Source organism: Eleutherodactylus coqui, chromosome 1, assembly GCF_035609145.1.
Source record: "Eleutherodactylus coqui strain aEleCoq1 chromosome 1, aEleCoq1.hap1, whole genome shotgun sequence".
Taxonomy (NCBI): domain Eukaryota; kingdom Metazoa; phylum Chordata; class Amphibia; order Anura; family Eleutherodactylidae; genus Eleutherodactylus; species Eleutherodactylus coqui.
The window spans coordinates 322,931,903-323,076,081 of record NC_089837.1 but is presented as its reverse complement, the minus strand read 5'-3'; the positions used below and the strand labels follow the sequence as shown (position 1 = coordinate 323,076,081).

Below are 144,179 nucleotides of genomic sequence, written 5' to 3'. Positions count from 1 at the left end.
GCCAATTAAAAAACTTGCAGCTTTAGAGGCCTATATATTAGAAAACTCCATTTAAAAGTGCACACAAAGTGTTAAAAACTTGATCTACAAATTCGGTAAACTGTTTAGGTGTTTACCTGGAACTAAAACGAAGTGGAGGATAATTTCCAAAAATGCTGTTTTAAATTTTTTTTTTTTTCTTCTGTAACGCAACAGGAGTTATCAGATAAACAAAACTGCAGTTTTTCCAAACCTCCTACAATTGGCCCTAATATATATATTTTTTTACTTTTGAGAAATAAAACATTAAATTATATTACTCAGTGACAAACCAGATTATAACCAAGTTCAAATTAACAAATCGTAATCTGTAATTCCTATATGATGAAGTTTCTTGAGTTTGGGATTTTCATCCCTGTACCTCTGAAGTTACCTAGAAGGGTTGAAGAGCTAATTTGGTCCACTAAATGCTGAAATGCGTTTTGCGTGTGGATTGTGGTTGATAAGCCACACCAAATTTCCCAGGTTTTATAGAATTTATGTGGGCACTTAGTGTCCAAAAAAAATTTCTATTTTTATATGGGAAAATAGAATTGACTAGATTACGCAATTGAGGAAGCATCAAGGGTCTCCTATCCATCCAGTGAAATGCTACAGTCTTACGGCCCAGAAACGGCACCTCACTAAGAAACTAGAATATCAACTTGCCACTGCTCTTCAGTATACCCAAGTAAACATTCAGCAGCATTTGGTGGAAGTGGAACCCCCAATAGTTGCCCCCAGAAATTTGCTCAACTGAAGGAGAGTAGAAGTCATATTTACAGAGACTGTAGCGACCAAAGAACTATTCTCCAAACTCAAATCTTTTGGAGCACCGCAAGTGGATAAGGACACTCAACTGAGTCAAATACCTTGGCAGCATCGAGGGAAGCTAAAGCCCAATCAAATTGCCACCTCCAGCCGTGACTACCTGCGCTCTTTGCATATTATCTAAGGTGGATTTTCCTGGTATAAATCCGGATTGATCCAGGTAAACAATGACCTGTATTGCTAAGTTTAAGTGGAGTGCCAGAAGTGTTTATATAATCTAGGTTGAGTAAGGAAATGGGCCTATATGATCCCCAATCCTATGGGCCTTCATCAGGCATAAGTATTATGTTTGCCTCCATAAAAGAATCCAGGGGGCATTCCCTATTAAGGGCACCATTATATAGCAGAAGCAGCCGCGGGACCAATAGTTTCCTATACTGTATGTATACCTCAAGAGGGAGGCTGTTGGGTCTGGATGAAGAAATACTGCGGAATTTGCAGTGGAAATGTCCGCTGGCAATGTTCTGTAGCATTTCCACCATGTAAACATACTGTAAGAGTGCCCTCAGTAGTAATAGTGTCCCTAATATCCCCAGGAATACTGACCCCTATAGTAGCTGCAGGAGTAAGTGTCCCCTATTTTGGTCCCAGTAGTAACAGTGGCCTCTGTACTAATACTATTAGGGCTGATTAATGTCCTCTATATAGACCCCAGTAGTAACAGTGACCACACACAGTAGCCCCAGTCGTAATAGCGTCCCCACCTCTGACACCGATATAATTACCTCTTCCTTGTAGGCTAAGTGCCGCTCCTTCTCGTCCCCATGCTGCAGTGGATGCCTCCTGCCTTCTTTCCTCAAGCAGAACCAAGGAGGAAAGGTCAGGGGAGGAGGATCCGGGGTGCACACACTGACGTCAGACTGTACACCAGGATCAGCGCCGCTGAGTGATTACTGGCCGGGGAGCCATTGGTGCACGTGCCAGCAGCCAGGGCTCTGAGTGTCCCTTCTGGCATATGTGCCAGGTTTGCCAGCACGGATATATGCCAATAATTTGCTAGACTGATTGTCTAATTCAAAGAATGCCTGCTGAAGAGCAGGCAGCGCTGAGCCTTCTCTCTCGGGCACATGAGCTAATCTCTCCTCCTTTGCAACCATCTCCTCTTATTGGTCTCAGTAACAAATGCTCTCTCCATGGACCTACACAGCTCCGCCAGCTCTTCTCTCACTGTAGCATTTTTAATAAACGATATGGATGATCTAATGGCATTCTCTGAGGTATGCTTTAAATGCATCTCACAGCAAGATGCAGTCAGATCTGCTCATTTGCCTCAAACTAGACTTGAATCTGGTCTCCGATACAATCTGTGGAACTGAATAATGAGAGCCAGAACATACTCTCCATCAGTGGGGGTGGAGCAGGTGATCTTAAAGCTTGCCAAATCCAGAAGTGATCAGAAACTCCTCTTGGAAGATGCATTATGGAGCTAACCTTGGAAAATAACCTTCCTTCTATCATTTACGGGGCTGACCAATGATTGCATCACCTGGGCTCTGAATGTCTTGAAGCGTAGGCAGCGACTAAAGGAATGGTATTTAACAAGGAGAAATGCAAATTTCTACATCTGGGCAAGAAAAAGGGAAAAAAAACACATACAGAATGGGAGTAATTGGGCCAAGCAGCACATGTGAAAAAGACTTGGGTATTAGAAGAAGCATAGACTCTAGATCACACCAGGTCATTATTCCCCCTCTTCTCTTCCTTAGTCAGACATCATCTGGCATACTGTGTCCAGTTATGGGCACCCCACTCTAAAAAATACATCGACAAACTGGAGCAAGTTCAGAGAAGAGCTACCAAGATGGTGAGCAGTCTACAAATTATGTCCTATGAGGAACGGTTAAAGGATCTGGGAATGTTTAGCTTGCAAAAAAGAAGGCTGAGAGGAGACTTAATAGCTGTCTACAAATATCTGAAGCACTATCACAGTGCAGAGGGATCAGCCCTGGTCTCATTTGTACAAGGAAATACCAGAAGCAATGGGATAAAAAAAAAAGGGAGGAGACACAAATAAGATATTAGAAAAAAGCTTTCTGACAGTGAGGGTGATCAATAAGTGGAACAGGTTACCATGGGAGGTGGTGAGTTCTTCAACGGAAGTCTTCAAACAGAGGTTGGACAGACAACTGTCTGGGATGATTTAGTGAATCCTGTATTGAGCTTGGGGGTTGGACCCGATGACCCTGGAGGTCCCTTCCAACTCTACCATTTTAGGACTCTATGAGATGTTACAGCTTCTTGGTGCGTTGTCTGGTAAGCAGCCATTCCTCTGCCTCTGCTGGAGTCATGAAGAACTGTGTGTAGTCGTTATCCACCACTCTTAGCCGGTGGCCCTAGTTTTTAACATTACTCAAACACAGGTCTCAGAAATGGGGTACCGTATAGATTTTAGGGTCTACCTTTTTACTGGGCCAGTTTTTCCATTTATATCGCTTTGTTTTTTTGCAGTATAAGCTGACTTTTTCATTTGTTACCATTTTGTAGTGCAGACAAAATATAAGTATATATTCTCTTTGTCAATAAAATGTAAACACCTAGAAGAAGTTGTCTACTTGTGTGCAGTGGACCTCTTTTTCCTCCTGTGTAGAGCATGTTGCCCACTAGATGCCCCTACAACGCAGTCAAAGAGATTTTGCCCAATTAAGAGGAGTTTGAGAGGGGGCTCGTTACTGGAATATGAGAAGCTGGATGGTCGTAGCAACCAATTACCCACCACCTGGGCCGTTCTGACCAGCCTGTTAGACTTCCTACCCACAGATGAGCACGATGTATCGGTGGATGCGAGGCGGTTTTCTGTTAAAAAAAAAAAAAACAAAACAAAATGCCTTCCATCCCTTTCAATGGGAAACCTCGCATCACACACGTGTGCACAAAACAGTGTTTTCTTGTCATATTGAAAACAATGGGCAATGCGTTCTGAAGAAACCCCCAAGGACATTCCGTTGAAAAGAAAGCAGCCTTAGGAAATGTTGGGACCAGTGGATGTGTGAGAAAGGCATACAAGGCAACTGGGCTCAGGCTGTCCTTGACAGACCACCCATAGAGAGGATCGTCTAATCAACCGCCAAGCATGAGCAGGTCCAAATGTTTCACTGTCCACATCCAGAGACAGGTGACACCATAATTACAGACCCCTGTGTCTTATCAGAAATCATTTCCAGGCACTTGGTTGAAGGACATTTGGTGTCACAGCACCCATTATGTGTACTGCCTTTGACACCCACCAACCATCGTCTCCATTTACAGTGCTCTTGTGAATGACTGAACTGGACTACTAGGGAGTGGGGAACTAGGGGTGAGCACCACTGTGCAGCAGCCACTGCTGGTGTGATGGTCTGGGGGGGGCCATCACATACGACAGTCGGTCACCCCTAATAGTGTTACGAGAGACAATGACAGCTCAGTGATATGTTCAGGACATCCTACAGCCACATGTGTTCCTCTCATGGCTTCTAAGAGGCATTTTCCAGCAGGATAATGCTTGGCACACATTAAAGGGTGTCACAGGAATACCTCCACAACATTGCTACACTTCTGTGGCTGCCAGATTTATCACCAATAGAAAATATATGGGACCATATGAGATGCTAACTTCAACAGTCGACAACTTTGCACAATCGAGAGGCTTAGTTACAGTAAATGTGGAGTGATATGCCGCAATATACCATATGGAACCTGTATGCCTCCATGCCCACTCGTATCACATTTTACATCCAAGCTAGAGGCCGTATAACAGGGTATTAGACCCTCCATGCCCGCCCATATCACATCTTGTATCCAAGCTAGAGGTGGTACAACAGGGTACTAGAGCCTCCATGGCCACCCGTATCACATCTTACATCCAAGTTAGAGGTAGTACAACAGGGTACTAGAGAAAAACATGGTATGATACCCTTTTCTTTCCCACAAAAACAAAAAGGGACACAAGCGTAAGTGAGGTCAAACATAGCCAATAGTATGCCCTTTTGAACTACATTTCACAAATTATCAGTGAATTATTATTGTCAGTAGGTACTTCAAGAAATGTGCTTTATTACTCTTTGTATTAAAGTAAGAGCTTATTGAATGGCAGAGGTGTAACTTGAAGCTTCTGGGCCCCAATGCAAAATATGTAACAGGGCCCCCAACTATAATGCTTTATTCATAGTACTGGGCTCCCTATATGGAAAAGACAAGCCTTATGGCCCCCTAAGGCTCGTGGGCCTCCCCTGTATCCCCTATAGTTACGTCTCTGTTGGATGGGTAAAGTCCTATTGTGGACAGCCTTTATATGACGCTGTGTGCCAGCATGCGCTTCACGCTACTACTCTGCGCATGCTCAGGTGATGTTAGCATGCTCTCTGATATTCTGTTGCTGGGAGGTGAGACCGATCGCATGACTGTAAAGTGGTGGCACTCTGTAAGTTCAATAACTGAACAAGTTCCTTGCAGGCATATGATTGGTAGGGAAGGCAGCCCTCAATTATTTCTGCCTATGTTGATGCCTCACCTATCGGGATGAAACTATACGGCTTCCGCTACCATGTGAAATGGAGAATCCTTGCAGCTTCATAGACGTGCCCTCATATTATATTATAACATGAGTACTCGCTACTTTTTGCCCTCTGGCAAACCTCTTAAGATATCCTTTCTGTAATTGTGCGGAATGAAAATGTCTTAAGCCCAGCAGCTGCTATGTAACCATTTTTCCACCACTTTTGACTATAAAAGGGTTTTCTTTTTTTTTTAAGAACACTTAGCAAAAAAAAAATTAAAACAATTGTAACTAAAAAGTGTTATCAGAACAGGGCAGAATAGCATCAAATTATACTGTGGAAGTTTTGAAGAAACCTTTTAGCATTAGCCCAATTTGAAAGTAACATGAAAAAGGTCAATATAAAATTTTCATCACTATATTATGAAAGCTTTATTTTTCTTAAGCAATGTACAAGATAATGTATTCGGGTAATTGGGGACACACTGTGTGGACAATATCCAATATTTGTCTTTTTCTCTGTTTCAGAGTAGACAATTAGTTCAGCCAGTAGGTGGCAGCATCCCACAGGAATGTTGCTTTCTGTTGATGCAGAAAAAAGGTGAGAGAAGTTTTAGATGGGAGGGGGCTATGACTTGGGCTTTATGCTGACATGCCAAAAGTTAGGAGACAGGAACTAATATTGTGTAGGACCCCCTCTAGCCCAGCAGGGTGCAGCAACGTGCCATGGTATTGATTCCATTAATCAATGGAATACTGTAGGGATATTGAGCCACACCATCTGGATAGACACTTGCAGCCCTGTGGTATTTTGTAAGTGCAGTATCTCGGATGCAAATGGACCTCTCCACTACATCCCATAAATGTCTAGTTGGGCTCATGCAGGCCACACCATTCATAGGAACTCTCCAGAATGTTTCTTGAACCAATTTTGAGCAATTTGGGCCCATTGCGTTATTCTGCTGAAATATCCCATTATTGTGGTGGTACATGAAGTTCATGAAGGGCTGCAAATGGTCACCAAGTAGAGAAACAGTGGGTACTGGAAAAATTACTTGTTTATGCAGACAATGGAGCCAACCCATGCCATGAGAACACACATCGCACTGGTATGGAACCACCACCAGCCTGCACAGTGGCATGTTAACAACTGGCGTCCATGTTTTCATGGTGTCTGCACCCCACAGGAACCCTACCATCAGCGTGAAAAACAATTGGTACTGTGACTTATTGCACCATGCCACATGGTGCCAGTCCTCTAAGCGCCAGTTAGCAAGCTTACGAGCCAAGGTGAAGTGCTATGTCCAGTGTTGTGGTGTTAAGAGAGGTACTCTGGTAGGTCTTCTACCCCATATTCCCCGACAGCTAAAGAATGCTGCACTGACCAACGAGATATATGTGTGGGGCCTTCTGCAATAAATGTGGAAGTGATTTCTTGTAGTCGCTTGAAAAAAATGAAAGCAAATTTTGCAAATCTAGATAAAGGAATAAAAAAAATATTGCTGAGGTCCACATCTTTTAACCCCTTAGTGACGAAGCCTGTTTGCGCCATAATGACCAGGCCAAATTTTGGAAATCTGACATGCGTCACTTTAAAACCGAATTGCTCGGTAAAGGTTTTACATATACAAGTGATTCTGACATTGTTTTTTCGCCACATGTTGTACTTCATTTAGGTGGTGAAAATAGTCTGATATAATTTGTGTTTATATATTAAAAGTGCCAATATTGGGGAAATTTTGAAAAAATTGTTTTTTCACATTTTCAATTGTAATATATTAAATATGTGCAAACATACTGTACAAACTTTTACTAAGATATATATTTCCATCTGTTTACATAATTCTGAATGCACATTTGAAAAACTTTTATGTTTTTTTTTAACCATTTAGGAGATGTACAAATTTAACATTACTTTTCAGCATTTTGAGGAACACTTTGTTTTCCTACACCAAGCCAAGATTACAAAGGCTCATAGGTGTCAGAATAATAGATACCCCTACAAATGACCCTATTTTAAAAACTACACCCCTTAATGTATTCACTGAGGGGTGTCATGAGTATTTTGACCCCACAGTTTTTTTTCAGGAATTGATTCAATTTAGAGGAGAAAAAGTAAAATGTCATATTTTTGCAAATATATATTTTTCCTATAGTGCGCATGAAAATGAGGATTTACGTCCCAAAAGGGATCCCCCTCTTTGTCCTGTGTTCAGAGACATACCTATTGTGGCCATAATCGTATGTCTGGATGCACAATGGGGCCCAAAATGAAAGGAGTAGTCGGTGTCTTTTAGAACAGAAATTTTGCTTGAAGGTGTTTTAGGCCCCATAGCACTCTTGTAGAGTTCTTGAGTGCCGAAAACCATAGAAAACCCCCACAAATGACCGCATTTTGAAAACTAGACTCCCCAACGAATTCATCTAGGGGTGTACTGTGTATTTTGACCCCACAGTTTTTGAATGAATTCAAGCAAAGCAAAAGGAAAAAATTGTGATTTTCGTTTTTTTGGCAGTTCTGTCATTTTAAAAACAGCTTTTTTTTGTACAGCACACACAAGAATGAAGACTTGCACCCCAAAATGGATACCCGTTTGTCCTGTTTTTAGAAATATACCCACTGTGGCCCTAATCTTATATCTTGATGCACAACGGCGCCCAAAATGAAAGGAGTAATCATTGGCTTTCAGAACATAGATTTTGCTTGAAGTCCTTTTATGCCCCATAGTACACTTGTAGAGCCATTGAGCGTCCAAAACCATAGAGAACCCCAACAAATGATCCCATTTTAAAAACTAGACTCCTTAACAAATTCATCTAGGGGTGTACTGTATATTTTAACCCTACAATTTTTGAATAAATCTGAGCAAAGCAGTAGGAAAAAATTACGAATTTCCTTTTTTGGGCAATTGTGTCAATTTTAAAACAGTTTTTTTGTACAGCACACATATACTTGAAGACTTTCACCCCAAAATGGATCCCCCTGTTTGTTCCCTGTTCAGAAACATACCCATTGTGGCCCTAATCTACTTACAGGACACATCGCAAAGCCTATAATGGAAGGAGCACCCGTTGGATTTCAGGGTACAACTGAATAAATTCCAGGCACCATTGCCCACTTATAGAGCCAATGAGCGGCCAAAACGATAAGGAACCCCCTCAAATGACCCCATTTTGAAAACTAGAGCCCTTAGCAAATTCCTCTAGCAGTGTACTGCCTATTTTGACCCCACAGTATTTGAATGAATCTCAGCAAAGCAGAAGGAAAAAATTATGATTTTTATTTTTTTTCGCAATTTTGTCAATTAAAAAACAGGTTTTTTTTGTACAGTGTACACAGGAATGAAGACGTTCACCCCAAAATGGATACCCCTGTTTGTCCCGTGTTCAGAAACATACGCATTGTGGCCCTAATCTACTTACAGGACACATTGCAAGGCCTATATTGGAGGGAACACCGGTTGGATTGCAGGGCACAACTAAATACATTCCAGGCCCCATTGCTCACTTGTAAGGAATAAAAATATCCCCCTCCGAGCCCTTTTCGGTGTTCCCCAAATCTTAGATAAAAGTAATAATGCGAACTGTGTGGTATTTCCGAAGACAGGGGTAATTACGGGGGCCTGGTTGGGATGGGTAAATGGGGCAATAAAACTGGGTATCCCCCTCTTCTCATGCTTTTTGGGGGTATTTCGTGACCTCAGTGGCGGGTATGGGGTGTAAAAAGTGGCGCTCTGTGAGTCTTCGTAAGCTTGATCAGGTGCGGCGGTCTCACACAGAAGGCGCTCAACAAGCTGCTCCTGGAACTGCAGGAAGGCGAGCGTTCTTGGGGCTTCTTGTAAATTACGTACTACAGGTAGTGGTCTGAATAACGCCGGGCTCACACAGCCGTATGTGGAATCTGCTTGCGGAGGCCCACAGCGGATCCCGGCTGTGACCCTGCGTACGGCCGCGTAATGTACTGCGCATAACTGCCTACTCACATAGGCAGTCATGCGCAGTACACCTTTTTGTTGTTTGTATTTCCCGCACCGTCGCTTAGCGATGACACGGTTACCCGCAGCCCGTACACAATGTAGTTGCATATGGGCTGCGGGTATATCCGTGACCATGGAGCACAATGGGCTCTGTGTTGTGGATATCCGCAGTAAAATAGAACCTGCTGCGTTCTGTTTTCTGCGAGTGGATAACGCAATTCTGACCCAGTAATGTGAGCGGAATTGTGTAATCCAATGCGATTGATCTACGTATTGCCATGGATCAGATGCATGTGGAATCTGTAATTCCTATCCGGTCATGTGAGACCGGCCTAAGGTTTTTTATCATGTGACCAGGGACCGCAGAACGAGGTCACTGCTCGCAGGCTCTCGGCGACGCATTTTGCCGGCGGTCGCATGTGCAGAATCCTGGAAGGTTCATAGAGGAGGATCGCGTCAGGGTGCAAATATGGAGGCCTCCGCTAAAAGTTTCATCTCCTCTCACCGAATGCATTGGTGAGGGGAGATGAAACTTCAATTTTTTTTAAACTTTTACGTGATTGCCATTATCCATTGGATAACGGCGAACACGTGACCAGGAACCCCGTGGCCCCCCTGTGAAATCTCCAGGCTCTTGGCTCAGTTTTGTAGCCAGGAGCAGGAAGAATTTAAATTATCCTGGCAATCCACGGCTTTTGTGCAAGCGTCCAAAATTTAGGCGACGGGCGTATGCGCAGAAGCTGTGGTAACGTCCGCGGATAAATCCAGGGGCCTTACGTACTTACTTTCATCCTCCCTCACGGATATGAGATGAAACGTAAGATTTTTAAACTTTTTTTTAACTTTTTCAAATGTTTTTTTTTTTTTTTTTACTTTTTTACACGGCTGATGCTGTAGAACAAATTTCTTGTCTTACATCATTTACATCCACTTCTCTCATCAAATGCACAAGCCTACATTGTAAAATGTACACTTTTTCATTAACCATCTGCCAAGGGACCATGATGATGGTCTCACGAAGTGCAAAATCTTGATTTAACAAATTGAAAATTGAAGTCCTGTGAAATCATGGTTGTTTAACAGGAAATATTTCAATTAGATGCGTTAAGGCTGTGGAGGGTGTTAAAGAATTCTGCCAGTTTCTACAAAAGTAGACCAGTGGGACACTTAGCACTAGAACCGCCATGGGGACAGATCTGTCCCCTTTCAAATTGGTTCTTCTCGCCGTTTGTTTAATTTTTGATACAGCTGGCTAGTTTTTTGTGACTTTTCATGATTTAAAGTCTACATCAATTTCCCCAAAAATTTTGGTCAGGGGGTCAACTTCCCCTGAAAAAAAAAATCAGCTTTTACCTAGAACTGCCATGGGGACACTTTTGTCCTCTTGACAGTAATATTGCATTGTTTGGGATTTAATCTTCGTTTTAACTACATTTTTTGTTAGATTTCATTGTTTTTTGATGTTTTGATAATTTTTGGTCTCAAATACCACTAATTGGAAAAAGGAGCAAGGTAGGCAAACCGCACAGCATAAACATTTTTTTTTCTATGAATCATAATACCTTTTGTCATTTGTATGGTTTCTCAAGCTGAGTGAGGGGTGTGTTGTGTATTACATATGGCTTGTCGACAGAGAGGATTTACATCAGCGGAGATCGTTGCTGCATTGAATGACTTCTCTGCGAATGAATCTGAGGGTGATCCAGTTGACTCTTCTAGTGATGACGAAGAAGTACAGTTGCTCATTTCAAGTTCTGACACGAGGGACAGCAAAGCCATCAAGTGGGACACCAGTGCCTGTTCGGGGATGCCGCAGTCGCAGTTGTGCCGAAGATGACACAATCTCCCTCAAGCAGGCGCCTACTGTGACTACATACGTGATCACGGGCAGGTCCAGAGTCATGGGCGAGGTGCCAGTCGTGAAGGAGAAAGGGCTCCGTCGACCACCTTGGTAATGATGCAGATAACGATGGAGCAGCAGGCGAGCAACCCGAGCATGATGCTGTCATCCCACATGGACACGTGTTTAAATTCCCTGTTGGTGAAATGATTGTGGCACAAGATGGCACTCAGTGGACTGTACTGTTCAAGCTATAGGAGAAGCTTCATCTGGCCGACGGGGTGAACAGAATGTTTTCAGAGATCGCCCTGGTCCCACCCCTCACGCAAAGCGTTATTTTGATGACACATCTCTCAGTGCTTGGAGGTTGATGATGTCTGAAAAGATCCTGAAACATATTGTGGCATGTATTGAATTAGAAAGACGCTGTGTTCTAGAATGTTATGATTGGTCAATTACAATTGAGGAACTAGAAGCATTTCTACGAATAATGTACGGTAGAGGAGCCATAGGTGCAAAGTGCCTGGAGTTGGATTCTCTATGGTCTGAAAAATCGGGAACTCCATTTGTCAGAAAGACTATGAGCCACCATAGATTTAGAGGAATTAGAAAATTTTTGCGATTTGACGTTTAATCAACCAGACCTCAGCGCGTGACTAACCATAGGTTTGCCTTGATATCTGAACTCAGGTATGATTTTATTTCCAATGCTTAGTGTTGCTACATACCAGGTCATTATATTACCATTGATGAGCCACTTGTTTCATCTAAATGTCGGTGTAGATTTACACAATTCATGGCATCCATGCCAGATAAGTATGGCCAGAAATTTTGGATGGCTGTAGACAAAGATTCTAAGTATCTAGTAAATGCATTCCCTTATCTTGGGAAGGACGAGAATAGGGTTGACAATGAGCGTCTGAGCGACTTCGCTATAAAGAAGTTGATGGGCCCTTATCTTGGTAAAGGTAGAAATATAACTTATGATATTTCCTTCACATCTGTCACCATTGCTGAGTACTTAAAGCAGCAGTCTACAAGTATAGTTGGCACTATGAATAGAGCTCATAGGGAAGAAAATGTAGTCATAAAGAATGCAAAGGAAGCATTGTATAGTACAGTACTGCTAAAAAAAAGATGACGTATCACTCACAGTATACCAAGGTAAACAAAATAAGAATGTCTTGCTCCTAAGTACTATGCACCTGTACATCAAAATTGACGCAGGTGGAAAAAAAAAACCTGACACAAAAACATAAAACACAAGAAAGTTCTGATAAAACTGCAGTAATGCCATAGCAGTAATGTAAAAAATAGCAATGGGGACAGATGGCGGTTCTAGGGGACGCCCAAACCCAGGGGACCTCCACATTGGTTTGTCCAGAGTATTTTGTGTATTTGAGATAGTTGTTATGGAAAGATATCTTGTTTCTATGGTGTACATGGTGCAGCAGAAAATGACCTGAAAACTTTATTCTATTGGTCAGTGTGATTACTACCATACCAAATTTATATGTTTTTTTTTATTGCTGTACTACTTTAAAAATAAAAAAAAACTTTGGCAATACATACAATTATTTAGTGTCACCATCTTCTGACTGCCATAACTTATTTATTTTTCCATCAGCATAGTTTTAGAAGGGCTCATTTTTTGTGAGACGTTCTGTAGTTTATTTGGAGTGCATTTACTTTTTGATCGCTTTCTATTACATTTTTTCTTGAAGACAAGGTGACCAAAAAAGTGCAATTTATTTATTTTTTTCTAACGCCGTTCACCATGTGCAGTAAATAATGTGTTACTTTGATAGAATGGACTCTTATTGACGCAGCACTACCAAATATGTTTTGTTTGTGTTTTTTTTTATTAAGACTTATTTATAATAAATACAGCAAAAGGTTATTTTTAAACTTTTATTACCTTATTTTTTTGTAATAATAAGGGTGCCTACCCAATAGCGATAATTTTTCTTGCACTGCGAGAGCGAGTGCCTCATAGCGCAAAGAAAACTCTGCATTATCGCAGACTGTTTTCAATGGGGCCAGCGGCAGCAGCGCCAGCCCCATTGAAAACATAGGGAATACATCAGAGACTTCTGCCACAGCTATGGCAGAGGATTTCTTCATTCCCGTGGGGACCGGACGGAATTTGCATTAGCACCCAACAGCCTTCCCATGGACTACCGCCCGACTGTCGGTCCTGTGCTTTACACAGAAGTGATAGTCATTTAAGTGAATGGAGGCAGAGCGGCCAGGGATCATTTCAGCTGCCTGCTTCCATTCACAGTAAACAGTAGTTACTCAAACATTGAGTGGCTCCTGTTTACATGATCAGACAGTTGCTTGGTTTTTAGTTTTGCGAAAAACAAAGTGACTCTAACAAATGAGCAATTTCTTGCTAAGTGCCCTATCAGCAGCCACATGCAAACAGGACAATTTTTGCCTGAATTCACCATTTCCAGTGCGAATGTGGGTGATAATCGTACGATGTAAGGGTACCTTAAAGGCCCATTTACACGCAAAGATAATCTTTCAAACGATTGAAAGTTTTAGCGATCTTTTTGCATAAAGTGTTAATGGACACTAATGTTCATTAACACGTTATCATTTTCATTTATATGTAAAAAGGCTTCCAGGAGCTGTTTTCAGAGCCTAGAATGTGATTAAACACACACTGGGCTCTGCACTCAGCTGCATTGTTCTTTTAGGGGTTGCTGACAGGTTACAATGTAATCTTCAGCTCCCGTGGAGAACACAGCATGCAGTCTATTGCGAGACACTTGATCTCTCTGAGGCTTCTTTCACACGAGCGCATATTGGCTGGCGTTTTCACGGTCGGCCAATATGCGCTGTAATCTGATGCATTGGATTCCAATGCATCAGATCACATGGGCGTAATACTGAGACGTAAAAGCGCCCGGCCAGGCCAATGTAGCACCAGGTGTTTTTACGTCAGGCCTAAAAGATAGTCCTTGAAAAGAGAGTCCTGTTGCTGCATGGGCTCCTATGGGAGCCTATAGCAGTGGCCGTAGGTGGGAGGGAGTTTAGCAGCATGGCTGCTAAACTCCCTCCCTCTGCTCTCCTCCCCCATGCAGGCTCACCTCTCGTCTCCTTCCCACTCGTTCTGTACAATAGAAGGGGGCGGAGCTAAGCGGGTACTTGTGGCCCATACGCAATATTAATTGCGTATGGGCTGTAGGTCGGACAGCTTCTATTAACTTTAATGGAGGCTGTCCGTGCACAATCCGCGGCAAAATAGAGCATGCTGTGATTTTTGCTCCGCTTGTAGAATACGCAATGGAAAAATCGAAAATGCATGCTTTTGAATTAGTTTTTTTGCCTCAGATCCTCCGTGTGGATTCCAGTTACGAATTCCGTGATCAGAATCCACCTATGTGAAGCCAGTCTAGCAAATAAATGTTATATTTTGAACAAAAACGTCTACAATTTTCCAATATACCTCCTGTATTAATTCCTCAAATTCTCCAGAAGTCTCAGCTTTCAGCAATTGAATAGCAATTTTATTGCTTAGTTTCAGTGGCTAAAAATCCTTGTTGATCATGTGATCCACACATTGGTGTAAAATTGAATGTGAGAACAGTACAGGTAATAAGATGTGTACCTGTGTGTCCATCACATGATCAGGACAGATTTTTATCCCATGGAAGTAAACAACGACTTTTCCTATTAAATAGTAGCAAGCAGAAATCCAGAGCTTTGTAAAGAATTGAAACCAAGGATGTTGGAAAAGGCTATAACTTTTCATTGAACCTCGAACTCCCTTTGACAGAAACAGGAATTTATAAACAAGTTATAATCTAAGCTTGTTTCCATAGATCCTACAGTTGGGGACTGTACAGTAATCTCTCGAATTACAATGGTCTCAGGGTCAGAGATGTACTTAGAGTTCATGGAGCTCCATGATAAAAACTGGAATTGCCTAATAGCCCCCCCACCTGCCACCTTGAGGAAAAAAGTTCTATCACACAACATCTATAATATGGCAGGCGTAGATACAGTGGCTCAGTTCTAGTATAGTTTTACATAATGCAATTACCATATAATGATCAGATACCAGTTTTACATAGCGATGGTGATTAAAGTGCCGTGATCACAGGTGACATCTTTGATTGGTGATGTCCGCTTTCCCTTTCTTTCTCTACCTAGGCCCAGAGCATCATGAAGACTTCCTCCAGCCATGACTCCTCTCTGCACACTCTTCCCATCCTGCTACTACCCGCAATGCCCCTCTCAGTGCCTCCATAGTACAAGTGCTCTAAGTGTCACCTCTGTAACCCCCACAAAGTAAAAGTGCCTCTCTGTGGTTCCACTTAGTAACAGGATTCCCCTTTGTTGCCCTACTAAGTAATAGTGTTCCTATTCCACCTGCTGAACCTCCTGCTACCAGTAAAGAAATCTTATTAATACAATACTGAGCCAAACACCAGATAGAGTGCGATATGCATCATCCGACTTCTCCCCCGGGCTCCTGTACACTTTACTCGAACAACAGGAGCAGAGGAGTCAGATGCTGTTCCGAATAATCTGGTTGGCATCATGCTCAGCAGGGCGACTGTGTGAGTACGAGTAAGATTCTTTACTGGTGGCTAGAGGTTTGGGAGCGGAAGTTGGAGTTTCAGTCTGTAAGATTGGGGGGGGGGGGGGCGGAGCTCCCCTGCCTTACAGGCCACATAGCAATCATGTGGTTTGCTATCACTGGCAGCACAACAATTTTAGGACACAATATTTTAAATATACAATGGTCCTTGTCATGTCTCATCTACCTGACTCTATTCATTGACATGTATAAGCTGTACTGTATCTGCAAGTGTTTGCCTTCTTTAGTTTGTCCCTTCTGGTTCTCTGTACCCCCTGTGTTGTATAACCCCTCCCTTTCCTCCTGCTGGGGAGTTTCCTGTCTATAGCCTATGTGTTAGGTCTCTACTCTGTGCCTTGGCTCATCATCATTCTTTTTACCTACTGCTGAATGTGCATTCTACAAGATTTCTACCTAAATAAACCCTGGAATCTTCTCACATGCCTCTGCAGTCGAGTTGGATGCTGTCTGACAACATATACCTGGTGTGAGTACTGGTTCATAACTACAAGAGAAGTTACTTCAGCCGATACACTTACAGCCATGTTATTGAGTCAGAATAGTCCTTCCAGGGCCATTGTAACTTGAAACCAGATTCATCAATCTCAGACAATTTGGATCTGCAGCATGTCCACATTAATGGAAAATCCAGTCAATCAGCATGGAAATTTCACTTTTAAAGCATCTGTATTACTGAAGTGCATGCACTGATTGGCAATGTAATAGTTCCTCTCTACAGTATAGTGCGGTACTACCGTGTTTCCACGAAAATAAGACAGTGTCTTATATTAATTTTTGTTCAAAAAGGTTTAACTTTTTTTTTACATGTATAGCTGCCTGGACACTTTTTAAATTAATTGTTAGCAGGGCTTAATTTTGGAGTAGGGCTTATATTTCAAGCATCCTCAAAAATTCTGGAAAATCCTGCTATGTCTTATTTTCAGGGAAACAGGGTACATACTCGGCATTGTTCTTTACCAGTGTTAATGTACTGCTGCTTTGGACACCAAATGAGGGAAGCTTCATTTTACTTTTCTTGTATACAGTGTTCTATACAGGTTCTTGAAGAAGCTCCTGTCCTATACATAGAAAGTGATTTACACCTTCTAGCATCACTGTCTGACTCTTAAATATTAGGACTCATTTTAAATGTATTGCTTATCCACTTAATTTTATTTAGTTTTTAGTCTAAATTTTCTTTAATCGCATATTACTTTTGGGTGACAGTTTTGCAGCTTCATAATCAATTACCAGTTTTCCATAGAATTATGGTTTCAACATACAATGATCATCCTGGAGCCAATTAATATTGAGTGACTGTTTTTCATTTACAGATCATATGTGATGTCATGCACTTTATAGGGTGATGACTGATGAGTAGGAGCTGAAAGTAAAAGTATTATAAGCCATAAAAACTCGACATTTAACAAACAACAGCGATTTTACTTGGTACTTTCCATAATCTTATTTATGGTGCCATCTTTTCCTCACTTATGAGTATGGATTTTATACGTTCTCAGTACTCAAGGTTTTAGTAAGAATTAAGAAATGTAAGATATATATATAGTATAATAATTGTGTCATCATTTTGGCTGCACAGCAAATTAAATAAAAGACTTTTGGAGAATACGTTTTTTTAATTTCTGATAAATTTATATTATGGATAAGCAAAAATGTGATTTACACTTGCAAGAACATGTAAATTAATCCTCTGGAATTACCTGGATTACTGGATTTATTGATTGCTAAAAATATATAGTTGCATAGTGTTTGTCTAGAATTATGACTTAAAAAACAATAACAAAAAGAGGGAGTTGGTACCATGTTAGTCAGTAGAGCAAAACGTGATTGTTCTCAGTAAGAGAAACCAAGTAATCTTGTAGATATGACACCTGTGAATGGCTAACAAAAATACATGGTTATAGCGAACTTTCCAACCTCTCAGGATCCTTCCTCAGGCTTATAATGGAACAAATCTACAGATGTAATAAACAAATACACATGATCACATGGGAGGGCACAAACATTGTGCCCCTTAACCTTTTCCATTCCACTGTCTGACGTCTAAAGACATTCTGATTGAAGGCTGTGCAGCTTCTGATATCGGAAGACGTACAGCAGGGTATTCTTACTGTAAATTACTGGCCGCTCTGTTGTTGGGCGCCTCTCCAGCATGTCCAATACCGCAGTACTGGCTCTAGCCAGCAGATGGCACCATTGTAAAATGGCAGAAAGAAATAACCCTATAGAAAACCCTGAATCCAAAATTGGATTTCATAGGGTTAATTTGCACTAGATAAATAACAGAGACAGAGAATGAGAGGGCACAGACATTTATCTAAATGCTATTTAACCCAACATAACAGGGGGAGATGGCCATAACAGTAAATATTTGTTTCAGTGACAAGAAATGTGAATCTCTACTTCAGACCTGCAAACAAGAAAATTGGAACAATACCTCTGTAGTGCCACCTATTGGATGGCAGCATTCCTTCAAATTAATGTATGAGTTTTTACAAAGTCTGTAAAACAATAATTGGGAATAGCACCCCTTCTGGGTGCTCTTCTTGGGGAGAGACTATTCCATCCCCCGATACACTCCCCCCAGGTGTCTCTACACAGCCCTCGAGGTGCTCTCCTTAAGGACACCTCTCCTAACCTTTCATATTCTCCACTGATGCAAGAACCCTGCTCCAAGGTTCATCCCATTCTTGAGGGTATCAAAAATGGCCATAAATTTATACTCTCAAATTCTTCTGTGACGCTGCGACTTGAAGTTGCCCTTCAGTATGATAACTCTCATCTGCTCTGGGTTGTATTTATGACCACAAAAATGTTTTGCCACAGGTAATTCACTTTTTAACTAGCAATCTAACAATTAATAACATAAACCGTTGTACCATTTATATCATAGGCTTAATAGAACCTACATAACTAATACAATGTACTATCCAAATGATCGAGTGACCACATCTTCAAGCCCCCTTCAGTGACTAAAAAGTATGATCAAAAAAGTTCACTAAAGCTTAATTTAAAGAAGAAAAAAAAAATCAGGTTTAGAATTTATTTTTTTTAAATAATACATATTTCCTCAAAAAAAACCCCATTTTATATGGATAAAATACCCCCAAAATGCTGGGGGAAAAAAAGCACATAATATGTATTACAGTGTTCATAACCCAAATAAATTAGAATATTTTGTTATTTATTGTGCACGGTGAACGCCAGAAAAATACATTTTAAAAAGTAATGCCAGAATTCCCATTTTTGTTTTGTTTCCCTCCCAATAACACAATAAAGAGCAACCCGAAAATCACATGTACCTCAAAATAGTACCAATAAGAACTGCAACTATTACCGCAAAAAGCAAGACTCCACATAGCTCCGCTGCTGGAAGAATAAAAATGTTATGGGTTTTAGAATGAGATGATGCAGATTGAATCGTTTTTCTTTAAAAATGTGTTTATGTTGTGAAAAGGAAGTAAAAAAATTATTCAAAAATCTAGAAACGCAGTATTGCGATAATCATGCTGATCCAGCTAAGAATGTTACCATGTTATTTTTACTGAATATTGAACGCCATCAAACAAAACCCAAGAACAATGGGAAATTTCTGGCGCATTTTTCCATCGCCTTCCCAGTTAAAAGTTATAGAGCACGTTATATGAATCCCAGAGTGGTACCATTGAAAAGTACAACTTATACCAGGAAAAACAAGCCCTCATATGTTTATGTCAACAAGGTATAACTTTTGCAATGCAACAATGGAGAGAAAAAAAAAAAAAAAAAAAATCGCTTGTGGATCATCAATTTATTTTAGATCAGTATCTTCTTTCATAGTGTCCTTCCATGAACACCGTTCTTGTGCAGTGCTTTTCTTATAGTGGAAACACAACAGAGGTTTTTGCAGCTTGCAGCATCTTCTGTAGGCTTCTTGTGGTTACCCTTGGTTTCTTCCTCACTTCTTTCAGGATTGCTCGTTGTGCTCCTGGAGTGATCTCCTAGGAAAAGTGGCAATAGTCATGAAATTTCTTCATTTTTAGATAATTTGGCTAGCTGAGGACATCCAAGCTTTAAGCATTGCCTTATTGACCTTTTCCTTCCTCATACACTTATATAACACATCATTCTAAAATGTGTTTGTATCTAGGCATGGTTCACACTAACTAATCTTTCTTGAGACGAAAGGCTTTGTCAGTAATCAGGCTTTGTGTGCATTTACTTAGTGGGCAAATAACTGTGAAACCCACTCCTTCAATTTCATCTCCTCAAAAGGATTTTCCAGGACTTCAACTATTGATAACCTATCTTGAGTATAGGTCATCATTAGTAATAATCAGGGGTGGGAGGTGGTCAACATGCACCTATTATAAGGCTGTTGCATATTGCAGAGCAACTCACTGCAGGCAGAAATAGACTGTTAGTCTACAGCACAATGGTCACAGGCCTATTTATACAGTGACGTAGCAATAGGGGTCACAGTTGTGATGCAGCCCCTATGCCCCGAGTAAGGAACCTGTGACAATCATCTATTGATGATCTATCCTGAAGACAGGTTATCAATTTAAAAAAAAGTCCTAGAAGGCCCGGTCAACATCTCTCAATACGTTCATCAAAAACAACTCCTCACCCCTCACGTGATCTGATTCTTGACAGGATCAATGAATCAAACTGAAAGGCTTTTCTACATTTTAATGGACATCCATTTACAAAAGCACTTATTTTCTACTGGGCTATTATTTTTTGTATAAAAGGGGGACTTATTTCAGTTGTTTAACGAAAAAACATTGCTTTTAATAAACATGTAAGGGCTGTACATACTGTGTTTTCCCGAAAATAACACCTACCCTAAAAATATTTTTTGGGGAGGCTTGAAATATAAGCCCTACCCCAAAAATTAGCCATAGCTGCGTTAGATTAAAAAAAAAGGAATACATTACTTAGCAGGCTCAGTCCATGTTCCTCCCATTGCTCTCCGGAGTTCCGGAGCTTCACCGCACTTCTTACAGTCCTCGGCTGCTGACAGAAGATCACTTCCTGGTTGTGGGATTCATAATTCTTGCCTCCAGGAAGCAATGGCTCTGATTGATTCTCGAGCGCTGCTCAGCCAATCAATACAGCACTCGCTGAACTAAGAAGACGACTGTGATTGGTTCTTCGACTGCTGCATTGATTGGCTGAGGAGTGGTCGAAAAACCAATTACAGCTGAAGTGTTGTGGAGGCAGCATTGATTGATTGGCCAATTCATAAATCCCGCCTCCACAATGCAATGGCTGTGATTGGTTCTTCAACTGCTGCTCAGCCAATCAATGCAGCAGTCAAAGAACCAATCACAGCCCTTTCATTGGTTCAGTGAGCACTGCACTGATTGATTCTCAATCCCTACTCAGCCAATCAGAGCCATTGCTTCCGGGACGCGGCATTTATGAATCCCGTAACCAGGAAGTGATCTTCTGTCGGTGGCCGAGAACTGTAAGCAGCGGGGTTGAAGCTCCAGAGCGCATGGGGAGGGATATGGACCCAGCCTGCTTGGTAAGTGATATAAGATTCCCCAAAAATAAGACCTAGTGGCTTTCTTGGGGCAAAAATTAATTTAAGACATGGTCTTATGTTTGGGAAAACACTGTATATAGCATAACAATCATGAAAATCATTAAATACACAATTGGAAAATGAACTTTGCTCAAGTCAGTTTCCTGAAACACAAAATTAATCTGTTAAAAATAATGCTTCATCTTTCAAGTCACGCCTCCATTAGCGTTTACAACAATTAGCATATGTATTTAATTTGTTACTTTTATGTTTGAAGCCATAGGACTGCATACAGTACATGTTTTTTATCAAGGCCATTAGGCATCTCTTCACACAGTGACTATAGCCTGGAGGGGCGCACTTGGTCACACTTTTAAAAGACTAGTGTGCATCTTTGAAATGCCTCCCTTGAATCATCTCTGTTCCCTGGATATATCAGGCATTCTCCCCCCATGGAGGATGGCCGAGTATTGTGGTCTCTTTGAGCTGCTTCTGTTGCTATTGCAAGGCGGTTCTGATTCTCCAGTTCTCAAAGTTTAGCTATTCTTGACTTCATTATTGTCTCCACTCCTGACCCAAGTTTGTTATACCAATTGTGCTCCTGTCTGCTGCCTGCCCTAAATTACTGTACTGAATCTCTCCTCTGTGATGCAACCTCTGACTTTGTTCCCTGTGCTGAAGTGTGATACATGCTCTGACCTGTACTATTTGACTACGCTCCTGTTCATACCCTCAGGTACCATGCCTAGACCTTAAGGAGCGACAGCTGTCACAGTACCGGGACCACTTCCTGAGTAACAGCCTGGGGATCCTGCTGTGAAGCCCACATCCTAACTGGTAGGGTTAAAGGGTGAAGACCGGGGTACCTCAGGTTTCGCCTCAGGATTTGGGCCAAAGCCAAACCAGTCAAAAAAAAAACTTACCTAAGGAAAATAAATCCTCACTCCTAGGGTGGCTTTAGACAACTGTATGCGCAATTGCACAATGTATTAGTGCTATCCATGTCTTTAGAGAAGAAGGATTCAGGGGCTCTGATTTCTAACAGCTTTAAAATAAGTCAACAGTGTGACCAGGCACTAGGGAAAGTAAAAAAAACTGAAATTGTGATCCCACTCTAAAGAGCTCTAGTGATACAACATCTGGAATATTTGGTTCAGCTCTGGAATCTTCACAGCCCCCAAAAAATTGATAACATTTAACAAGTTGAAAGATGGGTTACAAACCTGATGGAGGGTCTCAAGAACAAAACTTATCAGAAAAGACTTAAAAAGGTAACTAGCTTTTCAAACATGTGCTATCTAGTAAAAATGGCATAATTTTAATTTATCAAAAATGATGTTTTTGTTCTGAAATATCACTCTAAAATACTAGTCTCACGTCCACTAGGCACACCTCGCCGCAGCACGGGCGCAGGGTGACGTTAATACTAAATGCAGTTGTATACACTATGCACTGTAGGACAGTAAGCACCACTCCAGGAAGATGAAAGCCTGTCCCTAACCTACCAGGAGGGTGAAGGGTCCCTGCTGAAAGCGGAGTCATTGCCTCAATAAAGGCGGCCCCACTGTCTTCTTCTTGGGCCCTGGCTATCCTTGTAGGAAGCCCTGGAGAGATGAACTGACACCACAAAGCAAAAACAATAAGGGAAACCTAAATACAACTGATAGCAAACAACAGCACTTATCTGTATACGGAGCAATTCACCCAGTCTAGAGGGACACCAAAACTCCAGCTTTTCCGCTAGGGAACTGAGACATTATGTATAATACAACATACCAACACAATGCATATGTAACATAATGCATACCAATATATTGCATACCAACATAATGCCCCCCCAGTTTCAAAAGAGGGGCATTATGTTACGTTCGTGTGGGCAAATAGGCACCGGGCCCACACGAACGTGACCCAAAGACACTGGTTAGGACTAAGGGACCAAAAACGGGCTCCAGAACTGGACGTGCTGACAGTAACATCAACTAGACAGAGAACTGCATACTGCGGACTGAACTCACAGACAGACATAACATAGAACTGAAAAACAACCAAACACACTCACCAAACATCCCCGCACACTAAAGCAGATGGGATTGCTGTAATATAAATATGAGGGATTAGTTCATGAATTGGCCAAGTCACTTAAACCACGAGCCCATCGATCAAGGGTCCTCATGTCTCGCGGACCCTACTCTAACGAGACACATGATCCAGCAGCATGGGACACAGGTCACACCGCAAGCTGCACCACAACAGGCAACATAACTCAAGTGACACCGCAAACTGCAACACCAAGGCAACAGGACACAAGTCACACAGCAAGCTGCACACAACGGTAACAACACAAGCGACACAGCAAGCTGCACACAGAAGGAAACATGACTGCTTACCCTGGACACCAAACAGACACTGAAAGGGCCTGTATTTATATATGAGCTCAGACCCTGTGGATTGGCTGGCAAGAGCAAACTATACCCAGCCAGCTAAACTATCCCTCACCTGTGAAGGTGTGCTCCTGGAACCCTGTAGAACAACAGACTCCAGCAGCACAAACCTGAAAACTAGTCTCTAGTGATATTTCTTTTGATTTGCTCTCCACTGCCAGATGCTAAGTGAAGTTTGTTTCCAGTAATAGAGACAAGATAGACAATATAAACTGGGGCTGGGTGTTGGCTTGTGTTGTCCATAGAAGAGAAGGAAGCAACTGCAGAGTGAGAGAGGAACAGATAGACACACACAGATGAGCTACTGCAGCTAATAGCGTTTACTAAGTCACGGCTACTAGAATCACATTTACACTGCTCAGTAGTGCTATACACCGTCCTCCATGATGCAGTTAGTTATGATGATGTACTACAGAGAAGATATACTACTCGCTTATGCATGCAGTCTATGTGAGCCATCAGAGCATAGAATCTTAGAATGGTAGTGTTGGAACGGACCTCTAGGGTCACCTCGTCCAACTCCCTGCTCAGTCCAGGATTCACTAAGTAATCTCAGACAGATATTTGTCCAGCCTTTGTTTGAACACTTCCATTGAAGGAGAATGCAGCCTCACTGTCAGAAAGTTTTTTCCAATATCCAATTTGTGTCTCCTCCCTTTCAGTTTCATCCCATTGCTTCTAGTCTTTCCTTGTACAAATGAGAATAGGGCTGATGCCTCTGCACGGTGACAGCCCTTCAGATATTTGCAGGCGGCTATTAAGTGTTCTCTCGGCCTTCTTTTTTTGCAAGTTAAACATTCCCAGATCCTTTAACCATTCCTCATAAGATAGGATTTGCAGACCACTCACTATCTTGGTAACTTTTCTCTGAACTTGCTCCAGCTTGTCTTTTTTAAAGTGGTTTGCCCAGGACTGGACACAGTGTTCCAGATGAGGTCTGACTAAAGAACAGTAAAGGAGATAATTACCTCACGTGATCTAGACTCTATGCTTCTCTTAATACATCTCAGAATTGTGCTTGCCTTTTGGCTGCTGCATCACATTGTTGATTCATGTTCAGTCTATGATCTATTAGTATACCCAAGTCTTTTTCTCATGTGCTGCTGCTTAGCCCAATTCCTCCCATTCTGTATGCCCTTTTTTCATTTTTCTTGCTCAGATATAGACTTTGCATTTCTCTTTGTTAAATACCATTCTGTTAGTCACTGCCCACTGTTCAAGCTTTTCTAGATCGTTTTGCATACTCTCTCTTCCCTAACGTTAGCTTCCCTCCTAGCTTTGTGTCATTGGCAAATTTGATCAGTTTTCCATCAATTCCCTCCTCCAGATTATTTATAAAAATGTTGAACAACACTGGGCCTAGGACAGAGCCTTGTGGTACCCCACTTGATACATTCTTCCACTTTGATGTGCAGCCATTTATGACCACTTTGAGTGCGATCACTCAACCAGTTGTGAATCCACCTAACAGTTGCCTTGTCAATCCCATATTTGGTCATTTTTTCAATAAGTATGCTATGAGATACTTTGTCAATTGCTTTACTAAAGTCAAGCTATACTATATCCACCGCATTTCCCTGATCAACCCAGTCGGTGATACTGTCATAGAAGGAAATTAGATTCGGCTGGCATGACTTGTTTGTTATAAACCCATGCTGGCTCTGGTTAATTACTCCATTTTTATCTAAGTACTTGTATACAGGCTGTTTAATAATTTGTTCCCTCAAGATCTTTCCTGGTATAGAAGTCAGGCTCACAGGCCTGTAGTTTCCTGGATCCATCTTCTTTCCTTTTTTGAAGATAGGGACATTTGCCCTTTTCTAATCTTCTGTTCTCCCGTGGTTCAGCAATTACCTCCACTGCTTCCTTTAGTATCCTAGGATGTAATTCATCTGGACCTTGAGACTTAAATTAGTTTAAGTTAGCTATGTGTTCCCTTACCATCTCTCTGCTTATAGGTAGCCTGCATTCTTTTATTCCCCCAACAGCACAGGGAAAATCAGTTGATGTTCCATCCACTTTCTGAGAGAAAACAGATACAAAATAGGCCTTCTCAACATCATTCTTAACCAATTCACCATTTTCATCTTGTAAGCATCCAATAGCATCTTTGATATTTACTTTGCTTTTGACCTCCAAAATCCTTTTTTATTGCTTTTGGCCTCTGCTGCAAGCCTCAATTCATTATTAGCTTTTCTTACACTTGCCCTACATATTTTTCTTTCTTTATAACATGTGTGTAGGTTCTGTGTTCATCCATCCTGGTCTCTTTAAATGCTTCCCATTCTTCCTTCTTTTAGGGATTGTTAATGATTATGCTTTGAGAATCTCATTTCACAATATTTCCCAACTTTCTTGGACATTTCGGTCCTTAAGAACATCCAGCCATTGGATTGTTCCTACCCTCTGAATTCATTAAAATCTGCCTTTCTGAAATCCAACCTTGAGGTCTGAGTTTTCTCAGGTCTTCCTCCCCTTTTTATCCAAAATTCAAGGATAGCCTGATCACTGCCTCCTAAGGTCAAGGTGTTGTTGGAAGGCAGCACTGGTCCGCGGGAACTCAGCAAAGGAACAACTGAAATTGCTTGTATATCATCCTTTATTCATAGGCATAGGTCCAGGAGTAAAACAGCATGGCGACGTTTCGACGGCTGCTGCCGTCTTTGTAAAGCTGACAAAGATGGCAGCAGCCGTTGAAACGTCGCCATGCTGTTTTACTCGTGGACCTATACCTATGAATAAAAGATGATATACAAGCAATTTTCGTTGTTCCTTTGCCGAGTTCCCGCGGACCAGTGCTGCCTTCCAATAACACCTTGTCTACAGCCTATCTTTTGGATCTTTGGTATCCAGGATCCGGCAGGCGTGCACGGCGAGTATTCAATATTTGTTCCTCCACACCTTATTTATGGTGGACATTGCTTTGGTGCTGCTGTTTGATTGTAAATTTGCACTGCCTCCTAAGGTCCCAGCCATTCTTACTTCCTCAACTATTCCCTCCCTGTTAGTAAGAATTAGGTCCAAGATAGCCGATCCCCTTGTTTTCTCTTCTACCTTTTGGAAGATAAAGTTGTCAGCAAGAGCAGATAAGAATTTGTTGGATCCATTACTTTTACTTGAGAGAGATTCCCAACAAATGTCTGGTTAGTTAAAATCTCCCATGATCACTATGTCATGCTTTTTGGAGAGCTTGGCCATCTGATAAAGGCTTCCAAAATGATTACTATACCTTGCTAGTATTTTTTTTTTTAAATCAGATTTATTTTTTTTTATTATTTATTTGACTTAAATTGAGCCTTGGTCAAATTATTATTTTCATCATATTCAGAGATGTAGCAGCAAGTGATATGATCATTTCAGCTTTTGAGATTTCACTCATTGAGATGTTGAATTTCATCTAGATAAAACTGCACCTGATGTCATGGGTTCTAAAAAAATGGGTTGGAGATTTTAAACTTCATTTTATCAACAATTATAAATGTTCCCTCAATGCACAAATCATGTAAAATGGAAAGGAAAACCTGTTCCTTAATGCCCATTCACATGTGAATTTCCCATCCATGTATTTTAAGGAAAGCCCACTGACCATTTTAACTAATTAGGCTATTCTGATGGGTGTCCTCTCCCATGAACCGATGGTCTATGTGCAAAAAAACCCCAAAACACAGCATGTCCAAACCTGGTCCGCAATACGTACCAAGATTCCAGGATAAGACATGCAATATCTTCTGTCTGTGGGTAACAGGCAACACAGATGTCTGCCTGTGTGCTGTTGAATGCGAGTTGCACCCGAGAATCTTGGGTGCAACTTGCATACGTCTGTGTTAATGGGATCTTACAGTACACCACTAAATTAGTTATGAGAGTATCTTGTGTACAATATTGATCTTTTTAACATGTTTTATATCAAACAATCCTGCAAACGTATTGCCATCTAATGAAGTCTTAAAGAACTCAAATTTGTGTGTAGTTCCACTATAGGATGCTCCTTTCATATTGTCATATTTTGTTTCCATTTGGTGATGAACTGTTTCTTTACGTATCCACTTTTTAATCAATGTCTGTGGCCATTAATCCTGTATGTTACGTTTTTTCCCCTTTATATAATAGTGATTGCTGAGCGCTCCCGTTTATTTTTTGTTTTTTTTAATGCATATGCGGGGAATGGTGGTTTATGTGATGAATAATAATATTAATAACCTTTGGTTTGAAACATGCAAATAGACAAGGAGCATGTTCTTAAATGTTTGCAACACATTTTTATAAAGATTGCTAATAAAGGAAAAAAACATTTTATTACAAGTGCTGGATTTTCTATAATGTTTGGATAATTAATTCCTGTAGGCCAGCAGGCTCCTCGCATTTGAGAATAAGGACATGGTTTTAATTGTCCCTGCAAGTAGTGAGCATTGCTTTTGGTTTGGTATAATAAAGAATACTCTATCCATTTTCTCAGTCATTCCTTGGCAGATTTACTGGTATGTTTAGGCACATTGCCATATTGCAATGTCTACTGCTAGCTGAGCATCATTCCTCTGACCAATGATTGCACATTATCCTGAAACACACTGTAGTTGGATGAAGAATTCATGATGGATTCTATGATGGAGAGCTACTCAGGTCCTGATGCAACAAAGTACCCCAAGTCATAGCATTTCTAACACCATGCTTTATACTTGGTTTCAGTCTCTTCTAGTGAAATGTACGTTGCCAACCAGAGAATGGCGTTTGTCTAGGTGTCCATGGGCAATCTTTAGTGTTGTCCTGATGATCTTTCAGAACTATAAAAGGTTTAATACGTGCATACCAGCCATGTAGAATTTGTGCACCAAATTCTTGTGGTAGACTTAGGCCGCCTGCACACGAGCGGATTTGCATTGCGGAATTTGGAGCGGGTGTCCGCCTCGGGACTCCGCAGTATATACCGCCCATAGCATGCAATGGAAAAACACTTTTTCCTTTACACAAGTGAGAATCAATTGCAATCTTCTGCTCGTAGAGGAAAAATCAACAATTACAGTTAGGATGTATTTACATGGGCAAGTGTGATACTAGTCCAAGAAACTCGGACCGATATTGGGCTTTGAAACATGTTTTTTGCTGCGATTGTCATGCATTTTGCAAGAAAAGTGCATCGCTGCACTTGTGGTTTTTTTATACGTGGGAACAAAAATTTTAAAGCACATCGCGCTTGCATACAAATTACATCTACATGTGAGCACAATTTTTTTTTTTTTTTTACGCAGCCAAAGGAATGAATGGCCAAAAAGACAGGACATGCTGTAATTTTCCTATCTCAGACTTTCAGTCCGAGAGAAAATGTACCCATGTGTATTAACAAATAGAAAAGGCTATTTACTTGTGCGAGTTCCATCCATATCGCAATTGCACAAACCTGCATGGGAAAATCGCCCATCTAAATACGACCTTAGGCTTTAGTCACACGAGCTGGCCGAAAATCGCGACCATATGATGCATTGGATTCCTGTTTGTTTAGATGGGCGATTTTCTGGTGTGTAAAATCGGCCGCCCGGAAAAGATAGCTTTAACGCTGGACGAAAAAGATAGGTCTGGACCTATCTTTTGCCAGAATTCACCGACCTATCTTGTAGACTCCTATGGGAGCCTATGAGATCTGCCAAAAAAAGGGAGGTGGGAGGGAGTTTAGCTGCAGTTCTGCTAAACTCCCTCCCTCTCTCCACCCCTTACCGGCTGCCGGCAAAGGGAGGGGGTGAGACGGCAAGGGACAGGAGTTTAACACACTAGATCCTGCCCTGTCCCACCCCTCCCTTTGCCAGCAGCCGGCAAGGGGAGGGAGTTTAGCAGAGCTAAATTCTTTCTCCCCGCCCGACGGTAGTCTGGTCTGTGGTGTATATACGCTGCAGCTCATCCATACGAATGGGTGTTAAAATGGGAGATGCAGACGCAAATTGGTCACGGCTGCTCCAAAGATTCATGAGATCTTTGGAGCTTCAGCAGGGTGTGTCTCCTCTGAGGTTATGAGACGTCAATCAGCAGCAACCCGCATGATTTATAGGGAAACCCTGCCAAAGATCACTTATATAAAAGGGTCACAAACAGCAATCAGTAGTAGATGATTGTTGAGAATGTGTACTAAAAGCATGGCTGTGGCATTATGGAATTTCTTTTTTCTCATACAAATTAGGATTGCTTGCAATAAAATCCTCATTATTTTCATTATAAATGGTCTGCTGCTTCTTTGGTAAAATCTCATGCTTCACACAATTCTAATGGTAGACTTATGCAGGCTGCGGATAGGTAGCAGGCATGTAGCACAACACATGTATCAACTAGTTCTAGAAGTTATAAAAAGGTTTTAGCACCACTGCAAGCATTGAAGAAGCAGGGTGCCCTCTGCAGCCTTCAATTGCTTCTTGACACAGATGTTGCTACCGGTATGTCTCTGTGAAAAGATACACACATACTTGTATTAAAAAGGTTGTTTTCTCAAGACAACCATTGCACATATGCCCTATTAAAGGCATATTATGAAACAGCTCATTTATTTCAGTAGGAATATGTAATGCATTATGCACCGAATATTTGATTCCAGGTCCCCACACATATTGCATCTAACTGCTGTGGGACCCATTTAATAAAAAATATCAAAGCAGATAGACGATTACACCAAGCGCTGTTCAAAATTAAAGGGACATTACAGTTTTGGACAAACAGAGCTCATTACACTTCAAACAGTTGTAGTTCCAATTCTGCCAGTGCTACAGAGACTTTTTGGTTGCATTTTAAAGCCAAGATTTCTGACTTTAAAATGCGACCAAAATTGTGTTTGATAGAATCTAAGCTACAGCCATTTGAAGTGAAAGCTAAAGTATTCAATTTACAGCCGTTAGGTCAGCCTGTGTACAGAGCAGAGGGGAGGAGGGGGTAGTGGACAAGTAGAAAGCAGAGAACAATCTTTCATTCACCTGCCTGTCTCCCTGCCCCACCCTACCATCAGGCATGGAATATATTTACTCTCTGATTGTCACATAACTGTTTTTTCCCCCCACAAAAGGAGTTAGAATATGAGTTTGTGCTTATTTAATCACTCCTCTATGCCATTTAACCCCCACAGATGCCAAGGTCATTGCTGACATCCGTATAATTTTACAGGGAGAAAAAAAAACCTTAAAAAAGTTTTTTCTCCCCTTACACAATGTTTTAGATATTGAGAAAAATTAAAAAACAAAAAGAACTACATATAATTAGTATTCTAGTCTTACATCTGTAACAACCCATATTATAAAATATTACATTATTTATCCAGCATGGTAAATTTTGCAAACTAAAAAACATTTTTGACAATATAGCAGTTTTCTTCTAATCTTGTTTCCCCAAAACAGGAATAACAAGTAAATTAAAAACTTGTATATAGCTCAGAATGGTAGCAATAAATACAATCATCATACAGCCCTGACGATGGCAAAATTAAAACGTCCTGTGGCACCACAAAAAAAAAAAAAAGAGAAAAAATTGGTGTTGTAATAATTATAATGGCCCCTGTAATACAGTTAGGCCTCATGTCCACGGGGAAAATAAGATCCGCTGCAGATTCTCCATGTAGAATCTGCAGCGGGTCCCTCCTGCCCCGCGGACACGAGCGCTGAAAAGAAGAATTTAAAAGCATTTACCTATCCGGCGTGGGCGGGGAAGGTCAGCTGTTCCTCACGGCCGGATCTTCTTTTTCGGCCGGCGGATGAATTCGTCACGCCGGCGGCACATCGCCGGCACGTCGTCGACGTGCCGCGCGCATGCGCCGGACACATCCGCTGAGCCGAAGCAAGAAAGATGCGGCCGTGAGGAAGAGAAGACCTTCCCGGTCCGCTCCGGATGGGTAAATACTTTGAAATTCCTATTTTAGGTCTCCCGCGGATCCGGACGGCTTCCATAGGCTTCAATAGAAGCCCGCGGGAGCCGTCCCCGCGGGAGACCCGCACGAAAATGGAGCATGGTCCAGATTTTTTCATGCTCCATTTTTTTTAAAATGCCTTTTATTGACCATCCGCGGGTATTTATCTACCCGCGGGTGGTCAATGCATCCCTATGGGATGCGGATCCGCATGCGGGAGATCCGCTGCGGATCTTAAATCATATTTTGCCCGTGGACATGAGCCCTTAAAGGAGTTTTCCAGGCAGCATCCTCTTCAGTGCCGGGATACATCAATGTCGGAGTGGAAAGTGCTTCTCCAACCCTTGCGTAGTGGCCAGCACTCGTAACTGCAGCTCTCACTGAAATGAGTGGGCGCTGCGCCTGCAATAACAATCCTCAGCCGCTACATAGGCGTCAGAGCAGTGGCTTTTGCTCCTACCTCGGTGTATCCTGGCCCTGACAGCGTGTGCTGCCTTGTAAAGCCTTTTAACAAAATATTGATGCCACATGGTGATGCCTTCTAAACAAAAGTTCCAAAAGCAATGGTGAAATTGCTTTTTCTCCATTGCTCCTCTGCAAAAAAAATTATTAAAAGTTAGTTTTTCCATATATTATAGGTAACTGAATTTGGTTCCTGTAAAAATAGAACTCTTATTGCAAAATACAAGCTCTCATACAGCAGCACCAATAAAAAAATTAAAAGGTTATGACCATTCAAACACAAAAAGGGGAACTATTGATTCGCACAGCTTAAATTAGTTATCACTAAGGCCGGCTTCACACGGGCGAGAAAATCGTGTGAGATTTGTGTGGGATTTTGAATGGGATCATGCACATTAGTGATTTTTTCCCCGCATGGCACCGCGATGCGATGTGGCTATCTTGTGCGCACTCTCGCATCACACTGGGATGCATGGCCACATATCGCACTTGCCCGTGTGAAGTTAGCTGAAGGGATTAAAAATGGACTTAAAGGAAGCTGTCAGGTACTTTGCAGTGCTTACTGAGGGCAGCACATTATAATGTCAGACATGCTGATTCCAGCGGTGAGTCACTTATAGGGTAAGGCCTCCTTCCCACGAACGGATTTACGCCGCGTAAATTCGCGGCAAAAATCCGCTGCGTGGCCCCCTACTATTAGGTTCTATTGAACCTAATAGCACAATGCTCACGATGCATAATTCCACCGCGGAATTACGCACCGCGATATCTCCCGTCCTCACCCGCAGCATGCTCTATTTGCTGCGGGTGAGGACGGGCTGTACGCGCTGACGGCTTCCATTGCAGTCAATGGAAGCCGTCCGTTCACGCTATCTCCCGCTGTAACCAGCGGGAGATAGCGTGAAAAAACGCTTCCCCACCTACCGCCGCAGCGTCATTTGACGCGGCCGGCGCGTCACGTGACACTGCCGGCCGTGTCACGTGACGCGATGGGCGTGTCACACGACGCGACGGAGGTGGGCGGGGAAGCGTTTTCACTCTATCTCCCGCAGGTAAGTATAGGGGCTCTGGGGGGCGCCGTGACGGGCTTCACTGCATAATATTACGCGGCGGAGCCCGTCACGCTCGTGGGAAGGAGGCCTTACGTGCAGGATTTGGGAGAACTTACAGATAATTTCTGCAGCTTTCAGCAATAGTTGAGTCCAGCTCATGCATGAGGAGCTAGCAACTTTGCCCACCCTCTGTGATTGTCAGTTTTTTAGGTATGCAGCGTAAGGCCGCCTTCACACACGCAGGTTCCGCTACAGGATTTCAAGTAGCGGAATCGCTGTAAAAATTCTGCAGCATTTACAGAACAAGCCAAGTAAATTAACCCTTTCCAATCCACTGTCTGACGTCTAAAGACATTCTGATTGAAGGCTGCACAGCTTCCGATGTCGGAAGATTTTCGGCAGGGGATTCTTACTGTAGATTACTGGCTGCTCTGTTGTCGGGGGTCTTTCCAGCATGTCCAATACCGCAGTACTGGCTCTAGCTAGTAGGTGGCGCCATTGTATAATGGCAGAAAGAGAAAATTCCCTAGGAAACCCTGAATCCAAAATTGGATTGCAAAGGGTTACATTTTACAAATCTCCTTCACATGTAGTGGAATTTTTCTACTGCAGATCTGCAAGAAACTTTAAAAACGCTGCAGATTACGGCTCTCATACATGTCTATTCAGGTTACCAAAACTGCACAGTAATGCAGCAGATGTTTGCCATAGAGATCAATGGTGAACATAAAAACCATGCGAAAATCTGCAGATACACTTTTGTTGAGGATTTTGAACATTTCCACTGTTGAAAAGTACTGAATCTGCTAGAAGACTGTCAGTCAGGGTAGATGGGCGGGCTACTCGGTCCTCATCTCTCACTGAGAGCTCCAGAAACAAGCTATAAATTCTCCAAAATCCATGCACATTCCTTATAAGTGACTGACTGCTAGATCAGCATGTCTGTCACTATAATGTGCTGCCCTCAGTAAGCACAGCATAAAATACCTGACAATTTCCCATTAGGATGACTTAGCTATGTATCAAATACACTACCAGACAAAAGTTTTAAGACACCTCAATTCTCCCAGTTATTTTTTATATCAACAAAGTTCAAGTCCAGAAAATAACGTAAACTAGTTCAAAAGTAAGTTAAAAATATAAAAATATTATGAAATTTTACCAAAGGGCCTTTTTCAGGGAACACAACGGCTGCTCTGAAAGCACAGAAAGCAAATTATGGTTTAACCCATTCCCGCTGCAGGGCGTAAGTTTACGTCCTGGCAGGGGGGTACTTCCCGCAACAGGGCGTAAACTTACGTCCTGGAGATAGCGCGGGATCACATATGATCCAGCGCTATCCCGCAGCGGGAGCCGGCTGTCAGTCACAGCCGGCGTCTCGCTGCAGCAGCGGGGGGATATCGGAGATGCGCCCGCCACTGTTAACCCCTTCCCTGCCGCGATCTAAGTAGATCGCGGCAGGGAAAGAGTTCACAGCGGGAGCGCGGCTCCCTCTGTCTCCCCGGCTGGAACTCGCGATGTCATCGCGAGAGCCCGGCCTGTCACCATGGCAACAGGACGCCAGACACTGGCGTCCTGTATTGCCTATGCCTGAGATCGCTGTATGAGCGATAAGGCATGGGAGAGCAGTAGCTCTCCCATGCCTTATGACAGCAATCATCAGGGCAGTGATTAAAGTCCCTCAGAGGGACACAAACAGTGTAAAAAAAAGAAAGATTTAAAAAACGAATTAAAAAAAATGTAAAAAAAAGAGTAAAAAAACCATTTTTTATGCTTTTTCTCAGATTAGCATAAAAAAAAGGTAAAAAAAAAATAAAACCCCACATATTTGGTATTGTCGCGTCCGTAACGATGCGTACAATAAGTTGCACATGCTTTTGACTGTGCACCGAAAAAAACGCTAAAAAAAAAGCTAAAAAACTGAGGCAAAATGCTCATTTTTAGCATTTTGCCTCACTAAAAACGCAATAAAAGTGATCAAAAAAGTCGTATGTACGCCAAAATGGTACCAATAAAATCTACAGCTTGTCTCGCAAAAAATAAGCCCTCATAGAGCTCTGTACATCAACAAATAAAAGTTACGTGACTTTGAATGCAGCAATTTAGAATAGAAAAAAGATTTCCAAAAAAAAGGGTTTTTATTGCAGAAAAGTGGGAAAACCTAAAAAAAATGTTAGAATTTTGGTATCGTTGTAACCGTACCGGTCTGCAGAAAAAATGGAAAGTCTCATTTATGCTGCATGATTAACAGTGTAAAAAAAAAATAAAAAAATCTATGGCAGAATTGATGCGTTTTCTCTCTCTGCTATCATTAAAAAAAAATTTAAAATTTTACAATATAGTCTATGTACCCAAAATTGGCATCGATAAAAACTACAGTTCGCCACGCAAAAAACAAGCCCTTATACGGCCGCGTCCACGGAAAAATAAAAAAGTTATGGCTTTTAAAAAATGGAGATGGAAAAATACCAAAAAAATCGCTTGGTCCTCAACGCCAAAATAGGCCATGTCATGAAGGGGTTAAAATCGGATGCAAACTATTCCCTACAGGTCTTTCAACTTTTGTAGATTACTTTCAAACCCTACGATTCTTCATAACCAGTGTTGGAATAGATTGCTTTACAACACCCTCTAAGGCAGGATTTGCACAGTTTCTCTCTTCAGGACAGAGCATATTGCTATCATAATGGCAAGAAAAAGCCAACTAACCAAAGACGCCCGACAATTATAACACTTGTGTAGGTTTGTCCTGCAAGGAAATTGCCAAGAAATCCAAGGTAGCAGTCAGTACAATCTCCTATTGCATCAAAAGGGACTGGAGGAAACTCTGTCAGGAAGAGGTCTGGCAGACCAAAGGGCAACTACAAAATCAGATGACAAGTTTTTGAGAGTCAACAGTTTACGTGATCGGCACCTCACTGCACAAAATCTTCAAACACCGTTTAATGCAGCGAAAAATAAACAGGTTTTCATCTCAACTGTGAAGAGAAGGCTTCTATATGCAAGTTTGACAAATAGGCTGGGTTCACACAGGGCAGATTTGCCGCGGAAATTCTGTCCGGAATTTTGTCGCGACAAAACCTCCTGCAGACGCTAATCCCAAGGTTAGCCAGCCATGTGACAAGATTTCTCAGAAATCTTGTCCACACGGGATGGCAAATCCGTGCCATAAGCCGGCGCTAAGGCACAGATTCGCCGGCCACAGCATGTTCATTTTTTTTCTTTTCCATTGCGGCTGCGCTCTCCTCTATGGGAGCGCCGGCCGCAACAGAAAAGCTTGCATCCGAGCTGCTCCAAAACCCGTGGCTAAGTGCCGCTTGTTTTGAAGCAGCGCTTTCCCAGTGGAAATCTCCCGTTTTTCCACTACCGCCAAACTGCGAGATTTCTACTAGGAAAGCACTGCTTCAAAACCAGTGGCTCGGACGCAAGCTTTTCTGTTAAGTATGAGTAAGAAAGCCACGGCTACTGGTTTTCCACCAAAATAAGCCCTACTCCGATAATAAGCCCGACACGCATTTTCAGGAGGGGCTTGAAATATAAGCCCTCCCCCGAAAATAAGTCTCAGCTACACTAGGTCTAAAAAAACAACTAAAAAACAATACTCACCTAGCCCCTGGCATTTGCGTCCATCGCGCTGGTCTCCGGCGCTGTGGCAGGCTGCAGTCCTCAGCGCTGACAGGATTCTCTTTTGGTGATGGGGCTTTGGATGGTATTATTGTATCTTGACGCTGACGGAACTACTGGTGGAGTCAAGTTACAGGGTGTTTGACAGGGGGTTGCCGACCTCACAGGTCCTGTAGCCGCCGACGGGCAACGTGGAGGAAGGTAGCTCGTTGTTTAAGGAGTGGAAAACCTTATCGACAGCAGCGGGCCCAGGGTGGATGTCCAGGAGGGGTGAGTGCTGCAGAGCGCCAGGGGTGGGCCGCTGTTTAAGGAGTGGAGCAAGTGGCGCTGGGGTCTATCTTCCCTGGCCTCAGTCTGCATACATCTTTGCCTGGGCTGCAGGGTTAGGGATTACTGTTCCTCTTTCCATTCGTTTACAAGCCTCCAGCCCAGGCAAAAAGAAATCCACATGCTCCTGGTAGGAGCTACATGAAGGCAAGCCAATCAGGAGCTAGGGGTGTGACAGGGGCATTCCTGCATCCAAGCCCTGTCAAACCCCTAGCTTCCTGGTAGCGTCCAGACACAATAATACCGCTTTGAATACCCCGCCTCCGGTAAGGGAGCGCTTTGATTGGATAGAGCACTAGCCAATCAAAGCTGGCGCTCGATCATTCACAGCCATTCAGTGAATGACATCACTGAAAGTCTGTGATTGGTTTATCGAGTGCCGGCTCTGATTGGCTGACGCTCGATCCAATCACAGCGCTTACCGGAGGCGGGGTATTCAAAGCCCCGTCACCAGAAGAGAACCCTGTCAACGCTGAGAACTGAAGTAGCATAGGGACCAGCGCGAGGGACACAGATGCCGGCGGGTAGGTGAAAATTGCTTTTTTTTACCTTATTGCCTATACTCACTTACCCAGCCGTATCTGTGTCCCTCGCGCTGGTCCCCACACTGCTGCATACTGCAGTTCTCAGCGCTGACAGGATTCTCTTCTCCTAGTAACTGGGCTTTGAATACCCCGCCTCTGGTAAGCGCTGTGATTGGATCAAGCGCCAGCCTGTCAGAGATGGCGCTTGATGAACCAATCACAGCACTTACTGGAGGCGGGGTATTCAAAGTCCCAATACCAGGAGAAGAGAATCCTGTCAGCGCTGGGGACTGCAGCAGTTCGGGGACCAGCGCAAGGGACACAGATGTGGCTGGGTAAGTATAAGACCCCCCCATGAAAATAAGACACTGTGCCTCTTCTGAGGCAAAAATTTATATGAGACAGTGTCTTATTTTTGGGGAAACACGATAGGATTGCAAAAAAACAAAACAAAAAAGAAACTGGTACATAAATGGACATTACAGTGGGAGTTTAGGAGTGAGATTAGGTGTTAACCCTTTCCAATCCACTGTCTGACGTCTCCCTACATTCTGATTGAAGCTTGTACAGCTCCAATGTCAGAAGATGTCTAGCAGGGTATTCTTACTATATATTGCTGGCCGCTTTGCTTTCGGGGCCTCTCCAGCATGTCACATACTGCAGTACTGGCTCTAGCCAGCAAATGGCGCCATTGTATAATGGCAGAAAGAAAAATCCCCCTAGGAAACCCTGAATCCAAAATTGGATTGCAAAGGGTTAAATCAGTTGGGCCATTGATCTAACATTGTCAGCATACAGAGGGTGATACCCTGCATCAAATAAAATTGAGAACATCCTTGCCCAAAGTGGTTTTGGGCATGAAAGCTGGCATCAAAGTGGGCAGTCCACTACTTTTTACTGACTTGAATAAATAACTGGTGTTTTCAAAGAGTTAAGTGAGTTTGGCCACTGATCTCACACTGCCAACACACAGAGAGTGATGCCCGGCATGCAATATAGTTGAGTTCAGCCAGCCCAAACTGATTCTGGACATGAAAGCTGACATCAAAGTGGGTAGATAGCCATATATTCAAATCAGTATGAAGTGGCTATTTCATGTCCAGAGCCCTCACTGCTACTCTGCCATTGTTATAGTCTGGGGAGCTACTAGTTGGTCATCCCTAGTAGTGGTATGAGGGACCATGACAGCTCAGCGATATGGACATCCTGCAGCCACATGTGTTCCTCTCATGGCGGCTTCCTAGAGGCATTCTCCAGCAGGATAATGCTCGGCCGCACATGCAAGGGGGTCACAAGAATGTCTCCCCTATATTCTTACACTTCTCTGGTCTGCCCAGTCGCCAGTTTTGTCACCAACAGAACATGTATGGAAACATCTGGGACACCAACTTCCCAGCCTGCAAATTTGTACAATCTAGAGGCTAAATTACATAAAATGTGGAGCGATATGCCGCAGGATACTATACAGGGTATTTGAACCTCCATTCAAGTGTTCAGTTTTCCACAATAACGTATCCTTTTGCTCTGATATGTAATCACTTACTTATATCAACATTACAATCACACATACAAAGTTTAATTCTAATTCGACAACTCAATCTGGGTCTTTTTTTTATATACACAATGAATGTAGTTCAGTCCAGCCTGGCCTAAAATGGTTCTTGGCATATAAACTGGCATGGTGACAATAAGTACTGGCTGCTTTAAAACGGTAAATAAGTTTGGTCCACTGAAAAGAAATTTACTGTTAAAATAAGACAACATGGTGTGGGAAGGGAGGGGAAGATGTCGCACATTCAAAAGAATGGCGTACATATTTATGAAAGATTTGTGCATCTTGCAACACACAAATCTCGCCTGATTTTCTCAGCCGTGTGAAAGCGGCCTCAGTCAGCAATTACTTTTACCAGCCATTAATATGTCTTACTTACCGGCCAGGTGGTAAACTTAGCTGGCAGTGTTAGATTAGTGCCCCAAACTCATTTAACCCTCAGCTAATTGTTCAAATTGGTAAAAAGTGGCATTCTGCCCACTTTGATGCCAGCTTTCATGCCCAAGATCAATTTGGGCAAGGGTGAACTAAAGTATATTTTGAGGCAGAGCATCACCCTCTGTATCCTGACAGTGTTAGATCAGTGACCCAACTCATTTAACTCTTCAAATCTAATGCATGAGTGGCCATTTTAATGCCCATTTTGTACCATTTTTGCTTGCGGTTTTCAGCTGTGTCCCCCACTTATCACCTCCCTGCAATATACTTTATTAACCCCTAAGTGACCAGCCTATTTTTTTGCCTTAGGGCGTATGCATAGATACAGTCTCGAGGATGACGTAACTGCACTCTCAATGGAACGCTATCACGTGCTTTCATATATGTACCCGCATGTTTTACTGTACATTTTTGCGCTGCTAGGCCCATTCACATTGGCATGGGAGACACTTGCACCAGTTTTGAATCGGCTCAGCAGCCTAATTAGTCCCTGGTGGCACAATTAACACTGCAAAAAAACCCAAAAAAAAACCGCACAATTTCGTACAGACGGGGTGTACATTTGGTGTACCTTGAGCCCACCGGAAGCTAGGGGTTTGATAGGGGTTGCATAGAGGAACACCCCTGTCATGCCCCAATTTCCCGATTGGCTGAAATCTTTATGGATTTTTGCCTGGGCAGGAAGGTTAGGGTTATTTTTCCTGTTAGGCTTACATTATATGTAAGCCTAACCGTAACCATCCAGCCCAGGCAAAAATCCACACAGACGCTGCTGCTATGACCTGGGGCTCTACTGGTGCAACCGGGTCTCCTCCTGGTGCCGTCACTGCCTTTCTCCTGGCACTGTCTCTTCTCCTGCCGCTGCCTATTCTCCAGGGGCCGCCTCTGCCGCCGTGTCTCCTCCTGTCATTGGCTCTTGTCCACTCGCCACAGCCACCATTGCCTCTCCTCCTGGCCGTGTCGCCGCTGCCTCTCCTCCTGCGGCCTCTATGCCCACTCTTGCCGCTGTCCTCCCCGATGGACAATGGCACTTGATGGATGAAACACGCCCCCAGACATTCACAAGCTGGGGGCGTTACTCCATGCCAAAACTTCTATATTATGTCACCACCCCTAACTTCCGGTGGCGACATAATACACCAATATCCATTTGTGCACCCCCATTGACTTCGCTGCATAGAAAAATAGAGCATGTCCTGTATTTTTTCGCCCCGTGGGAATCTCGTTTCAAAAACACTCAATGCGAGGGAACCCATTGAAATCAATAGGTTTTAACATGTTGTATCACTTTTTTTTAAAAATTTTTTTTTTTGGTGGGGGGGGGGGGGGGGGGGCGGGGCAGATAGGAAAAACATTCAGAAAATCTGCCATTGTTTTTAGTGTTCACTAGTCAGTAAAAATAACATGATAGCTTTCTTATCTGGATCAGCACAATTGCTGCGAAATCAAGAAGTGTTTTGGTTTTTTTTACTACTTTTGCACTATAAAATTCTGTTTTTAACCCCTTAAGGGCATGGCCTATTTTGGGCTTCGGGACGCAACGATTTTTGGCGGATTTTCATCTGCATTTTCCAAAAGCCATAAGTTTTTTATTTTTTCGTTGATTCGGCCGTATAAGGACTTGTTTTTTGCGCGGCAAACTGTAGTTTTTATTTGTGCCATTTTTGGGTATATAGACTATATTGGAAAACTTTTATAATTTTTGACCGCAGGGAGAAAAAAAAAAATGCATAAATTCTGCCATCGATTTTTTTTTTTTTTTTTTAAGTATTACTTATGCAGCATAAATGACAACACATTTTTTTCTGCGGGCCGGTACGGTTACAACGATACCAAAATTCTTGTATTTTTTTTAGGTTTTTCTACTTTTCTGCAATAAAACCCCTTTTTTTGGAAATCTTTTTTTTTTCTAAATCGCTGCATTCAAAATCCTATAACTTTATTTTTTCATGGACACAGGTCTGTGAGGGCTTATTTTTTGCGAGACGAGCTGTAGTTTTATTGGTACCATTTTGGGGTACATATGGCTTTTTTGATCACTTTTATTGTGTTTTTTGGAAGGCAAAATGCTACAAATTAGCATTTTGCCTCAGTTTTTTAGCATGTTACGCTTTTTGCCGTGCAGGACAAAAAGCTTGTTCAACGTATTGTACGTGTCGTTACGGACACGACAATACCAAATATGTGGGAAATTTTTTTTTCCGAATATAAGAAAAAGCCCCCCAAATGATTTTTTTAAACATTTGAATTTTTTTTTACATTTTTATTTTCTTTTTTTGTATCCATTTGGGGTTTTTTTTTGCATTTGTGTCCCTCTGAGGGACTTGCGCCATACCAGCTCTGATTGCTATGATAAGGCATTGCAGGACTTCTGTCCTGCAATACATCATCGCTTATTACAGCGATCAGAGGCAGTGGCAATACAAGAGAGCAGTATCTGGAGTCCTGTTGCCATGGCAACTAGCCGGGTTCTCTGCGATTATACCGCAAGAGCCCGGCAATGTCATAGAGGGAGCATACTCCCTCTGTTAACCCTTCCCATGCCGGGATGTACATAGATCACGGCAGGGAGGGGGTTAACAGCGGGAGGGGGGCTCTTGCAGCTGGAGCCCGGCTATCAGTGACAGCCGGCTCCCGCTGCTGGTTGGCGCAAGATCTCTTATGATCTCGCTATCCCTATGACGTAAGGGTACGTCAAGTTGCAGGAAGTACCCTGCTCCCATGACGTACCCTTACGTCATATGGAGGGAAGAGGTTAAAGAAAGACAATTGAATCTGCATCACCGCATTCTAAGACCCATAACATTTTTACTTTTCCAGCAACTGAGCTATCTGAGGTCTTGTTTTTTGCGAGAGTTGTAGTTTTTATTGCCACCATGTTGAGGTACATGTGACTTTTAGATTGCTTTTTCATTACATTTTTAGGGAGGAAACAATAAGCAAAATAGCAATTACTTTTTAAAATCATCTTTGCGGTGTTCACCATGTGAGATAAATAGCAAAATATTTTCATTGTCTAGGTCGTTACAAACATGGTAATACTGATGTGTTGTTTTTTTAAACTTTTTTTTAAAGGTATGTTATCCATTTATCAGGTATTTTTGTGGCAAAAAAAATACGTATTTTTAACTGGATTTTTTTCTTTAAATTAAATTTTATTGAACTTTTGTTTGCACAATTTTTTTAGTCCCTGAAGGGGACTTAAAGTTATGATTGTTCGATCTCCAGGATAATACACTGCATTACCTATGTAGTGCATTCTACTATGGCCTCATTCAGATGAGCACTGTTTTAGCACATTATAGGCCCATGAAAAGATCGCCCATCGACTGCACTAAAGATCGCGTGAACAGGTGAATTCCAGCTATTTTAACTAGCTCATTCACAGGATCCGTGGTGCGTGCCTTCTAGCTCTAATAGGAGTCTATGGAAAGCTATCTTTTCTCGCACCAAGGACCTTAGATGCGACTTTGCAGTGGCTGTCCTATCTTTGATTGGTGCGAAGATTTAGCGCGTCTAAAATCCCTTCATGTGAACGCTTCTATAGGAGACCATTGGTTCTCATAGAAGCAATTTTTTTCACGCGCTTCTAATGCGCTAAAACATCGCTCGTGTGAACGAGACCCAAGCCTGTAACAATGGCCTACTAGACTCTGTGGTGCCTTATAGGCCGAATTACATGGCAGACATAGAGGCGTTTCTCAGGATGCCATGGGAAACCACTGGTTCCTTGTGATCACACGGTGTGGTGCTGATGGGTGACAAAGACCCCCATCTCTCGTCATCTGTGTGGCATGTTAGGGGTTATACTGCCAGGATATGAGATTTCTTCACCCCTGCCTACTTGAGCAGGAGCCTGGCTATCAGTAATCAGCCAAGCCACAATCTTAAAAAGATGTGTGTGCAGATCTGAAGTCCAATAGTGACTGTCATAAAGGGAAAAAAAGCATATTGGTGGTAACTAATGGGGTAAAATAAGTTCTCATTAGTGGACTGGGAAGAATCTAAAAGAAATGTATTGTGAATAAAAAAAAAAAAACTGAGTGAATAAGTAACCAACTTCGCAATTGTATAATGCAATGGGGCTTATTTACTAATACCGTCTAAAAGTTAAACAGTGCAAACTTAGGCTCACACGGCCGGATTTTCAGTTGTACATATTCTACAACCAGCGCCGACACAGACGATACGCGGCCATTGAAAGGCATGAACTTTCGCAGTGGTGTCACACCCAGTGGATAGGAATTGCAATTTTCGTGAGCTGAGTAAAAAAAAAAAAATCGCAGCATGCTCTATTTTTGCACGGATGGCTCCCGTTGCAGTCAATTGATGCGAGTGTTCCATCGCCCATATGCAATTAACTGAGAATGAGCAGCGGAAATGCTCGCAACTCAAAAGAAAAAAACGGAATGTTGTTTGGAGGGGAGAGCTTTCTTACGTACGGCTGATACGCCGTACGTAAGGCACACATCTGCGCGGAAAACTGCTTGCATCCGCGATATTTCGCAATTACTTTCTGCAAATAACCTGAAGACTTCTGGTGTGGAAATCTGCCTGTGGAACCTGATCTGTTCGTGTGAGCCCGGTCTTAGAGCTCCTTCACACGGGTGTATTTTTCATCAGTATTTTGTAAGCCACGACTAGGAGTGAGTCCAAAATACGGAAGAAATGCAAATCTTTCCATTATACTTCCTCTGTACGTTGAACTTCTGGCTCACAAAATACTGAAAGATGCGCCCGTGTGAAGGAGCCCATAGGCCATGTGAGAACACGACCATATCCAAATAGGACAAGCTGCGTGTGATTTTGCACAGGTAAAGCACGCGCCACTAAAACACTAGTGAGAGAAGCCCCATCGAATACATGGAGGTTCAGTGCTGCATATTTCACGCACCCATAATACGCAACAAAAAAACGGCTGCGCGAGAATGGCCCTAGACTAGACAGTCTAAAGGCCAATGTCCACGGGCAGACCCGATTTGCGGGATCCGCAAATCAAGCCGCTCATAGGGAAACATAGGTGTCCGCACATGAATTAAAGCATGCAGATTTGTTTTGCGGAAATTAAATTGCAGCATGCTCCATTTCACTGCAGTTCCCACCCGGACAGCTTCCACTAAAGTCAATGGAAGCCATCCGATCCGCAATTGAATTGCGGACAGGCCGCTGATTGCGCGGGAAAGCTGGAGTTTAAGAAAGAAACTCCACTGCGCATGTGTGGCAGCGCTTCTGCACAAATCCGCAGTGAAGATGACAGAAGACCCAGACAGGTAAGCAGCGTTCTCTGCCAGGTTTAGATTCCGCTGCAGGCTCCCACATGCGGAATCCGCTCCGCCCGTGGACATTGGGCGTTAAAATGCATCAGATTTATCAATTTTAAAACCCCTATCAGTTAGTCTAGTTTTACGCCAAAAATTGCACAAAGCCAGTACAATTCACGGCCTTTTAGGCCAAGCCCCTTTTCTTTGTACAAATCGGAAAAATTGCCCGAAAGAGTCTAAAAACACACTATAAAGGTTTCCAAAGTGTGTAAGCCAGTTTCCGGTCACAATTTGCTCCAGTACACAGTGGTTTTTTGAAGCCCCAGTGACTCCCAAGCATCCCCTCGGCAACAGGCTCCCCCAGAGAAGCCCCTCCACCTCCCCTTAGCCCCAGGCTTCCCCAGAGAAGCCCCTCAGCCCCAAGCTCTCCTAAAGTAGCTCCTAAACCTCCCCCAGAGAAGCCTCTCCTCCCAGAGAAGCCCCCCAGCCCCAAGCTCTCCCAGCCCCAGGCTCCCCATAGAGGAGCCCCTCAGCCCCAGGCTCCCCATAGAGGAGCCCCTCAGCCCCAGGCTCCCCATAGAGGAGCCCCTCAGCCCCAGGCTCTCCTAAAGTAGCTCCTAAACCTCCCCCAGAGAAGCCCCCCAGCCCCAAGCTCTCCGAGCACCAGGCACCCCACAGAGAAGCCCCTCAGCACCAGGCACCCCACAGAGAAGCCCCTCAGCACCAGGCACCCCACAGAGAAGCCCCTCAGCACCAGGCTCCCCACAGAGAAGCCCCTCAGCACCAGGCTCCCCACAGAGAAGCCCCTCAGCACCAGGCTCCCCACAGAGAAGCCCCTCAGCACCAGGCTCCCCACAGAGAAGCCCCTCCACCTCCCCTTAGCCCCAGACTTCCCCAGAGAAGCCCCTCAGCCCCAGGCTCTCCTAAAGTAGCTCCTAAACCTCCCCCAGAGGAGCCCCTCAGCCCCAGGCTCCCCATAGAGGAGCCCCTCAGCCCCAGGCTCCCCATAGAGGAGCCCCTCAGCCCCAGGCTCTCCTAAAGTAGCTCCTAAACCTCCCCCAGAGAAGCTTCTCCACCTCCCCCCAGAGAAGCCCCCCAGCCCCAAGCTCTCCGAGCACCAGGCTCCCCATAGAGAAGCCCCTCAGCACCAGGCTCCACATAGAGAAGCCCCTCAGCACCAGGCTCCACATAGAGAAGCCCCTCAGCACCAGGCTCTCCATAGAGAAGCCCCTCAGCACCAGGCTCTCCATAGAGAAGCCCCTCAGCACCAGGCTCTCCATAGAGAAGCCCCTCAGCCTCCCCTCGGCACCAAGCTCCCCCAGAGAAGCCCCTCAGCCTCCCCTCACGCACCAGGCTCCCTCAGAAAAGCTGCTCCTGCCTACTCGCCGCAGCCCGCGCTTTCCCTCCACACTCAGCCCTCCTTTTCCTTTCCCAGCGTCGCCGCCTTTTAATTCATCCACTCCATTTTCCCTGTCTTGATGTTATTTCCCCCAGCAGGAACCAGTCTCGAGTTTCTCCCCCTCCCCAGTGTGTCTCAGCTCATTTCCCTGTCTCCCCGGTCTATCCCTTCCCCTGGGCGCTCCACGACTCCGCCTTTGCTGAGTGCAGCCGACGACTCAGCCCAGCCTCTTCTTATATGGCCGAGACTGACGGCAGCAGTTTGGAGGCTGGTCTGAGGGAAGGGAAGCCCACCTTACATTGTTACTATCCCCTGCCTGGAATGTGATGTCTGAGCCCTGCACTGCAGGGAAGGGAAGAGAAGAGAAGGGGGAGACAGAGGATCTGAGCAAAGGAAATCGCAGGGACTTTACACTCTATGGGTTGGGATTGCTGATCGCTCCATGGCGAGGTAAGGAAGAGGGATCTCCATGGGCTTTCTGCCTTGTACCTGATCACATGTGGATCCCCCCGTGTAAGTTTACGTGTAGATCGCTAACTTTACTCTTTGTGCTGTCACGGCCGGCTGGCTCCTTCTTTGTAGACCTGCTTCCAACTACTGCTTCTAGTTGCTGCATAGACCGGATCGAGCCGCAGTGGCAGGGATCACTTTCTCCGGCATTATTAATGGAGAAGCCTTTGTGGTTGGTGTGAAGGAATGTGATGGAGCCCTTGCAGAGGTTAGAAGGGGGAGAATGACTGCAGTAACCTCATCTGCAGTGGGGGAGATCAGGTGGCTGCTAACAGCTGCCTGCACTAATAGCCCTCCAGCAAGGCTCATTGTGGATGGAGGAATTTAAGGCATTTGATGTATAATATGTAACCAGGCCATTCCATTTAACCATTAATCAATTAACTGCTGCTGGGACTTTGCAGCCTGCGACTGGCTCACAAGGAGTTAATCCACTAGAATAGGCCTGGTTAACATTAAAAGGCCATTATGAATTCCTTATGCTGCTTTGGCACCCTAGAAGACTGAAGCTGGTATGTAAGATTATAAAGTCACTTCCTTTTTTATTGTTTTGTTTTTCTCTAATTGTGTATTTTTAAAGTGGGGTCCTAAGCGCCTGGATGGAAGCGAAGCGTAGGGTGTCTATATGTTGGCTGGTTAGATTACAGTTGCCGCAATTATGTCCTACTTAGATTTGTATGCGCTTGCCTGAATCATCAGTCTGCAATGTGATTCACTGCTCACCGCCTGCAGGGGAGCCTGGAAGTAAAGTTCAAGAATGAAGGTGTGCACCAAGACATTATCCTCCATGGCTAATCCTTTGTAAAACAAGGAGGCACGCTCAACTGTTTCCATTATTTCCTTATTTTTTTTTCATTTTTTTCCCCCCCCATGGATCTGTAGTTATGGATGCTTATAGATAACTTTTCTTCTTTATGCACAGATATACGTGCAGTGAAACTTTTTTTTTTTCACCCTTGTGTAAAAGGAGTTAAAAAAAAATGCTCCAACCAGAAACTGCATCAAGGTGACTTTCCAGTATACGCCTGCAGTAAGCTTCAGCAGAAATATGATTACAAGTTACTAGTAATGGGTAGGCATCGAGTGGATCTGTTTCCAGGGAAGAATGGTCATCCTATGAATATTCAAATAGCATTCAAATAATTATTGATGCTTTCAAGTGTCATTTGGATATTAATCCTGCGCAGCAGCCTTAATCTCCTCAGTAGTGTAATGCTTGTAGGAGTTCTGTCAGATTGCATGTGGAGCATTTCATCTGCAGGCCGAAGATAATAGGATCCAATGCTGGTGCAGAGAAAATGTGATGTACAGATGTAGCAGCCGTTAACATGACTTGGTGCATCGGGACAACTCGCCTAAACTGCAGTGCTTTAGAGCATCGGAACGCGTTAAATGGCAAGTCGGCTCTTGCTACATCTAGATTGTGAATTGGAGTGCCTTAATTACATGGAAAGAACATATTAAAGGGAACCTGTCACCACCAAGAGCACCATAGACTAAGTTATAGTGCCCATAGGCCAGAGGTCCGGGCATGTAGTTTTTATACCCAACTCACGATTCCTGTGCTGTCACCCATGGAAGTGGGCACCAGCAGACCCAGCTGTGCATGCTCACTCCCATAGACTACAGGGCAGTAGTTAAACATTGTTGTGTTGTACTTTGATTTTGTATATATATTTATTTTGGTTAAAATAAGTCAACTGTAAACATCGAGTTTCTAATTGTCTTTCTGGGAAAGCTGGCTAACGCCCAATGTGGTCCTCATTACAATGTGGTCCTTTCCCTCCCTTCGCCGGCAGCTCCCATGGGAGCCGCCAGTTGATCGCAACCAAAAGATAGGCAAATGCCTATCTTTCCCAGCTGTGTCAAAACATCGGCCTGCGTATTTGGCCGCCGATGTCCTATCTTCGCTGGCCGGACATTTTTACGTGGCTAATAATCTGCCATGTGGATGAATGCATTGGAATCCAATTCTTCACATCGTCACTATTTATTTATTTTTATCGTGGTTAAATTAGCCACGTAAAAGCGCTTGTGTAAATAAGGCCGAAACTTTAGCACATTCAGTCCATCGTTGGTCTGTACACTACTGAACAATTGCCTTTGCATTAACCGAGCGTCGAACGACGATTATTTTTATGCCCGTGTAATATGAATGATGAACAATAAGTGAATGAATTATCGCTTATTGTTTAATCGTTGGCCGTGAATAATAGAATATTTTTGCACAATTCAACAATTGCTGAAATGATCATCATTCCGTGTAAAAAGGGCCCTTAGAGTCTTATCATTTATCAAAACACAAGTGGCTGTCAGAGTACTATTTTAATCCATTGGTCTAAGAATAATAATACAGTGGGACTTTGGGTTAAGAGTTTAATTTGTTCCATGGCGGAGCTCTTCACCGAAAACACTCGTAAGTCAAATCAATTTTCCCCATTGAAATGAATAGAAAAGCCATTAATCCGTTCCGGATCGCGAAAGCTCTCCCACTGATTTCAATGGGGATGGCGTCGCCCCATTGAAAGCAATAGGACGCCGGCACCCCTGCAGTGATTTTCGGGGAAGGGCTTTAAATATAAGCCCTTCCCTGAAAATCACCCCTAGCTGTAGTAAAAAAAAAAGCCTCTGAAGCTTTTCAGCAGGCGGGAATTAAAAATGCAGGGAGAACAAGTGGTGGCTAGACATACCTGAGCCCAGGCTGCAGCGGACAGGTGAGTGTATATATTTTTTACTACAGCTAGGGATGATTTTCAGGGAAGGGTTTTTATATATAAAGCACTTCCCCGAAAACCACTGCAGGGGTTGCCGGCAGGCCATTGCTTTCAATGGGGCCACCGGCAGCAGTGGCGTCCCCATTGAGAGCAAGGCTTGTAACCCAAGTTTTGCTCTTAAATCAAAGCGAAAATTCGGGAGAGAGCCTGCTCTCAAGTCAAAAAGCTTGTAAGCTGAGGCACTCTTAACCCAAGGTATCACTGTAATAATAATATTTAGAATCTTTTAATACCATTCTTAGGTTTTTGAATTGTTTCAGTAGAGTCAGGAATTCCAGCGTGCACCACTTCCTGTGTCCATTTCCTATTAACAGGAATCCGTCTTGCACTCTGTGCTGGCCCCTAGGGAGAGACCTGTCCATCTAGGTGAGGAAGGCCTGGCTACTTTTTAAACAGTTTTCTCTGAAACCTCTCAACTCTTTTCTGTGTTCCTGTCTGCAGGTCATTCTGCACACTACAAATGGAATTGCGCTCAAACATCCCAACTGATTGTTTACATGCCCAGACTCTTCCACCGCTACTAATATTACTTAAATCTATTTGTCAAAAACTAGTGGACAAGCTTTTACAGATTCGGATTGAACAATTTGTGATGACAATTTTTAGAATAGATCTGCAGTAAATGTCAGTCTTGCTTGGCAACCGAAGATGTTCATGAGCTGGTTACATCCGGTAACATTTGCTTCATTTGTACTAAGAATTGCACTATTTCAGTGCAGCTTTTGTGATGATTGACTCATTACACCACTCAAAAAAAACCCCAAAACTAAGGGAACACTTAAAAATCACACTTTGGATTTCAATGAATGAAAGCGTGAACCTGCTTATCTGTAGAAAACACAGGGCACCAATGGTGTACCTGCCAGTGGTGAGCTTGACCATTCTGCTGTTTTCTGGCCAAGTTCCACGGTGCTAGGCTGTGACTACGGGTCCCACTACAGAACCTCAGGGTACTGTTGTATCTTGACACCACCAGAAGCTGGGGGTGTGACAGCTGTCACCAGGAGTTAATGCCCCTGTCACGCCCTTAGCTGCGGATTGGCTGACAAGATACAGCAGTAAGGGCCAGAGGAGTGAGCAGGACACTGTGTATCCTGACACCAAGTGACTGGGTTGCGAGGCGGACGGGGACACTGAGCGTCTGCCAGAAAGAACACATTGTATAGCAGAAAGAATATGGCAGCATTCCAGGTGCAATTTCCAGTGTGAATTTCAATCCACCCAAGTCACAAAACAATGACGTTTCGACACAATCTGTCTTTTTCAAAAAGTCACGCTGCTAAATTCCCTCCCACCTATCTTCTCACACAGGAGCCCATGCAGCGGCCAACGTATTCCGGCCCAAAAGATAGTTCCAGGACTATCTTTTGGTCCTGACGTAAAAACGCCCGGCGCTATATTGGCTGGGTGCTTTTACGTCAAGGGAATACGGCCATGTGATCTGATGCATTGGAATACAATGCATCAGATCACAGCGTATATCGGCCGACTGTAAAAACGGCGGGCCGATATACGCTTGTGGGAAAGAGGCCTTGGAAGTAGTCGACAAAAGCTATTTCTTTCTCATTAACAAATGTTTATTTTGTTTTAAAGTAGTACAACATAGCATAGTTACCATTTCACATTTACCACATCATTAACTGTTAAAAAGAAAACAAACTGCTTAAAAATGTTGCAATTGCTTTTGTTTTGTTTTCCCATTTTTACCTTTTTAAATTGGAGAAAAAAAAATTATGAATTTTTGAAAAAGAATGAACAAAAAATCTCTCGTACTGAAAGGCCTCCTGCCCACAGATGGAGCAGGATACGCCCGCGGTTTTATGCCGTGGGAATCCCACGGGGGTAAACAAAAAAAAAAAGTCCCCGCCGGTGATCACAAAAAAAATGCACTTTTTCCGCGGTCTCCATTAATGGAGACCTCCTGCTGCGGTAAAATGGAAAATGGCGCAATTCTTTTTCCCGCAGCGCAATTCTGCAGCGGAATTACGCATGTGAGGACTGAGCCATTAGGTTCAATAGCACCTAATAGCTGCGTTGTTTCGCAGAAGGATTTGCACCTCTTCTGTGTTTTAGACCCAATCTTGGTTTTGATTTACAATACTGTTGTGTGAATGAGGCCGAGGGCTGTATGAGGGAACACTGTAGTCTGGATCCCGCATGGATGCTACTCTTTGGCAGTATGTGCAGAGAAACCAGATGATTGATTCTGGATGTCCTTGGCTGCAGCGCTTTGTCAATCTGCAATACAAGTAATATGCATTGGCCCCCTACTGCATGAACTATGCAGCACCATTCATGCCCACGATTCACTTAGGCTCATATGAGTGTATCTGCGTGCCACCCATCGCCCTGTACTAACTTGGCATGTGTGCATGTAATACGTCCCCAGATGGAACATGCTGCGATTTGCCTTACACGCGTAATTTACGTCAGTCGTGTGAATGGCAACATGGCCGCCTATGGCAGATTAGTACAGCGTATTAGGTGCGCAAAACTTTCTTAGGACGTTTTTCATGTCCTAAAATGTGGTGTTTAAAGTCAGAATTTTGCATGAGTACCATTTACTAAACAGAAGGGTGCGTTTTGTGAGAGATTAAGAAACCAGAATGGTGGGTTGTTGACGTTATAACATTTCTGTTTACAAGTGTTAAAGCGCCTCTCCCTCTCTAATGGCCCTTTTACACGGGCCGACAGTCAGGCAAACGACCGCACGAGCGCTAATGTCACCACTAAGGCCATTGGCGCTCATGCAGAGTGTTCACACTGAAAGACTTCACCGCTGGATTGTGGGCTTCTCGCTCAGTGCGTCCTCTTCTACATGATAGTGCCTAGTGGAGAGCGTTTACGCAGAACGACAAGTCCGCTGAATGAAAAGTCCACTTACAAACCTGTGAGCGATTTCTGTGCATTTACACTGCACGATAATCACTCAAATTGGTTCGTTTGGATGACTTTTGAGTGAGAATCGTCCCGTGTAAATGACCTGTAACTGTGTACAGTATTTACATATGTTTCATTCACACAATTATGGGAGAGCAGATAAGTACCGGTATGTAGTATGTGTATGTGGGATGGGGATCTGTAAAGAAAAAAAAAAAACCTTGCCTTTAAGCATCCCAGAAGCTCCTACAGTAATCATGTTCTGTCCATCATTCGCCTGACCTCTACAGCCAAACACTGGCCTTGGTGGTCATGTTTTCAGAACAGCAGCATGGAGGACATTATACAGCAACACTGAAGTTGTGCTATAGGGAGATATACGGAACAAGAATTTTCTTCTCTATATTCTTTGTATGGGAGATAACAAAGCAACTAGCCTCCGCCTCCTCTGAATCAGAGCTCGGGAACCTACAGAAGGGGAAAACTGTTAAAAGTGCAGATTACAGGTGGTGTTACTCCTCGTGTACAAACACACAACAGCTCACTGTAAAAAGTCAGCTGAAAGTTTTTAGTTACGTTTTAAAGAAGTTTTCCAATTTGATTAATTTTTTTTTTTAAGGGCCACACTGCCGAAAACTTTTTTTTTTTCATCCCTGGCTCCTTGCCTGATTGCTTGTCACACTCTGGAGTTCTCCTCTGTGCATTGCAGCCACATCTGTGCAGTCCCCAGTCTGATGCTTATTAGGCACCATCTTGAAAGTGAGATAGATAGCTAGATTTTTTTTCTTTTACTTTCAGGGCTTGGTCAGACGAGTGTGTGTTTTGCGCTCGCATAATGCGTGCTTCTAAGAGAACCAATGGGTTCCTATAGAAGCGTTCATATACACGGAATTTGAAGTGCAAAACAGCGCACACCTAAAAAAGATAGGACATAGGTGCAGGTTGTGCTGGAGTTTCCACTGACTCCTATGGGAGTAGGAGTTAATGGAAGCAGGGCATTGAAAAGGTGCTTCTGGCCAGGAGAGATGATGCAGAACCGAGCCGAGTAGAAGATGCGCCGGTGCCCCGACAGCACTGGTGTGTGTGTGTGTGTGTATATATATATATATATATATATATATATATATTAAAAATATTTAATTTTTTTTTCTTCAGCAGCCAGGGCTTACCGGTATATTTCAAGCCCTTCCTTGAAAATCCCTGCGGGGATTGCCTTCATCCCATTGCTTTCAATGGGACAGCAGCAGGACAGGCCTCATTGAAAGCAATGGGGTAGCATCGCAGTCCTCTGCCACAACTGTGACAGCTGTGGCAGAGGATTCTTTCGTCCCCGCTGCAGTCCCATCATCACTGAACACTGTGGCAGTGGTGTCACATTGTTCAGTGATGAGGGTACCTTAGTGGAGCAGCTGCTCCAGTGAACGGGCAAAGTTTCATGCACTGTGCATATGAAACTTTGCCTGTTCACACGTTTTCTGCTTATGCGAGGAGCACATTTTTTTTTTTTTTTCTGCGCACATGCTCGTCTGACCATGGCCTCAAAGATATTTCATGGTGTACGAGTACAGTACTAGCTAGCGGCTGTACTATCTGTCTGCTGGGGAACAGTTTAAATATCATTATCATCTAGATTCCACTAAATAAGATACAGGGCATAAGTCAAAAGCATGATCTCTGATCGCCTCTATTACAACTGTATGACAGGAGCTGTGTGATCATCATCAGTAACAGTGACAGAAGTGCCCGTAGGTAGTTTCTGTGATTAGGATTCAGGCAATATCATCACTTGGACCGTGAAAATGACATGTTTCAAACCACAAACTCAAGTAGATCTGAGCTGGTCAGAATTGAGATCACATGACCATCTGAGGGAAAAGAGGCCAGGAGTTTCAGAAAGGAATAACTTGCCTTGGCTTCACACAACCGAGTCAGATTTTGCATGCGGGATTCCGTGGCGGGTTCCGGCTGTGAAGCTGGCTGTTGACCCTGCATACCTGGGATTTCTGCATTGTGTATGACCATGGTGGCTCACTGTCGGTCATGTGCAGTACAGATTTTCTATCTTTTTTTTTTCCCCCCATGTTCGTACTTCCCGCTGTCGCTCAGCAATGATGCGGGTACCCGTGGCCCATATGCAAAGTCAATTGCGTGTGAGCTGCGGTTTGGGATATTGAGGTAAATGGAGGAGTCCAAAGCAAAATAAGGATACTGCTTTTTTTTTTTTTTTTTTCCCCCTTCCACTCACAGAATACACAATTCGTATTCACAAGAGTGAGCAGAAAAACGGAAGTGCATGCCTTTCAATGCATGCGATTTGCTGCGGATCCTCCGGACAGATGCCAATCACGGATTTCGCAATAGGAATCTGGTCGTGTGAAGCTGGCCTAACTGAGGGAACGCCACCTGACTTGCAGCTACTGGGCGAAAAGTTCCCTCGCGCTTGCTAAGCCAACACTAAAGTCCTCTAGATCCCTTTAAAAACATTTCTATGCCCACCCTGCTTTCCCTGACATGTGCTCTCATTGTTTATATCTGAGCCTTCTGGCAATGGCAACTGCTGCTTTCTGTGGATTCTACACTTGGCCTATCGCCCATGATTGGCTTCATTGCCAGTACAAGAACCTCCCTTCTCCCGATCTTGATACATTTTGTCACCCACTCAAACAATATATATGGGCCCACATCGGCCTCCACCTATCTCCTCCCTCTACCTTCTCCTGGATTAGGTACTGAGCACGTGCGGAGGAGTTTGAACTGTGCATGCTCTGCATTGTTGGTACCGCTTCCAGTCTTGTCCCTCTACCCAACTGATTAGCATCGTTGCAGATGCCAGTAGCTCACAGATAGGATCAGAAGCGTGCTGAAGAGCTCCATGGATATGACATCTGTGAATGGAGAAAAATGAACATGTCACCACGCCATGTATCTGATTGCCAGATGGGAGGGATTCTCACAAGTGAACAAATTAGTGCACAATGCATACTTGATGCATGAGACAGGATAGAATGATTGACAATGAGTCATATTAGCCCATTAAGAGCTATGTGGGTAAATTCACATGCGGCCAACTTTTTTTTTTTTTTTTCAGCAGTAAATTTGGCAGTAAATCCATACCAAATTGTATGCATTTTGACTTTTATTTTTTGGGTGCTGATCTGCCACAGATTTCACTCCTTCAGGATCCACATCAAAATCTGCCATATGTGAACCTATCCCTAATGGGCGCCTACCCACTAGCGTTTTTTCTTCGCTGCAAATTCGCTGCGTTTTTTTCCAATTGTCAATGGGATTTTCTAATGTTAAAAAAACGCAACGCACCAAAAACGGCAACTTACATTTTTGGTGCGTTGCGTTTTTAACATTATAAAGTCCCATTGACAATTGGAAAACAAAAACCACAGCTAATTCACAGCGGAAAGAAACGCTAGTGGGTAGGCGCCCTACGGTTGTTCTCCACATGCTAAACTTTGGCAAAAAAAACTTGAAACTTTGTTGCTATATTTAATTATCTGAGCAAAAGGATAATTTATTGTGGGATGCTCTATTGTTGTACTGCCTCTAATTTGGATACAAAATGTAATACGGGTGGTCATGGAGGCTCTAGTACCCTGTTGTACTTTCTCTAGCTTGGATACAAGATGTGATACGGAGGGGCATGGAGGCTCTAGTACCCTGTTGTACCACCTCTAGGTTGGATACAAGATGTGATCTAGGTGGGAAATGGAGGCATAAAGGTTCTGATGGTATGCTGCGGCATATCACTCCACATTTGCTGTAGCTTAGCCTCTAGATCATGCAAACTTGTAGGCTGTCGAAGTTGTCGTACCAGAAGGTCCCATACATGTTCTAATGGCAATAAATCTGGCAAGTATTGTGGCAATGTTGTGGAGGCATTCTTGACCCCCTTGCTGTGTGCGGCTGAGTATTATCCTGCTGGAAAATGCCTCCTGGAAGCTGCCACGAGAGGAACACATGTGGCTGCAGGATGTCCTGAACATATCACTGAACGATCATTGTCCCTCATACCACTACTAGGGGTGGGGTGATGGAATATCGTATGTGATGGCCCCCAAGACCATCACACCAGCAGTGGGGGCAGTGTGCCGCTCCACGGCAATGGCAAGATTGAGGCTCTCACTCCTAGGTCTTCGGACATGAACACCGCTGTCATCTGTGCCCAAACTAAACCTGGATTAGTCACTGAAGACAACCTGGTTCCACTCTGTAGCAGTCCATTTTAGTTCCCATCATCACTACAAATGGAGGCGAGGGTGGATGTCAAAGGTCGTACATGTAATGGGTGCCTTGAAACTAAATATCCATCAGCCAAGTGTCTGAAAATGGTCCCGACAGACACGGGCATGTAACGATGGTGTTACCTGTCTCTGGAGGGCGGACAACGAATCAGTTGGAGCTGCTCGTGGGTATCAGACGAACCCTCTCTACTGGTGGTCTGTCAAGCGTGTATTGAGCCCAGTCGCCTTGTGTGCGTGCCCTCATACATCCACTGGTTAGAATGGTCCAGGTAGTGGCAGTTTGTCAATACTTCAATCCAGCTTCTTGCGTTCTAATAACGCGCCTCCTCTCAAATCCTGCTAACTGGCTGAAATCTTTTTGATTGCATCGTAGAGGCGTCTAGTGGTGAACAAGCTCTACACGAGCAGAAGTAGAGGTCCTCGACACACAAGTAGCTCTGAGAGCCTTTTTATAGCAAATTCATTGCAGGAGTTACTACTGCTGATAGCTATGTAAACCAAACAGAGCGACTTTTGGAGCTTGGCAACATGTACTTGATTTCAAGTGTGTGTGACTTAAAATCTGGTGACTTTAGAAGGGAGTTACGTAAATGTCTTTTTACTGTTATTTTCTACTTGCATAAATTACTTGATTCCTATCTGTAGGCTCCTCATTTAGAATGTCCTCTGTGATTGACAATGCCGTCCAGTGTACGTCTTGTGGCATGTATGCAGTCCTTGAACAGCTGTTCGTGGGTACATATTGCTGTATGAGATGTGAGCCTGTTCGCATTAGGAAGCCCAAATCCTGGATCTAAATGAGCAGCTTGCAACACTGAGATCCATTGGCACTGATAGGAGCGCGGGAATCTGATTGCTAATCGTCTCGTGTAAAAAGGGCATACGTTGTAATGTGTTATTTTGTGAGCGAGGTGGAACACTGGCCAGCGTGCTCATGGTAAGGCAACGTGAGTTATCTGAAGGATTTAACATTTCTCGGTCCACAGTGTCACGTGTGTACCGAAAAAATGTCCTGGAAGGCATTAACACCCAAAGTGAACAGTGCAGTGGCTGCCAACAGGAGCTTAAAGGAACTGTCTGAGACAAGTTATTTTTTCTAAAAAGGGCTGCCCTGTGACAAAAAATAAGAGCACCTGTACTCTCCTCACTTCTACTTCCGGCTCTGGGTCTTCATGATGACCTGTTTTTAGGCTGTGGGCTGCCTGTTCTTTCTTGTAGGCAGGCTGCTATAGCCAATGACAGAGCTTAAAGGGGTTGTCCCGCGAAAGCAAGTGGGGTTATACACTTCTGTATGGCCATATTAATGCACTTTGTAATGTACATCGTGCATTAAATATGAGCCATACAGAAGTTATTCACTTACCTGTTCCGTTGCTAGCGTCCTCGTCTCCATGGTGCCGTCTAATTTCAGCGTCTAATCGCCCGATTAGATGCGCTTGCGCAGTCCGGTCTTCTCCCTGGTGAATGGGGCCGCTCGTAGCTCCGCCCCGTCACGTGTGCCGATTCCAGCCAATCAGGAGGCTGGAATCGGCAATGGAACGCACAGAGCCCACGGTGCACCATGGGAGAAGACCCGCGGTGCATCGTGGGTGAAGATCTCGGCGGCCATCTTGCTAAGGTAAGGAAGAAGTCGCCGCAGCGCGGGGATTCGGGTAAGTACTAAACTTTTTTGTTTTTTTTTAACACATGCATTGGGTTTGTCTCGCGCCGAACGGGGGGCCTATTGGAAAAAAAAAAACCCGTTTCGGCGCGGGACAACCCCTTTAAGGAGACCTCTAGCTGGCGGCAGGGGACGAGCTTGGGGAGGGGAGTACAAGCTCTTTAATATTTTTTTTGGCCATGGGGAAGCCCTTTTTAGAAAAATAGTTTCTCGGATAACCCCTTCAATGATCACACCTGACTAGAATTGTCTTTGCAAACAGACAAGAGACTCCGGCAGAAATCACATCCACGTTTAATGCAGGTGGCCCCACATATATACCCCACAGGATAGTGCCGTGTTCTTTGACTTCCATGGTATTTTGGGGCAGAAGACAAACCAAATGCCTCTGTTAAAAGTAGCGCAAAGGACACAGCACTTCACCTGGGCTCATAAGGTTGCTGACTGGACACTAGAGGACTGGCACCGTGGTGTGGTCTGATGAGTCATGGTACCAATTGATTTGGGCTGCTGGTAGGGTTCGTGTGTGGCGGACCCCTGTTGTCAACAAGGCACTGTGCAGGCTGCTGGTGATTCCATACTGGTGTGGAGTGTGTTCTCATGGCATGGGTTGGATCTGCTGGTCCGCCTAGACACATCATTGACCAGTGCCTGCTACGTGACCATTTGCAGCTTTTCATGTACCCTCACAATGGACTATTTCGGCAGGATAATGCCCAGTGTCATTGGTCCCAAGTTGTGCATAATTGGTTTGAGGAGCATTCTGGAAAGTTTCTATGAATATGACCTGCATGTTCACCCAATATCGAGCATTTATGAGATTTAGTGGAGATGTCCATTCATACCTGAGATCCTACACTTGGACACCCACAGCTCCATGGTATTTTTTTATCTAGACAGCATGGCTCAACATCCCTCCAGACATCTTTCGCCCACCCATGGAATCAATGCCACATTGAGTTGCTGCACATTACTGGACTATAGGGGTCCTACACAACTCTTAGTTCCTGTCCAATGGTGTGTGTGTGTGTGTGTGTGTGTGTGTGTACACACATCCCTCTGCTATAGTTGGGTAGTCCACCTTTTGTACACACACCATGTGCCTTCAATTAAAAAAAAAAAGTGTATGTTCTGGGGTGTAACCATCATTGACTCAATTGCTATGGACTTTAATTGCATTGCTGTTTCTATTACATTTGCCTGAAGTTTTTTTTCGCTTGGCTTTCTAACCGCATGGCTGTTATAAAACATTAAATTATGAGAAGACCATAATTGATATTTAGAACAGTTGTTGGGAAAATGGGACTTCTGATGGCAACACAATGGATGTCACACAAGTCATGAATTTACTTGTACTGAGTTAGTACCGTGTTTCCCCAAAAATAAGATAGTGTCTTATATTAACTTTTGTTCAAAAAGGTTTACCTTTTTTACATGTATAGCTGCCTTGACACCATTTAAATTGACTTTTTAAATTAACTGTTAGCAGGGCTTAATTTTGGAGTAGGGCTTATATTTCAAGCATCCTCAAAAAGCCTGAAAAATCATGCTAGGTCTTATTTTCAGGGTATGGCTTATTTTCAGGGAAACAGGGTAGGTCTGTCTGATCATACACTATACATTTGGGCAGAAACTGTAGTGGCACAGTATATTTCCTATATTCAAACCTAGTAAATGCAGGAACCATTTGCCTTTGGGCTCATTTAATAGGAGAAATGATCCTCTGCCGCAGCTGTGACTGCAGGAGGATTCCTGCAGTGATGCAACAAGGCTGTTTAGCCATGAAAATGCCACATATCCACAGGTATGGCGAGCGCGATATGGGGGCGGGATTTACTGCCCTATGTTGCACTCACACGTGTGAAGTTAGTCTCCATTTTTTTTCCTTGTGTAGCAGATTTTAAAATTTAAGCTGCTTTCTATTGTTGAAGTTGCAGACAATTTTGATCGTTCCGTCTGCATGTATTGATATGATCAAAAGTGCAGCATTTTCCAACATGTCCAGTCCTATAACACAGGCAGGTATGTAATTTGTATTTTTACATGGAGGAGGAAACCACATTATGAATTTAATTTGCTATATGCATTCTCACATTAAGAACACGCATGAAAACTTCTAATCCTGTCAAACAGGTTTCCCACAATGACAGGAAAGGTTAGTTTCTTCCAGCACAAATGTGATTGCTGGTTATTACTCATCAGAACTTTTTGAACCCTGATTTGTCCTAGATGTTGGCTGAAAAGGGTGGACAAAATTATTAAGAGATTAAAAGGTGAACCTGTTGCCTTGGGCAGTTAGCATCTTGTTTGTCTCAGTGGTGAAAACTACATCTTACAGGACCCCCAGGGATTGGCTTGAACTTCTAGTCCCACGTCACCTAGTAAGGCCTGGTCATGCAGCAATCTGTAATTTGTTTAACGCCAATGTTACAGAAAACTTCCAAGTTAAGATAAAAATATTAGTGCAGGTTAGTACATATAAACTCCTGAGCTTTTATTGCCATGTTGCAGAAAAGGCTCTGCAGTGTAGATGCAGGTAAGGCTTGTTTCACATATGCATTGGAACCTCAGTTTGGAGGTTCCAATGCCGATTCAGCTCTACCGGAAGAAAAAGTGCTGCATACAGGGTTTTTTCTTAAATCTAAGAGCCGGGCAGCTGACTGGAAACCAAATGAACCCCATTATAGTCAATGGAGTCCGTTCGGCGCTGTTCGGTTCCATCCTTAAACGGAGTCGTTCGGCCACGGGGATTTCCCTTTCCTGTTCCCCGAACGGAGCAGGAAAGTGAAACTATAGGTGCTGGTGTGAAACCACCTAAAAGTTGTTTTTTTTTTCTCACATGAGTACAGCACTTTTCTATCCAGTTTAAAAAAGGCTAACTGGGACGGAATCTGTAAAATAGACTGAAGAGATTTCCATCTCCCACTGAACCCTATGGTGTTGTCCTGCTTTCTGTTCTGATGCAATTTCCTGCATGGGACAAGGAAAGTTGGGACGGAGCCTGCACATAATAGAAGTACAGTATAAAAAGGCCCTTACTGGTCAGAAGATTGGGCTGGTGAAGAAGGCTTTGATTGTGGACCTTTACTAATTTATCAGAACATAAGCGCCCCGTGCAGCGTTGCAACCCGTTCTTTGGAACGCCTAGGTGTGTTTTGTTTTTGTTTTTTTAATACTGAAAACGTGACCCAACACTGAAGAATCAGACCTACAAATCTATGAGTGGGTTAGAGGCTGCCTGGAAAACTTTAGTCTAAGGGGTAAGCGCCCAGCCCATACCGCTGCTAAAAGACAAGGACTTTTGCAGCGGTCTTACAGGCAAAATCTGATTCTGCCGTGTGAAACCCCCATTATACAATGGCTGTGGTCCGGCTGCCAGCTTCCCTGGTCACTGACGGGACTTCTGTGTCCTGTCTGGCAGTGTATGCGGTCTCTCCCAGCATTTCCTCACTCCTTAGTACAGTGTGCTGCAGCCGGGTGAAAGAAGTGAGGAAATGCTATGTGAGTCAGCGTGTGTAAGTAGAGCCAGCATGACTTGGCATGCATGCACTAGATAAAGACCATGTATGTGCCATCTTGAAACCAAGTAACTCTGCCCATGTCAACTGTGTCCAAGGTCTAACGTGTCAAGCAGAGCGACTCCATGATATAAAAGTGTCACACGAAAAGCACTGTATACACGGAGACTAGGGTGCAATAACTAGGCCACCAACAACCAAAGCCTACTGGTAACTATGGAAAATACTAAAACAAAAAATATCAACCCGATGGAAGAATCTCGAGTAAAGAGGCCTCTACTGTGATCTGACAAAAAAAACACTATTAATGAAATTATGATCATTTAGGCTATAAAGAGCATTTAAAAATATGACTAAAGTGCCCTACAGTATTCACATACCTATCCCACTGGGGCCAAAAAAAAACCTGGCAAGCATCAAATCAGAGTACTTACCACTGAGGGGATTTGGGTCCTAGTTTAAAATAATTTTTAAGGGGTTGTTTGGGTATGTTTTTATTATTTCTGTTCCCCTATGGCGCAAAATGGAACACTACGCTCGTTTCGTCTGATTTCCCAGGTGTCCAGCGCTGCATCTTTGTACTCTGCGCTGGGCCTGTATCTACAAGCTGCGGGCGGCCTATAGCTGGGACCTCACAGGCTGCTGCAGCCAATCACAGACCTCTGCATTAGTTAGGGTGTATAAACTGCTCTCCTTTGGCCGGATTTCTACAGTTCCCAAATTCAAACATGGATGGCAACACAGTTTTGGAAAACCCTGGAATGTCTGCTGTACTCCTGTCACTTGGCAAGCTTCGCGCTTACCAAATGATTCTTCAAATTTCTTGTACATCTCCAAGCCATATGTTGTGGGACCATAAAGTAAGGAACGGACTATGCAAAATATGCCATTCCTTACGAATGTTAGAGATGACATTACTGACACCAGCTAGGTAGATACAAGGGAAGTTGTCATAATCCATCCTGCCCTCCCTTCCAGCAGGTCACCACATTCTGAATGTATGCGCCCCAGATATTATTACTAATTTTTGTTTTTACACCTTTTATTCCACCTGTCGTTCCGACCCGCTGGATCTGGAATGATGTGTTTTTCTCATAACATTTGCTTCGATAGAAGAGACTCCACCATCGCTGTAGGATGACGACTGCAACAGATTGTTGTGATCTGTAGGATGAGTAAATCTGTCACTAATTTGTCATTCCTTCTGTATAGAAATGAGTCCAAGAACTGAAGGGAAACAATAGATGAATCCATGGTAAATTAAAATTCTGAGAACTGCAAACCTTGGTGGCAGTGGATACTTTTTGGGCCTCATTTAGCACAACTAACAGCAAGGCCTATTACGGTATCCGCGTTCGGTGTCCGCACGGAGGATCCACAGGAAATTGCAGGCATTGCACAGGATGTACTTTCCCTTTTTCCTTCACCCTCGCGGATACGAATTGTGTATTCCGCGAGTGGAGAAAAGTCACAGCATTCTTTATTTTGCTGCAGACTCCTCGCAGATGGCCTCCATTGATGTCAATGGAGGCATCCGAGCTGCAGCCCATACACAATTAACATTGTGTATGGGCTACGGGTACCCACATCATTACTGAACAGCAGTGGGGGAAATACAAAAACAACCCAAACCTGTACTGCACATGACCGCCTGCAAGCCTCCACAGTCATGGGCAATACAATCAATTGCTGTACGCAGGGTACCCTGCCGGACTCGCAACCGGAATCCGCTGCAGGTCTCCCACATGCGAATCTGACCTGCTCATGCGAGCCTGGCCTTAGACTATTAGCTTGAGGAAGGTCTACCCGACCGAAACGTCGCTACTGTTCTATGTTATAGGGTAAATAAACAAGTTTTGCATCTTTCTACATCCTGGATTGCTGCCAGTTATTATTCTCTTTACCTGGCCTTAGACTATCCTTGATGCCCCCAGCAACCAATCACCGCTGCTGAGGTAAAATGTAAGCTGTGCTGTGATTGGTTGCTATGGGCAACAAGGGGAGTATTAATGTTAGACAGTTTTGCTAAATGAGGCCTAACAAGTTTTATTCTACTCTAGCCCTCACTAGAGGAATATTACCAAAGACGACCAGAGAGCGTCTTCATATTAAACGAGCCTCGTATCACGCAGCTATCAGCCCTGGCAGAGGACCACAGAGTGTCTCCCGTTGTTTTCATTGGGAGGCCTTGCACCTAGCACGTGGTGCGCTGCTGCCGCTGGCCTGATTGGGGACAATGGGCGCTGCAATGTTAGAGCACGCCCAATACAGAACATGCTGCGTCTCGCCATGCACAAATCTCGTGCGATTTTTCTCGCCCATGTGAAGCCGGCCTTAAGCTAATTTTACACTGGCGAGTGCGATATGGGTCCGTGAATCGCAGCCTGATATCGTCTCACCATCCATGTGAAAGCCACAGTGATGTGAGGCATTGTCATGTGAATACAGCCTCGCGTCACTACGGGGATGAAGGGGATGCAGAGTTTCTTCCATTACTTTCAGTGGGGCCGGTGCACCGCAATGCAAGATCACGCAGCTAGATAGGACATGCCACGATTTGTTTCCCACGTAGCGTTGTATCGCGGTGTCAAGCAGGAATACATCACTCATGTGATGACCCCATTCAAAAGAATGGGATTCATACTTGTGCGTCTCGCAACGCACATATTGTCTGATTTTATCTATATAGTCCGTTACATTTTACAAGGGTATATTTTCCAGTGTAAACCAGTGTTCTTACCTTGTTTCCATTGATATCAAAAGTACAGTATGTATCTGAGTGTCATTAAACGTGAGTTGGGGGGGGGGGGGTGTCAAATTGGGAAGATCATTTGTAATAACCCTGTATATACAGGAGTTTATCAGCATAATAGAATGATAGTGAAAAATTGCAGCATGTTCTATTGAAATCATTGCGGATAGGTCGTGGGTACCCGCAACATCGCCTAGTGATTGGGGGGAAAAAAAAACTACTCTGCGCATGTCCGACAGCTCATCTCAGCTATCCACAGTACAGATAAAGAAGAAAAGTGACAGGTACGCATGGATGCAGGCCGCGGACAGGGACAGAGTCTGCTGCGGGCTACTGCACGCGGCAGCTGGCCTAAGACAGAGGGTCGCCCACATCAGCTGCAATCAATTGATTCCCTGCAGAACAGGAAAAGTCCCATCTGCTCTTCAATGAAAGCCAACAAGTTTGAAGATACAAATGTGAATTGGTTTCTCTTGGTTGACATTTGTAGTTTTTTTTTTTAACTTTTATTGAACCTATTATATAGCCCTTATATATCCTGGGGTCCAAGTAGCTAATGCTTATACTGATACCTACAAAATTTTATGGCTAGTTATGTTGTACAGCATTTACATTTTTCACTTCTCTGCAAGCATTTTTTTTTTTTTTGTATTCTGCACATCTTTATACTTTTTGATTAAAATGTTGCTCTCGCCCTTGAGGTACTTTTTACACGAGCGGATAGCTGGCAAAATAATTGAAGTCTTGCAGCCAGCGAGAGGACATTCAGTTGTCGCTACTTGTTCCCTTTCAGCTCTCTGAAACAGAACAACTGCTGAGTGGCTTCTCGCTCGGTGGAACGCTGGGGTCACACGGGGCAAAAATCTAGCGGGACCACAAGGAAATTCCACGAGATTTCTGCAGCGGAAAGGCAGCTTCAAAACCTGCAGGTTTAAAGCAGCTTGTCTGCCTATATTCCGCTGCGGGAATCGCTCCCTATAGAGAGAAGAGGGCCCGCAGCGGAAACGGCGATATAATTGACATGCCGTGGATTTGAATAGTCTAACAGTGCTATGTTTGTTGCTGAGTTACTGCCTTTATTTCGCAGGTCTCTTTTCTCCTTGCCTTCTCCCTTTCCTCTTCACTACCGTAATCCTCTTAGACTGTGTATTGCATTAATTATGAATCTGGTTTTCAAGGTGTCATCCATGGCTATTGCTGAAAGTTCAAGCTGTGTTTTTTTTCTAAATTAAGTTTAACTCGGTGTAGGCATCATGTGTTGGGTTGAGAATCGACCACCATTTTATTCTTTGAGTCCATTTTGTAATTGACCACACAACAAAATAATATATAAAATATATTTAATAATGCACATTTATTTATATAGTATATACATATTCCACAGCACTTGATATTTCTCTGTGTCCCAATTTTTTTAATTCGCCTCTTTAGTATGTTTTTAAGAGTGTGGGAGGAAACCCACGCAAGCACAGGGAGAACATGCATGCTCCATGCAGATGTGGTCCTTGATGGGATTTGAAACCAGGACCCCAGCACTGCAAGTCAAGTGCTAACTGAAAACACTTAAGGCCCATTTACACTGGACGAGTGTCGGGCAAACGATGGCCAACACTCGTCCCTGTGTCTCCACGCTCCCATGCTCCTGCATGGGAGCTAGCAAAGCTAGCTGGGTCACGGAGCAGCCAGCAAGGGGACGGGGCAGTGCAGGAGATCCCTCGCCTCTCGCTCCCCCGTCCCCCTTTATTGAGATACACAGCGGCCATTCGCTACTGAATGGGGGCTGTTTAAACTTAATGATGAGCGATGAGCTTCATCGCTGATCGTTTATGCTGCATAAAAGATGAGCGATAAAGCTCATCGTTAAAATAAAAAAAAAATTAAAAATTTTTTTTTTTATTTTTTTTAAAGCTTTTTACCCCCAATAAAACAAAAAACTGGGGGAAAAGTCAGTGGGAATGATATTTAAAAAAAAATAGTCCTATATGTCACTGGGAAAAAAACGCAGCAAAAATAATTTTGATAGCTGAACGAAAAAAAAATAGAGAAGCTAAACCAGCACATGGGTAAAATCCCTAAAAACTGTCTGGTCCTTAAGGAGTTAAGGCTAATGCCCACAGATGGATAATCACTGCAGCATTTGCGGTCAGACACCCGCCGCGAATCCCGCAGCAATTGCTGTCCATGGACATTCTATGTTAACAGATTTTTCCCTGCCCATGAGTGGAAATCAGCTGTGATTTTTCTGCTCGAGGGGAAGAATTGCAGTATGTTCTGGAATCCGTCCGTCCTGCGATACTTCCGCTGTGCCCACAGTGCAGAGGATCGTGGTAAATCGCGTCACCACCCAGCGCCGGTGTCTCATGTGCTACACTGTGCATGCACGCTGGCAGAGACTCGCCATGGATCCGGAGAGGTGAGTATGGGGTCTCTGGTGGGCGGCAGGTCTGCGATATTGCGCAGCAGGATCCAACCCGGTCATGGGCATGAGGCCTTAAAGTGTGAGAGATATGTAAAAGTATATAGAATATAACTTATACAAAGAATAGCATGTGTTTGCTGGAGACTGGAATGGCCCTTTTAATTAGCCTGGGAAAACTGGGTGGCATGGAGACTGTAACGTGTATATAATTTGGTACAGTAGGGGGAAACTTTTTTTTTTTATTAGAGTGCATAAACTGTTTGAGTATTTTTGAATGCATCATTACCTTATGTGGTCTGTCTGGTTGCTATCAGGGTGCCGTGTGTGTGTGTGTCTATAATATATATTACTGATATACCCGGCTTCGCCTGAGTTAATTTGATACAGGTGTTTACGTGTTTGCACGGAAAATTTTATGCAGTCAAGGTTACTTGACTTCATAAAATTATGAATAAAATATGTATACACATGGAGGAGTGTCCCTTCGCAGAATGTGCCACTCCTCCTATTCTCCTCACTTAGGACCTAAAAAATGCTGTTGCCAAACTTCATGCTTGTACGACAGCGGGAAATTACATTAAATAGGGGTGCACTTACTTTTGCACTTGGCATTGAATAATGGAGTTGTGACCCTTTTACTTTTCCTATTTAGAGCCTAAAGAATGCTCCTGCCACATTTCACGTTTGTATGACACCGAGACGTTAGAGAATTAGTGGCGTGTGTGTGTGTGTGTGTGTGTGTGTGTGTCATTGTCATTGTCATTGTCATTAAAGACACTAAGACTCCAGAGAGGGAGAATTAAGGGGAAAAATGCTCATGCAGGCCTTCTGTAAAGGTGCAGCACTGATGCTTAAATGCAAAGGAATGTGTTTCATGTACCTGTGAAGGTGAACATTCACTACTGCCGAGTCTAAGCAATACAGTTAGACAAACCATAAGATTCTTGTGGTTCAGAAACCAGTGAAATTCCCCTCTAGGCAAGGCTCTGTTTGTTTCTTTAGTTGCCGCGGAGGAATGTCTCAATTATTTGAAGTTGAAAGCCAGCCATTTAAAAACGGTGTTAGGTATGTCCCAAAGAATGTCTTGCATCCTTTCACTTCTCCTGGAATAAACATGAAATACATAGCAGCAAATAGGGGTCAGAAAGGAACAATTTACACTTTTGTTAGGGCTGTCGGGAACAGGGCGAGGGAATTATAACTGACAGCCCTAATGGAGTTGTGAATGGGCTCACACGGGTAGTTGGGATTCCGCATGTGGGAGGCCCACAGCAGAGTAGTCTGTGAACCTGGCAGGTCACCCTGTGCACCTCCATTAACTGTACTGCAGATGACCGTGGAGGCTTGCAGGCAGTCATGCACAGTACTGTGTTTTTGTTTTGTTTTTTTTTGTATTTCCTGAGCCGTCTCTTAGAGATGAAGCTGGTACCCGCAGCCCATACGCAATGGGATTGAGGAATTGGTCAATTACATAGCATAAGAGGGCATTCCAGCTATGCCTGCCCAGTTCTATTTAGTGTAGACACAGCTGTTTCCATATAACACTGAATTAATAAATATCTGTTTTTTTTTAATGATTTTTTTTTTTTTCTCTAAACCTTACTTGGCCCTCCTGTGTCCCCGGCACTGTGTGAGGACAAGGTGTTCTGTGCTGCAGACGGCTTCTCCCCTGAGCAGCGCCCACTCCTTGTCGGACTCCATGCACTAAAGTCCCATTCACACACACAGATGATGGCTTAAAAGCGATCATTTTGCATTAGCTACCAATGGGCTAATCAGCTCATTAGTAGCTAACTAGCTTCATTTGCATGTATTTGGAGAACAGCGAGTGGTCTGTTCTCTAAATACATTACTATTGTTCTCCAGCAGGACAGCAGCTGAAAGAATGTTATCAGCGCTGCCTGCGGAGAACTCAGTGTGTGGTCCGTCTTATCAGGGAGGACGGATTTTAAGCTGAGCTGAACTCTGCAATGGAGGAAAAGTGCATGGTAAATGCACAATGGGCACACATGTACACGCAACAATTATTGCTCAAAAGATTGCTTTTGAGCAAATTTTGAGCGATTATCGTTGTTTGTAAAAGGTCTTTTAGACCCTGGCCGTGCATCGGCTCCAGCTGGGAGTGGGTGTTTGTGAATTAGAGAAGCTACGTAGGGTTGAAAATCAATAAAACAAACCCGAAGCAGAATTTTTTGAATACCCTGTTATGTGGAACAGCTGTGCCCGCACTAGAAGAAAGAGTGCAGGCACAGCTCTTCAGTTATGCAGTTACACTTTGTTGCCGAAGACTGATTTCTCAGCCCTGTATTCGTTAAGCCCTCGCTGATCTTTCAGCATGCTGAAAGACTACACTGAGCCTTATCTGGAATTCACAGCGGGATACAGCTGATTCTTTTGTTTCAGCTGTATCCTGCTCCCTGAAGACAGACTGGGTGTGAAGAACAGAGCGGTCCAGCTGCGTTCTTCATCCCTTGCTCGGAGCGCTTAGCTGTATAACAGCTGGGCGCTCCGAGCAGAGAACAGCTGGATGCAGAAGACAAGCGGACCTGCTTGTCTTCTGCATCCCCCACTCGGAGCCCAAGGTGATCGCTCGATGTTTGAGCGATCAACTTGTTCTGTAAAAGCACACAACAATAATCGCTCAAAAGATATTTTTAGTGAATCGTGTCTAAACCAGGCTTCAGTTCACGTAGGATAAATAATTTCCCAAGTGGATTTTCTGGTGAAATCCAGACAGAATGCTGCAGATTTTCATTTTTTGAGCCTTTAATCTACATGAGTATTTAACCCATTCATTCAAAAGGCGAACTCTGCATGCAGATATTCCAGCATGGATCTTGTTTCAAGGTTACATGCCCTTCTCTTTTTTTTGTCTTCTCCTTCAGGGCTCCCACACACTTGCGTTTGCGTTTTTTGGTAACGCGATTGTCAATGGGACTTTCTAATGTTAAAAACGCAACGCAATGCACCAAAAACGCAAGTGCGTTGCGTTTTTAACATTAGAAAGTCCCATTGACAATCGGGTTACCAAAAAACGCAAACGCAAGTGTGTGGGAGCCCTGACACGAATTTCAATTTGTCAGTGTGGATTCTCATTAAAACTAATAGGAGACTCAAGATGCCGATTTCACCATGGATGTGATGCCTAATTGGCGCAGATTCCATGTCTAATCTGTGGCAAAAGAAAAGCGCAGTGTGACTATGGCCTAAAGAAGAGTGATCCTTCCTCTGTTTGGTATGTTGTGGCGTCCTCTTCCTTTTCCAATTCTTCTTGATAATGCAATGTACACAAAGGGTTTACCCACCCCTATAGCAAATATCAGATTTTGGTACGATGCAAATCATAATTATTTATCATAAAATCATTTGGTTTATTAACAAAAGTAATGTTCTGTCCATCTGTGGTCTGTGTGTATGGAGGAAGTGCCTTCCTATAATATCCTGTATGCCGTGCTCATCCTCACATGCCTCTGAAATACTTTATTCCTGTGGTATTTATGACGCTGTCACACAGGCTGAAGTGCACCTAAGTCAATAATTCATCGCGCTGACCTCTGTAGCCTGTATGGTTAAAGGAGCACTCCGGGTTTTGTTTTTTTCCTTGAGAGGAAGATCGCTCATGTGCATTACATTATTGAATTTAATATCTGACTGAGGCTACCTACACACGGGCGAGCGCAATATAGAGCCATGAAACTTTTAGGCCAAAACGCCTCGCATCGGTGAAGTTCTGATCCTCTCACGCAAGTTTCACTCGCGATAAAGGATCGGAAGTGTTTCTCATTGATATCAATTGGAAACCTCGCATGCACATCGCATGGCATGCAAGCACCATGTATAGGCATTAAAGCTCACATTGAAATCAATGGTCAATGGATTCCGTGGAACACAAAAAATTAGAACATGCCATGATGCAGTGCAGGAAAAAATTACTCATGTATACGAGTTCTTTCAAAAGAATGGGGTTCAAGTTTGTGCACAATTTTCTCGGCCGTTTGGCGGCCGAAATCGCAATTGGTCAGATGGAAAAATTTGTTTTCGCTGGAGTGGAAGTATAGGAAAAGTCACTAGTTTATCAAAAGTTGTCTGGTATAGTCAGTGGTTCATGGAAATTAATTAACAAGTTGTTAAAGTACCTCCTGCCGGGAGATTCTTTGCATCGACAGAAAAAATGTTAACAAGCATCCTCAGGGTGCGTTCACACGAGCGCATAAACGGCGCGTTTTTGCGCCCAATCGTATATACGTGACCATCTGAGGCGTAGGTTTTGAATGTATTCGTTCGCACGGGCGATTTTTACAGCGCGTAAAAACGGCAACCCGAAAAAAAAACGGAACATACGCGACCAAAATACGCGCCAAAGCATATTCGATGGCCGAAAAGATAGTTTGCAAAGTAGGAACAAACGATAATACGCTTTCTAGCTCTGGTCATGATCGCCAAAAAACGTTTTCCGGCGATTATACGCTGCGCACATGTGAACGTAAATACGCCTACGCTCGTGTGAACGCACCCTTAGGCCGGCTGCACACGACCAGGTTAGAATTGAAGAATCCGCGATCATCTCTCGTGCAGAAGATCTGCGGCATTTTGCACCAGGCCAAACTAATGGAGCATCCACATGGTTTTTTTTTTCGCTCACAGAGGAAAAATAGCAGCATGCTTTATTTTCGTGTGGATTCCGCATGGACATCTTTCATTGAAGCCGATGGAAGCCATCTGACCTGCAGCGCTTCCGCAATTAACATTGCAGAATTGTCACGGGACCCAGTGTCAACACCTAGCAAAGGTATAGGGAAAAAAAACAAAAAAAACATTTAAAGAAAAATCTGTACTGCATGTATTCAACGGTTCGCTGGTTGGACCATCCGCCATTCAGAAGAAGACAAGAAATGACAGTTACATGGGGTCGCCCGCCGGGCACAGGGTCCGAATGCGGTGCGGGGTCCCGCACCGGGAATCCGACCTATTTATGTGCAGATGCCTTACACAAGCCAGCTACCTTTTTCGTGAAGTGTTGCACATAGAGTAGCACTACATGCAGTGTATCAATAAGGCCGGCTGTCCACGGGCGATGCGGTATCCCGCGGCGAAGCTCCGCTGCGGGAGCCGCCGCCCGGGAGCAGGAGCCGCCACCAAATCTCCGCCGATCGGCCCTATCTAATAGATGCTGCGATTCTCTGCTCGTGGACAGGTGCCGGCGCTTTTTACATAGCAATGCTATGGGAAGCGTTGGCTGGCGTGATTCACTGCCGTGGACAGGGGGCCTAAGAGTTCTAATTATACTCGCAAGAATGCAAAACCGCGCAACACGCCAGTCTCTTGTTTAACCCAGGATTTCAGTGTCTACTTCTTCCTTGGCTGATCACAGTCTACGTTTTTTCTGTTGATGGTGGAAACTTGAAGCACAGCCCAACCTTTAGGGCTCATGTCCACGGGCAAAATATGATTTAAGATCCGCAGCGGATCTCCCGCATGCGGATCCGCACCCCATAGGGATGCATTGACCACCCGCGGGTAGATAAATACCCGCGGATCGTCAATAAAAGGGATTTAAAAAAAAATGGAGCATGGAAAAATCTGGACCATGCTCCATTTTCGTGCGGGTCTCCCGCGGGGTCGGCTCCCGCGGGCTTCTATTGAAGCCTATGGAAGCCGTCCGGATCCGCGGGAGACCTAAAATAGGAATTTAAAGTATTTACCATCCGTAGCGGACCGGGAAGGTCTCCTCTTCCTCACGGCCGCATCTTCCTTGCTTCGGCTCGGCGGATGTGCCCGGCGCATGCGCGCGGCACGTTGACGACGTGCCGGCGACGTGCCGCCGGCGTCAGAAATTCATCCGCCGGCCGAAAATGAAGATCCGGCCGTGAGGAACAGCTGACCTTCCCGGTCCGCTACGGATGGTAAATACTTTTAAATTGCTATTTTCGGCGCTCATGTCCGCGGGGCAGGAGGGACCCGCTGCAGATTCTCCATTGAGAATCTGCAGCGGATCTGATTTTCCCCGTGGACATGAGGCCTTAAGCGGCGCTTTTGACCTTTACCCAAGGGAGCATTCACATGGGCGACTACAATATCCGTCCAAGAAACCGAGAAAATTTGCGTGCATGATGCATTTTTGCTTAAACGCATCATATCGCATCTATGAACGTGCATAAAAAAAATATATATTGCAATTGCTTTTAGACTTCAGTGTTTAAAAATTGCATCACACTCGCGTGCAAATCACATGAGATGCAATTTCCCTAAAGATCCCATAAGAAATAATAGATAATTCCTTACTAAGAATCGCCCACAAATAGGTCATGCAGCGATCTTCCAATCTCGCAGAATCCCTGCTCGAAAAAATCGCTTATGTGAATGTCACATTAAAATCCATGTGTTATTACCATGCACAAGTTCTGTCCCCACCACTATCAGATGGAACCTGTGCATGAAACCCACCGTGAACACACAGTTTTTGTGTATGCATTTGGCTCTTGAAATACATGTCAGTCATTCAGGTCCAATTTCTCTGCTTCTAACAAGGGCCAAATTGTGATGTCTAGACAACCCGATCAAATCATCTCAATCTAGCAGGTTTTGTGGTGCATTCCCACAATGCAATGGTTGGTACCAACGCTGAGGTCCATGAATGGCTGCAGCAGTCACTTATTCAGACTTCACATGGTCGGTTATGCAGTGAGTGGGGACTGGAGCAACAGGTGAGCTGAACTCTGTGATTAGCTGCAGCAGCCTGTGACATACTGTACATGGGCTGCTGCAGCATGTAGGACAATATGTCACGGGAGACCCGAAACTGCCGTTGTGAGGCAAATGGAGAAATGGGAAAGGTGAGTATTGGTGGTTTCATTTTTTGCCATCGGCAAACTGTTTGAAATTTAAAAAAATAAATAAAAGATATATATATATATATATTTTCTCTCTTGCTGGAAACTGTAATAGTCTGCCTATGTACGCATGTACGATGATGGGTCACTGTGTCGTATGGGTTTTAGATTGCCTAAAAAGCAAGTGTGGGGGGGTCTGGAACGCAGACCGTAATGCGAATGTTGCCTGTATCCAAATTAAGAGGAAATATTATATAGAGTACTCATAGAGAACCATAATAAGCCACTACACAGCCCGTCTAGTGATATCAGTATGAATTCTGTTTATTGTTGTACATTGCTAGTTTATATGCAAGTTGTAAAGAAGGCGTTTCCAATACCTAGTTTCATTCTACTTTTGCTGACCAAACCCTCATTCCAACAGATTACAATAGGGCTGTAAATCAAAAGCCTTTTAAACAAAAGGTATCAACAAAGCTGTTTGAACTATACATAAAACAATTACATGTGATAATAAAGATTGTCTCCTGGCTGTCTGAGTACCTACTTAGTCAGAATGTAATCTTAAAGATCCATCAACAATTTGCACATCAAAAGAGGGGACATTGTTTCTACTTTTCACATAGACAAAACTGGTCCAGCCACCTACTGGGAGTCAGCATAAAGTTGATAAGTTGGTATTCAGTAAGATAGCTGAATAAAATCTAATTAATCATACATTTAGTATTCTAAAATCAATATTCAAATAAACGCTTGAATATACCTTTTTACATATGATTCTATATCCAAATTCTACTAGCAACTTCCGGAATGTTTTACATATAATACATAACATTATATAACCAAATAACTAATGTCACATTTATTACACTGTTTCCTTATCTTTCTTATGTTAGATTATTGATTAATAATGATTGACCCCTATCATTCCCTCATTTGGACATCAGAGCCACCATTATCTCCTGGTTCTGTCACCCATAGGTGTCGGGTTCCCAGGTAGGAATGGTGCACTCTATGTCCATCAAGATATGAAGACATAATATCAAATATTGCAAGTCAATCAAGTTTACAATACAGTAATCTTAGATTTATCAACATCAATATCGTCATCGTCATATTAGACACTTAAAGGGGTGTATTTTTGGGTATGTCTCGAAGAGTCTCTACAGGAGTGGGGACAGATAATAGACAAGTCCGCAAAATGTCCTCTCCACTCCTGAGGTTGGGCATACACGTGTGGGAAATATTTGTCCATCCAGTCCATCGCTTGTCCATGTGGATCGTTCGTAGTGGTGTTTCCCAATAAGAAGACAGTCCAATAAGACAAATGCAGAAGTCGAAATCAAAATGTCCATTACCTCCCCCACCCAAACAACGCCGGGATCCCACCCATCACTTTTCCTCTGGCTCGGGAACTTTCTTGCAGTGGGAGGCATGTATCCACTTTTACAGAAGTAGGCGTTGACAACAGAACTTGGTATGGTCGTCAAACCTTGGGTCCAAGGCCTTTATTACGTGTCTTTTTGCGACCACCCAATCTCCAGGTGGCAAGAAATTAGTCCCCTCTAGGTTGTCAGGGTCTGGAATTGGGGAAAACACTAGATTGGGTGTTATTTTCAGTTTACGACATAGTTCTTGTACATATTCAATAACCTTATCACACCCCTGCTGTAGGGCCTGTGGATGGTACAGGTCTAATCTTGGCATAGAGCCAAACACTTCTTTTAACTTAAGCATATCATTTTAGTTCTTTCAACTCTGTTAAACTCTGCGGGTGGTATGGAGTGTAAAACGCTTGTTCCACCCCAAGGGCTGACATCACCTTTCGCATCACTTAACCTGTAAATTGTGTACCTCTGTCACTCTCAATTGTCTCTAGTACCCCAAATCTACATACAAGTTCTGACACAAGTTTAGCCACTGTACATTGTGCGGTGGCTTTGAACAGGTCCACACACACAAGGACGTACTCATACCTGCCTGATTTGGGAAGCTGGATGTAATCGATTTGTAATCTCTGAATAGGATACAGTGGTCTGGGTGTGCGCTTCACATGCCTTCACATATGCCTTTGCCAACCTGTCGAACCCTGGAGCATACCATACCTTGTCCATAACAGAAACCATGGCATTCCGAGAGGCATGCACTTTCCCGTGAGCTAGGACGGCGAGGTGGGTGTAGGCAGCCGCTGGTACATCATCTACGTCCCGTAGGACGCCAAATTCCAAATCAACAAGAGCGGTGGGACCAAGATCCAACTTACAGCACAAGGGGTCTTGCGTCCTGTCCTAGGAGAGCTGCAGCCTTGGCTGCCCTATCCCCTTGTTCTCTGGTGACTGCCCCTGCGTGTGTGCTTTAACCTTTATTATGGCCACTTGTCCTGGCAACATGATAGCTTAATGGGCTTGCCTTGTGCCGTGAGAAAGCTCCTGGACCGCCAGATGGGTCCATAATCGTGTGCAGTACCAAAGGCGTACCTGGAATCAGTGTAGATGTTAGCAGTGGTCGCTTTTTCAATCGTACAGGCCTCAGTTCCTGCGCTGACATGTGTGGCGGCAGTGGTTTTTGTAAGCATCTCATTCAGTGTGACTACTTCAAAACCTGTTACAAACCTTCCTTTGTCATTCAGGTATCTAGATCCATCCACAAACATTTCAAGGTGGGGGTTTAGGAGGGGTTTGTCAGTGACATGTGCGAACCCAGCTGTCACAATCATGCTGGTGTTCTGCGTCAAAGGCCTCCTCTTCATCATTAGTCAGAGAATTTGCAAAAAGCTGGTCCTCTGTACTTACTCCCCCATTTGAATCAGTGTCACCTAATGGCAATAAGGTGGCCGGATTCAAAGTGGTGCAACGTTGAAATGAGACATTGGATGAAGAGTGTACTGCAAGTTCCATTTTGATCTGTCTAGCACGGGACAGATGTCTATGGCTTACCTGTGTCAGGATACCATGTATGTCATGTGGGGTGTAGATCACCATGGTGTGATCTAGGACAACGTCAGAACTTTTGTCCATTAGTGCCTGAACTGCTAGAACCGCTCGGACGCAGGATGGAGACCCTCTAGCCACCGCGTCAAGATGGGCACTGTAGTATGCTACAGGTCGCTTTTTGTGTCAGTACAGCGGTGGCGTGTCCCTCCATCTCAGTGACGTACATTTGGAAAGGGTTGTCATAGTCTGGCAGCCCCAGTGCACCCGGTTACCTGTACTTTCAGCAGATAGAAGGCTGACTCGGCCTGCGAGGTCAGGGCAAATGGCCGTGAACCCAAACAGTCGTACAGAGGCTGCATGGTCATGGAGGCAGAGCGTCCATTGCCAATAGTATGAAACCAGTCCCAAGAAGGTACGCAACTGGGCATGGGAGGTGGGAAGTTACATGTCACTTACCACCTTCGTGCGTTCCGGCGTCAGGTGCTTAGTACCTGGACCTAGGCAGTGGCCCAGGAACACTACGTGAGACTTGCAGAACTGAAGTTTCTCTTTGCTGGCTTTTCAGCCATTCTACTCTGATGGAGGAAACACAAAAGGCTTAGTGATGCATTGAGGTAACTGTCAGCAGTACATAAAAGTAAATTAAAAACAAATCATCAACATATTACAAGAGGGCGGTGCCCTCGCGAATTGGCCAGGCGTCTAATACCAGTTTCATGAATCTGGTGAACTGGTATTGGGCTATACTGTGCCCCTTGTGGCAGCACTATCCAACAGTACTGCTTTCCTCTGAAATTAAATACAAACAAATACAGACAGTCTGTCGAGGTCCGTCTGACTGGTAGCCCAAAGGCTCAAAGGAACGACACTAAGAACTTGTTTCTCTGCGTGCGTAAGAGTGAAGACAGGGAGAGGTGTCGCTAGGTCTGCTGCCATCCGACCGAAGGTCGGGTGACTTTCAGACCTGGGGTGTATACGAGCCTCACCGGACGGGTGAAATTCGATACAAGATCCCAAGGATCCCATCATTTCGGTTCCCAATATGCTTTCAGGACTTTCCAGCACAAGGAAGCGCATGAGGCATCGTGACCCTTTAAACATTACCTCTAGTGGTTCAGTTTCTGCCAGCTGAATCGGCACTCCTGAAACCCCTTGCACCAATTACTGCTAGACAATCAAGCTGGTATTCTATTAAAATAGATCAGAACCTTGTAGCAAAAAAAAAAAAATTAAAAATTAAAAATTTAGAAATTGCTGACCTGCAATACCTGGATCACCTATGTCAGATATCCAGTTCCTTGGGCTAAGCAATGACTCAGGAATTGGAGTTTGTCTTGGAGTGGCTTACTATTTGTCAGGACCTGCGGAAAGCTGAGTTTCTGCAGTAGCTATCAAGACAAATACATGAGCCGGATCTACCAAGAGAGCAGTTAGTTTACAAACCTCCTCTGAACTGTCACTTGAGGTCTCTCAACCCGTACCGATCCATCCGGTGAAAATTTGATGGATGCAGATAAGGCTTGTAAGATATTAGTACAAATAACAGACATGAATTACAACAAGGCAGAATAATCCACAAACATGTATTCATATTGAAATATGATATTATTTAAGCAAATTCATTATTAATCTGATCCTGCCTGCAATGTCTTATCAAATTTAAGAAGAAAAAAAAAATTTCCTAACTGCCCAAGCTCCTCACCCCCTCCTTTGTAGACAAAAGAAGGATGAAACATTACCTACTTTTACATTATCTAGCTCCACTCCTTCGATGCTGGTCGTTTGCACGTCTCTCCTACAAAACATTCTTTCAGAGACAGTGCAGTACTAACAGCATTTAGCAGTGATATAGACGTCCAACCAATCACAGAACTGACATTTACACAAAAAGCAAAGAAACTAAAATATGTCTTAAAAAAAAAATCCCTATATGTTCTCTATTTTTAAGACCGTATAATTCACATAATTCATTACAAGTTTCTTATTTCATCAGCGTCTGTCTTCCTTTCTATGACCCTGAATTTTATCTCTATGAAACAATAGCTAAGATATTAATAAGCAACTAAAACATTCAGACTTTAAACAGCATTAATTATTAGTAATTACTAGACGTATACTTCTCTCCTAGGCTGGTCTGTGTTGAGGGTGGAAGAACACCTCTTCCTATTGTTCTTCCCTCCCATCTCCTTACATCACCTAGCTCCACCCCCTGTGGTCTGGCTCAGCGTTTGGTCTTTCTTGCCTCATTTAGTTTCTAGCCACCGGACAGTATATACCATATAACACAATCTAACTCTCATACGGGCCCTTCATTAATACACGAATTCACACTCACTGGGGTTTTTAATTCACTCATACAGACTGATAATATGTGAAGTAGAAATTGGGATTGTATTTACTGTACACCAGACTTCCAATAATGAGCGAATTATGTATAGATAAGAAAAACTCTTAGTACCGCGGTTTTTACACGATTCGCTCAGAATAGGCTACCCAATGACAAACATAATACAACTTATGCCCATTTCCACCCACATACTTATATTCACCACTCCAGATAGCAACTATTATTACCGTGCATTGTTAAACCTTCTACCTTTCCTTAACTCATTGACTTGCTTTTTTTTTTTTTTCTTCTTTCTTTTAACAAGTTATACTACACTTTCTTTGTTCCCTATTAACCTGCACAGTCTGCTTACACCATTCCTTACTACAGAGACAATACAACCCCCCATAGCTCATACCTTCTTTACACTCAGGAAAAAAAAAACCAAAAAAAAACCACCCAGTATATATATACTTCATTGTTCTTTTGAACCCCCACAGATGTGAGTGGGGTATAACTTTCTTACACTTAGAAATTAGACATTACAAGAACACTAAGACGTACAACAAAGATTAGTTTACATAACAACAAGACTTACAAGACAAACAATAGTGGTTATTTGTCACATAATTGTCCACAGATTTTGCATGAACTTACTTTATGTCCCAGAGGGACACAAATTATAAGAGGATTCCCTTTCTCTGATAACCCCTTACTGCCGTATCTATACTTGCCTTAATCCATCTGTCTAACATATTTTTATACAACCTTTTGACTATCTCTGAATCTTTTCCCCAAACGTGCTGGTCTAAGACTCCCAAAATTCTAAACACCTTACTACATTCTTCTTCCCACAGCTAACGTGCCTTCTTTGTCTTTTACTATTTCTCTAGCTAATTTCCATATAGGCATACTACTTGCCCTGTACGTTTCCCCTATTGTCTGTTCCTTTATCTAAACCGGCGTCTCTGATATCTTTCATATGCTTTTTCCCGTACTGTTACCAGAACTCATAGTTAAAGGTTCCCGTTTTTCTAAGTCCTATCTTTCTATATTTTATACACTTGTCTGCAATCGTCTCCCCCTTCCCTTTCTCACACAGCTTATGGCACACAGAACCTTATTTGTCACACAGGCTTCTATTTGTCACACAGGCTTCTATTTGTCACACAGGTTTCTATTTGTCACACAGGCTTCTATAGGTCACACAGGCTTCTATAGGTCACACAGGCTTCTATAGGTCACACAGGCTTCTATAGGTCACACAGGCTTCTATTTCACACAGTACACTAAGGACCCCTGGTCCTGGAATAATTTTACGGACTCCTTAAGGGGGGGGGTTTAGGGGAGACCAGACCTCTCTTCTAAGGGAACTTCTGGTGATATTATAACAGACTCAGTAAAAGCAAATTATGGCTAACACGACACAGACTATCAACGTACAGATTTCAACAATTACTACAGGCAACATGGCAATATACACACAAGGGTTCTTCCGTCTAGCACGGTCACTAAGAACACCGTAAATAACAGGCAGAAGCATCCTATATAACATACAGCAACTCACCCCCTGTCGACACGAGGACTGAATGAAGTCAGGAGAGCCCAGAGCTTGAGTGGCAAGTCAAGAGCTTACCGTATACCGGTGTTTTGTAGATCTGGGGTCCCGTGGCCTCTCGTCCGGCTGGTCGGCAGGTAGTGTCGTCAGGTATCGGCTGCAGGTAAGGAGTTAGCTTCTGCCCCACTTGTCGGGCGCCAAATAAACTGTGGGGGGGTCTGGAACGCAGACCGTAATGCGAATGTTGCCTGTATCCAAATTAAGAGGAAATATTATATAGAGTACTCATAGAGAACCATAATAAGCCACTACACAGCCCGTCTAGTGATATCAGTATGAATTCTGTTTATTGTTGTACATTGCTAGTTTATATGCAAGTTGTAAAGAAGGCGTTTCCAATACCTAGTTTCATTCTACTTTTGCTGACCAAACCCTCATTCCAACAGATTACAATAGGGCTGTAAATCAAAAGCCTTTTAAACAAAAGGTATCAACAAAGCTGTTTGAACTATACATAAAACAATTACATGTGATAATAAAGATTGTCTCCTGGCTGTCTGAGTACCTACTTAGTCAGAATGTAATCTTAAAGATCCATCAACAATTTGCACATCAAAAGAGGGGACATTGTTTCTACTTTTCACATAGACAAAACTGGTCCAGCCACCTACTGGGAGTCAGCATAAAGTTGATAAGTTGGTATTCAGTAAGATAGCTGAATAAAATCTAATTAATCATACATTTAGTATTCTAAAATCAATATTCAAATAAACGCTTGAATATACCTTTTTACATATGATTCTATATCCAAATTCTACTAGCAACTTCCGGAATGTTTTACATATAATACATAACATTATATAACCAAATAACTAATGTCACATTTATTACACTGTTTCCTTATCTTTCTTATGTTAGATTATTGATTAATAATGATTGACCCCTATCACAAGCGACTATTCGCCCATGTACACAGGCAGGTGCTCATCTATGAATGCCTACCTGTTTGCAGTGAATGGAGATGAGCAGCTGAACGTGATCTCCAGGAAACGCCTCATGTATCGAAGCGATAGTTGTTGCCATTCATTCCATGTAAAGGTACCTCTGAACAAAAATCTTTGAATGTAATGGACAGCACTAAAAATAATGGGTGGATTCCAGACCAAAGTAAGCATAGTCTTAATGTAATCAAGTAAGGCCAGGCTCACATGGGATCTGCAACCGGGGGTCCGCGTGGAGAATCCAGGGCAAATCGCAGGCATTGAAAAGCATGTAAATTCACTTTTTCGCTCACACTCGCGGATACAAATTGCGTATTCCGCGAGCGAAGGAGAAATTGCAGCATGTTCTATTTTGCAGTAGATTCCAACCCGCAGTCCATAAGCAATTAACATTGTGTATAGGCCACAAGTACCCGCTAAGCGACGATGCGAGAAATACAAACCTTTAAAAAAAAAAAAATGCTGCACATGACCGCCTGTGAAATGTCGCAGTCATTTGCCCCCAAGCTTTTCCAAGCCCATGGTTGATATAATGTCTAGGTACGGTGTATCGTAGAACCCGTATATTCACACACGCATATTTTATGTTTCTAATTTTTTGCTGCTATATAGGGTCTGTTTTTCAGTTGTTAAGTTGCTCAAAGCATGCAAAGTCTTGTCTTAACCTGTCTTCTTCAAGTATCTCTACTGTCAATCTGTGTACAAGTAATTATGCACAACATTTAAAGGCGTGTTGCATGTTCCAACAGATTGTTCCATTAGCTGAAAGGATTCTGGTAAACTTGGTGCACACTTCTTTTTTTTTTTTTTTTTTTTGTAATGATTTTACTTTTTCTTAATTGCTGAAACTGATTTGTTCCTTTTGGCCCAGCATTTTGGTGGGGTGTTCTGTCCATGCACAGCACATCGCCCCATTATATACTATGTGGCTATCCACATGCAAAAACCTAATGCATGTCCTATTCCTATCTGGAAATCTGAAATTAGATTTTTGTGTCATGTGATCACACCGCAGGAACCAGGGAGCAGGTGAGTATATTAAACATATTACCTGTCACTTCCACTAACGCCACCATAACTTAGTTTATGATGCTATAGGGAGGTGACCAGTTCCATTTAGGGCTTCGTTCACACTACCGTAAGGGTTTTCTATTGCTTGACTCCAGGTTTATGTTTTTTATAGTTCAGTTCTTATGATGAAATGTTGCACAGGGGCGGGTTGGACCCTGATGTGGGATTCCCGCAGCGGAGTTTGGCCCGGTGCCCAGCCGTTGACCCCTTGCGTACCTCTGCTGGTCTTCTGTGCTGCGAATATGACGGCCGGCGCACCTGTGCAGTACAAAGGACACCGCACTGTCGCTATGGCGATGGTCGCGGGAGCTGTGTCATTCTGCAATGATGATTGCAGAACGGCCACGAGACGGACGGCCATATGTAGCCCATACAAAATCGCAGCATGCTGCAATTTCTCCCTTGCGAGTGGAGAATCCCAATCGATTTCCGCTCGTGGGCAGTAAATCGCGTATTCTCATTGCATGCTATGGGCTGGATTTGCTGCAGAATCCCGCTTTGGGTTTCTCAATGCAAATCCGCCGGTGTGCAGGAGGGCTATAATGGGGTCCAAACGGAACTTCCAATGCAGATATGAACAGTCTTGGAGTTGTTGACATCGGCCTCGGAGGATCCATTTGGAACCTCTATTGCTGATGTCTGCTAGAAAACTGGACCATAAAAAAGCGCAGCAAACTGTACTATTTTGTCCTGTAAACTCCGACAAATCCTGAACTGCTGTCCGGAAATCGAATGGACCCCATCATAGCCAATGGAGATCCGTTCGGTTCCCTCATAAGACAGACATTCAGCCAGGGAGTGCGGTGTTCCTGCTTTCTGAACGGAGCAGGAAAACGGAACTCAACGCTGGTGTGAACGAGCCCTTAGAACTCTGCGCACACCACGATATGTTGGCCTTTAAACGGGAACGCTTCAGGATAGAGAGGCTTTGTGGAGCCGATGGTCAGCAGAAAGGTTCCTTTTTAAAATACATACTAGGGGGAAAAATGCCCTTCCAATAGCTCTATGGAGTAATCTTTTATCAGATGTGTTCTGAAGGTCTGGTTTTCATGTAGATGGGATTGAAGGTATAAGCTCTTGATCCTTGGGGCTATATTCTGCTTAATAAGTACTGTGTTTTTCCATTAGCTAAAAAGTAAAATATGTGGCTTATGTTCGCAGTGGTTAGACCGAATCTGCATGTTAAATTAATTCTTGTAAATGGATGGAAGTTTAAAAATTTGAGGCTTCTGATTTAGGCTGGAGTTGGGGGGGTGGGGGTGGGGCGGGGTTGAATGTTTTCTCTACATAAGGCATAATAGGACCCATTTGGTTAAAGCATTTCTACTTTTTTCCACTTTCCTTTTATTGTTGAGAAGCTTTTCCCAAAGAATCATTGTAGATTTGTGTTTGTGCCGGTGGTGTTGCAGAATCCACACGGGTCACCTGTGCAGAAGATCTGCAATTCAAAGTGCCCATAGGGAAGCATTGGCATCCGCAACTGAATTTAACCATGTGGATGTGATTTGTGGACCGTCTGGTGCGTAAAACAAATCGCAGCATGCTCCATTTCAGTGCGGATTCCATGCGGATGGGCTCATTAGATGTCAATGGCTGCGGATGATCTGCAGTGCATTCATATTTGTGGATTTGAAGGATAAAATCCTAAATTAGGGAGGTGGGGAAACTGTCTGGGTAGTGAGGTTGCAGTGATCTGCGTGCAAAAAAAATCGCGATCGCCGGCAAGCTTTTAAAAATTTTCGCATTTGGCACGCAGGTCGTCCGCTGTGGAAATCCACATGCGCCGTGGACATAAGGCCTACTGCCATAGCACATAATCCCACACTACCTACAGCAATCCTACACTGCTCACGGCAAGAGGACTTAGCTCACCTGTTCAGATCCTCTGTGTGGCTGTGCGGGTCCCTCCATCTTCTCCAATGCAGATGTGGGCAGGCGCGCTACTGCACATTCGCAGTGGAGTGTCTTTTTTTTTTTTTCTTTTTAAATCCTCTTCTTTCCCGTGGGATCCACGGCACGTCCACAGTGTTGGCTATCTTTTGCATGTGCGAATTTTTAGCGCTTGTAAGAAACGGACGTGACCACTTTTATTGGAAAGCATTGATTCTAATGGAGCCGTTTTTTAAATGCACCTATTCATGAGTGAAAAAAACGCTCGGCTAACAGAGCCCTTAGGCCTCATATCCACGGCATAAATTGATTTACAAAATCCGTGCCCATAGGGAATCATTGGGCATCTGCAGGTAATTAAATACATGTGGATGTCATTTTTCTCCGGATCGCAGCATGCTCCGTTTTTATGCATTTTTCCCACATGGACGGCTCCCACAGCTTCCATGGAAGCCGCCCGGATCCGCAGCACATCCGCAGCTGTCACTGCATCAGTGTCGGGGACCACAGGAAAGCAGGAGTTTAAAAAAAATGGAGGCAGTCACGGCGCATGCGCTTGTCACATCGCCGGCGTCCCGAGCACATCCGCCGTACAAAAGAAAGAAGATCCAGCCATGACAGAGGAGAGCCCCGCTGTGTCCGGACAGGTAAGTAAAATGTAGTTTTTGGCCTCATGTCTGTAGGCCGGGTGGAATGTGCTGCAGGATTCTGCACGGTGAAACCATGTGGGCCCGTGGACATGAGGCCTTACTTAGAGATTGCTCCACATTCTGTTCTCGGCTGATATATCTTAACAGCTTTTTTTTTTTTTTCTCCTTTCCCCTTTTATGTACCATTTGTTTAATGGGTATTGGGATAATTCATGTTCTTTATATAATATAACAGGACATCTATTATTTTTATTTTTTTTTATTGTTTCAACTCTAAGTAAACTTTTTAGAGAAAAACTCTGAACATCCCGTTACTTTTTTGGGACACTAGTGGTTGCACATAACTACGGTATGTGGCCAACGCCCCACCACTTGCCTTACTACTGCCGTTCTCTTCATTGTGGTGTGCAAGCTCTGATCCTCTGACGGGGGCATACCTATGATAGCTGGCTGTTGTCAGCCTGTGGCTGATCAGTTCATATATATATTCTTTTAAACGGAGATGCCGCACCTTACTTGTTCACTTGTGACGGTAGGATTTGCCATTTCGGATTTGACTTGGACTATTTCCCAACACTGCCTTAGGATTGCCGCCTGCAGTGTATATGACTTATTGTGTTCTCTTAACTCTGCCAGCCCTAAAGTCAGATTTGTATGCCTTTTTATCTCTGTTGGTACCTTGTATTGAAATGCCATCAGCAGTTGCTATGAGAGACTACTCTTGGGATGATATCTGGGGGTTCCCTGCACTTAGCCCTTACTGTATAGGGAGTGTTTTAAGGTAAAGATTTCAAAATCCATTAATAACTTAGTGGGTTCACATTCTCGTCCGGAGGCCTGACCGTACCATTGCATAGCCATGCAGAATATCAAATAGTTGTATGCACATTACTCTTATTTCTTTCACTCTTATATCTAGTGAACAGCTATGAGATTCCTGCATGTATTTCTAGAATTAGACTTTCCATTGTTTAAGTAATATACGGTTGTAACAAAGTATCGAAACGTAGAGCAGTAGTTCATCAAGGTTGGAAATCGTACATTCTCTGAGAAAGAATGGAACCTGCCGGTAAAGGGCGGTGTTAAGTAAAGTACTTGGCAAGAGTTTATGCTTTGCATATAACATGTGGCTTTAATGTTAACAATGCAGTAGGAAATGTCTAAAGATGCTTTTTACATGGAATGATCATTCAAAACATGGCTGAATCCGAAAAATCGTTCAGTTTAAGCCTGGCCAACGAGGAATGATGATGTGTTAGCTTGTTGTTCGTCGTTCATTCCATTCAAACATAAAACTCCTTGCTAATCGTTCAGTTTAAACACCGACTGAACACCGTTCAGTCATTCTCTACACAGTTCCATATAAATTATAATGTGATACATGGCTTTTAAAGAGGCAAGAGCTTTCAAAACAATTATTGAAAAACCGAGGCTATCCCTGGCAAGTAAGGGAGGGGAAAATGTTATTTTACTAATCGTTGTAGTGATTCACCTCTAAAGATGGCAGTTGTATTATGACCTCGATGTAGCGAGGATATGTAACACATCTTGGCAAGGGACGAAGACATATAGCATCTACTTGGGACACCATCTTTTCTTTGCTGATGGGAAAGGCGTTCCTTGGTTGTAAGGTGTAGATGTGACACATGATCCCACGACATGTAGTATATCTATACGCACGCGGGCTTCCTCTTTGCATTTCTCAGTTACGCTCGTGTCTATTTGCTGTGAAGTTCTCCTTGCTGCCACATCACTCTACAAGGTGTTCGAGGCCATGTTTACTAAACCGTCTCGGTGGCTGTGTTTCGTTGCCTTTTACCTGCCTGCTTCCTGCTGGGGACTTTGCTTTCATCAGTCTAAAAATAGGTGAGTTAAATGATTCATTATTGATCAGGGAAGGAGGATCACAAGTCTGAGGACTTTGTTTACCTCTTGTTAGTAGTAGAGCTTTTCATATACTTTACATACATGCCCAGAAGGGAGAGAGCTTCACGTCTGACCTACATTGAAACATTCTGCGTTTTTGTTCTTTAAATATTGAACAGATCTGATTGTTTGAAAATGACAATCATTCCTAATTAAAAAATTCTTTGAGGCCTTATGCTCACGGCCGGGTCGGGTTCCGACTGTGAAATATCGCAACAGATTCAGACCCAGCTTCCCCCAGAGTTCCTATACTCTCTACTCTGGATCCTTCGTGAGTGTCTTGCCTGGTGCGCATGCACAGTGCAGCGCATGACTTGCCCACGCTGGGCAGTGACACAGACCCTCACGGTGTTCACAGCGGAAGTATTGCGCAACGGACGCCTTCCATTGACTGCAATGGAAGCAGTCCGTGCGATTATTTTATTTTTTTTTCCCAACCTCCCCCCCCCCCCCCCCCCCCCCCATATCAGAGCTTGAACAGGTACAAAGGCGGGCAACTAAAGTCATAAATGGAATGGGCGGACTACAATACCCAGAGAGGTTATCAAAATTGGGATTGTTTAGTTTAGAAAAAACACGGCTAAGAGGCGACCTAATAACTATGTATAAATATATCAGAGGACAATACAGAGATCTCTCCCATCATCTAGTTATACCCAGGACTGTGGCTGTAACAAGGGGGCACCCTCTACATTTAGAGGAAAGAAGGTTCTACAGCAACATAGAAGGGGGTTATCTACTGTAAGAGCAGTGAGACTAAATTCGATAAGAGTACAAGAGGGGCCTGGTTGTCTGTCTTGAGCATTACAATATTATAGTCACTGATTACTTCAGAAGGGTTGGCGATTCAGAGATTAATCGATTGCCAGATTGGAGGTTTTTTTTTTTTTTTTTTTTCTGTTTAAGTGAAGAAAATTGGCTTCTACTTCATTGTGTTTTTTTGCCACCTTTTGGATCAACAATGACGGGAGGGGAATAGGCTGAATTAGACGGCATGTCGTGTTTTTTTTTTTTTTTTTTTTTTTCTTTACCCGCCTAATATACTAAGTTACTATGTCACACTTTTGCGATACAGAGAAATGTATGCTATTGGATGGTACTAAGGGCTGACTTAAACAGGGCTATAGGCATTATTTTGCAGCATGCTCCTTTTCTCTGCGTACCACGCAGCATGCGCCCTATACTTTTGTATGGACAGCGTATACAATGCTTTACACATGCAATACATTGCATATGGGAGGAGATTCATACGCAACCCAGCTGTGAAAACTAGCGGGAAATTGGAGAAAAAAAGTCACACTGCGCATTCCAGCATGCATGAGATACATGGTCATGTGTAGTGGACTCACTGCCATACGCGGTCACTGCCGGCTCACACAAACTGGTAAAACACTGTTGGACTCCACCGCATTTCACCGATACAGTTGTGTTAATGAGCCCTAAATTGTCAGAAAACCTATTGTACCGAACTCTTATCCTCTTGAGCAAACCACTGAACCAGCTTCCAAGTATTTCGAGAATGATCCGTGTACTAATATCACAGGGGATGATGAAGCTGACTCACCTTCGAGTCCTACTGCAGGTCAATTAATTTGGGACATGGATTCTTCAACGTTTTTGTTGTAACCTCCTAACTGATCTGCAGCAATCCTGCAGTCAGCTGTTTACTGGCAGAACTTTGTCCGTGTGTAATTTTGCTTCTTCTGCTATTAATACCTGTGGTAAGCCATTAATTACATGAGTCAGCGCCTCAACTAATATAACTTCATCCCAAGTGCTAATGTGTGTCTCTTCCAGTATTCCTAATTTATCAGGATGGGCTCCAATCCATATTTATACGCTCCATTACTGTAGTGCCATATCATATTTGTAGAACAGGTCTGCGATATGGGAAGCCTGTAGAAATATGACATGTGAAGCTCTCAAGCAAACCTCCAACATACAGAGAGGTCTGGACTCTGTCTGGCTCTGTCTGAACATTCACTTTGTTTTCATTTAGATAAACTGTTCTATTTTGGTCTGTGAAAAAGGAAATGTCTTGATTTGGTTGAAGACTTTCAGTAAGGAATTACATTTGTAGACCTCCTTCGATACAGCAATACATTTCAGTAATCGTGTGTCTTGTTCTAAAAGTCAGGGAACTGATACATTTGAATAACCATAAACTATTTTGCTTTTCTGCATTATGTGGCTACAAATAAAGGTTTGCCATTGTGTTGTCACACCATTTGTAGCACGGCCTATTGTGTGCAGAGTCCCTGCCCTCCCCCACCTTCTGTCTGTTAAACATTAGCCTGTCATAAATGAAGATGTTCATCTGTTGATGATGTGCTTGATTAAGGCCATACCATAAACATGAAGGATTGTTCAGATAAAAATAATGGCCGTATGTTCACCACCTGGCCCTCCTCCCTCATGCCACACAGGTCGTGGATCTATCTGGAAGGGAAGGTGTCGTCAGAAAACGACCTATTATAGAAATTCTTTTTTTTTTTTTGTATTAAACATATTTAAGAATTTTTTTTTCAGTTAAAAACATTATATATTTTTTAAATCCTAAAATCCAAATGCTGGTCTGTCTCAGGATCCACCATTCACAATAGGGATTTGTCTGGGATTAGAAAAAGGGTCTGGAGGGGGCATGGGGCGTGTCTGGTATTGTATGCAAAAAAGGGAGATGGAACATTATTGTTACAAGGCTTGTATAAAGAGTCTAAGATTGACTTGCAGGAATGCTGCCTTCCAATTGGTGGCACTGCAGAGGTATTGTTCCATCTCCCTTATTTGCATATTGCACAGAGGAGCATGAATGGCCTTATAAGTCTCCTCACTCACTCACCTTCTAGGTGCTCTCCCTAAGGAGAAAAAATGGCGTTCCTGACCCTTGTTTTGTATATCTCTTCCATTCAAGTGAGTGGCAATTCCGAATCCAGCCTATGGAATAGTCCTGCTATATCTGGGAAAAAAAAGCAGACCCTTTCGTAGTCCCAGACAAGACCCTTTTAATCCTACAAGCATATTGTTACTTGTAACTCATTATGCCCTATGTTGCGCTCTACTCACATCATGTTTGCTACCGCATCTTAAGCAGTCTGGTAATGATGTATATATGTTAAGTCTCCTTGTTAATACATTTTTGCACTTGTTCTTTATAATTAGTAACATTAAGCTTCATATTAGGGCAATCTTAAGGCAATTATGTACAATCTTTTTTTCCATATGTGTTTGATAACTCCAACAGCATTCATATGATTTAATGCAAAATGAATATTCAATGATATCTGAACTTTCCCTTTACCATGCATCCCCATTGCTTTAATGTGGTTTGCCCATCTTAAAAAATAATGGGACCCTCACTAGAGATGAGCGAGTATACTCGCTAAGGCACATTACTCGAGCGAGTAGTGCCTTAGTCAAGTATCTCCCCGCTCGTCTCTAAAGATTCTTTAGAGACGAGCGGGGAGATACTTGACTAAGGCACTACTCGCTCGAACAATGTGCCTTAGCGAGTATACTCTCTCATCTCTATCCCTCACTGATCCTGAGACTGAAGGGTCTAGAATTCCTCTGCACCCTCTTCCTGGCCAGCTGTGCAGAGAGAAACCATTTTTGCATTTCCTAAATGCTCAGGATCAGTGGGGGTCCTGCAGGCCATATCCACACTGATCATGAAGAGATGACATGTCATAGTGGTATGCTATAACTTTACAAGATGGGAATACCCATTTAAAATGAATGCCCACCCTCCAAAGTTTAAAGTTCTGTGATTTTAATTTCTTAATTTCTTGATTTACACTATCTTGGACTTCGTTTTCTAATCTGGACTTCCAAATTCCTTGTATAGCCATAGATTTCAAAGATAACAAGGTAATCTTCAACGGTTACTACGGGGAGTCCTGTGCATATATTGCTTGAACACGTACAGCATATGCACATATGCTTAAAGGGGTTCTGACATTAGAAATAAAATCAATACTTACCTGTTCCTCCCCCATCAGTCTTCTTACAGCACCTTCTCCTCGCCAATCTTCTCCTGGCTCCTCCAGTCCCCGAGTTTCCTTACCGCAAGACGGCTGGATCCTCATCTTCCTGTTCCGGAGTGTCAGGGCAGTGAATGCTACATCACTAGTAACGTAGTGTTCACTGCCTAGCGCGGAATGCTGAAACTTCAGCACCTTTATCATGCATAGTATATGAAATGCTAGCGGCAAGACATTGCGCAAACGCTGTCGCGTTGAAGCAGGCTGCCACGGATTCGGCATTCCCTGCTAGGCAGTGAATGCTACATCATGAGTGACCTAGCATACACATTGCCCTGAAGTAAGGAGACTGCCTGTGAATGGACGCTTCATCACAGGAAAAATCGGCCAGCTAGAGGTGACGTGACCCAGGGGACTGGAGGAGTCAGGAGAAGATCGGTGAGGTGAAGATCTGGTAAGAAGACTTTCTGGGGAAGAATAGGCAAGTATAGAATTTTTTTTTATTTTTTTTAAATGACAGAACCCCTTTAACATATCCAAAGAGTCCTGTAGACCCAGCATTCTGGCACTTGCTCAGTCAATGTGTTTTCACTACTTATTTATACCAAAAAAGGCATCTTCTGCGGTGCCTAACTATACAGATGGACAACATATATACCGATTCTTCTTGATTGAAAGATTGACAGTTTTCTTGAATTGAATAATTGACAGTTTTAGTGATCATTTTGCATAAAGTGTTTAATAGACAATAATGTCCAATAGCACTTGATCAGCTTCATTTGTGTGTAAATGAAGGTGATAAGCAGGTGGTCTGAGCTCTGCACACAGCTCCTTTGTTCTCTTGTGGCATGAAGAACACAGCATATGATCCGTGTTATTTTCTCTCCCACTGAACAATGGACTTTAGGCTCACCTTAAAATCCCTGTTCAGCCGAAAAGTAAACAAAGATTGCATGTAAATGCAACGATTATCGCTTAAAATTCATTCAGACGATGCCTTATGACTGATAATCTTTGCGTGTAAATGCTAATCCCTCATAAGCCATCGTTTGAACGAATTTTGAGCGATATTGTTGCGTGTAAATGGGGCTTTACTGAGTAATAAAGTATGCCTTAAAGCCCTCTGTCCACGGCGGTTTATTCGCCGGCAGTAAACCACCGGCGAATCACGCCGGCTGACACTTCCCCTAGCATTGCTATGGAAAGCACCGGCACCTGCCCACGAGCGGAGAATCATTGCGATTCCCCGCTTGCGTCGGGCAATTTGCAGCATGCTGCGAATTGCCCCGATTCTCTGCGGTCAGCCTACCTATTAGATAGGGCTGACTGCCGGAGATTCACCGGCTGCTCCTGTTCCCGGGCGGCGGCTCCCGTGGTGGAGCTTCATCGCGGGATAACGCATTGCCCAGGGACAGCCGGCCTTAGGCCCTCTTACACTGAATGGTCATTGTTCAGATTCTCGCTGGATCGTGAGTATCTGAGCAGTTAGCATTCACTTCCGACAGCGACTGAATGATGAACGATAATTCGTTGCCCATTTTCTGCAGGCATTAAAATGGAACAATGATTGGCCTGTGTATGCAGGCTGTCCATCTGTGAAGGATGACCTATTCACTGTGACTGGAGGTGGGTGGCCAGAGCAATCCCCGGCCCTCTTAACCTCCATTCACTGAGCGATCATCGTTCCAATGTACCAGTACAGGAATGTTCGTCACTGGAATAACTGTAGAACTCCGAAGCGGCCAACATTCTTCCCGTCTAAAATGACCCATAAGCATCCACTAGTTGTGGCTGCAGTTAGTCAGCTGGTTATCTTTCAAATCTATGTTTTATATAGGGAATGTAGAGCTTCTCCAATGGTACAGTGCTGCGAAGTTAGAACCAAATTTAGCTGAATGTGCCAGCAAATATTCAATATGTATAGCCATCTTTTAGCCCTTCTGCGATACAATATGCTCTGGCTATCTGGTTTTTCTACTGACAGGACTCCATACCCACAACCATTATTCTAATTCTATTAAATATTTAGCAGTCTTTATTGTTCTATCACAGTGTTTCTCAGTGCCAGCACTTTAAAGGGATTATCTAAAGATTGAATTTTATCACAAATCCATAGGTGATTAGTTTGATCAAGGGAGTCTCACTGCTGAGACCCCTATCGCTCCTGAGAAAGGAGTTCCCTTAAGCCCCATTAACACGCAAAGATGATCAAAAGCTAGTTTGAGCGATCATTTTACATATACTACTAATGGGCACTAATGCCCATTAGTAGATTATTAGCTTCATTGCATGCAATTGAGCCTCCCTTGACTACCTACAGCTCCATTGTTCTCCTGTGGGACTGCAGCTGAAAACAATGTTATCGGCCAAAAATTAATCGTTGTGTGTAAATGATACCATAGTTTATCGCTCAAAAGGCATCGTTTGAATGAATTTTGAGCGATAATCCTTGTGTGTAAATGCGTTTTTTTTCTCCCCCCTGCGTCCCCTTCTCACTGTGGACTCAGTGTAGAGGTAATTGAATGAAGTGACAGTCGTATATGCGCAGTCCCACTCTATTTATCTACAGTAGGACTGCCGGAAATGACGGCCAAGCACTTGTACTGGGCTTTTTTTGTCAGCCCCATTGAAATGAATGGAGCAGCTTGACTAATGAGAGGCCTATGAAGTGTGTCAGAAGGGGTAGTCACTCTTTTTAGATGGTGAGTGAAGAGACTTATAACTTAACTCACTAGCCAGGCCAGAATCTTACTGCACACTGATAAGAGGCAAACACTCCGAAATGGCTGTCTGTGTATGGATTTTGGCTTGGTTTTCAATTGCCAATCATTGTTCCAAAGACCTGTATAAAGGATCTGACATTGATTTGCAGAAATGCTGCCATCCAGTAGGTGGTGCTGCAGAGGTATTGTTCCGTCTTTCTTATTTGCATATATTTCCCAGAGGAGCTTGGATGGCCTTATAAGTCTCCTCACTTGCCTTCTAGGTGCTCTCCCTAAGGAGTGATGATACCTCTCCTGATTCCCTTCTCCTACTCACTCTGCATCTTGCTCTCCTCCTTACTGCAGGCTCACTGCACCTCCCAAAGAAACATGCAGGTAGAGAGGCAACCAGTATCTGGCAAATATGAACGGATTTGCCATTACTACTTTACTAACTATATTGCTGCTTGTGACTTTTTTTTTGCGCCTAGAGCTTAACCCTTTGCAATCCAATTTTGGATTCATGGTTTCCTAGGGGGCTTTCTCTTTCTGCCATTATACAATGGTGCCACCTGCTGGCTAGAGCCAGTTCTGCGGTATATGACATGCTAGAGAGGCCCCCGACAACAGAGCGGCCAGTAATCTACAGTAAGAATACCCTGCCGGACGTCTTTCGACATCGGAGCTGTACAGCCTTCAAACAGAATGTCTTTAGACGTCAGACAGTGGATTGGAAAGGGTTAGGGGGTATTCTTTTACGCATTTTCAGCTATCCACTAGATCGGTGAAGACTGCTGGATCATTGGGGGACCGACCACTGGGATCTCCACGGTCCTGAGAATACGAGGGTTCTGGTCGGCCCTTTTCCGTTCACTAGAGGACTGCAGCTGCTTACTGGTCCAACCCATGGCAAGATCCTATTTATTGGAGCGCTGAATGCGCATACACTCTGGTGCTCCATTCATTTCAATGGGGTTGACAGATACCAGAGCGCTATTGCTTTATTACTGTCAGCCCCATTGAAATGGAGCGCCAATACGCTTGCGCAGTCATTGAATACGCATTGAATGTTAGTTTGCTCAGGTGGGACTAGAATACCCCTTTAAAGTCAGTCTGAAAGTGCATTCACGCAGTCGAGAAAGTCGTGTGTATCGCGAGACACACAACTCGCATGAAAATACAAACCATTTTTTTGCAATGGGTGTAATTTACATGGGTAATTTTTTTTTTTTCTCTTGCAGCAATGCTGCAAGACAGAAGAATTGCAACATGTTCAATTTTTGTGCAGAGTGAGAATACATGCAAATATTTGGTCTCCCGCACATCACACAGAACATGGACGCGGTGCCTGTGTTCTGTGCGATGCAAGTTGTGCCCAAGAATCCCAACTACCAGCCATGTGAATGCACCCCAAGGGTGTATTCAGATGGGCTGTGAAGATGTAGTTAAAATCGCATCAAAGACTGCACACAAAAAATGCATGTAGTCTTGCTGCAGTTTTCACTGAACGATTTATCGCTCAAATTAATTTGTTTGGAATAATTTTGAGTGATAATTGTTGCGTGTAAATGGGTCGTTAATAGCCAGGTCTTTTGTTTTGAGGAGAGCAGATGATGATCCTATTTTCATTACATTATCCCAGATGTAAGGAGCAGATAGAACAATGCTGTCATTAAGGTGTGAAGGAATGACTACACACCTCATTATTGGGTGACACACTGTTTTCTAATGGAGCTGCTACATTAAAACTGGATACTTTACTTGTTTTTCACTTCATGTCTGTGCAAACAATGAGCGAGGCTTGGGAGTGGTCAGACTTCCTCTGGCCCCAGTGCCTCTACAGCTGCTGTCTGCTCCATAAGACGCTGCTTGTAAATGTGTTTCACTGTGGGAATATACCAACGGCCCGTGTCATGTTAACTCACCGAGGTCATCAGAATTGGGTATTGATCATTCTCATTCAGTCAGCAAGCTTTGTAAGGCGCTAACCTCCCAGCTGGAGAAATTCTTGTTATGGTGCATGTGACAAGGTGCCAAATCTGGATCATGTGCAGAATGATAGAATTGAGGAAAACAAGGCAATGCAAAGCAAATAATGTAAGGAGCGCTGAGTGCACTGGAAATGTGGGGTGTGGTATCAATGCAGGTTAAGGAATTCTGGCAATAACCAGAAAAGAAGCGACTCTCCATGCCTCTCATCTCAAAGCTAGATTGACCACTTAGTTAAAGCATATATATCGCACTAGGGGGAGGTAATTCACCAAGCCGTTGATGCCAGAATTCTGGCATAAAGTTGCACATTTTTGCACTTCTGAGGAATTGCACAAAAATTTGCAACTTTTTGCTATTTTATACCTCTCATTCCACTCTTACAAAATGGATAAAAATGGAAGTAGGATTTCAGTGCTCTAGGCAGAATCAAGAATTGCAACATTTTAAAGTTGCAACATTTGTTGCTGTCTTCAGCAGGTGGGTGACCTAAAAGATACAGACCTATACAAAGATGCAACTCACTTATCGGTGTGACACTGATAAGGTTGTCTCAAATAATAGCAACATCCGCCCTGTGTGAACCCAGCCTTACTCTAAAAGGTGACTATACAAGAATTAGACACTTTCAGCGTTATGTAGGACCAAAACTGTTAAACAGGAGGTCATGCAAAATGCGTCATAGCATAGAGTTGGGATGATGGCGACATTTTTGTGACATTGGCCTCACATGAGCGCCTGTGGAGGGGCAGATTTCAGAACTGCAAAGGGAAGAGTTCTGGGAGACGATGTGGAGCCGAGGAACAAGAAAAGGCGCGCACTAATGTTTATAACTGGCTCATACAAACTTAAAGCCCCATCCTAAAAACTGTAAGTACTTTGGCTATAGCAATGATGTGTTAGACGATTTCAGCGTTTTATAGAAATTATTTTTTATAATTGTATATCGAGTGGTGGAGGCTCAGCAAATTCTAGGTTCTTTCGATATACAAGTGTGCATTTTGGTACACATCACCTGACTGGCTGGGATATATATAGCATATTGATCGAAGGCCGAGAAAATCGTTTGAGATTTATGCGTTGCGAGATGCACAAAACTTGCTCCATTCTTTTGGCGCATTCATTTACTTCATTTGGCATTTACTTATCGTTTGGGCGTGCCATTGCATCACCCATTGTTTTCAGTGGGACCAGCCAAGCATCGCACAGCGTGCTAGGTGCACACAAGTTCAGTGTAAGCTTTCAAATTGAAAACCATGGGAAAACACTCCGAGACTCTCTGCCGCAGCTGTCAGCCGCAGTGGAGGATCACTACTTCCCTGAAGTTAAACGAAAACTCCTTGCACCCGCGAGTTCCATCACACATCCCGCAGGTTCAAGCCAATTCAGCAAATGCACCTTATGCTTTCTCCTGGTGTGCTGATCTTTTTTAGTTCACATATCGGCATTACAAATGATATTTCCACCAACCTGAATAACTGCTTGTTGGCCAAGTAGATGAGATAATGGATCACAATAGCAGTAGGATAATTTTTCTAATGATTGTGAAAGGCTTCGTTTGGCGCTGTCTTGTAGATGCTTGATCAACAAGAACTGCCTTGATTTAGAAATCCACATCAGACTCAATGCATTTTAGAACTTCCCCCAAATATAATAATTAGAGATGAGCGAGCATACTCGCCAAGGGCAATTGCTCGAGCGAGTATTGTCCTTAGCGAGTACCTGCCTGCTCGGAAGAAAAGATTCGGGTGCCGGCGCGGGTGAGCGGTGAGTTGCGCGAGTGAGTGAGGGGGAGAGAGAGAGCTCCCGCCGGCACCCGAATCTTTTCTTCCGAGCGGGCAGGTACTTGCTGAGGACAATGCTCGCTTGAGCAATTGCCCTTCGAGTATGCTTGCTCATCTCTAATAATAATACTTCCCCATGCATGACATTATACAGTTTGTTTATATAGGGGTGTTAGACCTTATGGAAAAGCGAACCTGGACTTGGTTATTAAAATATTACACCTTTTTTTTTTAAAGGGGTTGTCCAGTTACAAACTACTGATGGGTTTATCCACAGGATAGTCCATCAATAGCATATCTGTGGGGGTCCACCTCCCTGAATTCCTATTAGCTAGTTGTCATGCACTTAGCTGATTTCTGAAGGAAGCAAACACCTCTGTTCCCAGTGCAGTGGCCAGGTTTGGTATTGCAGGCCAAGTTGCCACTGAAGTGAATAGGAATTTTGCCTGTAATACCACGTCTGGCCACTGCAGTGGGAACTAAGCTATCTGTTTCCTGCAAAAATTAGCTCTGTGGACACTGGCTCAGAAATCAGCTGATCGGCAGAAGTATTTGGCAGCAAAGCCCCACCAATCTATTACTGATGGGCGATTTTGCGGATAGGCCCATTAATAGTTTGCAACTGGACAACCCCTAAAGGAAGAAATTGTGGGATATTTATTTATGTTTTAGTTATCCATAAATAATTTTGATCACTCTTTGGTGCTCCATTTAAAGGAGCTGTTAAATATATAAAATATTGGTAAAACCATTTGATGAGCATGCATGTGTATTCTGTGTCAGGTTATCAATCCCAATGAATAGAACTAATTCATGTGTGGATCCTTGGCAGTTGTAAAGCAAAGATGGTAAAATCCCCTTTCCGGTTTTCTGATACAGATTACAATTGTGTGAACATACCCTTATTTTACGTGCGTGGACAGCCATTCAAGTGTTAATATAATGCATGTAGTTCTTTTAAAAGGAAATTAATCACTTCTAGAACAAAGCTTAGTAGCTGGAAAAATATGCAGACAAATCGTTCTGACCAGACCTCGAAACTTCCTGCACTGCCAAGTCTCCGCTTAGATAGTGAAATGGCTTGTTAACAAATGCACAAAAAAGGAATTGGGGAAGTATGTGAATCATGAATGTAACCCTGTACGTCACATGATGCATTGGGATGTGTGGAGTATTTGGTAAATCCTGTTTAGACTTGACATATGAATATGCAGGAGGAAATTATTTCAAAAGTTAGTGAGGCGATTGGTTGCATTAAAATACAGTAGACCTGCCATTTGTTTTGCATGTCCTCAAGCAACGTTAGAATTGGCTTTAAATCCAGCTGCGCACAAAGCCAGATTCCGCATGCAGGTTCCGGCTCCGACCGTGGCAGGCGACCCAGCGTACCTATTTCTTCTGTACTGTGGATGACCACAGACGCTTGCCGTTGGTCGTGCGCACTACAGGTTTTTTGGGGTTTTTTTTGGAATGTTTGTTTTTCTCATACCATCGCTAGGCAATGACACTGGTATCCGTAGCCTATCCACAATGTCAATTGCAGATGGGCTGCGGGTCAGACTGCCTCCACTGACTACAATGGAAGCCATCCACACAAAAAAAAAGAGCATGCTGTGATTTATTTTTATTTTTTCCTCCGCTCATGAAAATCGCAGCTCGTTTCCGCAAGTGTGAAGGAAAAAGCACTTTTTGCAAGTCATGCTTTGAATAGTATTTGCTGTAGATCTGTCGTCCGGATGCCTGCCACGGATTCCGTAGCAAAAATCAGTTCGTGTGCAGCCCGCCTAAGGATTCCAAAACTTGCTATCGGGCAGCAGTGCTCAGTGGCTAGCTCTTTTGCCTTGAGGCGCTGGGGGTCTCCGATGCGAATCTCGAGCGAAGGCAACATCTGCAAGGATCTTGCAAGTTTTCCCTGAGTTTTGTGGGTTTCCTCCCACAATCCAAAAACATTCAGGTAGGCTGTTTTTGAAATTTAGGTTGTGCATTCCAATGGGGACAGGAACCAATGTGGGTGCTATGTAAATAAAATGGTCATAAATAACATCCACTGCTTTTGATGGAATCAAGACTATTCTCATAAAATGTTCTCATTGGTGATGACCGTTTCCTTTTTTTAAAGTATACTTTAAAATTATTCTGCATAACCTCTTTAAAATAAGTTGCTGAGTGTGTACATTAGGAATAATGCCATATCTGGCCATTAAATAACTTAAAAGCTGCATAATTTATCTTTTTCTAGCAGGTTAACCCTCTGTGGCTCAGTTTGAGTGACTAAAGGTTGACTGCAATGATTATTGCAAATGGAATAAAAAAGCGCTGCATGGTGTAGAACAACGAGGGTCTATCTGGTTATGGAAAAACAAAAGATGGAATAATGGTGCCTGAAGTGGGTGTGCAGTAACAGCAGCCTCCCCTTCAGCACAGCAATAGCATCGGTATTCAAGATGGTAGTAATGGGGGACAAATGTCACGCTGGATAGGAAAAGGTGCGGTGAAATCCTTTGTCCCAATTTCTTCTTTTCTCAGTGTGTAAAATATATGGAAGACATCATTGCAACTAGCACAGTAGATAGGAGAGCAGGAACTCTTCCATCTCTCCGTAGTACATAATCAGAAGCAGCAGTATTGAGGACATTATACAGCAGTACTGAGCAGTGTAGATGTGAATCCGGCAGTGAAGGGTGTAGGAGAACTTGCATACGTTTATCTATCTCTCTGGTTTCCTCTTACTGCTCCTCCCCTTCAATAGACTACTTTTGAGCTTCTGTATACAGTTTTTTTTTTTTTGTTTTTTTTTTTTTTAGGGGAATGATCCGTGCAGGTAGGAGAGCAGTTTGAGAAGTGGAGAACGAGGAATTCTTTTCTAAAATATATTACAAAGTTTCTTATCTTGTGCTATTGATTTTATAGACACAAATTGAGAGGATAGTTGCTCTTTAAAGATACAATCTATTCTATGGGCAGCCCAGACTGTCTTGCGTTGTTAGTAATGGTACACTATAGAGATTTTGAGCTACAGTTGAACTTTACCTGGAATTGTATCTTACAACGTGACTTAAAAAAAAAAAAACATTCCCTCACTAGAGCGTTTCCTTCAACATGCAGTGACTGGAAATGTGGGATGTAATATCTTTTTGTGACTCACACATTACACATGAATTGCTTCCAGAGCTCCACCCTTTTATTCAATGGAACAACTGATTGTGTCATAAAGTTACGAAATCTGGGAGGTACAAGAATGACATGGAGTATGGTAGTTATAGAGTGAGGCACTGCCTGCCAGGTAGGAGGTAATATATTTGGCCTTTAAGTTCAAGTGGGGGCAAATTTACTGCAGCAGTGCTTTTGACTTTTTCAGGCACTATTTTCTTTTAAGACTTAGGCAATTTTAATTGCAGATTCTGCCGGTTCACTCAGATGTGTGGGTAAGAATTGTGGATTCCGCTTGCGGAAGAAAAATCACAGCACGCTCTATTTTTCCGCGGATTCTGCATGGACAGCCTCTATTGAAGTCAATGGATGCAAGTGTTCTATCGCCCATGTTCAATTAACATTGCTTATGAGCAGCAGAAACACTACTTCATAGGAAAATGGATTAAAAACCCTCACTACATCATAGCCGGAATGCCAGCTGGAGAGGAGCGAGAGATTGATCTTCTCCACTGATAATATGCTGGGCATTGCGTACATCTGCACAGAAAAACGATCGTATCCATGATCTATTTGCAATTACTTTCCGCAATGTATCGCATGTTGAATCTGACCCGTTCGTGTGAGGCTGGCCTTAATGTCACCATAGACTAGAGAACTTGTTGGAATAAAGCAGCCTACCAACCAGCGCTTGGAGGATCTGCACCTGCCCCCTAATATGAGCGTGCTGGAATGGAGTCCGCTTTAGGCGGCCTGCACACGGGCGGGTTGGACCCCACATGTGGGATTCCCACAGCGGAGTTCGACCGCTCGGCCAGTGACCCCTGCACACCTCTCAGCCAGTCTTCTCCTCTACTGCGATCACGCGGCTCCTACAGCCATTCTGCAGAATGGCTGCGGGACGGATGGCTTCCATTGACTTCAATGGAAGTCGAATGTGCATAGCACGAACAAAAATGCATGCTGCGATTTCTCACCCATAAGCGGAAAATCGCAATCTATTTCCACTCATGGGCATGAAATCACATTTTCTCATAGCATGCTATGGGCTTGATTTGCTGCGGAATTCCGCTCCGGATTTCGCAATGCAAATCCGCCCGTGTGCAGGAGGCCTTACTCTTTTGCTGTACACTCAGTATTGTTAGGTGACTTAAAAATATTGTCCTTTCAAAGTGTTGCATTTTCTCAGTGCTTAGGGGTATATAAAAGAAAAAGGTGGCAGATATACTGTATTAAAACCCCTTTTACATGGGACGATGGTTGTGAGCCGACGCTCCCGACAGCTGCCCCAGCGATAATCGCTCAATGAATAAAGGCAGAATGGGCAAGAGATCATTAAGGCCCGCCCACGTCCACTCACAGTCAACAGGTCCTCATTCAGAGATGAATGACTGCCTGTTTTTTAGGTTGCAGTTTTTAGTTCGGTACAGTTGGACAGGGTGGGGGGAAAAAAAGACCCGGTTTAAAGAGAAAATTATATTTCATGTTGTAAATCCTAGAGTCCTTGCATATAATCATAGAGTCCTGAAAGCTCTGTCCCACGGAGCCATAGGGCCCTTCTACACGGAACAATTATTGTTCAAATTTGCCCAACTCAACGATTGAACAAGAATTCATTCACTTCTCATTTGTCATTCATTTTATACAGGCATACAAATAATCGATTGCTCGTTCGCAGGTCATTGTGTGTGAATAGCTATAGGCTGAACGATATGCAAACACGTTCATGAAGGATTTATCCGCCAGTATCAACGGGCTGCATGGGCAAACTGTCTTCGTTTCTCTCGTGCAAACGAGTTATCGCTTCATGTAAAAGGAGCTGCAGACACAATCTGCATTCTTCTAGTGACAAGATGCCTTTCCTGTTGCGTGAGCATAAAATAGGAGGGACAGGATGCAAGGGGCACAAAGCTAGTACACAGCAGGTTGTCTGCCAACAATGGAGTATTGTTACCGCTGGGGTGTTTGGTACAAGTGCAGTTAACCTGCTTTTGGATTTCAAGAATTTTTGTTTTTACATTTTATTTTTGTACATTGCACATTTTTGTAATACTTTAGGTTGCCAAGAATGAGTTTATGGTTTTTAAGCTTTTTGATACAAATTGTATTATAAATTGAAAATCTATGTACGTATATTGTACACGTTTATAGAATATATATATATATATATATATACACACACGTTTACATACACTTCTTGCCTCATTTTCCTGCTCAGAAGACATGGCATCGCATTCCGCACTATTTTATCACCATTTTTTAGATTGATCTATCAACAGAGCCAGTCTAGATGTCTACCTTTACCTACTTGGGTGTCACCGGTAGGTGCTGTATGTTTGACCTACGCTCTGATAAATTTCTCAGCTGATCTATCCCTCATTTATCTTTTGCAGATAGAGATACAGACACATGATGTGTACTGGACCTGCTTGTTACTGGAATGTATAACGCTTGACAGGTACGTAGCTTTTGCTTACCAGCTTTTCCGTATGTTCTCATTTTGCCTCTCCTTCAGAAATGTAACACGTTTATTTAATATGTTCATTACTACATGTGCACTTACAAGACTGAGTACAGTTGCAGTTCTACGGGTATACTCACTGGGACTATTGGCTTTTTTTCAGTTTGAACGTGTAAAGTGTGCATGAAAGTAGATACAATATACAACATGGTTCCACATTGGGGCTACAATAAGATTTTCTTGGCGCTCCACTGACTGCTTTTCACTATTGAGTGATACAAGATTGCATACAGCCCAATGTATTTCTTTAGCCTACAGCTGTAGCTTGATGGTTAAAAACAATCCGTAATACTATAGAGTCCTGGCGTAACGTCCGAGACAATGACTGATGCGTAGACGGGTAGGACTTCGGCGCTCAATAAAGAACAATGACCCTTCAACTTTCCAAAACAACACCACTCTTAAGGTGCATTTACACACATGATCGCTCAAAACTGTCAGTTTCTGATGACTTTTGAGCGATCAGTTTGCATAGGTACTAATGGGCTCAATCAGCCCTTTTATTACTTCATTGCATATATTTGAGAACAGGGAATGGTCTGTTCTCTAAATACATTGCTATTGTTTTCCAGCGGGACAGCAGCTGTTAACAGCTGTTAAAGAATGTTATCAGCTGTTATGAGCGTTGCCCGCGGAGAACACAGTATGCGGGCCTGAAGTCAGTGATGGAGGAAAAGTGCACAGTAAGTGCATGATGGACGCACATTTACACACAACGATTATCACTCAAAAGATGGCTTTTGAGCGAATGTTGAGCAATCATCGTTGTGTGTAAAAGTGTCTTTAGCCTTGTCCAGAATTGCAACAGTGCTATGCACTGCTAGCAATAACAGCTGATCATGAAGGCTGCTGCAGTAGGACCCTTTGCAGGAGGTGTGCAATGGGAAATCTGCTCCATTAAGGGTGGCTTTACACGCTTTGATAATGTGTATAGTTTAACAATTTATTGCTTATGTGAGTATTTGCTATTGCTCTTGGAAAAAGCTGAACATGTCTGTGGGGTGATTCCTTGATATTATGAAATATAATTGGAGTTACACTGTACAGAGGAAGGGCATCAAAGTCTAGATGGGTGTTTTAATTGCTAATCTATCAAGCAATTTCATTTACACACAACTTTCGGATTATACGATTAAACATTCTTCGCATTCCGGAAGATCTGTGACCAAAAGTGATTGTTTAGGATCTGAATGTGTAAATATTCAAATACAAATAACGCAATTAGTCGAATTCTATACATTTTTAAAGTGGATAAAGTCATCCTTACATGGGCTTTCAAAAAATAAATGGGCGTTCTAATAGACACCTGTCATCTGGCATGTGAAAATGGTTTGCCTTGATAAGTGTTAAGCATTGTAAGGGGAATTTAATCAATTAAGATAAACTGTCTGAAAAGCAGGCCACATGATTAAAAAACACTCACCTTTTTAAATCCACAGTGTTCCCGCCAATCTTTGTTTACCTGCTTGCATCAATGACTTCACATGTATACATGTGACTTATTTGCATGTACAGCAGGAGACCACCATCAGCATTAGGTTTAGTGATTGGCTGCAGCAGTCACATGACTGTACAGCATGTCATCACTGCAGCGAAGTAAACATTAAAAACTGGTGGGGTTCATCAACGTTGTGGCACTAGAGCTCTAGCAGGCGAGTAGTCGTTTTCTTTTTTTAAAGGTTCGACAACACTGTTAACTCCACAGGGATTTATAAAACATTAACCCTTTCCAATCCTATTTGTATCCTGGTTTTCCTAGGGGCGTATTCTTTTTCTTCTGTTATACAACAGTGCTATATGCTGGCTAAGCCAACACTGCATGAGATGACACATTGGATAGGCTCTGACAGCAGAGAGGCTGCCGATTATTCAGTAAGAGAACCCTGATGGACATCTTCCAACATTGAAAGCTGTACAGCCTTAAATCATAATGTCTTTAGACGTCAGACAGTGGATTGGAGAGGGTTAAAGCCCCATTTACACGGGACTACTGTCGGGCAAACTATGCCTGACACTCGTTTCCGCATGTACTCACTCCCGTGCAGCTGCACAAGAGCAAGTATCGTTGGCTCACAGATCGGCGACTGGAGGAAATTTCTCTCCTCGCTCTCCCCCGCCCCTCTCCATTCAATTTACATAGTGGCCGTTCAATACTGAACGGCTGCTGTTTACACTGAGCGATCAGTGTTCAGGATTTTAAGCTGCATAGTTGTTTTGCTGGGGGGTTTTCTCCCTGAATAGTATATATTATCAGGTCATGTTAATTCATCATTATAGAGTTTTCATGGTATATTTTATCTGAATTGCTGTAGGCGTTGGGCTAGACATGATAGAACGTAAAGCCTAATGAGCCAAAAAAATTTGTACGCTTAAACCTATAGAGCACCTTGTATCTTTTTATAGTTTCAATAGCTGCTAGTTAGAACAGTTGTCCATATATCTCTTGTTTACTGATCTTTGAAATGAAGTAATTGATCACAATGACATAACACAACTTATACATATTATATAGAAGTGTGTTTTTTTTTTTTTGTTTTTATACAAGCATTGCTTGTTTTCTATGATGACTGAAACTGAACAACAAGGGAGAACCTCGTGATTCTCGCTTGTTGTTGGTCCACGTTGTAACTGAACGTTAATCGTCCCATCTAAGTGTGGCATTAGACATTTTGTGACTGATTTCATTATTCATACTGTTAGAGGCTGACTGTAGACTTTTTGTGGAAAGATTTTAACTTTTGGATGAAAGTAAAGTTATTTGAGATGAGGCACAGTACTGGAACTGCACCATTTATACAGGAACGAGAGTCCTCTAAACAACTGCACAAGTGCTGATGTTACCGCTAAGATCATTAGCGCTCGTGCGGAGCAGCAGACTTCATCGCTGGATCGTGGACTTCTTGCTCAGATTCACCTTCTATGTGAAGCACTGAGTGAGAATCCCACGATCCAGCAATGTTTTTTATGCTGAAAGTCAGCGATAACGAGGACTAAACAAATAGTAACCATTTTTTGAGGGGGGGGGGGGGGGGGGGTTGCATTTACAGAGGACGATTATCATTCAATTTTGTTCCTTTGAACAAATTTTGAGCGCTAATCATGCCATGTATCTGGCCCTTTATGTTTGGTTTAGACACAACAATTCTCGTTCAAAAGTCGCTCAAAAGAAAGCTTTTGAGCGATAATCGTTCTGTGCAATAACAGGGCAAGGTGATCGCTCAAGCTGCAGTTCGATAGTTTTGAGCGATCACTTTGCGATCCGAGCGGGATATACAAAAGACAAGCGGGCCGCTTGTCTTCGGTATACTCGTGCTGTCTTTGCAGCTGTGCGATCCGTGTGGGGTATGCAGAATACAGCTGGAGCACTGTGTTCTCCATACTCCGGCTGTGTTCACTGAGCGCCCAGCTGGTATTCAGCGGGATACCAGCAGAAACAATAGTATCAGCGGTATTCCACTGTGAGGCTCATTCCGCACTGATGTGGCTCATTGTTCTCTTTCAGCTTGCTGAAGGACAATGATGAACGACTCGTTAACGAAAACTGCATGATGTCCGTGCAGTTAGACTCAATGATTCTTGCTCAAACAATGGCTTTGAGGGATTTTTTATTTTTTTTTAGAGAGAATCGTTGGGTCTAAATGGGCCGTTAGTACTGTTACAGAACATTGCAGATAATGATCAAGAATTTAAAGTTGTTCACATTGTTTAGTAAGGCCAGCAATATTGCAATATTCTGTAATAGAATTACATTTAAAAGTCAAATAGTACAAGCAGAAACATGTGGTAATAGCACACACATTTAATATCTGAATAAAGTTGCATAACTCTTGTATATACTAATCACATAAAAATGCAAAGTATTTAGCACATATTTTGATCAAAGCATGCGGGCCCATCCTTGTGACCCAAGTCATTTTAATTAGACCATATAGCCTGGTATCTTGCTATCCTCAATCAATTGTAGGCTCTGGCCCAAAAAAGAGGTATTTTAGTGTTGGGACCCATCTGAATTCCAGGCCACCTGGATGTGGCAGGTGGACCCACATGTTTTGATCAAGATATGTGCTAAGAATCTTGCATTTTTATATGGTTAATATATAAGGGAGTTATTTAATTTTATTCTGAAAATGTGAGAGTGCTGTTGCCACGTGTTTCTTCTTGTACTGTATCATTTCACTTACTTTCTGCATTTTAATGCATTAGACTAGATGTGATAATCCCAGCCAGTTACTTGCTGTACGAACAGAGTTTTTGTGGTCAAACAACCAAAATAAATAAACAAGAGCCCTAGCATAGTCTCCAGCCTTGAAGGTAGGCTGGAAACATCTCAAACGCGTCGAACCTGCTGAACAATAATTTGCGATAATTATCCTAAACTAGATTTCTTTAGGACCCTATAGGACCATCCGGATCATTCTTAAACCAACTTTTCTAGAATCCTCATGGTGTTAGGCCTAACAGTGCATGCTGTGTTCTTTGAATATGTGACAATCAGTGAGCAAATACATTCTCTGATTTAATGGCAGTGGGGGTACGGGATAAGATGATGTCACCCCTTCCCTGGGGCACACAGAAGAAAAACATGTCTGCTGCAAGCTCCTTTCTCCTCTCTCTCTTTTCTCTGCACACAGTACTGACTGAAACCTGACAATTATTATAAATTCAGTATTCCCGACCCCACTTTAAACGGTTGTAGCTCCAGTTATATCAGTGCTTTCCACATGCTTTTGTCTTCCTATGTCAAAAAGTTTAGCTTGAAAATGACATTAAAAAAGCATGTTGACCGCACTGATGGAACCAGAATTATAACTAAAGTAGACGAGTTCTGTGCGCCCAAAACTGTAATGTCCTGCTCCTCCAAAACTGCTGGGGGGTAAAATGCCCATACTGGTTTCTAGTAGTGTGTAAACTTCTGCATTTTATTTACCTTCTTCGAGGCCTTTGTAGAGCTGCAAGTGCTTTTCATAGGGATGGGTTAGGGGAAAATCCATGCAGAAAAACCGCACACTGATGAATGCAGTGTCAAATGTTACTTCACTTGGTAATGTACCTTGACCTGGTAAAGAAGCAGTGACCTCCCCACCCCACCCCATCATGGGGTTGCATGAGCCATAACGTTTTATTTATTTTCATTAATGTAGCAATATGAAGTCTTGCTACTTCGTGGTGACTTTGTGTTTAACTGCCACTGTCTTGGGGTACATGTAGTGTATTAAGTAACTTTTTTTTGAGAGTGAGGATGGGATGGGAGGGGGGGGGGCGAGGACTAGCTATTCCACCATTTGTTTTTTGAGGATTCTTTTTAATATGAAATGGCTTGTCCAATTAGGGTCGGGGGTTCCGCTTTACTGCTCTGTTATGGGAACATAAAATCCCCACTGCTGCATGGCTGGCCCAAACGCACCCCACTAATGGAGTCCGCCTGGTTTCTGCTCAGCTGCCCGGCTTTTGGACTGAAGAAAAAGCACTGCATGCAGATCTTTTTCTTTCGATATTTTGAGCCAGATCTGTAAAAGCCGCTGCTGCCTATAATCACAGAGCTCGGTTATTCAGGGCTGAGCTCTCTGATTGCTGCAGCAGCATGTAATGTCCCATACATAGGATGCACAAGGGTGTAAATGGTATGTCACATGAAATCGGCAGCTGTGACACGGGGCGTTAGGAGAGGGTAGTATTAACTTTTTTTTTTTATTTTTTTTTTTTAAACCCTTTCCAATCCACTATCTGACATCTTCCTACATTCTAATTGAAGCTTGTACAGCTTTAATGTCAGAAGATGTCCGACAGGGTATTCTTACCATCTATTGCCTGCGACTCCGCTGTCGGAGCCTCCCTGGCGCACACGCACACGGGGTTTAGCCAGCAGATGGCACCGTTGTATAATGGCAAAAAGGGGAAATCCTTTTAGGAAACTCTGAATCCAAATTTGGATTGGAAAGGGTTAATTGTTTGGGCAGGGGGAAAATAGATCTGTGAGTGTTTGGTCCTGTCTTAGGCGCGGATTGTGCGCTCAGGTTTTTTTTTTTTTCCGCACTTTCATTGACTTGAATCAGCGATTTTGGCCCAATGACCTTTTGTACTGAAAAATGCTAACCACTAGGGGGTCTCTCTTATTTTCAATTTGTTATCCACTGCCTGTCGTCCAGTGATGCTGTCTTTAGTAATGGGGATAACAAGGCTGTTATTAGAAAATGAAGAAAGGGAATAACTTGCACTGTCCGAGGGAAGTCTATAGAGTGAAGTGCAAAGTGGGAGGAGAGATAATCCCACACAGGCATGCGTTCAGCTAATGGTGATTATTTACTAGGTCTGGAAACTTGCTGTGTTACTGCTGCAAAAGTCACATATACACTGCTCAGTACTTGTCTAATGTACTACATGATTATATTTCTTTGCGTTAGACATTTTATTTAACTTTTTAAGTAGCACAACACAAAGTACTATATAAATTTGGTATTGCTGTAATTGTACAGAACCACACGATGTTAATATCTAATTTTTTTTTCTGCAGCATACATGCCGTAAAAACAAGACTCCTCACTCCCTAACAAAAATGGTGCTTTTTCGTGTGTTTTTTTTTTTGTTGTTGTTTTTTTTTTAATAGTGTTTTAGTACATTGTGGTACATGTAATGGATGCTGCCATTGAAAATACAACTCCTCTCGCAAAAAAGCAAACCTATGTCAACAGAAAAAAGTTATTTCTTTTTATCTTAAAAGTGGATAGGGGAAACAAAATTTAAAAAAAAAGGAAAGTCGTGACCTCAAAGGGCTAAATAGTGATTTTTTTATTATTTTTTTTTACTAGTACATTAGAACTGATTGTTCAGGATTATGGGGTTGAAAATATTGTAGACTATGCACATTTCTGCATTTTATACCACTGACAAATGGTAATGAAGACTTCAGCTTTTCGTTAGGAAGACTAGCGTTTATGTAAAGAAGTTAAAATGCTGGCCGTGCTTAGACTGGTTATTAAAAACAGGTCTGACTTCATGAATTCAATATGTGATGCAAATCCCTAATATGAGAAATAATGGTTTAACTTGCGTTCTAACAAGTAAACACTGCTGCCAATTCGTCCTGTTCTTAAAGGGAACCTGTCAGCAGATTTCAGTCATGTAAGCCAGGAGCAGTGCTGCAATACAGATAGTGTTCTGCTTTCTAAAGTCCTTTTAGTTGGTCTGATAATAACAGCATACCTCAGTAATTGAGCTCAAAGTTCTGTAAATGAGGCTAAGCAGTCTGGTGGACGTTCCTGATAGTCTCGGCTACTAATCTGTTCATCCCCAAAGTCCGCCCCCGCTCACCTACTCGGACTCGTGTAGCGCTACCAAATCTCACGTGAGCGCTGTTTGGCTGTGGACCACACAGCACTCACGCAAGACTTGGCAGCACTACACGAGTCTGAGGAGGCGAGGGGGGCGGACTTTGGGGATGATCAGGCTACTAGCTGAGGTGGCCCAGCATGCTCAGTGGACATCTATGCCTTATTTACATATGGCATGTAATTTACTTTGAGCTCAATTACTGGAGCTTTGGTTTTGTTATCAGACCAACCAAAAGAACTTTGGAAAATGGAGCGCTATTAGTTTTGCAGTGCCGCTCTTGGCTTACATTGCTGACACGTTCCCTTTAAGAGATGAGTGCTATGAATACACTTAATGGGGATTACTCACTGACACACCACAATGAGGAACTCCTGTCCCACACATGACTGACAAATCATTAATGGAGGGAGGCAAAACTCTGACTCTTTTTAGGTTTTTTTTTTTTCATAATTTCCCCTCAACCCTCACCCCCCCCCCCCCCCCCCCAAAAAAAAATGTGCAGTGCCCTTTACAATATATTGGTGACGTTGGCTCAGAGCTAACAGATTAAATGACATTTGCAGCTTGCAGACCTTTATATAAAACCGATAGATGTATTGGCCCCATTTTCACATCTAGATTAGAGGGATAAAAATGCTAAACTATGTAATTAGAAACTTTTTTTTTAAAGAAATTAATACCAGCTTGAGGAAACTGTGCTAAAATTAGATGGCATCTGTCTTGTGTCTTCTTCAAGAACTGTAAGCACTTATATATTCATATTACATAACCAGGCCCTACATTTTATTCTTTTCCTTATTTTTTTCAGTTTTGCTATTGCAGAATACATAGTGCATCTTAGTTGTTGTGAGATTCAAGAAGGCAAACCTCCCTGCAGGGCTATACGACAGGCAATCTTGTTGTGGTTTGTGGGAACAAACTCTGTGAGAAATTGAAAATAATCGAAAACCTCTAAAAGAAGAAAAATACATTATTATACAACTGACATTTTATATACAGGGTCTGGCAGAAGCAATGCCCCTTTTTTGTTTTGAATACTACATTATATAAAATGCTTAAAGGGGTTGTCCCGCGCCGAAACGGGTTTTTTTTTTTTTTTCAATAGCCCCCCCGTTCGGCGCGAGACAAACCCGATGCAGGGGTTAAAAAAAAAACGGATAGTGCTTACCTGAATCCCCGCACTCCGGTGACTTCTTACTTACCTTGCGAAGATGGCCGCCGGGATCTTCACCCTCGGTGGACCGCAGGTCTTCTATGCGGTCCATTGCCGATTTCAGCCTCCTGATTGGCTGGAATCGGCACGTGACGGGGCGGAGCTATGAGGAGCCGCTCTCCGGCACGAGCGGCCTTATTCAGAAAAGAAGACCGGACTGCGCAAGCGCGTCTAATCGGGCGATTAGACGCTGAAAATTAGACGGCACCATGGAGACGAGGACGCTAGCAACGGAACAGGTAAGTGAATAACTTCTGTATGGCTCATAATTAATGCACAATGTACATTACAAAGTGCATTAATATGGCCATACAGAAGTGTATACCCCCACTTTGTTTCGCGGGACAACCCCTTTAATGAAGAATGGCAAAAGGGACCCTACATCTGCCGGGCCCTATGTAAATACATATAATATATAAAATGTTTACACTGACAACTAGAGTAGTTGTCACAGTAGGCTGAGGCTTTATGCTTTTTGTGGCTTGTCTTTAAGCTTTGCTGTGTAGACTGGAACAGTGTCTTTTGAGGAGGAGAGTTAAAGGGGTTTTGCAGGCAAAAACTAATGACCAATTCTTAGGATAGGTCATTAATACTTAAATGCTGGTGACCTGGCATTCGGAATTCCTGGTGATTCCCTGGCCCACTGTCTGTGCAGTGGGTCAGATGTCCGTAATGGGGGGGATTGAGTATAGCTGGGTTCACTCCCATTGAAATCGATGAAAGTTGAAGTGGCTACTACACTTCCAGAATTTCTGACTTCAACACTGGATACAGACGCGGAAGTGTAATAGCCGCATCAGCTCTCATTAATTTTGATGGGAGTGAAGACAGCTAGGGCACTTCCTCTACAATCCCATCTAACGCACATTTGGTCTACTGCAGTGGGTGGAGTAATCAGGTGATCACTCAGGATCCCAAATGGCAAGTCCACAGTGATTAACTATTGATGACCTATCCTGGGGATAGGTCAACAAAAGTTTTTGCCCAGATAACCCCCTTTGATGGCAGTACTGCTGGAAGACCAGAGACAAGCCAACACTAGACACATAAATAAGCCTCTGTATGCATCTCCACTGCCATTTCCAGGTCTTTAGAGTATAGGCAAGTGTTGAAACGCCTAAGCTGTAAGTCATATAATGGCCAGAAATGGTGGTGTTGCTCATGCCCACAAAACGTATTCTGAAGTCGGATTCACTTTAACTGTTTTACTCCTTTTTGTTTACTTGGAGCTACAGGCCCAAAGCTTAATGCTGCATTCTGAGTAGAGATGAGCGAGCATGCTCGGATACAGCAGTTACTCGAGCGAGCATCGCTCTTCTCGAGTAACTGCTTACTGGTCCGAGAGTGCTTGGGGTGGCGGCGGGGGTGAGCGGCGGGGAGGGGAGAGGAGAGAAATCTCTCTCTTCCCCCCCCCCCCCCCCCCCTCCCGGGCACGCTCGGACCAGTAAGCAGTTACTCGAGAAGAGCGATGCTCGCTCAACTGCTGTATCCGAGAGTGCTCTCTCATCTCTAATTCTGGAAGGCTTGATAACTTTTCCATTTCTAATTGGTGCAGTGTTGTAATGGACTCAGATCAAATACATGTCCTACTGCTTACAGTCATGCCACTTAGGATGTAGCTATTATGTTAAAGAATTTCTTTCTATAGAAAGTTTTCATAACAAAACTGACCTGAAAGACGTCAGACTAGAAATGTCAAACTGATAAAGAATACTTTTACACATTGCATTTTCCTGCAACATCCTGAAAATTGTTTTCATGAGGAGAATGTTCCTGTAGACATTTATACAGTGGTGCTTAAAAGTGTGTGAGACCTTCAGGATTTTCCTAAAAGTAGATAGAGACCAATTTAAAAAAGGAGTAAAAAATAATAGACTTGGTCATTTATTTATTGAGAAAAAATGATCCAATATTACATGTCTGTGAGTGGCAAAAGTATGTGAACCTTTGCTTTCAATATCTGGTATGACCCCCTTGTGCAGTAATAACTGCATGTAAATATTTCCGGTAGTTGTTGGTCAGTCCTGCACATTGGCTTGGAGGAATTCTAGCCCATTCCTCTGTACAAATCTGCTTCATCCCTGTTAGGTTGGTTGGTTTCCTCCCATGAACGGCTCGCATCAGGTCCTTCCACAACATTTCTATAGGATTAAGTTCAGGACTTTCACTTGGTCGTTCCCAAACTTTAAGTTTCTCTTTAACCATTGTTTTGTAGAATGACCTATGTGCTTTGGGTCGTTGTCTTGCTGTATGACCCACTTTCTCTTGAGATTCAGGTCTTTGGTGGATGTCCTGACATTTTCCTTTGGAATTTGCTGGTAAAATTCAGAAATTATTGTTCCATCAATGATAGCAAGCCGTTCTGGTCCAGATGCAGCAAAACAAGCCCAAACCATGATACTACCATCACTGTGTGGGTATTAGTGTATCTTGACGCCACCGGAAGCTAGGGCTTTGTCAGGGGGAACGCCCCTCTCTCACCCCCAGCTCCCAATAGGGCCAAAGGTGTAAGGTCCTAGCTGCACACTGAAAATGGATTGCATGCCCTGCAGCCTTATGCTGACTGTTAGTTCGGTTCTTTGGCTTACATTATGAGGTGTAAATGCTGACATGTTACTGCTGTTACATGGCAGCATTCACATGTAATAATGTAAGGGTAAGAAGCGAAGCAACTGTCAGACTAAGGCTGCACGGCAGCCATTAAGCTATGTGCAGCCTGCAGCCATAACTGTAAGCGGACAGCCAGTTCCCGGCTCCCAGACAGCAGGGCACAGCCTCACTGCAGCATCCAGCCAGCTCAGTACTGGCTGACGGACGCTCCCTTGCTCACCCTGATGTTGGCGCTGGCCACGGCAGTGGTCCGCCTCCATTGGGACAGCCTGCCGCCCGGCACCGCGATGTCCCCTCATAGCCGCTTAGCGGTCGCAATGAGTCCCGCCGCCGTGAGAGCCGACGCTTATGTGTGCTACATCGCGCCTCGCAGTTTTCTTCAGCCCCTCGCTAGGGATGAGCGCTCACCGCTCGTAAGGCAGAGGGGCTCCCCAGCTGGCAATGCTTACTGACTTGCAGGACCTACACGATGAGGACATCTGCAACCAATCACACTGAGCCACCCCACCCCCCCTCCCCCGTCAATCTTGACTCCACCAGGTCTTCCTGGTGGCATCAAGATACACTAATACCCACTGTGTGTCTCACAGATGGTATAAGGTTTTTATGCTGCAATGCAGTGTTTTTCTTTCTCCAAATCACTTCTCATTTAAGCCAGAAATCTCTATTTTGGTCTCATCAGTCTACAAAACATTGTTCCAATAGCCCTCTGGCTTGTTCAGGTGATCCTTAGCAAAATGCAGATAGGCAGCAATATTATTTATGGAGAGCAGCTGCTTTATCCATCCAATCTTGCTATGAAAACCATTGTGGTTCAGTGTCCTAATGGTGGCCTCATGAACATTAGCTAATGTGAAAAAGGCTTTTAGCTGTTTGGGCCTCCCTCACACAGATGTTTTTGTACAGCGTTTAGCGCTGCTTTTTCAGTGCTGCGCTAAATGCTGTGCAACGCTCACATTGATTTCAATCGGGCTGCTCACACAAGCGTCAAAACGCTGCGCTTAGAACATACATCGCTGTCAATCTTTGGCGGTTTTCAGCTGTGCGTCGCCCATTGAAATTAATGGGCAGCAGGTTCAGCACTGCTGAAAACATGACACAACTTGGTACCACGTTTTTGACAGCGCTAAACAATACTCACCTAGCTGCCGCCGTCTGAGTCCCTGCCACTGCTCTCCAGGGCTCTGGGCAGGCCTCCAGGCACTTGTCATTGCCAACAGAGCATCTTTTGTTAGTAACAGGGTTGAAGACCCCGCCGCCAGCAAGAGATTGCTCTGATTGGCTGAGCCAGTGCTCGAGGAACCAATCAGAGCCAGTGCTCATTAAGCTAATCACAGCCATTCAATTCACAGTGCTGGCTGTGATTAGCTGGGCCCACGGGCCTATCCGTTCAGTTTTTATGCATGCAGAAACTGAATGACATACAATAAAATTTGTTCATCGTTCAGTCGTGCATGCATTTAGACTGAAGGATAATTGCTCAGATTCTCGCTCATTGCTGCAATTTGTATGATTTGTCAGCCCTTGTAAAAGGACCCTTACTTTAATTTCACCTTCAAATTATCTGCTAATTCTATAGATTTCACATACTTTTGCCACTCACAGACGTGATATTTAGAGATGAGCGAACGTACTCGGTAAGGGCGATTTCGCAATCGAGCACTGCGATTTTCGAGTACTTCACTACTCGGGTGAAAAGTACTCGGGTGCGCTGTGGGTGAGCGGGGGGTTGCAGCGGGGAGTGGGGGGAGAGAGAGAGAGAGGGCTCCCCCCTGTTCCCCGCTGCTACCCCCCACTCCCCTCTGCAACCCCCCGCTCACCCACAGCGCACCCGAGTACTTTTCACCCGAGTAGTGAAGTACTCGAAAATCGCGGTGCTCGATTGCGAAATCGGCCTTACCGAGTACGTTCGCTCATCTCTAGTGATATTGGATCACTTTCCTCAAATAAATAGCATTTTTGGCTCTTTATCTACTTTTAGAGCTTGTGTAAAAATCTGATGTAGTTTTAGGTGAAATATAAGCAGAAATATGGAAAACTCTGAAGGGTCTAACTTTCAAGCATCACTGTATAGTGAATTGTATAAGGCTGTTTGACAACCATTAAAGGGGTTACATTCATATCTTGGGGTGTATTCGCAAGGCAGTTTAGACGTGGGGGGGAGTGTATTTTACTGCAACTTTGCCCCATTTTGACTTTCTAGGGTATGATCCCAGATGATGGATTTGCTGCGGATTTTCCACAGCTGCAAATCTCTACCAAATATCTCAGGTGTGAACATAACATTAAAGGGTAATCCAATCTCTGCTTTTCATAACCAAGATGGGAATCCACTTCTATAGTTACAGGCAACCTGGCCGAAGTTTACAGAAACAGTTGAGTACTTTAATGCTATGCTGTTTCTGTAACTCGCACTTTCTTTCTTGCTTGCCCTTTTCTCTCCTCCCAGTGAGACCATTCATGTTCGGTTCTGACTACGCTGGTCAAGCATCCACTGTGTAACCAAGTGAGCACTAGTATGTCCGAGTACTGTAGTAAGAGGGTGGTTACGTGGTCTGATGTGCTGGATCAGCCATTATATAGAAGTTTCTTGGAGAGGACAACCACGCCGAAGAAGTGCTGAATTAAACAACCATCACTGCAGCACTCCATCAATCTGGGCTCTATGGCAGAGTGGCTAGAAAGAAGCCTCCCTTCATTAAAAGACACATGAAAACCTGTCTGGAGTTTGCCAAAGAGCACCTAAAGAAATCTCTGACTATAAGAAACAAGATTCTCTGGTCTGATGAAACAAAGATTGAAGTATTTGCTTCAATTCTAAGTGTTATGTCTGGAGGAAACGAAGCACTGCTCATCACCTGTCCATTCCTACACTGAAACATGGTGGCAGCAGCATCCTGTAGGGTTAGGGGGTGTATTTCAGTGGCTGTGACAGGAAGATGTGTCAGGGTTGGAAGGCTGAATGGAGCAAAGTTCAGAGATATTCTTAATGAACACTTCATTAAGTTGAAATCTAGAGCGTAAGAGACCTCAGACTAGGCAGAAGGTTGACCTCCTAACAAGACAATGACACTAAGCACACAGCGAAGACAACACAGGAGTGGCTTATGGACAACTAAGTAAATGACCTTAGGTGGCCCAGCCAGAGCCCTGACTTCAATTCGATTGAACATCTCTGGAGAGACCTGAAAAAAGGCTGTCCACAGATGGTCCCATCCAACTGGACAGGGCTTGAGAGGATTTACTGACAACAATGGCAGAAAATCCCCAAATCCAGGTGTGCAAACTTTGTGGCATCAGACCTAAGAAGACTGGAGGCTGTAATCACTGCCAAAGGTGATTCAACCAAGTACAGAGTCTGAATACATGATGTCAATGCAAAATGTTAGAAATCTTTGTACATTTTTTAAAAAAATGAAAAACTAACATTTTGTTCACTTTGTCATTATGCAATATTAAAGGGGTTGTCCAGCCAGAAACATTGCATGTCATTACTTCTGTTTGCCCATTTCCATGCACTTTGTAATATACATTGTGCATGGAAAATGAAGCAAACAGAAGTTTTGGACTTACCTGAAGGGGTGCCCCCCCCCCCCCCCTGTGTTGCTCCTCCGTCATCCCTAGTTACCACAATAATCTTCTCTTCTTCTTGTCGGGCCGCAGCAGCTCTTGTCGGCGCGGGAACGAGCCTCTTCTCATCCGCGCATGCGCAGTTCTTCTCTCTGCAGCCCGGACCGATATACGATCTCCTTGTGTGCAGGGGGGGAGGATGGAAGAGCGAGGAGCAGGAACTGAGCTTCCGCCCCCTCTCTGCCTCCTCTCCGCCCCTCTGCACTATTTTCAATGAGGAAAGGCAGGACGGCTTAGCCCCGCCCCGTCCCGCCTCTCCTCATTGAAAATAGTGCAGAGGGGCGGAGAGGGGGCGGAAGCTCAGTTCCTGCTCCTCGCTCTTCCATCCCCCCCCCCCCCCCACCCCTGCACACAAGGAGATCGTATATCGGTCCGGGCTGCAGAGAGAAGAACTGCGCATGCGCGGGTGAGAAGAGTCTCGTTCCCGCGCCAACAAGAGCTGCTGCGGCCCGACAAGAAGAAGAGAAGATTCTTGTGGTAACCAGGGAAGACGGAGGAGAAACACAGGGGGGGCACCCCTTCAGGTAAGTCCAAAACTTCTGTTTGCTTCATTTTCCATGCACAATGTATATTACAAAGTGCATGGAAATGGGCAAACAGAAGTAATGACATGCAATGTTTCTGGCCGGACAACCCCTTTAAGTGCAGAATGGTGGGGTGAAACTTGATTTTTTTTTTTACACTGCACAAGGCTACAACATCTCAAAATGTTAGAATTGTGAAAGGGTCTGAAGACTTTCCAGACTCGCTGTAAACAAAGAAAATCTTCCTAGCACTATAAATTTATACATAAATGTATTCAAATGACTTGTTTTTCTTTCTTTTTCATCACTTTACATTTTGCACTCAGATGTACAGGTATAGACTATTTTGAAACTGTCTTGTCCTACACGAGCATCCACCTATTTAAACAAGATCTTTCTCAAAAGAAAGAGCTATCCAAAAAGCTATTAAATATTTATGCTTTTTTTTGTAAGCTTGAGCTATTTTCTTCTTCTTTTCGTCTCCTCAGCACCAGTCTAAACAGATGGGGTTTACTGTGTCATATAATTGCTGATTCAGGTCATGCAGTCATTTGCGTGTATGAGCTTGAACTAAGAATTCTGATTACTTAACAAAATGTTCATTTGCAGACAGAGATTTAAATTAATGCTACATTTGGATGGTAGTATGCAGAATGTATTTTATTTGTTGTCAGAGGATATGTACAATATATATGCATTTTTACGAGTTTTCTTTAGGCTTCTTGTAGTTAAAAGAATATTGGTGATGTCCTGCTAATTGAACAATAGCTTTGTATGAAGTTTTCAATTATACTTGTAAGTCTTTCTCCAAATAGGACTTAAAGGGGATATTAAGCTAACCCGCTGGCCATATACTCCCATTATTGCATGTGGACATCATAGAACCATTCAGGACCAGGACCAGCTCCCTCTCATTAAACCAGAGTGGAGTTGCTGCAAACACTGGCTCCTATTATGGCAAACTCAACTCAATCATTGAATGTGTGTGCGATGCAAACATATATTTAATGTTTTAAAATGTTTCCTACTATTTTAATATGTACAGAAATTTTGGCTATGTTACTTCATTGAACATATACTATTATCTTCATAGGATTATAAACTAAGTGAAGTAACACCTTTTTTTTTTTTGTACTTTATACTGTAGGTTAAGATGGTCTCTGGATGTCCTACAAAGCGTGCTCATCAAGTAGAAAAAGGATAATTCTAGAACGAATAGAACCTTAACTAATTAGTTGAACTATTGAGGACTCTTGAAAGAGTCCTAATTATTTTTGTGGAAAAAATGGAGCATTCAAGTCGTCATTTACGTTTTAAACTACAAAGTCTTAGTAGACGTCTGGATGATTTGGAAGAAGCTACAAGAAATCTACAAAAAGCTGAAGATGAAGTTCTCGACCTCCAGGACAAAATCATACAGGCGGAAGGGAGTAATTCTAGCATGTTGGCTGAAGTGGAAGCTTTGAGAAAAAGAGTGCTAAAAATTGAGGGAAAAGATGAGGAAGTGAAGAAAGCAGAGGATTTATGTAGACTGATTAAAGAGAAGTTGGAAAATGAGGAAAATATAACCCGAGAACTTCGAGTGGAAATTGAGCAGCTCCAAAAAAGAATGGGTGAGCTTGAGAAGCTAGAGGAGGCTTTCAACAAGAGCAAAAGTGACTGCACTCAACTAAGCCTTAGTTTGAATGAAGAAAAAAATATGTCTAAGAAGTTGTCTTCCGAACTGGAAATACTTAAAACCAGAGTTAAAGAACTGGAATCTTCTGAAGGCAAACTTGACAAAGCTGAACAGTTTTTAACAAGTGAACTTGAGAAAATTAGGTCTTTGAGCCTTAGTTTTGCTAATGAAAAAAAACTATTGTTAGAAAGAGCAAAGCAGAACGAAAAATTAATTTTGGAACTTAAAGAACAATTGGAACTGAAAGAGAAAATCACAGGGGAGCAAAGTAGAAATGATTCCAATGCCTTGGAGCGATCTCCTGATCAACATGTAGAGCATAACAAATTCAGGATTGAAGACAGTCTAACCCCTAAATCATTGCAAAGAGTTGGATTTGATTACATTAAGCAGTCGGAAATTCAGACAAGGAGCAACAATGAAAATGAGAAAAACAAGTACCAAGAAGATAATAAAATTAAAGAACTTCACCAAGAAATTGAGAAACTTAAGAATCGTCTGAAACACTATGAGGGGCTTGAGTGTGAATTGAAACAACTGAAAGAAAAACATTGCGAACTACAAGAAAGCTATATTGGAGAGCAGAATAGAAACAAACTAGTAACTGAAGAATTACAAACTTTACAAGGCTCATACACTAGTCGATCTAAAGAGATTGAAAATGGGATTCTTGAAAGTGAAGACCTAATCTCGCAAAGCAGAATGAGAAATGAACAACCAAAAAGTAAAGTTGTATCTACGGAGTCTCTTATTTCAAAATTAACTTTACAAGACTTATCACCTCAACAGTTGAAAAATGAAAGGTTTCGAAATTCAGAATTTAAGAGGCAACTTTCAAACTCTAATTCAAACAGAAAAACCTCAAGGTCCACTCTTATTGATACAACTGGAAATCTAAAGAAAGATGACAAAATGGGGCTTTCTTCTTTTTCAAGTGGTAAAGACTTTGGTGTAGTGCATAATGATGCTAAAAAATCTAAAGACCAGCCATCAGTTTTAAGTCGATATCCACCAGCTAGTCAAGAACAAGCACCACAAAAGTCCTGGAAAGGGTCTACATCAAAGCAGACAGACAGATCAATGAAATTTTTTGGTGAGGATTATTCTGTTAAAGCTTACTCTAAGAAGGAGATTTCATTGGAAAATGAAGTTGAAAAGGGGACTTCAGGTGACTCTTCAGAGAATATTGTTTACAGTGAGGAAACTATGTCAACTGAGAGCAGCTTGTTAACCCCAGCACTGCAACCAGAACTAAGTAACTTTAGCACAGAACTTAATTTACAAGCAAACACTGATCTTTTTGAGTCAACATTACAGATGAATGTAGGGGATATGGAAAGAAAGTCCTCCTCTCAAGATAGACTATCCAGATATGGAGATATATTAGGCCAAGAGGGTAGTGTCAAAAATGTTGCTGAGCAAAACTCTAAATTGTTAAGCTCAAATCATGAGGAAACCAGTCCACAGAAAAGTCAGACCTCAAGTACACACAGATCTTACTATAGTAGGGATAAAGCAAGATCTAGAGCCTCAAAACCACAAATTCCTGAAAAGCCTCATATTCTTGAAATGTCGGAACACAGAGATCCCGAGAAAAGGACTAGGCTTTCAGGACTAAATACCAAGAGACAGTCTGGTTCTAGAGAAAAAAATGTAAGCCTTGACAGTACTAGACATTCTTCTTTTGAGAACCACAATTATTCCAGTCAAAAGGAGTCGGGACGTTCTAGAAAGATGTCTTCCGGGGGCTCAGACAGTACAGAAACAAATTCTCACATGGCAATGCCACCAAGATCATGCAGTCCACGAGAAGCGTTGCAGTCAACTGTGGTCATTAAGCCTATTATAGTTGAAAGAGATGTGAAAGAAATTATGAGTGACTATAGAGCAAGGTCAAGCTCAGAGGTGAACAGAACACCTAACAAAGTGAGTAGTATTAAAATCTACCCTTCTGAAACAACGACTTCTCGTACGAACACAGAGGAGATTACAAGAGAGAGACATACTTCCACAAGTAATATTAGACTATCTGCAAATGATCAGCCACTGCTTAAAAACAACATTAGTATCCCACTTGAAATCTCCTTAAACAAAGATGACCTGATTTTAAAGATGGCAGATAAGGATATTCCTTTGAATCACAGGGAAGTGAGTAAGAATGTGAACCAAAGTATTAAAAAGGAGAAGGTCAAGGAAAATGATGTAGGTATAGAAACAGTCACATGGAAAAGTCATGACGTTGGAGGAACAAATCACTTTAGCAGTAAACATATCATGAATAAAAGCTCGTGGAGGAAAGGAGGTTTTGGTTCTACAGAGGAATTGGACAGACTTGGTAATGAAAAGGATGACATGGATGTCAAGTCAAGACGAAAATCCTGTTTTGATGATGAAAATCCTTCCAGGTCACGTACTAGTGAGCATTATTCAAGAAATAAAGGTTCCAGTATGAACAGTTATAGTACTGCCCCAGAATTTATCTCTAAAAGGAGCCAAAGTAGTTTAAGTGCAACGGAAATAATAACCCGACGAAATACTCCAAATGTATCTCCAACTTCAAGACCAGCAACTTGGACTCGTTCTAGTTATGAGGTAGGTCACTGATTTTTAATTTCTTTTTCCTAAATTTTGCTAATGAATTTTCTTATATCAGCATTGGCTTGACTTTTAGAGATGAGAGGGGTGTGTGTCGCAATTTACAGATCCTCCCAGGGTATAGAATACTCTGAAGAATCAGTTTACCAGTTTTTCTTAAGTCCATCAAAAGCAACTCTCAAACTTGATGAATTTTATTCATCGGTGCATCATAATAGTAGGCAAATCAATCTGATTGATTTTTTTTTTAATGTATTTTTTGAGAAACTGACTAAGCAAAATGTCTAAGGCTGCCTGTCCACGGGCGTTGCTCTTTAACACCGTGGATTTCCGCCGCAGGAGAACCCTAAAGTCACAGAATTTTCGCGATGAACGATCATTCTGATAATTCATCACAGGAAATCGCAGCAGATTTCCGCTCATGTACATCAGGCTGCGCTTTCAATAGTTATCCTATGGAGAGCGTTCATTGTGTTACCCGCGTGCAGATTATCACAGCGGATAACGCAATGCAAAATCGCCCGTGGCCTTAAGTAGGTTTTTCTCACATTTTCAGTCAGATATTAGGAATATTAGTCCAAAAAATGCATCAGTGATATCACGACTCCTGATGTGTAAATTTTATAGAAATTCACAGAACCACTTATCGGGTGTTACATATTAGGGCGCCCACCCACTGGCGATTTTTTTTATTTATTTTTTTTTTCCCTGCGAAATTCGCAGCATTTTTTTCTCTGCAGGGGTCTATGGGACTTGTAATGTTAAAATCGCGATCGCGCAAAATCGCGATTTTGCGCGATCGCGATTTTAACATTACAAGTCCCATAGACCCCTGCAGAGAAAAAAATGCTGCGAATTTCGCAGGGAAAAAAAATCGCCAGTGGGTGGGCGCCCTTAGATTTATTAAAGGACCACTGGTGATTTTTATTTTTTTTATATTCATGATGTAGCTATTCCCCCTAGTATATAGAAGTGAGACAGTTTTACCTTGGTTCATTATTCCTTTTCATCTGAAACTCTTGGCCGCCTACTCAGATGGTCATATGATCTCAGATCTACTTGGGGTTATGCTGTCTTAAATGAGTAAATTTCTCAGTCTGTTGTTGTATGAAACTGCCTAGGGGGAGATACAGCCACTCATATCAGAGTTACTGATGGTAATCACAGTTATAATAGAGGAGATCACAGCTCATCCTCTAGACCAGTGATGGCGAACCTTTTAGAGACCAAGTGCCCAAACTGCAACTCAAAACCCACTTATTTATTGTAAAGTGCCAACATGTCAGGGGGCGGGGCTTATCACGACGCATGATTTTTACCTCCGTCGTTCTTAAAAGGACAAGGCTGTTTCAAAATAGACCGGGTGCAGATTTTGACTTCTTTTGGATGCGGAAATGCTGTGAAATTTGCCACGGAAATTCTACTGAGAACATTCTACAGCATTTCCACTTCGTGTAAGCATATCCCAGCAGCGATATTGACCCCCCCCCAGCGCTTATAGTGACCCTCCCCCCACTCCCCCAGAGCAGCTTTAGTGGTTATAGTGAACCCACACAGCGGCCCTAGCGGTGATATTGACACCACACCGTGGCCCCAGTCGTAATAGTGACATCCCGCAGTGGCCCCCAGTAGTAATAGTGACATCCCACATCAGCCCAGTAGTAATAGTGACATCCCACAGCAGCCCCCAGTAGTAATAGTGACATCTCACAGCGTCCCCAGCGGTAATGGTGACACCCCGCAGTGGTCCCCAGCGGTAATAGTGACACTTCACTGCGTCCCCAGTAGTAATAGTGACATCCCACAGTAGTAATAGTGACATCCCAGAGTGGCCCCTGTAGTAATAGCACCCCCCTCATCCTCTGAGACCCAAATCCCCCCACACACACACACCTCCCCTTCTTGGCGCTGTTGCTGCCACTGATCCCAGGAGCACACTGTGATGTGCTGACGGACACCTCCTCCCCTCCCCTGCTCTCGCGAAACCAAGTAGGAGATGTCCGAGGAGGGGGTAAGAGGATTCCGTCTGCACACTGACCTCAGCGGGATCAGCGCCCCCAGCAGCACTACTGAGTGAATACCGGGCGGCTGCGGCATCCCTGCCGGTATTCACTAATGTGGTGAGCGGCCGACGGCGGCAAGTGCCAGCTGGGAAGGCTCTGAGTGACGCCTCTGGCACGCGTGGCATGGGTTCGCCACCACTGCTCTAGACTGTATACTTATCTGTAGCTTATTTGGGTGAATTTAGAAGTTAATAATAGTTAAACAGTCCCCCAGCAAGCAGAAATGGTTCAGCCTTTAGCTAGTGCTGTGCTGATGCATAATATGATAGATTTGAAAATGAAAGTTAAAAAAATCTGACTCTCAAGATGGTGTCTGATAAGCATCAGACAGGGAGCTGCACTGCATGGAAGTGGCTAAAATACACAGGAGACCTCTAGAGCAGTGTTCTCCAATTCCAGTCCTCAAGGACCGCCAACAGGTCATGTTTTCAGGATTTCCTCAGTGTTGCACAGGTGATGTAATTATTGTCGGTGCCTCAGACATTGCCACAGGTGGTCTTACCACAGGATATCCTGAAAACATGATCTGTTTGTGGTCCCCGAGGACTGGAATTGGGGACCCCTGCTCTGGAGTATGCCAAATGTGTTTTTGCTGGAGTGGCCCTTTAACAAACTCCTACTTTTTAACTTATGTCATTCATTAGCCCCTAGTAGTGGATCTCAATGAATATAGCTACGAAATGTATGCTTGCATGGAGTCCTTTTTGAGGTGTATCTTGTCCATGGATGCGCCAAATGTGAACAGGCCACACTGTTTCAGTATTTGCAGTTTCAATTTGTATATGGGCTCTTAACCTTTTGCAATCCAATTTTGGATTCAGGGTTTCCTAGGGGGCTCTCTCTTTCTGCCATTATGCAATGGCACCATCTGCTGGCTTGAGCCAGTACTGTGGTATGGGACATGCTGGAGAGGCCCCTGACAACAGAGCGACCGCCAATATACAGTAAGAATACCCTGCCGGACATCTTCCGACATCTGAGCTGTACAGCCTTTAATCAGAATGTCTTCAGACATCAGACAGTGGATTGGAAAGGGTTAATTGGTGATTTATATTGCAAAGCATAAGTGCAAAACATAAGCTAGTATTTCTCTTAATTCCTTGATTCCGTCAAACCGTACTAGGAGCACCTGTATAATTTGTTGCACCTAATGGGTATATGCTTTGACAAGAAATCAAATAATTTGCAAGCATTATCAAATGTAAATGTCTCACCAGCCTTTTAAATTAATGGAACTTACTGAAATGTTTAAAGAGGCAACTTCTGGGACTCCTACCTATTGGGAAAATGAAGGTTCCCCAACTGCTGTATGGCAAATAAGGCTGGCCCCATAAAGCAAATGGAAAGGTGGTTGTGCTGCTCTCTTATTGAAGTTTCTGGATTTATGGGTGCTTCTAAATCTATTTTCCAATAACCGGGTACTAACAGCTGTTTTAGTGTGGCAAACTAGGGTCAGAGATCTCCCCTTCTCAAGATAAATTAGGATCACTGTGGATATGCCACAAAGGTCTGCAATGGTCCAGGTAAAAAAAAATCAACATGTTCTGTTCTGGTTCGTTTTTCAGCAGGCACCTTGCACATTGCAGATCTTATTCATCGGACAGCACACATGAGTGTAACTCCTATCGGACAGCACATGGACACCTGTCCGAGATCCTTGGGAACAACTTGCTCTTGCCCATGTGAACAAACCCTCAGATTACCTACACACGGGCGAGCGCATTATCGGGCTGAGAAACTCTTTTACGTTGTCACACTGATTGCAAGGCTTTTTTCTGGCAAAAACTCCTCCCATCACTTCTGTGAAATAGCAATCCTCCGGCACGGTTCTCAGCCGTGTTAGAGGATCAGCAAGTGTTTCCCATTGTTTTTAACGGGAAACCTCACATCGCCTGCCGTGAGATGGTTTTCAATGGAACAGTAAAACACATGGTCAATGCTTTCCAAGGATCGCAAAAAGATAGGACATGCAAGACAGAATTACTCATATATATGACTTCATTCAAAAGAGTGGTTTCATACTCGTGAGATTTGCGAGTCCCGCAATGCATAAATGTCTTGTGAGTATCTCGGCCGTATGAATCCAGCCGCACTGAGAGAAAAAATATCTCAGGTAACCCCTTGAACAGTTATTAAAACCAGGTCTCCCATGGCATAAAATAAGCCAGCTAATACACCTTCTGCTCCCTGCTTGTTACCAGTTGGAAGCTGTGTGTGTCTGCTGCGACATATCACTTACAGGCTGCGGCAGCCTGCGTACAAGACATCACGGGCTGCTGCAGCCAATCGCTGAGCCCTGTCATTGGCTGCAGCAACCTGTAAAGACGTCAGAGGTGACCCGTGCTGTTGGCACAGGATGTGCAGGGATCCAGCAGAGGCATTAGTTTGCTTAGGAAAATATTTTTGTTAGAACCACATTCTCCATGGTAAAAAAAAAAAAAAAACTGAACAGACAACCCCTTTAATGATTACTTGGAGGAATATGTGCCCCCTCTGGAATACAGCGACTTCTGCAGATTTCCTCACTCTTTCTATACTGTAAATGATTACTGACTACTACCCGATGTCTGGAAGTGCCTATGTGCCCAGGCTGTGCCTTCCATTAATATTTAGCCTTTTTTGTTGTTGTTGTTTTTTTCATGCCCTTTCACCATTTTGCTATTAATGCTTTTTACTTCCATCCAGGTTGATGATAATTTCAACACTAGAAGAAAGTATTCAAGTGAAAACTTGTACAGAGCAGAGTCCACGGGATGGAAGCAAAACCCAGCTAGAAACCAGAGACTTCAAAAGAGCATGGTGGAGGAACGGATCCGGCAGTTAGAACACTAAGTTGCCTGCATATAAGGGAATAAGGTATGTGAATCCAGCACACTAACTGTTAGGCGATAACTAGACTCTTGCTCTACTGCATGGTTCAATATGGTTATATATTGCCCCAGACATATGTATTAAGCTATGTTCACACATCTGCACTGGAGACTGTTCAGAGTCTCCAGCGCAGATCAGGCATGAAATTCCAGAGAAAATGTCACAACAAGCTGTGTATGCTGTGTATGTACACCCGAAGCAGGACGTACCCTATTCTCGTCAATCGGGTCTGTTGAGCGCCATCCTGGACCGGCACTTCCTGCATATAGCGCAGCATGGAGTGAATAATGGAAAAGATTAGTGCTGGTGTGAACCCAGCCTTAAGTATAATGTTAGCTAGGTCCTGTAAAAGTTATATTGTTATTTGAATGGTCTAACCAGCATTTTTGCCATATTGATGGAACTTGATCTGTTCCTTCTTTGTTCCTATGTAACCCTTGCACTGCCAGGACAATTATAATATGTGTGACCATAAGAAGTTTGTCAAAAGTGTTATCATTTTATATCACACTTTTGACAAACGCAAATTATAAAACAAAAAATCATTTCCCCTTATCCCAATTATATTTTCCCCAATTAAGAACCCAGCAGTTTACACTAATTGGTGCCTTTTTGCAGTATTGCATCAAAGCATGGACTTTTGTAAAAATGCATAACATTTCTGCTTATGGCTAAAAGTCCAACACAAGCAGAGGCTGAGACACAAAACCTTCTTTTAAAAATTGTATTATTGTGACAGTGGCCACCGGATTGCCACATTTATGCTACTAGGGTGCCAGATTTCAGGGTACTTTTTGGCTCCTGACTTGAGAAAGACGTAATAGCGAGCTTGCAAACCTCTCTGGCTCTTCGTCGGGCTAAAAAAAAATTATTTTTTTTTAACCCGACGAAGAGCCCAAGAGGTTTGCAAGCTCGCTATAACATCATGTATTTTTGTTAGCCATTAAAAGGTATCATATCTACAAAATTACGTGATTTCTCTTGCTGGGAACAATCACATTTTGCTCAACTGGCTAACATGGTACCAAACCTCTGTTTTCATTGAGAAAGACAGGCGCATCAAAATAAAGACACACCTTGTAATACGAGGTTTTGGGGGCGTAGGCTCTAGGCCGGGCTCTCTGCTTTAGAGAGCCGCACAATCCATTTAGCACGTGGGCAGGTAGCCTAGGGTTTATTTTGTCCATGAATTATGTTTGCCGTGAAAATAATACAGATAGATTGAACCACAAACCATAGTCTTGGATGATGTGGTGTGCCCGCGCCAACCGTCTTACCATAAAGATGGCCCACTGAGCTCACAAGTTGTCACAACATAAACCTTATATATTCAGAATATATGCTAACTATATATACCTCCATTCACATATAAGAACTAGAACTCAATAGACCAAAATTCTGTGATCAAGAAGTCTGTAAACATTGATTTCATGTAGTCAACAAATGTCTTAATAAGGGGGAGCAGGTGATTACATATGTAACTTCTCATATTGTCGCCTCTTTAGTGACAATTGCTGTTTTGGATTGCTTCGCCTCCCAAAAACTGGTATCAAAAGGAACCAAAAAATGTACCCCCAAAAAATCCAAGCCCGCACAGCTCATTCAAGAGAAAAAAGTGTTGGGTGAAAAAGGTTTTTCATTTTGTTGCAGTAGTAAAACCTAAGGCCCCTCTTACATATAACGAGTGTCAGGCAAGCGATACTCGTCCCTGTGATGCTCGCTCTGCGCAGGAGCGAATATCGCTGGATCTCTCACAGCGCCGCCTGCAGGGAGGCGGGGCAGCTGGAGGAGAGTTTACCCGCCGTTCTCCATTCACTGTAGGCAGCGGCTGTTTAGTACTGAGCAGCTGCTGCTTACACAGAACAGCGTGGTATTTAGATTTTAAGCTGCTTAAAAGTGAACGACTGGACAACTTCCTCTTCCTCAGTCCTGGCCGTGGCAAGAAGGCACTATAGTGGTGGTAGTATGGGTTATCGTAGTGGAAGATCTCCCCACTAGGAAACCTGCCTACATTATGACTAAAATAAGATCCTGGCTGAACCCCCCCCCCCCCCCCCCCCACATATCATGTCTTTAGAAATCTGTTCTAGAATCCTGTACCACTGTTGTCTGTGTAGTATATTTTTGCTTTCAGTGTTTCAATTTGTGTTTTATTATAAGGGCTTTAGCTAAGGTCAAAGGGCTTTTACGAAAGGTAAATTAGTTCTGATCATAGCAAGAAGCCCGACTGCCCTTACCCTTTTACATTTGGGCCGACGGATGTGCTGCAGAATGAGCATTTGCCTATGTCACGCTGTAAGATCTTGTCTAACTTTTACCTTCTTGTGATTTCAGGTTTGTGTTCGAGAAGAAAATGGACTTTGTCTTAAAATGAGAAGATGCCGCCGTGTATATCTGTGGGATTCCCGTCAATGTGCACTTCCTAGTACTAAAAAAGGACCTCAACCACCTTGTGTGATTGTGCTCTCTCCCCTCTTATTTTTTTTTTTAGCTTTACATTGGCAAGGGAATTAATGCATGATCTCTCAGGGTTAAAAGAATGGCACATATACTGCAACTGTATATAATGCAAAGTACTGAAATAGCTTTGTGCAGGATATATAAATATATGTAGAGAGAGACGGATTTTTATATATTACAAACCTGGCTTGCATGGCTACTGCTTCTAATTGGGTAGGTACTGAGAGTACAAGGTTATAACTTATAAAACCTGCAGGGCAAGTAGTAAATTGTGCAAGCATATTCTCTGTATAGTCTGTGTATGCGAACACGAAGCATGTAACTTTTGTATAAATAACAGGTTAATGTATTGTTTCTTGCAGCACATTGTGTATGTATATAGGAGCAAGGAACCTTTTCAAGAGCATGTGAAAACCCTTGTATTTGTTCCATATCCAGCATTTTTACATTTTGTCAATAGATGCGGTCTTTTATTGTCTTCAAAAGTTTTAAAAACTGAATTTTTGTTTTTACACATTGTTTATTTTAATTAAAATCAAAGTTGTATAAGAGACTACTAAATAAAACGTATTGTCTATGTACTAATATTTAATGTTATCGCAGTGGGAAAGAAACCAAAGTAATCGCATAATTTGCGTCATATGCACTTAGATTGTAGCTTATCTTAAAAGTGAAAAGGGTTTTTTTTGGGGGGGGGGGGGGGGGGGGGGCGGTTATGCTTTGTTTTTAGACTTAAACCATATTGGTCACCTGCACATATTAGAGGGGTTGTACAGGATTATGTCTGGTATTGCAACTTGGCTCTATTAAAGTAGATGCAGCTGAGCTGCAAAAGAATATACAAGATGTGGACAGGAGTGGTGCGGTGTTGGGGAAAATGGCAATGTTCCACTGCTAGAACAATGGTTTTACAAAAGAACTCTTGCTGTTTTTGTTTTGTCGTTTTTTTGTTTTTTTTTTAACTTAGAAATCCATCACAATATCACCGGCCTCCTATGAAGAATCTAGTTTTTTGTAGCTTGTCCCCTACAGGTTGTGAATTCTACACTTTTCTTCTGGTCACATGACCAGCTCTCTGATGACCCCTCTGTGTCCTGCGGTTAATGGGACAGATGACCACTTCCATAAAACAACACCTGTGCTGCCCACAGTAACCAATCACAGAGCAGCTTTAATTTTTAAAGAGTAGAATATGAAGTGAAGGCTGATTTGTTGCTACAGGCAAGAAAGACAGTTGTCATAAATCTGCCCACTAATAGCAGAATACAGTCTGGTGGGGAGTAGTTACAGAACTGGATTCTTCACAGCAGGGGCAATGATATTGCGATGGATCCTCCCACACTCCGCCAAATAAGTAGTGCTTTTTTAAAGGGAAACTAAATTATGGTGCTGTTAGGATAGGTGACGGGGTCAGGTGATGTGTTTTTTTTATACTTGCCCACACTCTGGTTCCCGCGGTGCCTGCTGCTGAAGTGCGTGTGCTGCACTGATTATCCGACTCGTTTCACAGTGCCATGTGTGCACTCTCCCATACAAGTCTATGGGAGAGAGCGTGCATGGCACTGTAAAAAAAAAAGAGAGTCGGATGTTCAGTGCGGCACACAGGCTTCAGAGTAGGGACACTGCGGGAACCAGGCAGTGGGTGAGTATAAAAAATACTTTGCCCAGCTCCTTGCAAACTCCCCTAATGCCACTGTGTCTTACGGACGTCTTACACGTGAAGACTTGTCAGGCGCAGGTGCCTGACTGGTCATCCCTTTAACACAGGAACAATCACGGCTAAGTTAATGGAGGCAGAGTGGGCCGGGAATCGTTCTAGGCCCACCCATCTTCATTCACAGCAAACAGGCAGTCGTTCAACTGCCTGTTTACATGGGCTGATCGTCATCTGGTTTTTATGTTTGAACGACGGATGATAATTTATTCACTTATCATTCAGTTTTAAACAGTCTGTGCGTGCATTTACACTGAGCAGTAATCATTCAGATTCTCACTGAATCGCGGGGATCCGAACGATTATTGGCCCTTGTAAAAGGACCCTTAGTTTATGGTGCTGTAAGGAGGTGACGGGTTCCCTTTAAGTGTTAGTAATATTTTTCCTAGCTGACAAAACTGCTGTGTTAATGTCCAAGTGAAGTCACTAGTTCCCAGAGAACTGGTTTGATACATCATCATGCAATATATATTCTATTTTTTTATATAGCTAGTAGATGGGTTGCCTTATAAAGAGGCCTGTAAAGACTTTCTCCCATAGACCAGCAGATAGCTTTGGGCATCATTGCACCACTTAGTCTTTTTTAGTAGGGGAATGTATGCAGCATTTATTTATACAATATCAGTTCTAATTAACTTAATTAAAAATTTGAAACTTATTCATCAATTTTTGAGACCTATAGAAATTGCGACTCCTTATTCTTAACACAGGCTTATATAATGCAAAAACAATTTAGACTGGGCAACTTGTTCACAATAGAAAAAAAATCATCTAGTGATTAGGATGTCCTAATTAAGGACGACTTTCTGTGTCTTTTGGCTACAAATGAAATGCACATATTTCATATATATAGGGAAGCACCAGTTTATTTTCCTGATGTATTACCACTAATTATCCTCCTCTTCGGCTTTAAATTAATTCATAATCTAAAAGTAAGTTTACATAAATTCAGGACAGAGAATAACGCTGGCAAGCTTTCATGTCCCATCTGTGTCTCCAACACAGCCTGCCTTAGACTTGGGCTGGTTTCACACGGCCCGAGAATCTTACACAGGGTTGGTGCGTTGCAAGATTCACAAAACTCGCACAAATATTAACCCTACTTTTTTGAATAAAGTCACATGTAAGCAATGTTTTCTCCCTCCCCCATCACGGTGAGGAAAAAATTGCTGCATGTCCTATCTTTTTGTGTTCCTCAGAACGCGTCGCCCATTGTTTTCAGTGGGACAGAAGAAAAGCATCGCACGCCACGCGATATGAGGTTTCCCATTGAAAACCATGGAAAAATAAAACTTGCCAATCCTTTAACTCCTCTGAAAACCGCGCCGGAGAAATGATGCGTGAAAACGCATGCCCATATGTAGGTGGCCTTAAAGGGTATTCGAACCTGGGACTTTCATGGGATATCCTATAATGACGATGATTTCTCTTATGAAGCATGTTTTTAAATGTCTTCAAAATGTGATTCCTGTGTTTTTTGCTCTGAGCAATCGTAGATATCGTCTTACTCACATATTATCCTATTAAAGTCACACGCTTTCTAAATTGATGACCAGAATTATAATGAATCTTGCTTCATCCTTTGTGTGACCATCGTTAATCATTTTAGTAAATATGAAACATCCTGCTGGTTACCTGCATGTTTTATTACAAGTATATGTGTAACTTCTACTCATTCAATATGTGGTATATGTCCAATTTAAAGACTTTTTAGTGTACCTCCATTACTTGACTGGTCACTGACCTATTGCTTATCAGACTTGGTCCTGTACTACCAAACCATTGGCTCTTGAGGTTCTTTGTAAAGTGATTCGCTAAAACGTTTATTGTTCAACTGATGTTTTTGAATTGTTTAGGCTATTAAAAACAAAATTTAGGAGTGGCAGAAACTTCATGGGTGTTTGTGACCATGGAGCAGTAATTTAGCATTCGTGAACTGCTGGTGTTGCTTGCGTTTTCTGCCATGCCCACTTTTACATATAATCTATTTAGGATATGAATTGCGCATTCAAAATGTCATAATGTCTTAATGTAAAAAAAGAATCAAGCCCCCCGCCTTTATATTGTATAGAAGTGTAACTTATCTCCAGCTGTAACCGAAACTGTGGGAGGTTGGAGCATCTTCCCTGATCCTATTTGACCTCTGCGGATTATGGTGTTACATGCTGTACTGCTGCTTATTACTGTCGGGGCAGTTGTTTATTTTTGTCATTTTGGATATGGACGTCCTGAAGTCTTCTCTGTACATACAGTACCGCTGGATTCCCACTATATTTTTATAAGGAGAATAGAATCTAGAAGATTTTGTTTTTTTTAAACAAGGGAAACATTGCAGCAGTGGAAACTGCTACAAACCTGTGAAATAAGCAATCTGAAAAGTGGAAAATGTTAATTCTAACACTTTGCTTCAAATGGTTTTTAAATGGTTTCATTGTGCGTGATTCTAATCTGGACCAGGAAAATGACTGCACAGCAATAACTGCTATACCACAAACTGTTGCTAGTGTAGTATATTTTATTCTGCCACTATGTGGAGGTTTATTTTATTTTTTGTTTTTGTTTTTTTTCTTTCTTTGTTCTTGTAACAATGGTGGTCTGCTTAAAATGTGATGTTACTGGTTGGCACACAGCATTTGGGCAATGTAACCATATCTCTATTCTTGCACATGATCTCTGATCCGTAAAAGTATTGTGAACTAAACTGTATACTGCACACTTAATCTGTGGATTGCCACTAACAGTTATTGAAGGAAACATGGAAGTTGCTTTCTTGGACTTTATGCACAATATTTGTAGTTATGCTTCATGACAAATGATTGCCAACTGGTTTGTATCTCAGCATCTACTAGGAAATGTATCGCCATGCAGTTAAAAAATAAATAAAAATTTAAAAAAAAAATTCACATGCACTCCGTTTCACCCAGGTTCATCATGGAGCTCAATGTTGTGATGGCCATATGTATTCCATACAAAACAATAAAACTCTATTTTCATAGAAGATCTCTGTTAACCTGTGTCATTCCTCTGCCTATCTTTTTTTCTTGAATTTGCCTGTACAGATGTCCATTATCAATCTTTGATAATAAAATAGTTTTTACAAATGTGTGTTTTTGTTTTTTTTTCTGTATAAATAGCTTATTATATGAAAACATCCAGAGATTTGTTTTTCTTCTGTATAATGTCTGAGGTACAGTGGGGGACCCTGTCACGCTGGGGGTAGTATAGTTGTGCTTTCTGTAATTCAAATTCATATGAAGCAATGTGCATAAGGCCTAAACCTCATGCACTGGAATAATAGAATAGTGAACAAGCTTGAGAAAGGGGTCCAGTGTAGCTCGAAACGCATTGCCTGCCTGGATCTGTATTTGTTATCACATTGTATGTCCAATAAATATCTACCCTTCCTCTGTTGCTCAAGGTATATTTAGTTTGGAGGTCCCATATTAGTGACCACTGTTCTATTGTTCCACAGTCTACTACCGAGGTTCTAGACCCATGAATTTATCCCTATGCTGTCCTCCTGGCTTTCTCTATCATAGCAGGATCACCCAAGAGGATACTAGATACTTGCTTGGACCATAGGTGTGGAGTCCTGTCATCCGACAGGCTCCATACCAGGTGAGTCCATTACCTTTTTGCTTACTCTCACTGATACTATCTATATATTCACATGTGATATCCTCCTCATATATATAAATCTGCATTTTATATATAAATTTCCCCTGTGGAGCGCAGCACACTTTTTGATACATTGTCTTAAGCCTCATGCATATCAGATAACTGTAATGTGATCCACACAGCATGCTATGGGCCCCTTACTGCACTAAAATATGTTCACACCCTGTGAGAGTTGGGTGTCTACAGGGCTGGTGTTGGAGACAAACTTGACAATTGTCCAGGGCCCCTATTCCTAAAGGGACACCCTACCCTTAGTGCTGGCTCTACTGTTCAGCTGCAGTACTGCTCCTCCTCCTGGAAGAGAGTGGGGCAGGGCCTTGTAAGCAGACGTCTGTAAGCAGAGTGGGAAACTATAGCACCTGCACCACACAGAGGGATGTGGCACACGCGTGTGACTTCATGCAGTACATGTCTGGAATAGTTAGTTGAAATGCAAGATGTCTTTGATGTCCAGCACTGGAGATCTCAATAAAGACTGGAGGAATTCTGTTTAGACACATGGGGGTGGAGAGAACCAGGACAAGATGTGAAATGCCCATTGGACAAGAAGGGGAAAGGGGAATATTTGTATAGCGCCAACTTATTCCGCAGCGCTTTCAGGTAATCTTTTGTTTGTTACTCCCTAGCAAGCTGGGTGCTCAATTTACCGACCTCGGAAGGATGGAAGGCTGAGTAAACCTTGAGCCGACTACCTGAACTATGCGGGGATTGAGAGTTTAGGAGTGTATTCTGCTGCCTTAACGCTCTGTGCCACACGAGGCCGAAGAAGTGGTTCAACCTTCATATTTCCTTATTGGAGTATCTGTTCATGAACAGAAAGGTGCCATTGTTTTCAGCAACAGCACCCACACAATACTATTCTTTTGGTTTACATTAATAAAATGAGCCCATATACTTCCTTTTAATATGCACAAAGAAGCAACTGAAACTCCATATGCACCCTTATTTGTGGGGGTTATTTGTTCACCGTACTGCACTATCATAGGTATCACAATTTTCTACTGAAGCCTTCAGATTTATCTTTTCTCTCTGAGATTTTAGAAGAGAGCATTTTTATAAATCAGATTTATTGTTCAAATCATATTTTGCAGTGTGATCATTACTATACTGCGTCTCTTCTGTGAATTAACCTTTTGAAGTCAGGCACAGTTGGTGCCTATTTGCTTCACATGGATTTGCCCCATCATTGAAAATAGAAGGGTGAGTGCAAATCTCTCTCCTCTTGTAGTCTCGAGTTACACAGTAGCTTTTGTTGTGTCTGTTCAGAAGCTGCAATTTGCCTGTTAAAATGAGCCTCCGATCCTGGACAAACAAAGATGTCTACATCTCATCTCTGACTACCTTATTCACACTACACGCTGAATAACTCACTGGTTCATTTTAAAGCAGGTGAACTATCTAAATGTGCTTTTACCCAGAATGATTATCGTTTGGAAAATAGCTGAATCGTTTGAATTTGCCCGATAATTGTTCAGTGTAAACGCGACCAAGAATTGAACAACGAGCAAGAATTAGTTTACTTCTGGTTTTGTCGTTCGTTCTATGCAGGCATAAAAGCGTTGCTCGTTTACATATCGCTGCGCTTACACAGCGATCGGTTAGTCATTCACTTTCACTGGTACAGAGAATGCAAACGACGGAACGATTTGCGAGTGAATGAACAAATGTTTAGTGTATCACCGTATACACAACAATCGTTGTCCACTGTGTAAGGCCCTTTGGCTGCAGTCCTAGATCATATCGCTGAGCTAATTAGTCACTGAAAGCGCTGGAGAAAATAAAAAGCAGGTAAGCAACATAGATACTTCTAAGGGTGCATTCCCACGAACATATATCGGCTCGGTTTTCACGCCGAGCCGATATACGACGTCCTCATGTGCAGGGGGGGGGGGGAGGATGGAAGAGCCAGGAGCAGGAACTGAGCTGCTGCCCCCTCTCTGCCTCCTCTCTGCAATGGGGAGAGGCGGAACGGGCGGGGATGCTTCTCGGCGCTTAGCCTCGCCCCTGTCCCATCTCCTTTCATTGCAAATAGTGCAGAGGGGCGGAGAGGAGGCAGAGAGGGGGTGGGAGCTCAGTTCCTGCTCCTGGCTCTTCCATCCTCCCCCCCCCCCCCCCCGCACATGAGGACAACGTATATCGGCTCAGCATGAAAACCGAGCCGATATACGTTCGTGGGAATGCACCCTAAGATTGATGACCCAGAATGGTTCCTCAGGGTAGCTCATCAATAGTCGATCTGATGTACGATGTGACATCTGATGCGATACCCAGGGTATAGGAAGTGAACAAAGATTTATTTGTGTTGACACAATTTGCTCTGAGGGAACAGTGTGTTCACAAATCTCAGAGTGGCTTATTACATCACATACAGAGCTTTATATATTAAGTGGGCAGGCTTATTAAAAGCTAACACTTATTGGCTCACCTTCACATAAAGACCAGGAAATAAATATTTACTTTCACTTTAGCAAGTTTAGGAAAGGGAGGGGAAGAGAGAAGGCATGAGGACGGAGGAAGTTAGTGAGTGAATTCCAGTGCCAGGTTCCTGGTATCTGACTACACAGTGTATCTTAGCTACAACTAGTATCACACAGGAAAAAAACAGATACACAGCAAAGCAGACCGCATGTACAGACAACTATGTTTCAAAGAGAAAGGAAGCTAATAAGGCACAAATTAGTATGCAGTAGAATAAACAGGACAATATATAATATGCTTCAGCCTTTGAGCTGATAACAGTGAAACAATAGCTTATAAATCCTTGTACCACTTTTTCCTCCCTTTGATAGCTATCACTTGCTTATAGCCTATCATCCTAATTTGGGGTTTATACCACCATAGACTTGAGTATTGCCTGTCTATCCCGTGCTCCATCAGTATCTATCCATGTTATAGAGTAAGGATAGACTACATTATTGCATATAATCTGTGAACCTTGTTCACACATGTAGTAAGTGGTCTTATTGTATGTGCAACCCCCTTACTTGTCTCCCCTTACCCATGTAGTAAATATGGTACACTAATGTTCTTGTGATGCGTGTACCCATTTTTGCTTCTTGTATACATTTATCACAATAATTGGCATAAATCCAAATTTCTTGTATGTAGAGTAATCCCACCACCCTTAACACAGTCTTTAATAGGCTCCTCATTCTTCTTGTTGTCTTGCAGCCATAGTTCTCCCCTCTACTAGGTGTCTGAGAGAAAAAAACAATATCTCTGTACAAAAACCACTAAAAACTAGCAACATAACAGGCAGTCTTCTTAAAAATAGAAAGTTTTATTTATTCCATAAAAAGCAACATTTTGGCCAAAACAAGTGGCCTTTTTCAAGCTGAAGTATAAATGCAAACACTCACATATAAATACATATAACACAGGAACCCCCACCCCCCCACCCCATGAATTACCATTAAAACCCAATATTATGCACCTGTGTAACCCACCATGCTGGAGTGCTCACAGCTATATCATTAGGCACCTCATGGAGAAGATATTGGCATCCACTGGTGTCATCCATGTGCAAGATCTCCTTGATATAGCAATGTTTTGCATAGAGCCAGATTGGGCCTCTTATTACACACGCGCAGAGTTTCATATAGCCAACGCAAGAGCCGATGGTGCTCCCTGTTACCATGGGGACATAACCATAAACCTAGCACTAGTACCACAACGGGACTCAGCGCTACATTCTCCCCCATCCGTTCTCTGCTAACAGTCTCTCAAAGGGCCGGGATAGTGTGTCTTTCCACCAGGAGCCAGAGTTTAATACATCAAAGGGCTCTTTCTTATGAGCGTATATTGGCCGGCCAGTATGGCTGTGATTGGTGAAAATAGCGCTAGTTGTGATTGGCTGAGCCTGCTGATACTCAGTGGGCTGAGCCAATCAAAGGAATCTCTTGCTGGAGGAGGGGTCTTCAAACCCTATCACTAGCAAAAGATCCTCTGTCTGTGATGACAATTCTTGGGAGCCCCAGACAGCACCAGTATTGATCTTTTTTTTTCAGCATCCTTGGCTGCGTTTTGCTTTTTGAAAACGCAGCAAAACATTGCCAAAAATGCATGACAACGCTGCTGAAACCACAGTAAGGCTGGGTTCGCATATTGTGGAATCCGGCGGTTTTGCCGCAGCGAAAAACCATGAGAAATCCGCTGGGAAAGCACCGCTTAAAAACCTGCGGCACTTAGCGGCGGGTTTTGAAGCAGCTTGGCCGCCTGCTTTTCCGTTGTGGCCGACGCTCCCATAGAGAGGAGCGCGGCTGCAACAGGAAAAAAGAAATAGACATGCTGTGGCCGGGGAATACGCGCCGCAGCGCTGGCTTCTAGTGGCTGTGCCGTGACGGATTGGCCGTCCTGTGTGGACAAGATTTTAACACATCTCGTCCACATAGCTGGTCAATCCCGGGATTAGCGGCTGCAGCAAAATTCTGCACAGAATTTCTGCGCCAAATCCGCCCTGTGTGAACGCAGCCTAAATGCAGCGTTGAAAAACGCTGCATTTCTGCAAATGCCTTTGTCAGGGAGGCCTTAAACATGAAAAATAAGTGTGCAGAAGGTATTGGGCTGTATTCACATGTGGCATGCTTGCTGCGGTTATTTTTTTTAAGTTAATCATTTGCAATAAACTATCGGAAAATTGCACATGTATGCGCAACCAAATGTTGCATTCTAAAAAACATGGCAGCTGATTGCCAAGTATGAGGCTCATCAACTCTAACTGCTAAGGATTAGAGATAAGCGAACGTACTTGTCCGAGCTTGATGCTCGGGCGAATATTAGGGTGTTCGGGATGCTCGTTACTCTTAACGAGCACCACGTGGTGTTCGGGTTACTTTCACTTTCATCTCTGAGACGTTAGCGCGCTTTTCTGGCCAATTGAAAGACAGGGAAGGCATTACAACTTCCCCCTGTGATGTTCCAGCCCTATACCACCCCCCTGCTGTGAGTGGCTGGGGAGATCAGATGTCACCCGAGTATAAAAATCGGCCCCTCCCGCGGCTCGACTCAGATGCGTTGTGAGTTAGCTGAGGGAAAGTGCTGTTGTGTTGGAGCTGCTGTAGGGAGAGTGTTAGGAGTGAGTGTAGGCTTCAAGAACCCCAACGGTCCTTCTTATCCGTGTGCAGTAGTGTGGAGGCTGCTGTTAGCAGTGTTGCACAATTTTTTTTTTCAAAATCGGCTGTGCAGAGCATTGCGCCCTGCAGTAATACTACAGGGACAGAAGTGGTGGTTAGGCAGGGAGAGTGTTAGGAGTGAGTGTAGGCTTCAAGAACCCCAACGGTCCTTCTTAGGGCCACATTTAACCGTGTGCAGTACTGTGCAGGCTGCTGTTAGCAGTGTTGCATTTTTTTTTTTTTTCAAAATCGGCTGTGCAGAGCATTGCACCCTGCAGTAAAACTACAGGGACAGAATTGTGTAGGCAGGGCCAGAAGACATATATTATTGATTGAATATAGTCAGTGGGCCTTTTCTTTAAAAAAAAAGGGAAAAATTCTATTTGGCCTGCCTCTGACAGTCCTCAGCGTTCTGGGTACGTGTGCGGTGGGTGGAGAACGTAAAGAAATCATACGCAGCCAGCTACGTTTAACAGCAGGCTTGCGCCAATTTATTTCCTGCCTGGGAAAAATCACCGCTCTGCTGCACTTCATATAACACTGCAGTTCTGTGGAACACATTTCTTATCTGATTGAATATAGTCAGTGGGCCTTCCCTTTAAAAAAAAAAAGGGAAAAATTCTATTTGGCCTGCCTCTGACAGTCCTCAGCGTTCTGGGTACGTGTGCGGTGGGTGGAGAACGTAAAGAAATCATACGCAGCCAGCTACGTTTAACAGCAGGCTTGCGCCAATTTATTTCCTGCCTGGGAAAAATCACCGCTCTGCTGCACTTCATATAACACTGCAGTTCTGTGGAACACATTTCTAATCTTATCTGATTGAATATAGTCAGTGGGCCTTCCCTTTAAAAAAAAAAAAAAGGGAAACATTCTATTTGGCCTGCAGGCTTGCGCCAATTTATTTCCTGGCTGGGAAATCACTGGTAATACAGCATGCTGAGGGGTAGGGGTAGGCCTAGAGGACGTGGACGTGGCCGAGGACGCGTAGGCCCAAGTGATGGTGTGGGCACAGGCCGAGCTCCTGATCAAGGTGTATCGCAGCCGACTGCTGCGCGATTAGGAGAGAGGCACGTTTCTGGCGTCCCCACATTCATCGCGGGAGACCTTTATTAGAAAATGAGCAGTGTGAGCAGGTCCTGTCGTGGATGGCAGAAAGTGCTTCGAGCAAGCTATCATCCACCCACAGTTCGGCGCCGTCCAGTTCTGCAAATCCGAATCCTCTGGCTGCTGCTCCTCCTTCCTCCCAGCCTCCTCACTCCACTACAATGACACATGCTCAGGAGCGGGAAGACGCCCAGGAACTGTTCTCGGGCCCCTGCTCAGATCGGGCAGCAGTGGTTCCTCTCCCACCAGAGGAGTTTATCGTCACTGATGCCCAACCATTGGAAAGTTCCCGGGGTCCGGGGGATGAGGCTGGGGACTTCCGGCAACTGTCTCAAGACCTTTCAGTGGGTGAAGAGGACGATGACGATGAGACACAGTTGTCTTGCAGTGAGGTAGTAGTAAGGGCAGTAAGTCCGAGGGAGGAGCGCACTGAGGATTCGGAGGAAGAGCAGCAGGACGATGAGGTGACTAACCCCACCTGGTGTGCAACGCCTACTCAGGACAGGTCTTCAGAGGGGGAGGCAAGGGCAGCAGCAGGGCAGGTTGCAAGAGGCAGTGCGGTGTCCAGGGGTAGAGGCAGGGCCAGACCGAATAATCCACCAACTGTTTCCCAAAGCGCACCCTCGCGCCATGCCACCCTGCAGAGGCTGAGGTGCTCTAAGGTCTGGCAGTTTTTCACAGAGACGCCTGACGACCGACGAACAGTGGTGTGCAACCTTTGTCGCGCCAAGATCAGCCGGGGAGCCACCACCAACAGCCTCACCACCACCAGCATGCGCAGACATATGATGGCCAAGCACCCCACAAGGTGGGACGAAGGCCGTTCACCGCCTCCGGTTTGCACCGCTGCCTCTCCCCCTGTGCCCCAACCTGCCACTGAGATCCAACCCCCCTCTCAGGACACTGGCACTACCGTCTCCTGGCCTGCACCCACACCCTCACCTCCGCTGTCCTCGGCCCCATCCACCAATGCCTCGCACCGCACCGTCCAGCTGTCGCTAGCGCAAGTGTTGGAGCGCAAGCGCAAGTACGGCGCCACGCACCCGCACGCTCAAGCGTTAACCGTCCACATAGCCAAATTTATCAGCCTTGAGATGCTGCCGTATAGGGTTGTGGAAACAGAGTCCTTCAAAAGTATGATGGCGGCGGCGGCCCCGTGCTACTCAGTTCCCAGTCGCCACTACTTTTCCCGATGTGCCATCCCAGCCCTGCACGACCACGTCTCCCGCAACATTGTACGCGCCCTCACCAATGCGGTTAGTGGCAAGGTCCACTTAACAACGGACACGTGGACAAGCACAGGCGGGCAGGGCCACTACATCTCCCTGACGGCACATTGGGTGAATTTAGTGGAGGCTGGGACAGAGTCAGAGCCTGGGACCGCTCACGTCCTACCCACCCCCAGAATTCGGGCCCCAGCTCGGTGGTGGTATGTACGGCGGTGTATGCTTCCTCCACTAAAGCACCCTCCTCCTCCTCCTCCTCCTCAACCTCTGTCTCGCAATCTAGATGTGTCAGCAGCAGCAGGACATCGCCAGCAGTCGGTGTCGCGCGGCGTGGTAGCACAGCGGTGGGCAAGCGTCAGCAGGCCGTGTTGAAACTACCCAGCTTAGGAGAGAAGAGGCACACGGCCCACGAACTGCTGCGGGGTCTAACAGAGCAGACCGACCGTTGGCTTGCGCCGCTGAGCCTCCAACCGGGCATGGTCGTGTGTGACAACGGCCGTAACCTGGTGGCGGCTCTGCAGCTCGGCAGCCTCACGCACGTGCCATGCCTGGCCCACGTCTTTAATTTGGTGGTTCAGCGGTTTCTGAAAAGCTACCCACGCTTGTCAGACCTGCTCGTAAAGGTGCGCCGGCTCTGCGCACATTTCCGCAAGTCCCACACGGACGCTGCCACCCTGCGGACACTGCAACATCGGTTTAATCTGCCAGTGCACCGACTGCTGTGCGACGTGCCCACACGGTGGAACTCTACGCTCCACATGTTGGCCAGGCTCTATGAGCAGCGTAGAGCTATAGTGGAATACCAACTCCAACATGGGCGGCGCAGTGGGAGTCAGCCTCCTCAATTATTTTCAGAAGAGTGGGCCTGGTTGGCAGACATCTGCCAGGTCCTTGAAAAGTTTGAGGAGTCTACCCAGGTGGTGAGCGGCGATGCTGCAATCATTAGCGTCACCATTCCTCTGCTATGCCTCTTGAGAAGTTCCCTGCAAAGCATAAAGGCAAATGCTTTGCGCTCGGAAACGGAGGCGGGGGAAGACAGTATGTCGCTGGATAGTCAGAGCACCCTCCTGTCTATA

General features: G+C 43.4%; 1 protein-coding gene across 2 annotated transcripts; it reads left to right on the top strand.

Moving 5' to 3' along the window:
* The first annotated feature begins 46,445 nt into the window (after positions 1 to 46,445).
* On the top strand, positions 46,446 to 130,947 carry LUZP1 (leucine zipper protein 1). Of its 2 annotated transcripts, none has more exons than XM_066575067.1 (5): positions 46,446 to 46,667; positions 103,170 to 103,234; positions 119,751 to 122,873; positions 127,625 to 127,795; positions 130,145 to 130,947. In XM_066575067.1, the coding sequence occupies exons 3-4, from the start codon at positions 119,889 to 119,891 to the stop codon at positions 127,769 to 127,771; spliced, it is 3,132 nt and encodes a 1,043-aa protein (XP_066431164.1). In that variant the 5' UTR covers positions 46,446 to 46,667; positions 103,170 to 103,234; positions 119,751 to 119,888; the 3' UTR covers positions 127,772 to 127,795; positions 130,145 to 130,947. The 2 variants fall into 2 exon arrangements, with proteins under 2 accessions (XP_066431164.1, XP_066431165.1); XM_066575068.1 differs by having other exon boundaries at positions 46,446 to 46,730.
* The last annotated feature ends 13,232 nt before the right edge of the window (positions 130,948 to 144,179 follow it).

What these genes read in the sequence shown, in the direction of transcription:
- LUZP1 (XM_066575067.1), top strand. Translation starts at nt 119,889, where the DNA reads ATGGAGCATTCAAGTCGTCATTTACGTTTTAAACTACAAAGTCTTAGT. An exon ending in GGACTCGTTCTAGTTATGAG is followed by an intron (nt 122,874 to 127,624) that starts GTAGGTCACTGA and finishes ACTTCCATCCAG; the next exon opens with GTTGATGATAATTTCAACAC.